Here is a 137,357-nt window from a genome sequence, read left to right on the forward strand (position 1 = left end):
GGGGGCCGTTAGACCTAATTAGGGAACATTGGGAGGGAGAGGATAGCCCAGAGGGAACCCCTATCGTATCTTACGTATTGGAGTTCCGGGACCGTCTGGAGGCGCTGACTCAGACTGTGCGCACCAACCTCCAGGCGGCCCAACAACGCCAGCGCCGCTGGTACGATAGGGGGGCCAGAGACCGCAGCTTTCAAGTGGGGCAGAAGGTTTTGATTTTAAAACCCGTTCGCACAGACAAGCTGCAGGCCATCTGGCAAGGCCCATACCAGGTGGTGGAACAGAGATGTGACACCACCTATGTGATTGGCCCCTGCTCAGGGGTAGGGAAGAGACGCATGCTCCATGTAAACATGCTCAAACCCTACCATGAGAAGATAGAGGACGTGGCGGCGATATGCGCCTCGGCCTCTGAGGATCAGGAGAACCTTCCCCTCCCTGATTGATTAGAACCCGAAGAACCGATAGAGCCGCCCCGGGGAGTTCAGCTGGGGGAGCGGCTAAGTCCTCAAGAGCGTGCTCAGGTACAAGAGCTGATCGTAGCTAAAGGGGCTACCTTCTCCAATTTGCCTGGGTACACTCCACTAGCCACCCACCGAGTCGAAACCCCGGGGCAGCTACCTATGCGACAGGCTCCATATCGTGTCCCTGAATCCGTCAGGACACATATGAAGACTGAGCTGGACAAAATGTTGCAGCTAGGGGTTATCGAACCTTCCGATAGCCCCTGGGCATCGCCGGTAGTGCTGGTACCTAAGAAGGACGGCACGACGCGCTTCTGCGTCGACTACCGGAGGCTCAATGACAAAACGGTGTCTGATGCCTACCCGATGCCCCGGATAGACGAGCTGCTAGATAAGATGGCCCGTGGCCAGTATCTCACTACCATAGATTTGTGTAAGGGATACTGGCAAATCCCACTAGCCGATGATGCCATCCCCAAGTCGGCCTTTGTCACCCCGTTTGGCCTGTACCAATTTCGGGTCATGCCATTCGGGATGAAAAACGCTCCGGCAACCTTTCAGCGGATGGTAGATCGGCTACTGGACGGTTTCCAAGATTATGCATGTGCGTACTTAGACGACATTGCCATATTTAGCCAGACCTGGGAGGAACACTTACAACATATAGGGGCCATCCTAGATCGTATTGGAGAGGCAGGGCTAACCCTGAAACCCAGCAAGTGTCATATAGGGATGGCAGAGGTGCAGTACTTGGGCCACCGGGTGGGGTGTGGGCAACAGAAACCCGAGCGAGCTAAAATTGAAGCCGTAGCCAAGTGGCCCACCCCCAGGACCAAAACACAAGTGTTGGCATTCCTAGGTACCGCAGGGTACTATAGAAAATTCATGCCCAATTACAGTGCCCTGGCCAAACCCCTGACTGACTTGACCCGCAAGAACCTTCCTCGACAGGTTGTCTGGGCCCCAGAGTGTGAGCAGGCATTCCAACAACTCAAAACTGCTCTAACTAATGCTCCTGTACTTGCCGCTCCTGATCCAACTAAAAGATTTCTTGTCCACACAGACGCTTCAATGTTTGGATTGGGAGCAGTGCTGAGCCAAGTGGGAGCAGATGGCGGAGAACATCCCGTAGCTTACTTGAGCCGAAAGTTGCTACCCCGGGAAGTAAGCTACGCCGCCATTGAAAAAGAATGCCTGGCCGTGGTGTGGGCTCTCAAAAAGTTACAGCCTTATCTGTATGGACAACCTTTTTCCCTACTCACAGATCACAACCCGTTGGTGTGGCTGAACCGTGTGGCTGGGGACAATGCCAGGCTGTTGCGCTGGAGTTTGGCGCTGCAGCCCTTTGACTTTACTATCCATTATCGCCCAGGGAAGCAAAACGGTAACGCCGACGGGTTATCTAGACAGACTGAACTTGAAAAGTGATCTGTGAGTACTCTCCCGGACATCCCCAAGCTGATCCGTTGGGATCAGACTGTGTATGCCGGCTTGGTTCTGGGGGAGCATTGTGGCAAACATAGCCACTTCTGGACTGTAATATAGAAAGGTTGTCTATACTATGTGCTGTGTGTATTCTGCTATGCATCCTGTGTGGTAGATGTAAATGTACTGTGTATCTATGCTATGGTAATTCGCATGCTGGCAGCCGTAAGCTACCAGCATGCGAGTACTTCGTTCAACGAACAGCGGCTATCCGGGCTGTTCGTGGTACGAATGCGGGCTCCCCTGATAGACCACACACTTAGGAGCGTGTGGCACTCGTTAACCGATTGCAACAATGTTGCAATTGGTAATTAGAAGCTCTCCTAGGTGGCCGCCGTTCGGCTACCGACCATGCGGCGGTCGGCCATCTTGGATTCGCTATTCTTCAGCGGTGTTTGGTCGTCGAGCGCCTGGAACTGAAAACGGCTACTCGACGACACAAACACCGCTGGACTTCCAGACCGTTCGGGAGCCCGGTATTCGGTAGAATCGTTCCCCCAAGTATAATCGACAGTTTGAGGGGAACTTCGATGTAAACTGTATTTGTTGCGGCGTTCGGTCATTTCAGCTGGGATCTGAGCGGTATTCCCACAAAAGATGCGCTCAGACCCCAGCTATCTACCGAACGTTCGGTTAGTTAAATGTACCGCATAAAGCTTATAAAAGGGATTTTAATGTGAATTGTCAGTTTTGCTACACGAGGGGATAATCCACTTAATCGTCCATTTTAGTGGGAGTATCCCTCTCGTGTAGCAATGCACCCTGGGAGAGTTACACTGTATTATAGGAGAAATCCCCTGAAACTTCTGTCAGGAAACCCCTTGCATGGGGAACTGTATAAATATACAAGCCTGTGAATAAAGCCAGTTAGTTGACTCCCAAACTGTGTTTCGTCCAGTTATTGGGAGGATTGGGATATTGCCTTACTTTTCAGCGCTGACTGTGGATTTACCTGTGATACCAGCGGAGATCGTGGATTCTACTATTACACTCTGCTACAGGGTGTATTATGTGTTTATTTACAATTAATCTCTTGTGTTTATAAGGGATCCAGAGTGTGTATTTTAGGAATGTAGTGTGTGTAGATGGTGCAGTGTGTTTGGGACCCAGAATGTGTAGGAGATCTAGTGAGTGTGTGTATAAAGGGATATCATCCCACACTGATCCACAGCAGAGAATGACAATAGAGCGATAACATTTTTTACATATACTGCTCATATCTTGTAAACAGATCCATCGATTGGTCCGAGGAAGACACACAAATGACACTGACCGCACTGTACCTCCCACCTCCAGGTGAGACTTTTGATGGAATCTAGAACATTTATACAGGGTCTAGTGGAGGGAAACCAACCCCAATGTTCTTAAGACTGGCATTCATTTATTAATGAAAAGGGGCAGTAGGAGCTATAGCTTGACTCATTGGGATATAGTGAAAGAAAAATCTCTTGTCATATTCATTAGTGTGAATAATCCTTTTATCCATTCTAGGCAGGGCCGGCCTTAGGCATTTAGACGCCCTGTGCGAAAAATCTTCACAGCGCCCCGATCCTGAGATCTCCCCTGCCGGTCTCAATACATAGGCGTGCTGCGGGGATTAGGGTGTGCCCAGGCACACCCGGCACACCCCGTGCACACCCGGCACACCCCGTGCGCACGCCTATGCAGGCAGACAGTCATACACACAGACACATAGAGGCAGACAGTCATACACACACACACAGACAGTAATACACACATAGAGGCAGACAGTCATACACACCGACACACACAGAGGCAGACAGTCATACACACAGACACACACAGGCAGACAGTCATACACACAGACACACACAGGCAGACAGTCATACACACAGACACACACAGGCAGACAGTCATACACACAGACACACACAGGCAGACAGTCATACACAGACACACACAGGCAGACAGTCATACACAGACACACAGAGGCAGACGGTCATACACAGACACACAGAGGCAGACAGTCATACACACAGACACACACAGGCAGACAGTCATACACACACACAGAGGCAGACAGTCATACACACACACACAGGCAGACAGTCATACACAGACACACAGAGGCAGACAGTCATACACACACACACAGACAGTAATACACACAGGCAGAGAGTCACACTCACCTGACAATCACAGTTACCTGTGGAGGCAGTGCAGCTCCTGGTGACTGTTTGGTGGGGAAGCAGGGACTCCTTCCTGCTTCCCCTGCATCAGTTTTCTGGCGCTTTTCGCTCCGCCCCCGCCACACGTTAAGCTCCCCCCCCCCCCCGCTGCAAATTGAAAAAAAAAAAATATATATATTTTTTTTTTTTTTTTTAAATCCCGGCCGGCTGTGCGGCCGCACGGCGCCCCCTACTCCATGGCGCCCTGTGCGGCCGCACAGCTCGCACACCCCTAAGGCCGGCCCTGATTCTAGGACTTTCTCTAGCTATTATAAAATGTTGTTACTATTTACTCTGGCATAATTTATTAGCAAACCTGTCTGTTTCCTGTGTTATATTATCCTCTCACCAATTATACTGATTATTTCTTCCCTTCCTTCCTGCTATTAAGTTTATATAACCCTGCTTCTTTTCTCATTGCAGCACAGAGAAAAAGAAATTCGACATAGGCTCTGCGGAACACGTTTGGAACACGCTCTGTGACTGTTTCATAGTTTTCTGTTATATATTAAATAAAAAATTGGGGAAAAAAACAACTTTTTTCATGAGATGCTCCATTTCATTTTAAATTTATATTAAATAGTTGGCTAAATACATCATATTCCAGTTCAGATTAGACAAAGGAGGGAGAACATTGCAATGAATGGTGGTAAAATAGTGAGCAATGGTTCAGATAACTAACAATATGACCGAAGGTGCATAAAATGTCTGTCAGAAAGAGTGGGACAGTGATTTGTCAAAAAATGTAAATAAATACGAATTAAAAAAAAATGAATGAATTGGTAGATTATAACATAAAAATAATGGTAAACTCCCAAGCTGGCTGAAAGAGAGAGTACGAACACTACATGAGACATAAGGCAAAACAGAAGACAACTGACTGATGGACAGACTTATGGCTATTGTCCACAATTCTAAGAGTAGATTTAATAAGCTGTGGTCACCCAGGGAAATTTACAGGACCTGAGTCTGTTGGAGGGAGCTAGGGGGTGTTCCATCCTGCAGCAGACAACTTAATTTAGCTATATGGGCCATGATTTTGGGAGTTTAACCCCTTAAGGACACATGACGTGTGTGACATGTCATGATTCCCTTTTATTCCAGAAGTTTGGTCCTTAAGGGGTTAAAAACTATTATTTAGGTTTTATTTTGTTTTGAATCAATTCTGGTTTTCCTCTTACGGCAACATTTCACATACCCTTCTGATCTTGAAGCGTGAAGGCGATATATGTTACTCGATCTGTCTTTTAGTATTGTTCAACTATTAATAAAAGGTACAGTCAGGAAAAGAGTGCAAGAAATACTATGGTGCTGCTATCACCTAGTGTGGATCACTCTAGCACACAAAAGTAATTAAAGTGCAAAATAAAAGTGGTGGTGAGAGCACTCAAACAATTATAGAAATGTATTTTTACCAATACTGTCTTGGACATTCATCTAAAATAACAAGACATAAAGGAAACATAGGGTAATACTGTTATGAGCAATTAGTAAAACCCTTGTGTGACTCAAGAAAATGTGAGTTTGACCAGTCACACAAGGGTTTTAATAATTGCTCATAACAGTATTACCCTATGTTTCCTTTATGTCTTGTTATTGTTACAGTTGTTCATAGTTTCAGTCAGCTTTTATAAGTGACTCAAGAAAATGTTAGTTTGACCAGTCACACAAGGGTTTTAATAAATGCTCATAACAGTATTAACCTATGTTTCCTTTATGTCTTGTTATTTTAGATGAATGTCCATGACAGTATTGGTAAAAATATATTTCTCTAATTGTTTGAGTGCTCTCACCACCACTTTTATTTTGCACTTTAATTGTTCAACTATTGTTGTATTAAAATTAGAATTTTCATTTTTACTGTAACACAATGTAACCGAGTAAACTTGCAGAAGCCAGACACAGAGAGATGGAAGCAGGTTTTCATGAAGTAAGAGGTCTTTATTAACATACCGATCGGGTCTCAGATGAAATAACGTTCTAAAACAGGTCTGAGGGGCAAATACAAGGAGTACATGCTTTTTATAGAACTATAACTCCTCCCATTATTAGCTCCACCCGCACATACCCTAAACCAATCAATGAACAGAGTCTGGACTTGCTCATCCGGTCAGACCACATGGCTCATCCTAAACAAAGGAGAAAGGAGTGTGATTTCAGTTCCTACATTCCTGCACATGCTCAGTACATTGATGACAGTATCTTAGCTACATGTAACTAACTAACAGATACATATGCCACGTGGAAATCTTGGCCTACAAAACTGCTATTTTACTGGAATTCCGTCACATTCCCCCTTTTGATGCTTTTGATATAAAATAATTCCAGATGCATCATCAATCATAGTTTGCCAACACCTCTCAAGTAGCCATTGGACCAGAACTGACCTCGTAAGCATCTTTAGCATATTCTTTCAGCATTCCCCATCCTGAATATGCTCTCTTTGGGCTAAAGGTTCATATCTACAGACAGCCATTACATGAGCAGCTGTCTTTCTTTCTATAGTACTCTCTATGATACTACGTATAGATCTGACCACTAATGGAATTAGGCAGGGCAGAAAGAGACATAAGAATATAATAAATGAGACTAGACGTGTCTCACTAGAGCTCCCGGCGAAACGCGCCCTAACAGCATACAAAAGCGACCTTTCTGCTTTTAATTTACCCTGACTTACCCTGTTATGGACAGGAGGCCCTCTAAGAAACAGCCGAAGAAGGGCACTGACTCGGGAGGCACGGTTCTCGACCTCATGTCGGCGCAAAAACGGGGCCGCGTGGGGACCCAAGATGGCGCTGGTGCGACCCCGCAGGCTTCACCCCGTGCTAACAGGGAGGCTTCCCCAGATGACCGGGACTCGGTCCTGGCTAAATTGGCGGAGGTGAGGGACTTCCTTGCGGGTGAAATAGCAAAGTCTACCGCAGTCCTACAGGTCGAGATTGGGGCCCTAAGTGAACGCACCGCGAAACTTGAGGACCGCTCGGAGGCCTCAACACAGGCCCACAATGCTGTCGTGGAGAGGGTGAACAGCATCTCAGCGCGAATAGTGGGCATGGACCTGGCCTTTGAGGACATGGCAAACCGGTCCAGGAGGAATAATGTTCGCCTGAGGGGCCTGCCAGAGGGCGCGGATGAGGACTTACAACAGCTTATGCTTACCATCCTGAAGCCTCTCCTCCCGCACATCCCGGAAGAACAATGGCACATGGAGCGGGCTCACAGAGCCCTGAGAGGCCTAAGGACCGACCCTAATACTCCACGGGATGTCATCATCCGGTTCTTGTACTACCGTACTAAGGAAGCACTCATGAAAAAGAGCCGCGAGGTGCCCATACGGTATGCCGGCAGGGTGGTATCACTCTATCACGACCTGGCCCCCTCCACGCTACAACGAAGACGGGACTGGCGACCTATCACTGAAGCTCTGCGGAATGCTGGCATTAAATATGCAAGGGGATTCCCCTTCAAGCTGATGGTGTTCCGTGGAGACCGGGCTCACATCGTTGCGCCGGGAGGGGATCCCCATCGTCTGCTGAGCGGCCTTGGCATTCAACCGCCTACTGATCTCCCCAGCGTGGCCCTGTATCCAGAGGACCTTCCTCAGATGACCTCGGAGTGGCAGGGATCGGGATCGAGAGGACGCAGATAACTACGGCTGGTATCGTATAATGTGCCCGGTGGTGGCCCGTCACCTTATCTTCCCCAGTGGTGTGAGGCCTGAGGGGGCTGATCTCCGGGTATCTCCCCTTTTTTTTTGCTTAGGGTGGGGGACGGGGTGAAGTCCCATGACACTGGGATGGGTATCTGTTTCTGCTGTGGGTCTACTGGGGCGTCCCCCCTATTCTGCTCACCATTACGCCCTCAGTATGAGTCTTTGGGGCGGTTTACCTCCCGTTATACCGCCTGCCGGTGCCGCACCGCTGGAGTGGGGGGGTTCACCGGGATGTGAGGCCTTTATCTTTGGCCGCTTTTTGCATGTCTTGGGAGGGGGATGGGGTGCAGTACTTGCCAGTTCTCCTGCAGCGGTACACCTCAGCCCGACTTCCTGGGGGACTCCCCTGGTTCCGAACTTTTGGCAACAGAGGGGCCTGGACCTTCACTCCGGGACTGTTCAAGGTTCATTGTTGAAATGCTGAGTGTTTTGTGTGGTGTCCCTGTTCTCCCCTAGGGGGCGCCCCTCTCCCTGGTTGTGGCTGCGGGAGGTTCCTGTTGGCCCTTGCCTCTCATGCTGTGGTTACGTTCCCATAGTATTGACCCCTCCGTTTGGGGGCTTGGGATACCGGCACCCCCGGGAGACTAGGGTCTTACAATTCTGTTTTGACAAACAATGCTTTTATTATTGAAAAATATGTCTGAAAATGTTTTAAAAAAAGAAAAAAAAAAAAAACAAAAAACAAAAAATATGAAAAACAAAAAACAACTTTAAAACTAAAAATTAAAACGGGGGGGGGGGATGGAAAAATGGAAAATACACAAAAATTAACTTAACTTGGGGACACAGAAATGGTAATAAAAATTATTCTTGCAGTATCTATAAAGTAAATGGGGGGGGGAACTAGACTAAGATAATCCTTAAAAACAACGGGTCAACTAGAACGTTATGCAAACTTCAAAATACTAAAGGGTTGAAAACTGATATACACGATAGGACCTGAGAGAGCAGGAAATTTGTAAACATAATAAGTATTGATAGATAATTCCGAGCACACAACCTAATGTTACTTATTACACACATGGCTATGTATTCTCGTTTACTTTTTCTACAGTTTTTGGGGTGGGGTGGGGGAGGGTGCAGTTCAATGCACCTTATGTCTAAAATCATTAACAGTACAGAGGGAGGACGACAGAAAAGATGGGGGGTAGTCGAAGTTCGGTGGTCCACATATGGAGGATGACGTTTTCTTCTCCCATGGGGGTCCAGGAAGGGAACCACTACATGCCTATCACGACACCCGAATCACTGAGCCATTATCACGAGGAGGGTGGGTTAGTGTAGTCACATAAGTTATGCACCACTGCGATAAGGTCCACAGGGCGAGAACCGACACTGAAAAGATACAATGGGTTGTGCTCTCCCGACTCCGTTCTAGCAGTATCCCAACAACCAGGTTGCATGGAAGAGTAAATGTGAGAAAATACAATAAATATCTCACAAAAAAGAAATAAATAAATATAAAAAAAAAAAAGAACAGAAAGCAAAAAAGAAAAAAATAATCATAAAAAATGATAATGATAACAATGCAGATAACATGTAAGGCACAAAAAGGAAAAAAAAATGTACAGATAACAATGTGGTTAATGTTCTGTTTACTTTGGTTAGGCCATCCGTGACCCTAGAATATACTGGGATGGACGGGTTGCTGGTGTGTTACTTCAATTGATGTATTAACTATTACTGTGCTTTCAGCCCTGTATATTGTTAGACGCATCCTTTATTGTGCTCCTTTACAATTGCACCTAAGGGTATAATTCTTACAAGGCTTCTATAACACAGGCGGTCGCTGGTGTACGCCTTAAGGCCTCTCCGCTCTTTGAGGCATAGCTAGGGGGGGAGATAAGTGTCTATAGACGGGACCCCAGAGAGACGGATTAGAGCAGGTCCCTCCTCCACTGACTCCAGGGGGGATGGGGTAAGGCTGGGGACAGGGTGTTTTACATTACATCTATGATTAGAGAGCGCAGGGGGGTGGGTTTCCAGTTATGGGTGCCCAAGACACTGTGAGAAGGTTCCCACAGTGTCTTGGAGAGAATTTGGGACGGTCATGGGTACGACTAGCAGGGTTATGCAGAGGTCTCTGTAGAATGAGTGGGGCGCGTGAGAGTCAGGGCTTTAGGGATTCTCGGTTCCCTCCGCGCATTGTTCGTAGGGGGGTAGTGGGCGCACGCTACCCATAGTATCCTGGCAGTTAATAAGACCAGGATCTTTTTGTTTTTTACACCAGACGTTGTCCGGATGTTTTTTTTTTGTTATTTCTTCCTTTCTTTTTTCTATGTCTCTTTTTCCCTTCCCCCTTTGTCCCTTTCCTTCCTTTGACCCCGGGGGGGGGGCAAGCGGGGGGCTGGTTCCTTGGTCTGGCCTTAATATCCGACTAATGCTTACTAATCTCTATGAGAGAGAGATGCTGATGTCAGCAGGATCCACAAGGCCTCTTGATGGCGATTAAACTTACCACTTTAAATGTTAAGGGCCTAAATGCCCCTAACAAGAGACGTCTAATGTTTAGGGCGTTGAAACGGATGAACTCCGACATTGCTTACTCAAGGCCGGATTAAGAGCACACTGGGCCTGGTGCTGACAATTATGATGGGCCTAATTACGGAATCTTATCGACCAAAAACATTAAAACAATCATACCTCCCAAGCGTCATGTATCTGATGGAGATGGTGCTGGAGGGAAACTCATAGGATGCAGCTATAAGAAAACACATACCGTATTTATTCGAGTATAACGCGCAATTTTTTTTTACCGATTTTTAATTTAAAATTAGGGGTGCGCGTTATACTCGAATAAATATACCTCCCAGGACCGCCGGGCTCATTACAAGCCCGGCGGTCCTGGGGGGGCGGGCAGCAAGCGTTTACTCACCTCCGTGCAGCTCCTCCAGCTTCCCAGTGTAAATCTCGCGAGACCCGCGGCCAGCTCTGACGCTCTGACGTCGTCAGAGCTGGCCGCGGGTCTCGCAAGATTTACACTGGGAAGCTGGAGGAGCTGCACGGAGGTGAGTAAACGCTTGCTGCCCGCCCCCCCAGGACCGCTGGGCTTGTAATGAGCCCGGCGGTCGGTATTATCGAGCACCCACTCGAATATTTATTCGAGTATAACAAGCACCCTAATTTTAGATTAAAAATCGGTATAAAATTTTATACCGATTTTGAATCGAAAATTAGGGGTGCGCGTTATACACGTGTGCGCGTTATACTCGAATAAATACGGTACTCTATGCTAATCTCTCTCTAATTTATATCTTTCATCTTTCAATTAAATCCATAACCCTTAACAGCAGTGTCCAGTGAAGCAGGCAGTCAATGGGCGGGGTAAAAGGTTGGCCACTGGTGCGAATCACGTGACCAGACCTGCCAAAAGGGGAGAACATGCCCAAAAAGGGGGCATGTCTGTCCAAAGAATTTGAAGGACAGCCTGGCATGAATGCATGTCAGGCTGCCCGCCAATCATGCAGGCTGTCCAACTAAGGGCATACTATGCAAGCAGCACCCTGAGCTTGACATAAATGCTTGTAATGATGCGCTCACTCAATGCTTTCTATGGACTGTCCTCTAGCACTCGCTGGTCCACTTGTCTCCTTACCTTCTTCCTAGCAGGCAGAAGTTCCTGGTATATAGTCTGAGACAGATAAAAGGTGTATGTAGTGAGTGTAGATGAATGGGGACATGCCACAGTGTTAGAGAGACCAACGTCTGCATTACCTAAACTAATTTTATTGTCAGCCAGTCCACACAAGTTTTGTTCCCATACATCCCTCTTAAGCTTCCAAACTTAAAGGGACACTATAGTCACCAGAATAACTACAGCGTATTGTATTTGTTCTGGTTAGTAGAATCATTCCATTCAGGCCTTTTGCAGTAAACACTGTCTTTTCAGAGAAAATAACTCTACTGGCCACTCCTTAGATGGCTGCTAGAGGTGCTTCCTGGGGCAGTACTGCCTAGTGTGCAGCACTGCCATTCAGTGTCTCCACCCTGGGCATGCAGACACTGAACTTTCCTCATAGATATGCATTGATTCAATGTATCTTTATGTGGAGATGCTGATTGGCCAGGGCTATGACTTGTGCTGGCTCTGCCCCTGATCTGCCTAGCTGACAGTCTCAGACAACCCTATGGGGAAGTATTGTAATTTGCTCAGACCACCACTTCTGATGATGTCAGCAGACAGTCAGTTCAGAGGCAGAGCCAGCAGCTGCAGACTTGAATACAAGTTATATTTTATTATACTTAGGGAGGCAAGAAGGGGGCAGGGTGGTGGTTTTAACATAATAGGGTCAGAAATACATGATTGTGTTCCTGACCCTGTAGTGCTACTTTAAGCAAGAGTATGTGAAGAGTAGTTAGGGTTGCCACCTTTCTTGGAAAAAATACCAGCCTTAATCATTTGTATAATCACAAGGAGTGACATCAGAGACAATTCTGTAAAATAACCAACAAACTACTCACAGTTTGATTCTGCTGTATAGATGGATTGCTCCCAGTGTCTCAGTCTCGCAAGTCACCCAGTGTCTCAGTGTCCCTATGTATCACAGTGTCAGTGTCCCCATGTCACCCAGTCCCCTAGTCTCCCAGTGTCTCCATTTCCCCCAGTGTCTCAGTGTGTCCCCATGTCACTAGGACACTGAGAGACATGGGGACACTGAGACCTGGGGACACTGAGAGGCCCGGGGACACTGGGAGACATGGGGACACAGACATTTAGGGAAACTGGGAGAAATGGGGACACAGACACTAGGGACACAGACACTGGGAGACATGGGGACATTGAACCATTTGGGGACACTAAGACACTAGGGACACAGAGACATGGGAACACAGACACTGGGAGACTAGGGGACACTGCCTGGGAGACAGACACTTGGGGACACTGGGAGACATGGGGACAGTTATGGACATAGACATGGTGACACTAGGCACACAGAGAAATGGGACACAGACACTGGGAGACTTGGGGACACTGAGACACTAGCGACACTGGATGGGGGACACTGGGAGAAACAGCGTCCCCATGTGTCTCAGCATCCCCATGTGCATCCCCATGTGTCTCAGTGTCCCCAAGTGTCTCAGTGTTCCTAGGTCTCCCAGTGTCTGTGTCCCCATGTGTCCTAGTGTCTGTGTCCCCATGTGTCTCAGTGTCCCCATATGTTCCCTAGTGTCTCAGTGTCCCCTAGTGTCTCAGTGTCACCATGTGTCCCCTAGTGTCTCAGTGTCCCCATGTGTCCCTGCTGCCTTTCCCCCCCATCCCTCACTTATCTGAGCTGTAGAGCTGCTGTCTGGACTCTGTGCTGTGTTGCTGGTCCCCACGGATCAGTGAGTAGTACAGAGAGGCAGGGATATGCATAGACATATAATACCTAGACGCCGCATTGACCGCTACTTCCTATTGGCGCTGATGTGCCGCGGGCCGCCATCTTGGATCGGTCACAGTGTGATCTGCAGCATAGACATATATAAAATATATATGTCTATGATCTGCAGAGCAAGGTCCTCAAAGTAAACATGGTTAGTCTTAAAATCCACCTGGAGGGTGTATAGATCCAGTAGCAGGATGTTTAATCCTGGGATATTAAATAAAATTAACTGACATTTGCTGCTTTAAGACCTCCTGTGGTTATTTACGTTATCGACTAAGTTTACTCAATACATTGAAATTATTTGAATTTCCAGATTGAAACTATGCGTTGCATTTGGATTTAGGTTTGCTAAAATTATAAGTATGTGAACTAACCCCACAATCTATCATCTTAATATACATGTTTTAAAGTGGGACTGGATCTTTGCCTGATTTGTAATGTATTTACTTTTCACCTATTTCTAACTAATATGGATTTTGGAACTGTGCAAAATAAAATGTAGATATTTACAACTCTTTATTATTGTGAGCTCTGTCTTTTGCACTTTGAAGTCCGCATGGAGATAGCAGAAAGAGAATAGGAGAACAAACAATCACATCACTATTTAGTAAAGTGAGATTTGTCACTAAGGCAAAGTAAATAAAAAAAAATTAGGGACAGAAGTCCTAATATATAGACATATAATACTACACCGGGTGACCGGCCCAAAATGGCGCCCGCATTTCATGGCCCCCTGAGGTGAATGCGGCGTCTAGGTATTATATGTCTATGGGGATATGCTGTAACTTCCTATCCCTGCCTCTCTCCACACACAGTGACCCCTACTGGCCGGTGCTGGTATTGCAGAGTAATCTCCACTTATTCTGAGAAAAATACCTGCATTTGTATTGCCAGTATTACTGCAATACCGGCACGGCCAGGCAGTCTCAAATACTGGCTGTGCCAGTAAAATACCAGTCAGGTGGCAAACCTAAGAGTAGTGTGTGTGTAAAAAAAAAAAAAAAAAAAATTAAATTTTTTTTTTTTTTTTTTTTTTTTCAATGGGCCTATTCCATGGGCCTGGGCCTGGAGCTGCAGCTCCATCAGCCCCTATGTTAATCCGGCCCTGTGCTTACTTACAGGAGACCCACCTTCCCAAACAGGCTACTTTCCGATTAAGAGACCATGTCTATACGGGCTCCTTTGAAGCTAGAGCACATCGTAAGCGGAATGGGGTGGCCATAGTAATTAAACGCTCTTGCCCCTTCCAGATGACGGCCCAAGATGTAGACCCGGAGGGACATTACATAATCGTATCCGGAACCTTACACTCCCACACCATTCATTTGGTAAATATATACGCCCCGAATCAACCGGACGCTGGATTTTGGGCTGGGATGCGAGGCAAGGTTGCAGCGCTGCCGCATGGCATGATCCTCATGGGAGGAGATTTTAATGCGGCCCCGTCCCCGGCGATAGATAGAAGCTCCAGAGATGGGGGCCCGAGGTCGCAAGGCAGGGGGGGACAGGACCGCCTGCTTAAGGCTTTTATCGCGGATACGGGCTTGGTTGACGTATGGAGGGCGCAACACCCGCTGGATCGCCCCTCATGGAACCTACTCTAGGATCGATTTTTTTCTGGTCAACGCAACGGGTTTATCCAGGCTCATGGGATCTGAGGTCGGTAATATCTCATGGTCTGATCATGCTGACGTTTCTATAGTCATTGGTAATCTATGCACCGCGACCCCTTGGTCATGGCGACTGAAGGGACCAGCTGATCACGGAGAACACTCGCACGGCTATACAGGATTATTTTGCGACAAATACCACCCCGGACGTGAGCATTAGCACAATATGGGCGGCACATAAGGCTGTAATAAGGGGACACCTGATCAAACTGGCCACGAGAAAGAAGAAACTAAAGCATCATCATCTGGAAGCCTTGCTCAAGCAATTGCGGAACCTTGAACAGAAACACCAAGCTATCCGGATAGGGAGCTACTCACGCGACTGGAAGCTGTTAGGAGGAACATCCGTACCCTTCTACTAGATGACACGGCTCGGACCATGACATGGTCCAAACGTACATATTTTGATAAGGCTAATAAGATGGATACACTACTGGCTAGAACGTTGCGGCCCAGACAAAACAGACCTCATATTACGCCCATCAGACACCCGGATGGCACGATCAAAACGAGACCGACGGATATTGCACGAGTGTTATGGACAGAAGAATTAAACCAAAATGGCTATTTATTAATGTCTATTTATTCTGTGTTCACTGTGTAAAAAAACTGGTTTCTAGAGTAAAAGCTTCCCTTCCCCCCTCTGTGCACTCAGTAACTGTTTGCTCTGCAAATTCCTCTTTAGCCGGGGCAGCAGCTGTCTCCTAAGCTGCTACCTCCCCCCCCCCTTCCCATCTGAGCAAACCTCGTGTAACAGCTTCTTTTATTAACTCCTCCCCCACTTCCTTTGTGCAACTAAAAGCTCTATAGAAACATGCCACATGTAGTAAAATGGAGCTGGGATACAAAGAAATGTCATGTGATGATGCTGGGGTCACGCCCAGTAGGGTGGGTTTAGACAAAGACCCCTTAGACTGTTAACCAATGGATAAATGATACTGTATGCTAATTGTGATTCTGTACATGACATTTTTCTGCTTTAAAAGGGAATTGCACCCCCTGCAATAAAGGCCACTCTGGAGTTCTTTCAAACCTGCAATGTGTCCGGTGTGATTTTACTTCCAGAAGACATGTGCATGCATTAATCAATTTGGAAGGTGTAGATAGACAAATAATCAAAGTTTTCTTTGATCCAAAACATTTGGCGCCCGAACAGGGACTGAAAGGGTTATTGTTCTCCATTTGAAGCCGTATAAATTCCAAAGACAGGAGAACAAAGGATTCCCAGAGATTGGAAACTGAGTCTGATCAGCTCTGCATATGGTAAATTACTTACCTATATTTTCCTTTCTTTGGACTCCGTTTGTTCTCCATGCCTTCACTTCTGCTTCCTGTGGATAACATCTTCAGACAGGTATTTAATATGCCCAATAATGTCCCCTTTTATATAGAACAATCTGTCATAATTGTCTATCTACAGCCTAAATCCTGAGTGTGAGTTTTATATGTGAAAGTGTCTGTTTGAGAATCTGTTTTTACTTCTTTTGATTATTTGAGGTCGGGTTCATAAGACAACCCTGGCATTTGTGGCCGGATTATATTAATTGTAAATCCTGGCGTTGTTTTTATTTTGAGATCAGGGGGTTCATAAGACAACCCTGGCGTTTGTGGCCGGATTATATTAATTGTAAATCCTGGCGTTGTTTTTATTTTGAGATCAGGGGGTTCATAAGACAACCCTGGCGTTTTTGCCCGGAGTATATTAATATTTTAATATTAAATCCTGGCGTTTCTTCTATTGTTTTTATTTTAAGTTCGGTTTTGGGAAATACCAAACTGGCGTAATTGGTTTTAGTTTGTTGAAATAATAAAAACAACAAACAATGAGTTAAGTTGTTGTATGTGTGCTTGAGTGTGAGTTTCTATGTGTGTATGAACTGAGTTTATTTTAAGGAGTTTATTTTCAGCTGGCATTTATTTTAAAGAATTTGTGTGCTTTGGCATATATATTGTGCTTTTGCATGTATACTGGTTTTTTTTGGGGGGGTATGTGTTACTTGTAATATATTCTATCTGTGTCCTGTAGTTCTCCTACTCTATCTTTTGTCTTCAGGAGAGCTGTGCTTAGGCACTCACATAGTTAAAAACTTTGGGCTTGCAAATTGTCCCCCCCCTCCTTCCTCTGACCCCTCCTTCCTCCTTTGATTGTGATATGATTGCAAGTGTGTGTGTAGCTTGATGTATCCTTGATTTATGTTTGTGTCCTTGCTTATTTATGTAATGTAACTCCTTGGGTTTTTGTTTGTAATGAATGTAGAGTTATTTCCTGTTCTTTTGTATTCTTTATGTTTCTGTACAGCACTCACATGGTTAGTTAACTTCTCTAACTGAAATTGCTGACATACATTGCTTTGTCCTCTCTCACTCTCTCACTCTCTTTCTCTCAGCCCCCACCCTTGTGTTTTCGTTAATAAGGGGGGTTGAATGGGTGATATGCTTGTGAGCCTCAGTGAGGAATGTGTGTGCTGGACAAATATTCTAGTTAAGAACTTTATGTAATCACAGGGACTGATTCTAATTTCCCTGAAGCTCAGTTAAGTAATGAATTGTAATTGCTAGAGAAAAAAAAAAAGTACTTTGATGGAAGTTGGTTTTATTCTTAGATATCCAGAAATGAAGGGGTTACACTAACTTGTGAAGAGGCAGAGAGAGGAGTGCAGATTCGACCCCCTCCTTTTTTTTCCTTTAGGACTATAACTACTTAACTATTACAGTTATTTGTGTTTGGTGCAATAACCAACATTATTTAAGATCTTGCAGATATTTGATTCCAGAGTTAAAAACCAGCACAAGAATAGTGATCTATGTGTGTTTGTTTGTTTGACTACGTTGTTAGTCTGTACTGTTTTTTTTGTTGTTTTTTTTTCCATTGTTTTTATGTATGTTATTTTGGTGTATGCAATTATACAGTGAACTCCATTCCTTTTTACGGAAGGAAAACCTTGTTACTTCTGGGGTTGAATTAAAATCTTTGATTTAATTCATGAGAATGAGATTTTAATATCATGACCAAAATGGATTACTGTATATTGTATACTGGACATACACGTGTTTTGGATATAGAGAAGACAAAGGAATAGTATATGAGAATGGATGAGGCAGATTTACTACTATCCACAGCCACGCCTACTCCTAACTTAACATTACTTCCACTCTTACTATGCCCTTTTACTGTAGAATTGCCTGAATCCTAATGACCCATTCCACTTCATGGAGTGACTTGTTTAAGCCTAAGATAAATTGGCTGATTAGGCTACCTGTATTACCAATGTCCTCCACGACGAGTTAACATCTGTGGAAAGTATCACTTCAGGTTGTCCCAAATTTTCCTCTGACTTAGATTTCAGTACATAATAAGGCCCGTACCCATCGGCTATATGTGGCCTTGTATAGCAGGCCACATGGAATCTATTTGTAGCATGCAAGGCCTGCCTGACTCCTCATTCCTGTCTAATATTGTTCTCTCCTGCATACATGTAGCTGGCTCTCCTTGGAGTAGCCTGTTAACCAAGTCTTGCTTTGTAGTTACCTCTACCTGTCCAATCAATCTGCTAGGTGCAGATGTCCTTCCCCCATTTGCAGGCCTCTAACACCTTTCTGCCTGATGGCCAAATTCATATGTCTGAACCAATCTCTGCTGCTGACAAAACAGCCCTCTGCTTATTATTTCTTCTGCTCCACATAGTGAAACCTGACCAGGAGGCAAGGGTCCTAGCTAGTTTCCCCAATACCCTTACCTGAATTATACAGGCCCTGAAGATTTTGCACACCTCAATGTTTTCCCCACTCCAAGTTCCTGTGAAGTTGCTCCCAGGGGCCAGCCTGTTTCTTAAGCCATACTACCCCCTCTCTATCCTCCGCCCCGAAGCCTGTCCAAGCTCTTGCTATTCCCTAACAGGTTAAGGCTCTGGTGTCAAACGGTGCCTTGGTTCCCTGAGACTCTCCCTGCAATATCCCACTTCTCCCTGTAATAGACTAATCCTGTGCTGGACACTGTCACCATGCAGAGATGACACTCTATTACCTGGCAACTCTTCTACCACTTCCCAGGGGGGGGAAATGAGATGACACTGACTCTATTATTTTCAGCCTTCTTCCTCATTACATCTTGTGGTTCAGAAGACCTGTTCCTGTTGGTGGAGATGAAACTCACCATAACAGATCTGTTCCAGATTTGCTGTCACTACAGTGGACCAAGTATCTCACCTCAACAATGTCTGCACAAGAAGCTGAGCTATAGGCTCTCACCACAGCATGCAAGACCTCTGAAGGAAGACACGCCAATATCTACTCTGCAACAAGGTATGCACTAGGTGTGGCACATGACTCCGGAATGAATCTGGAACTAAGAAGATTTCTTACAGCAACTGGCACACCAGTTAAGTACAGCACGGCTAAAAAGAGCTGATGGATGCCCTACACCTTCCTGAAGAAGTGGCCGTACTGAAGATAAAGGCTCACGGAAGATTGAACTCAGAGGAAGCATGTGGCAACTATTTGGCTGGCCAAGCTGTCCAATAAGTTCTAAGTGCACTAAGGGAAGTGGACAGAAGAGTGTCTGCTGAATAAACTCCCATATTCACCATGTAAGATCCTACCCATAGACCTCAAGCTCCTGAAGGAAAAACAAGCAGCTACTGACCCTGAAGAAACACAAGCTGGAAACAGAAAAGGGCAACCCTTGCAGACGGGCTGTACCCCAACAATTTAAAGTTCTGCTTACCCAAGAACATATACTCAGCAGTGGTCCAGTGGGCCTACGGAGCATCATATCTGTCCAGAACCTTCATGAACTCTTTTGATCAGCAAATACTCTGAAATACTAGGAATTGCCTCTCTGACCAACGCTTACTGTAGATCTTGTGCCATTTGTACCAACAGTTACTGTAGATCTTGTGCCATTTGTGCCAAGGGCAACTCAGGAAGAATGGAGGAAAGCCCCAAGCATCTAGCCAAACTTCAGTATCTCTTCCAGAGGAGTCAAGTTGACTACACCCAGAATGCCAAAGAGTGGCTGGTTCAAATATGCATTAGTTATAGTAGACATGTTTTCAGGATGGCCAGAGGCCTACCCAGCCACCAAAGTGATAACCAAGACCACATGCTGAGTAGTGCACCTTGAAAGTTACAGGGATCACCCCGTGGATTCATCATTCCAGAATAAAGCCTGCCTCTGCTTCATGGGAAGTAGAATTTGTTGATCTTGACAATTTTTGAAACTCCATTCTTAAAGAGCAAAGATACTTGCTGAAGAAAATATCAACAAGTGGGTGTTTTGATGGCCATAATAATGCCTGACCACCTGTCATCGATGGAAAGCCGAATACCCTAAAAGGGGACCTCGTGAAACTAAAGAGAAACAGACGTACTCCTTACTCTGCAGCCCTCACGCCTGAGGTGCCTATGCACAGTCGAAGCTTCTTCAGAATGATCTGCTTATCTTGAGTTTGTGGTGATATTAATATTGAATTTTTAAATGATCTGAGTCTGCTAGTATTAGGGTAGCATGAGACAAGATTTATAAGATTAAGAATAAGTAAATGTGCCCTAGCCAATATTATGTCCATACACATAATACATGACAATCACCAAGGTACTCTTGACACACCACATTCATGCTCCAGGACAAAAAGGAACACTCCTATAAAGGGCGGTGTTACCCACACATATATATTAATGCCATAGGGGTGTCAAGGGGGGTACCAAATGATTTTAAGGTAATAAACTAAGTTTGAATCTATTCTCCCAAGCATTACAGCTAATAAAATCTGAATTGGAAGGGAGGAGGTTCATATAATAAACAGGAGACCTTTTACTTATGGGACATGTAGGACTCACCTGAATGGGTAAGTGCCACGTACATGACTGTTAATCCCCTCAAGCCATACATTAGGACTTTAAAAGACATGGTAGTCATCCCATATTTGAGGATACTATGACTGTAGAGACAGATTTCTCTGACACTAACTTGTGACTTGAATGGATGAAATACAATGCTACTACACATAACAAGTCTACTGCTATGTCTGCGGAGGAGCGAGGCCTCACCCAGGTACTGTATCCCTGAACCTTCCTCCGGATATGAGGTATGCTTTTTAAGTCTCTACACTATATGTAAACCTAAGCGGTCAGCATGCGAGTCATGGAAAATGAATACCCAATCATTACTAAAAATATTAACCCAGACGAAGGCATCCAGGGAACTATACTGGTTATGGGATATATGGTGGGATAGGGCGGTTACAAGCTACCTCTCAGATGATCTTCCAGAATAGAATGGCCTTATAGATGATTTTGGCAGGAAAAAGGAGAGTATGTAAAAATACTCCCAGAAACCGTGACATGCTGTACCTATATCCCAGATAATACAGGCCCTAATGGTAAGGTAACGTTGCCAATAGAAAAATTTTAAAAAAAAGTTTATCCAACGAACTGAAAAGGAATTCTGGGGCCACAGTTCCATGGGAAAGATGGTTTGAATGGATGTCTGGATGGCAAGGTGCTCTGGCCCAAATAGGTGTTGCCATTTTAATAACGATAATCATCCTCGCTCTTCTTGTTTGTTGTGTATTACCTTGTCTTAAGAAATGCCTACAAAAGACAGTTGATCAGACAGTCGACCAGACCACCCCGACCTTCCTTCACCAAGAGATTGATGACATAGACCGTGATACACCACATACACCCTTACAGTCGCACCGCACTAAATCAACAGCTACTTCCTCTTAAGGACATTCAGGGATAGCGTCTGTCTCTACGGGCAGAAGTCTGTCGCGGAAGAAGTAGTGGACAAGCTGCTATGGGTAACCCGCACAGTGAAGCGTTCGAGGCCTGTTCAGACAGATGTGCAAGATAGCCTTTTGTTATTTTTCTATAGGGACAGTATTAGAGTTAGAGATAGTAGTTATTAATAAAATAGCCATTTTAAGGGGGGACTGTTATGGACAGAAGAATTAAACCAAAATGGCTATTTATTAATGTCTATTTATTCTGTGTTCACTGTGTAAAAAAACTGGTTTCTAGAGTAAAAGCTTCCCTTCCCCCCTCTGTGCACTCAGTAACTGTTTGCTCTGCAAATTCCTCTTTAGCCGGGGCAGCAGCTGTCTCCTAAGCTGCTACCTCCCCCCCCCTTCCCATCTGAGCAAACCTCGTGTAACAGCTTCTTTTATTAACTCCTCCCCCACTTCCTTTGTGCAACTAAAAGCTCTATAGAAACATGCCACATGTAGTAAAATGGAGCTGGGATACAAAGAAATGTCATGTGATGATGCTGGGGTCACGCCCAGTAGGGTGGGTTTAGAGTAGACAAAGACCCCTTAGACTGTTAACCAATGGATAAATGATACTGTATGCTAATTGTGATTCTGTACATGACGTTTTTCTGCTTTAAAAGGGAATTGCACCCCCTGCAATAAAGGCCACTCTGGAGTTCTTTCAAACCTGCAATGTGTCCGGTGTGATTTTACTTCCAGAAGACATGTGCATGCATTAATCAATTTGGAAGGTGTAGATAGACAAATAATCAAAGTTTTCTTTGATCCAAAACACGAGTTTTCGAAGATTTCTATAAACACCTGTATAACCATACACCGGACGGACACACCCAGGAGGGAAGAGAGGAAAACGACATCTTGCAATACCTGGAAGGCTTAGGTATGACCAAAAAAGCGCGGGAGGCAGCAGAAACCTTAGCTGCTGAGTTCAGTGTAGAGGAGGTTGACAAAGCTATATCGAGCCTAAAAGGAAACAAAGCCCCGGGTCCGGACGGATTTGATGGGACATATTACAAAGTCTTCAGGGAGGAGCTCGCGCCTCAACTGGTGACACTCTTCAATTACTTGAGGCAAGGGGGACGCCTGGGCCCGGAAATGGCGTTGGCCACGATTGTCCTTATACCCAAACCGGGGAAGGACTCACTTCTGCCTGAACATTACAGGCCAATTTCATTGATTAACCATGACTTAAAACTCTTAGCTAAGGTACAGGCGGATAGGCCTTCGATAGGGTTAGGTGGAAGTTCTTGTTTACGGTCCTGAAACACCTTGGATTTCCGGAGGAATTCGTGCAAGTAACCAGAGCTATGTATTACGATGTGAGGGCACAGATACAGATAGCGGGGGCACCGCTGAATCCTTTTAGCTTACACAACGGGACCAGACAGGGGTGCCCCCTTTCCCCCCTCTTATTCGTACTGGCGTTAGAACCTCTTCTCCAGGCAATACGCAGGCACCCAAACATTAGTGGGGTTACGGTAGGGGGGGAGGAATACACTGTCTCGGCTTACGCGGACGACGTCCTCCTCACTGTCACAAACCCAATCGAGTCGATCTCGGCGTTGCAGAGTGTCATTCACGAATATGGGGCCTTGTCGGGATACAAGGCGAATATGCAGAAATCCAGCGCGATATCTCTAGGCTTAACACTAGCGGATGAAACTCTGATAAAGGAAACGCACCACCTGAGGATGGAACCGACTACGTTAAAATATCTAGGGGTACACTTGACGGCGGATCCGGCCCGTCTATATGCTAGCAACTATGATCCTATGTTAAGGACTCTGATGAGTGATTTAGAAAAATGGACGGACAAACCAATCTCTTGGCTAGGGCGCATACACTCAGTCAAGATGAATATTCTCCCGCGCATATTGTTTCTCTTCCAGGCCCTCCCCGTCCGCGTCTCAAAATCTCAACTGATACCCTTGCAGAGGGCGATATGTGACTTTGTGTGGCACAATAAGAGACACAGAATATCCAGACAAATCCTGTATAGACGAAAGGATAGAGGAGGATTGGGCCTTCCGAACCTGTATTACTATTATTTAGCGGCACAGCTGTCTCAGGTGGCCCTGTGGCACTCCCCTGTCGGGGAACGGAGGTGGGTAGACCTTGAATCTTTGATGGTAGGACTAGATATACCCCAATTTACGTTGTGGGTCTCTAAAGAACACAGGCCCATGGTTCGAGCGACATGCCTGGCCATCCTGAACTCTTTACGACTATGGGATGTGAATAGCGTTAAATTCAGTCTCACCTCACACCCCTCCCCTATGACACCAATACTCAGAAATAGGGAGTTTCCACCGGGTATGGCCCCCAGGAACTTTCGGAATATTGAAAAGACGGGACTGCAACGCCTTTACCAACTATATAAAGGAGGGGATATTATACCCTTTGCAGACCTCCAGCAAGATACCCGCCTTACTCCAGCAGATTTCTTTAGATATATCCAGGTCAGGGACTTCGCTAGGAAACCCCATATAAAAGCAGCAGCCCAGAGACAGTCCACTTTTTATGAGAGACTGTGTAGAGAGGGAAATTTTCCTAAGGGAATGATCACACTCCTGTATGCTCACCTCAGCACGGAAACTAAAGAATGGGGGAGCTTGAAGTATACTGACAGATGGGACTCGGACCTAGGGGAGAGACTGGAGGGAGTTGAATGGCAGGAGATCTGGAAAGCCACTAAGAACGCTTCTATATGTGTCACGCAACAGGAGCAGGCATGGAAAACCATGCTTAGGTGCTATACCACTCCGATCACTCTCCACACAATGCGCAAGATAGATACAGACGAGTGCTGGAGGGGATGCGGATTCAGAGGGACGTATCTCCACATGTGGTGGGAGTGCCCAAGAATCCACGCTTTCTGGAAGTCTCTTGAGGACCTGATGCGACAGACCTTTGGCAGACCATTGGCCTTGGACCCATGGATCTACTTGTTAAATAGGACTATAGAGGGATGGACGAGAGGAGAGCAGAAACTAGTACGGGCGATAACTTTAAGCGCACGCAGAGCGGTAGCGACGGCGTGGCTATCACTGGAGGGCCCGGAGTTTGGGGGGGTGATCTCTAGGATAAAGGAAAGCAGGATTATGGACGATCTGACTGCTAGAATGAGGGGTACAACCGTAGCCTTCCAGAGGACATGGGCACCCTGGGACAATAGCGTAATGGGCTCCAGTAACGATTGAGGTAAGAGATCTCCGTTTTTTCATTCGGGATCTGACCCTACGTGGTCATTGCAGGACCGAGTTGCTTTAACCTCGTACGCCTCCCCCCCCCTTCCCCCCCGACCTCTTTTCTCCTCACTCCCCCCCCCCTTTCTACTTTACATTTCCTTCTTCATCTTCTTTTCTCTCCTTTTTCGCTTTTCCTTCTCCGTTATTACTAAACCCTTGACTCACAAGGGTGCTGAATCTTTCTTTCTGTTTTTCGGCTATGTTGTCCATATTTAATTTTCTCACTCAGGCGTGAGTATACCGACAGAGAGTCGAGGGTGACTGAAGTATAGCCACACATGGATGGAGTTGGGGCTCCTCTTAAAAGATACACAGCCTCCTTATTTTTCACAAATCATAGAGGGGAGACAGGTGGAATGACCTATATGCGGTGGCTTGACTTTTGGGCTGACAGCGCCCATTGGGTACTCAACTCTGATCTTATGCATCTCGGCTTCGGCGCAAGCCAATCAGCCATATTTCTATTACCATGCCTATATTATGCAAGCATGCAGAATTTCGATAACATAGCTATACAAAAACACAAAATCCTCGATAGGGGGCAAATTGTTCAGATTTTATAACGCAGTTTGTCATATGGGCTGATGCCAATTCTTGTGTTTATAAGGCTGCTATTTTGTAGTGTGGCTTCTGCGCAAGCCTTCAAGTTGTATTATGTTTGCCTTACCTATCGTGTGCAAAAATAAAGAATTAAAAAAAAAAAAAGAATATAATAAATACTACTCCTACTACTAATGCCTTAATCCCTCCAAGCTGCTCATACCAACTTCCAAACCAACTACTAGGATTATACCCATTCCAGACCTGAGTCGGTACATGCGTTAGTTTAACCATGTGACTGGTAAGTTCAGCCACTGCGTGTAATCTTATAATACGGTTGAGCATATATATTGGGGTTCTATATCCATAAGTACCATCTTCAGCCCAGGTAGCAGGTCCATAGTAATTTATGATACGTTGGGGAGGCCACTCATCATCTTCCCAGTTACCTATATTCAAGAGTGCTCGCTTCTTTTTATGATTTACATCATAAACCTTAACTCCCAAGGTCTCTCCTTTCTCAATTGGCAACAAGAAGAAGGATGGTTTGAGCATACCTAATACACATGCCCCTTCCCAGTCTTGTGGTAACTCTGAATATGCTTTCTTACCACAGATCCAGTATAGATTTGCTGGGGCTTTCCAATTGGTTGTAGCAGATAAGTCAAACCATAGCTCTTTTAAATGGGTGTAATTGGCAAACCGATTAGTAGGCTCTGAGACCTTTGAAGCTGACCACCAAGTAGTATCTTTAGTATCGGCATTATAGGCTTTCTGTCCTAGACATATTAACTCGCCAACAGGTGTGGTATACAATGGCCCTTTCCTGGCTAAACATACATGACCTATAATGGAGGTTTTTAACCGCCACTCTGATTTACCTCTAGTACTTTCTTGATCAGACTGAGAAAGTATTTGTTGTTCATCTGTCTCAGAACCTGTCTCCCATACTTCCTTTGCATCCCATGGCCCCTGGTCTCCCATATTAGTACCTCCACGTACAAAACAGTTAGTTATATTAAGACTACCTGCAATACTCTCAGCCATATCAATAAATAGGTTCTTAACATTATGGGGAATTGTATCCTCAACACTCATCTCCTCATAGAAGGAATGAAAAACTTGATGAGTTTGAGAAGCTGTCGTCTCAATCTCAAGACCTACATATATTATGGTCCCTGGATCTACTCCTGTACCATGTATTTTAAAACCCAAAGAGATTCCCAAACTTGTCAATGAAGTGCTGTGGATTGGAAATGGTCATATGCACAGGGTTACACTCCATAGTTTTACAATACGGTGCAGTGGGCAACCTTTCGATAATCATGTTTTGATCTACTATCTTTCCCCAGGTCGCCCACCCTACACCAATATGGGCAGCAGTTAAAGTCTCTATTTGGGCAGTCAGGATCAGTAGATCTTTTACTGGGACATACATATTTATCATTAAACCCATAAGTTCGTTCTCATTTAAGATTACCACATACATTCCAAGGTTTTCCACTACCCGAGATCGCCTTACATGCATCAAATAGTAGAATGCCCATAGAATGTATGGTGCTTATCACAGTCTTATTTATTAAGGTCCCCTGGGAGTTGCTGTTCCGAATTACCAACCAGATTGTACGGGGTTGGAATTGGGGATCAAAACATTTAGGCTCTCCTACTGCTGGGTGACACACACTGTAATCAATATCTAAATATCTACATTTAGATACAGATCCCTTACATTCATACTGTGAGTGCCAAATAAGAGTTTGGGATATTTGATTACCTGTTTTTGTAGTCTTAATGCAACTATCACAATTCTGTATGTCTATACTCTTACCTTCCTGAAAAATCACAAAAATGCCTAAACACATAACATATTATTTCAGAAGTCCTCATTTCTACTCTTCGACCGTGCTACAGCACCTCAGCTTCCCGATTGTGAGGGCTGCAAGGATTGTCGTTCTTCTGATCCTCACTTTTCTTCACAGAGGTCCCTTCAAGACACTCTGGCTATGACACGTAGGTAGGTGGTCAGGCTTTATTATGGCCGTCAAAACACCTACTTGCTGATATCTGTTGTTACTTTCAACTAAGATGTCCCAATATCTCCTCGTATTATTTCTCACTCCGACTGAGTTACCCGCTTTAACCAGATCTTGCAAGGATTTTCAGGATCTGGAATAGCTTGCCAAGAATCTGCCACTGGTTTAACCCTAGAATGATGAATCCATGGAGTCACTTCTGCCACCTTTACAGCTGTTGGGGTAGATAAAAGAACAACATAGGGAAGCTAACAGGATATACCCCAAGCTTTAACTCAACATATATCGGTGGGATATTACGGGCAAGTCCTGGAGGATTATTTTCTGCCTATACTCCTGGAATGTCAAATACAGATCCATCACTCTTAGGGTATTCCTACTGTTCCCTCCAAAACTTCCTCTTCCTCTATAACTACCACTATAACCTCCCAGTACTCTTCTCTCTCCTCGTCTATTATTTTCATAATGCTCTCTCTGTGGACACTCATTCTTCCAATGTCCTTCCTCTCTACAAAACGCACATTGATTCCTACTTAAAGGTCCCTTACTATTCTCGACACCTTTATTCACTTCCCTGTCTTTCTACACTTGTGATAGCTACTGCTAGCATATCTGCCTTCTTCCTCATTTTACGTTCTTTTTCCCTCTTTGTCTCAGTTTCCCTATTCATATACACCTTATTTGCAACCTCCATTAGCTGTGACATGGATATCCCTGCAAATCCCTCTAATTTTTGTAGCTTTCTCTTAATATCGCTCTGGGCCTGGCTGGCAAATGCTGAGTCTATCATTTGGAAGTTTTCTCAGGGGCCTCTGGATTAAGAGGAGTATACATCTATTTGACTCAAGCAGTCTCTCATAAAAAGCACTGGGTGATTCATTAGTTTTTTTGTAACACTTCAGCCGTCCTGGACATGTTAATTGCCTTTTTCCCTCCTGCCTTCATGCCAGCAATAATGGCTTGTTGATAGGCCTTTAGATGGATCATGTCAGCGCCATTTACATTCCAAAGGTCAGTAATAATTGCTGACAATCAGCCCAGGTGGGATTGTGTGTTTGTATAATGGAGGTGACCAAATCTGTCATGACTTGAGGCTTATCGGTATATGAAGAGTTATGGGTCTTCCAATTAAATAGATTAGTTGTGGTGAAGGGGACATAGACAAACACTGGATCTGCCCGTTGTATTTGCCCATTTTCATCAACTTGTGTTGGGCCCGGTGTAAGTCGGAGGGGCATTTGGCAATGTCGGGATGGAAGGGTGCCAGTCAATTGTCGGGTTAGTATGGGACTTCGGCAAGGCTGCTCAGTAATAGGTTCCGGTCTTGGGAGTAGTAAGATAGGTGGAAGGGGATGAGCTAATTTTACTAGTCAGCATTTGGCGGATGGAAAAAATAAAAAAAGTGTTAAACCAAAAACCTACCAGTAGGTGTCACCAAAGGGTAAGTAATTGTATCAAAGTAATCTTTATGGGTCTAATAATAAAACTTAACTTTTAATATATTTATACATAAAATAAAACCTTATACCAATAAATATATTAAAATAGGGTAAGCAATCCTACTTATGTCTGTTGTATGCCAGTATAGAGTTAAAGATGATTAAACAATGTAATATCAATGTAACTCCCGAAGATGGCCATTAGGTGGCCCTAGGGTGCCTCCCTAAAGTTTAATGAAGCAGATAGACTTTAATTATGTGCTTATTTTATTATTGCTTATTTTAATCACTGTTAACCCTGATATCTAGGCTTGAGTAAAGCTTTAGTTCTATGGTAAATTAACCATCTCAGTTTGTATTTTAGTAAAGGGGATTTTGGACAAAGCTGGGAGGGGCCCATCCAGTAACTAAAAAAGTATAAAAGTGTACTCTAGCATCTTATACCATTGATCATTTCTTCCAGTTGTATTTTAGACTGTCACTGAATGCACACAGTGTTCAGTAGTTTTAGTGCTATTTCAATGATTATGGCACAATGTCATTGCTGAGAATTATCTGATCCAATAGACTCAGTTACTGTTATTAAGAATTCTCCTCACAATTTGACTGTTAATAAAATTCAATGCTAAAATACACTCCTACCAAAAAGGAAGTCAGTTCAAATTACAAAGAACCAGTGGGGGTTGGTACAGAAATACAAGAGTTTGAAACAAAAGAACAGATAGGTATGTGGGTAGACGGGGACAATAGAGCAGGGGGAGTGCAAATACCAGCTATACCAGTTTTAGCTTGGGAGGAAGAGTAGGGGGTTGGGAATCAGATGCAAGGGGGGTGTCCAAACTAGGTGGAATTAAGGCCTTAGTGGAGAAACAGGTTCTGGCTACCATGGACTCCAATGTTCCTCTTAGCACAGCTTGATCCATTTAGCAGTGTTTCAACAATCTGTATACAGAAACAACTGTATAGCCCCAGCATATTATTTATAACAATATAAACCTGCTGTATTAAATCTGGATCAAGGATCCACAGGAACACTGGTTACCAGAACAGGCCGTCCTCTGCTACACAGAGTATTTTAATCTTTTGGGGGACAATGTTACACCATAATCACTAACAGCATATTCCTTAGAAAAGTTTTTTTTTTTTTAAACATACAAGACAAAGGACCGTTTGTGAATCAGAAGCACCCATAAATTCAACAAAGCGTCTGATTCAAAGCAGTACAAATATACAAACAGTTTCAACTGTCACACCAATTACCTTACCAACAGCACCACGCGGCACGGTTACTAGGCCCAAACATACACGTATACACACGCACATGATCCTCACACGCTCAACAATATCACAACGTCGCACACACGAAATTAAATCAAAAACCCACCAAAGACTATACACTTATCAATGTAACTATTATTAAAACCATACAATTATCCACACTATTAATCCACATAAACTAACCGATCACATTTCAACAATTTCGTCTCTACAGTCAGTGGTTATGGTACGGTTAGTAATTATTGTACAGTTTAGACAATTATGGTTTTAATGTTACAATATCAGTACACATGCAAGGTTAAACAGTAATTAGTATTTTTCACGTAATATCAGTAGTTATGGTACAAGTCAGTGGTTATGGTAAATGTCAGTGGTTATGGTACATGCCAGTGGTTATGGTACCGTGCGTTATTTTACACTATACACTTAATTTACACGTCCGCTAAACGGCAGAGCTCAAGCTTTCTAGCAGAACATACAATTCACCAATTCACCAACTACAGTATATTTAACAACATTTACAATAATCCCAACTATTCTAATTGGCCAGCACCTTGAGAACTATCGGACTATTTACACCAGGATTCGGTTAGTCTACGCTTCCCAAGCACCACATATAGCGAACTAGTGGGCGGAATTTACAACAGTACCCAATTAGTCTATCTACTCTATCAATAGTCTAGTGGCTGAATTTAAAAAAGAGCACACTTAGTCAAGATAGATTGAGAGCTAGCAGACGGAATGTACACCAGAATCTGCTTAGTCTCGCCGGCCTCCCTGACCTAGCGACCGAAATTTACACCTAGACACGCTAGTCAAGATAGGACACCGGTGTCCGGCATAAACTATTTACACCAAGATTGAGCCTGACCCAAACCACCTATATTAGACAGGCTGACTACAGAGCGTCTAATTTCCAGATAAGTGGTGCGCCTTTGCTTCTTCCCTCCAGAGGGAGGGGACAATCCAATAACCGGTTCCAAATATAAAACCCCTTGTGGGCCTACCGCTCTAATGGTATCAATCTTACCTCTTCGCTCCTGAACCTGGGCTCACACTCATCGACGGGGCACCCTGGTACTCACTGCGCAGAAGCAGATGATCTCCTGGACAAAAGGCCAGTGGCGCCGAGATGAAAGGATGTCCACGCAGAAGTTCAGGGGTGCTGCCGTGGAGAACGTTTGGTAAAAAGTTTACCGTCTCAAATCTCTGCGCCAGCTTCCGTGCGATGAGGTTCCCGGACCCAAAAAATGTAACCGAGTAAAGTTGCAGAATCCAGACACAGAGAAATGGATGCAGGTTTTCAGGAAGTAAGGTCTTTATTAATATACCGATCGGGCCTCAGATGAAATAACGTTCCAAAACAGGTCTGAGGGGCAAATACATGGAGTACATGCGTTTTATAGAACTATAACTCCTCCCATTAATAGCTCCACCCGCACATACCCTTAACCAATCAATGAACAGAGTCTGGACTTGCTAATCCGGTCAGACCACATGGCTCATCCGAAACAAAGGAGAAAGAAGTGTGATTTCAGTTCCTACATTCCTGCACATGCTCAGTACAATGATGAAAGTATCTTAGCTACATGTTACTAACTAACAGATACAACATACACATATGTCACGTGGAAATCTTGGCCTACTAAACTGCTATTTTACTGGAATTCCATCACAACAAAGATTAGTCCTCACATGGAGACCTGACTATCATGCTGGGGACCGACCCTGTTTCCCCGACAATTAGACATCCCGCAAAAATAAGCCCAAGCTTATTTTAAGAGACGCTCATAATATAAGCCCTACCCTACTTGCTAGTTCACTAATCTATGTTCGGGGAATTTTTCCTGAATGTAGATTTGTGGGATTCCATAAGCGAGTAAGCTAATCTATGTTCAGGGAAGTTTCCCTGAACATAGATTCACAGGATTCCATTTGCGAGTAAGTTAATCTATGTTCGGGAAGGTTTCCCCAACACGGATTCCATGCCCTAGTGAACTGGTCTATGTTCGAGGGAATTCCCTGAACGTAGTCCTGCTTTCTAGCACGTGTGCTATCGTTTTTTCACGAAATAAGACCTCACCTGAAAATAAGCCTTGGGACGTTTTTCAGGAGAAAAAATTAATATAAGAGAAAATACTTTTTTTTTTATTTTTTTTTTTAAATTCTTTATTTTATTGAGGCGTATAGTAGCAAGGGTACAGAATGAAGAGAGGGAGATGATATGGATACGTACAAGTAGGGATTAATACAGCTCAGTATGTATCACCTCAGATAGTCGTCTGCCTCTTTTTATATTGAGTAAATGGTTCGATTGCATACGCATTACTGTTTAGCAATAACATGAAACAATAAGTAAAATAAGTAAAACAATACAATAAAGCTGGTACCGCGCTTGTTAATAATCTTTAGTGTGGCTGTGGTGTGCTAGTTGTTAAAACTCGTGAGAACATTTAAACTGTTGTGTGCTTTAGCGCTATCGAATCCAAGTTATACTAAAACATAGGGAACATCATAGTGTGTCTTGTAGTTAGTGTTATGCAGGATCTATACACCAATATTATGTGAACAAGATTACGCCAGTAAGCTCCTGCTAGGCTGATTGGCTAAACGGTGATATGTCTCACTTGTCTGCCCAAGCGGTGCTTAAATAATTGCATGTCATGTTATCTATAAAGTATGAGTAGCTTAAACATACAGAGCAGATCATATCAGTAATATCAACATTGAGAACAAGCTTTGCTTGCCTAGAATGTCCACCCCATGTCAGCCCAATATCGGCCGGGCGAACGTCCGTGGTGGCTTGTCGGGCGGCCCGTCTGTATGCCCTGCAGCCTGCCATGATGGGACAGAAGGTTTGATGTCTCTGTTAGTAGTTATACTTCGGTTCAGTGTCCGTTTAGTGAGGCAATGTTTCCTTCTTGAGGGAGTGCTGTCCTTCCTGGTGCCTGTCTCAGACGAGGGGAGAGTCCCTGCATGGTGGCTTTAGGTTGTTAGGCTCTTAATTTCTACCCTCCCATAGGAGGCTGAACAGCATGGTAGGGTATTCCAGGGCTAGGTAGCACTGTCCCGTTTTGGGCTTATTACCCTCTGGCTTTGCGGGTATTGGTGCTGCTCTTCCCTTGTTTGCGGGCTTTGGCACTTAATCACCGGAGACTTCTCATGCAGAGTGCGGTATCAGGAGATTCTCATGCAGAGTGCGGTATCAGGTCCGGTTGCTCACGCGCCATGGTTGATCGCCATGCGGTCTCCGCCATTTTGAGAGCGGGTACTCGTTGGTTTCGTGGCGCTCCGATGGGTCACAGGGTGGGGGCCGGGATCACCCCCGCCGGCCCAGAGGGGGGGGGGAACAGGGCCGGACCCCCTAGCTTCCCGGTTCTGCCATACCGCTGGTGGGCAGGATAGCTGGGCGGCGGCCGTCCACCCCGCTCACCGCCCGAGCGGTCCCCATCTTGCTTGACGTGGATCGCCCCGCCGAGGGACTAGAACCTCGCGGCAAGCCTCTCCTCGGGACCAGGGCTGCTTCTTGCACCGGTGTTCAGCTACCAGTTGTTGGGTGAGAATTTTGCCGGCTTTTAGGAACTTAAATTAAGTCAAGTTGGAGGAGCTCTTCCCCTGTGCATCCGCTCAGCACGGCGGCCCGGCCCCGCCCCCGAGAAAATACTTTTTAAAGGGACACTATAGTCACCTGAACAACTTCAGCTTAATGAGGTTGTTCAGGTGAGAACTATAGCCCCCTGCAGCCTTTCTCATGTAAACACTATATTTTCTGAGAAAATACAGCGTTTACATTGAAAGCTTGGAACACCTCTAGTTGCAGTCACTCAGACTGCCACCAGAGGAACTTCCGAGTTGATGGAGTGTAATTCGCATCCATCCACTCAGATTTGCTGTCAGCAGACAGAGGGCAGCACTGTGCACAAGCATCCTGTCTGCAGGCTGTTAGCACAGCGTGGGATTGTGGGAGATAAGATCAGCACACAGAGTCGGCTGGAGCTGACAGGCTGAAGACTGGAAACTGAGCAGGAGGGGAGGATTCAAACTGTAAGTGTGATTGAGTGTGGGTGGGTGAATGAGTGTGAGTGGGTGACTGAGTGAGTGTGGATGGTGGGTGAGGGACTGAGTGTGGGTGACTGAGTGAGTGTGAGTGGGTGACTGAGGGTGAGTGGGTGACTGAGGGTGAATGGATGACTGAGTGTGGGTGGGTGAGTGACTTAGTGAGGGTGGGTGACAGAGTGAGGGGGGGTGACAGAGAGTGGGAGTGAGAGAGTGAAATAGATAGAGATACATAGAAAGAGATATAGAGATAGATCGTTAGAAAGAAAGTGTGTGTGTGTATGTTAAACAATATTTATTTAAAATGTGTGTTTTTATACAAACACTACATATAGAGATTTCTCTGTATATAGTGTTTGTATACTTTCTGGTATGAAGGGGGCGGGCAAAGACAGCAAGCTGAGCTGTCAGTCAGCTCGCGAACGCGCATACCATGCACATGCGTGGTATAGCGCTGCGTGTCTTCATAGGGCGGCATTCAATGCCGCTCTATAAAGAACGCGATTGGTGCAGCGAGAAGCCGTTGTGCATGTCTGATCTGCAACTACAGGAAACGTTTGGTTGAAGTTATTGCTGCCAAAGGAGGTTCAACCAGTTATTAAATCCAAGGGTTCACATACTTTTCCCACCTGCAATGTGAATGTTTACATGGTGTGTTCAATAAAAACATGGCAACATTTCAATCTTTGTGTGTTATTAGTTTAAGCAGACTGTGATTGTCTATTGTTGTGACTTAGATGATGATCAGATCACATTTTATGACCAATTTGTGCAGAAATCCATATCATTCCAAAGGGTTCACATACTTTTTCTTGCAACTGTATATCTATATGTAGAAAGGCCATTAGGCCTGCATTTGTGGGAGGAGTAAGTCCCCTACTTAAACTCCCAGCCCCTACTCACCTCTGCCGTTCAAGTTGATTGCTAGCTGTCTATCTCCATAACTTCCGGTCCGAGCTTCCCGCCAAACAGCTCCAGTCTCCAGCAGTAGAGGTGTCCAGCTGAATCCTCCATCCGTTCTGCAGCCCTGCCAGCCGGCTTCTCCCCAGTCGCGGTATCTGGCTTCCGGTCACGAGACCGGCACGCTCACGTAAGCCTGTGAGGGAAATAGCTTTTGGCTATTTCCCTCCGTTCGGGCCTAAAAACGTAGGGGTAGGCTCCCTTTTACTTATACATTACCTGTTCGTGCATACTTGCCCGTTTGTGCATACTTACCTGTTTGTGCGACTAAATTAGTCGAACGCTGACTATACTTATGTTTCGTGGGTCCTTCGTGTGGTCTAAACTGCCGACCCTTGTTCGTGTAAACTCTGGTGTAAATTTTGTTAAATTCTTGTCTACCGTTCGTTCATACGAACGAACTATGTACATGTATACTTACCCGTTCGTTCATTTAGCGGTTCATGCAATTTTCTGTTCGTCCTCGCATGCTTACCCGTTCGTACACTATTTCTGTTTGTGCGGAATTAGTCGAATACAGACGATACTTAAGCTTCAGTGGGTCCCCCGTGCGGTCTAAACTGCCAACCCCTGTTCGTGCAATTATCAGCTTTCGTTTGTACGAACTAAACAAATATATATATATATATATATATATATATATATACTTACCCGTTCTGTTACTTAGCTGTTTGTATTAAATCTGTCGAAATTAGTTAAAAATCTGTTTATTACTACAACCATTTACTACTACGTCTGTGGTTCTTAGTTTAATTATGTTTAAAATACAAGATCCTCAGTTGTATGACACTTTATCTCAAAACTCGTTATTTATACCGAGGCCTTTTTTGAGTTAACCCTCTGTGTTTTAAGTTGTGTTAAATACTTAAATAAATTCTTCTGACACCCAACTACTTTGGCAGAGTTTTTCAACTCCACGCCAACCCCGTACGCCATCACAGAACATGTATATTAATATGTAGCAAGGTCCTCTGGGGGAATTTCCAAACCCTACATTTCATATTATTCTCTATTTCTCTATAGCTTACGCAGGCATTAATCTTAGCCTCTGTTATATTTCTTTGGTCTCCACAGATTGCCCGTTTGTCTTGTATTACTGCATAAAGTTGTCAAATCCAAGTTCTTGTATTTACAATTCAGGTATAGTATTTACTCACTTCAGTTTCAATCATGTCAAGGCCTCAGGCAGCCTTCACTCTAAACTTGTCACAAACATACGGCCCCTCTTCTCTCGTTTCATTTATGTCCAGTTAACACGGTCCTCTGGGGGAATTTGTTAATTAATATATACAGTTATAACCACTTCTAACTTTAATAATTGTACGTTGGTTTTAATCCATAGCTCCAACATTATTCTAGGCCTCCTCCGGTTTTCTCCGTACAAACTACTTACACTCATCCAAGTACCTGTACAACAAATCAAGGTATAGTACTCTACTCAGTACGGGGCTTTCACACTAGACCTAACGCGGTGTAATGATATTGATGTTACAAAGTTTTGGAGGCCAGTAGCCAGATCAGCAATGTTTTCTGCCAGAGGTAGCCACTCGTTACCCAGGTGGTTGAGCCCCTGAGCCTTGAGTGGCCTTCTGGTCTTAAGCAGAGATGGGAGACTGGAACAGAGAGATGATAATCGTAGTGAGGCAAGCCGAGGTCAGTGGGAAGGAGAAGCAGCAAAGTCAAAATGGTCCTAAATCAGCAACAGGTAGGAGAAACAGGAACAAGCTTGATTAGAGAGTACAGGAACCACAATAATCTGGCAAAGGTACAGAGACAGGAAGTGGCTTTTATAGGCCAAGAACCAGACACATGACCAGACACAGCTGAAGAGACTTGTCACTGATACCAATGCTTATAGAGTCAAGGTTACCAGATCTCAGGTACATTTGCAAAAGGCAGGGTGGTGTAGTGGTAAGGAAGAGGTTTAGCAGCATGTAAACCAGGGTTCGAAACCCAGCAGAGTCAGTTCCTCACATTACTCCCACCTCTACAGGCGCAGCCTCTGGATGCCCTATTTCCTGGTTTAGCAGGGTACTGTGCATGGAAAGACTGAAGAAGATCAGGAGCATGAATATTGTCCACTGGTTCCCATGATCTATCCTCTTCACCATAGCCTTTCCAAAGAACCAAATATTGAAGCTTGTTGCGGAATATCCTGGAGTCAAGAATTTTTTCCACCTCGTATTCATCTTCATCATCCACGAGGACTGGTGGTGGGGCAGGCAGGGCTCGACCAGGGAAAGTATTTTCATGAAAAGGTTTAAGCAGTGCAACGTGAAACACTGGATGTATTTTCATGGAATCTGGAAGTTGCAGACGGAAGGTGACAGCATTGATCTGAGCGATGATCTCAAAAGGTCCCATGAACTTTTGACCCAATTTATGAGAAGGAATCCTAAGTTTAAGATTCTTTGTTGACAGCCAAACATTGTCACCAACATGATAAACTGGGGCCTCCTTTCTATGCCTATCAGCAGCTCTTTTGTAACATTCCTGAGCCTCCGAAAGAGTCTTCTTCAACAGTTCTTGGGAATCTCGTAAGGCGGTTAGCCGGTCAGTGACTGCAGGAATGGAAGTAGTAATTGGGAGACTCACTAGAAAGGTTGGATGGTAACCATAATTAGCAAAAAATGGGCTCAGAGAAGTGGAGCAGTGTTGGGCATTGTTATAGGCAAATTCCGCCGTGGGTAGAAAATCCAGCCAGTCATCCTGCAGGTAACTAATATAGCACCGCAAATATTGTTCTAACGTCTGGTTGGTTCGCTCAGTCTGTCCATTACTTTGTGGATGAAAAGCTGACGACAGATTTACATTAATACCTAGAATAGAACAAAAATATTTCCAAAAATGAGATGTAAATTGCACTCCCCTGTCAGAAATTACTTCATCAGGCACTCCATGCAAGCGAAATATTTCCCGAATAACTAGGTCAGCAGTCTGTTTAGCTGAAGGGAGACCACGAGCTGGTATGAAATGACTCATCTTAGTTAACCGGTCCACAACAACAAGAATGGTAGTGTGTTCCTTAGAGGGAGGTAGTTCCACAATAAAGTCCATGGAAATAGATCCCCAGGGACGATGAGGAATAGGAAGAGGCTGAAGCATGCCAACAGGGGATGAGCGAGGAGTCTTATGTCTGGCACATACATCACAAGAGTACATACTTCTTAACATCCTCATAATATTTAGGCCACCAAAAGGATCGGGTAAGTAGTTCTTGTGTCTTTCGGATTCCTGGATGACCTGCTGGTTTTGAGTCATGGTAGAGACGTAAAACGTCCAGTCGCACTGATTCTGGAACAAACAGACGTTGTTGAAAAATCCAAAACCCATTAAGCATGGTCATATGAAGATCACGAGGAGGATTACGAAAAACTGGATCATCAGCGTAGCCCTTTTTAATGCGAGACATTAGATCAGAAGGAAAGGTAACTCCTAAAAATCTACTCTCAGGCAAGATGGTGGCTTTGGTTACTGTAGTATGGAGGGGGTCAGCTATCCTAGACAAGGCATCTGCCTTGCCATTTCTGGAACCAGGGCGGTATGAAATCAAAAAATTAAACCTTGAGAAAAATAGGGACCAGCGTGCTTGTCTGGCTGACAGTCTCTTAGCTGATTGAATACATTCCAGATTTTTGTGATCTGTGAGGACAGTAATTGGATGGGTGGCTCCCTCCAAGAGATGTCTCCATTCGGCAAAGGCAGCTGCACCTTGAGGTCTCCTTTAGTTAATTTTATCGGTAGTGCTTGGAACAGGAAGAGTATGCGTGAAAACAGGTTCATCTTGACACTGTGCAACCTGCCAATCCAAGAGATTGTTTTTTCTTGCCATTTGTCTAGGTCTTTTATGAGGCGTCGATAATTTTCAGCGTATAAATCGTCAGGATTGGCGGTCAGCTTAACTCCCAGATATTTAATGGGCCTCTGGCTTATGGTTATGCTCGTTGTTTGTTTTAGTCGGACAATGCCCGCTTCTCTCATTTCTATAGGCATTCATACCGATTCGTCTAGGTTAATTTTGTAGCCTGCGACCTGGTGGTACGTCTCCAGTAGTGTGAGGAGATTCGGAATGGAGTGTGTGGGGTTGGTAAGGGTGAGTAGTATGTCATCTGCATAAGCAGAGACTTTGAACTCCTCTTTTGCTATCTGTATTCCTGTGATGTGCGGGTGAGCTCTTATTGATTGTAGCAGTGGTTCTAGGGCCAGTATGAAAAGTAAGGGAGATAGTGGACAGCCCTGGTGTGTACCATTTGTAAGGTTGAAGGGGTGGGGCGTTGCACCTTGTACCACCGTCTGCACTCTAGGGCTGTTATAGAGGGTCTTAACTGCTGCGATGTAGGAGTCTGGTATTTGCAGCTTACGTAGGAGGGCAAACATATTTGATCCTATCGAACGCCTTCTCCGCGTCCAAGGAGAGGACCACGGAGGGCGTTCGGGTTTGTTTGACCCACCACATGAGGTCCACCGCTCTTCTTGTATTTTCATACAATTGTCTATTGGGCACAAAGCCTACTTGGTCTGCATGTATATATTTTGTTAGGAGGGGGTTTAGCCTATTTGCAAGGACTTTGGCATATACCTTTATGTTGAAGTTTATTAGCGAGATGGGCCGCTAATTAGTGACTCGTGTGGGGTCTCTGTCAGGTTTTGGGATAAGGATGATGTTTGCTGTTGTGAGGTCCGGGGTGGGGGCCTCCCCTGTTGTCCAATGTGCATACATCTTCGTCAAGTGGGGTGTCAATTCTTCTTTGTAGGTTTTATAGTATGCCCCTTCGAAGCCGTCAGGGCCTGGGGCCTTGTTCCCTTTCAGTCCTGCTATCACCCTTTCCACTTCCTCCGTGTCAATGGGGGCACCCAGTGGCGTGAGGAGGTCTGCCATGAGTTGTGGGAGTCGGACTTTGTCCAAGAACGCCGCTAACGTCGCTGTCTATGTCCCATTAGTGCCCGTAAGGGTGGGGGAGTGATTGTACACTGCCATGAAGAATCTTGTGAATTCTTCGTTTATGTCTGTTGGGTTTGTGAGAGTCTGTCCCTGATCATTTCTAATGGCGGATACCATGGGGGCATTGGTTTTGGGTCTGAGGGCTTTTGCGAGCAGTGTGTCCATTTTATTAGACTTTTCGTAGAAAAGTATTTTCGTTCTAAGAAGATCTTTACTAACGTCGTCTATCATTATCTCTTTAATTTGCCTTCTGGTTTCCATGAGGTCCCTAGTTGTGTTCTGGGTAACCCCCTGTTTATGTTTTATTTACATTTTTCGTAATTGTTTTTGCAAGTCTGCAAGTCTTTCGCACCTTTTTTGTTTACGTCGGGTCGCAGCTTGATGAGGATTCCGCGGATTACTGTTTTGTGTGCCGCCCAGAGGGTTGTTGGGGATATGTCAGGTGTATCGTTAGTCTGAAAGTAGTGTGCAAGTTCTTTTTGAGTGTCCTCTTTTATTTGTTGGTCTCTCAGGAGGGAGACGTTTAGTCTCCATCTCCAGGGCGCGTGGTTACCTGGGGTTCTTAAAGTGAGCGCTATGTCAGCGTGGTCTGACCAAGTGATCGGGTTAATCGCTGAGGTTCTGATCCAGTGCATGCCCGTGTTATTTGTGAGGAAGAGGTCTATGCGGGAGTAAGTCTTATGTGCCGCTGAAAAGAACGTATAGTCCCTTTCTCCCGGGTGCTGGAGCCTCCATTGGTCCAGGAGTCCAGTGTTTTGTATGAATTTGTGGAGAAGTTTATCTTGTCCCCCTCCGTTGTGTGAGCGGGGTAAGTGTTGTCCCCCACTACGGTTGGCTACTGGGCAGGGGGTTTGGTTTAAGTCTCCCCCTGTTATGTGTGGTCAATGGCTGTGGTTTGTGCAAGATACACGGCTATAAATTGTGTGTGGTCTATTCTGTGGATTGTGTGTGGTCTATTCTGTGGATTGTGTGTGGTCCATTCTGTGGATTGTGTGTGGTCGATGCTGTAGATTGTGTGTGGTCGATGCTGTAGATTGTGTGTGGTCATTGCTGTGGATTGTGTGTGATCACTGCTGTGGATTGTGTGTGATCACTGCTGTGGATTGTGTGTGGTCCATGCTGTGGATTTTGTGTGGTCATTACTGTGGATTTTGTGTGGTCCATGCTGTGGATTGTGTGTGGCCCATGCTGTGGATTGTGTGTGGTCCATGCTGTAGATTATGTGTGGTCATTGCTGTGATTTGTGTGTGGTCCATGCTGTGGATTGTGTGTGGTCCATGCTGTGGATTGTGTGTGGTCCATGCTGTGGATTGTGTGTGGGCTATGCAGTGGATTGTGTGTGGGCTATGCAGTGGATTGTGTGTGGTCCATGCTGTGGATTGTGTGTGGTCCATGCTGTAGATTATGTGTGGTCATTGCTGTGATTTGTGTGTGGTCCATGCTGTGGATTGTGTGTGGTCCATGCTGTGGATTGTGTGTGGTCCATGCTGTGGATTGTGTGTGGGCTATGCAGTGGATTGTGTGTGGGCTATGCAGTGGATTGTGTGTGGTCCATGCTGTGGATTGTGTGTGGTCATTGTAGTGGATTGTGTGTGGTCCATGCTGTGGATTGTGTGTAATTCATGCTGTGGATTGTGTGTGGTCGTTGCTGTGGATTGTGTGTGGTCCATGGCTATTAATGTGTGGCTGCTGGCTGCTAATTGTGTGACATGTAGTTGCTGAGCTGATTGATGTAGGTGAGAGATTTGTGGGTGAGTACACAGGGATTAAAGTAAAGATTTTCTCCATACATCATAAAGTAAATAGGGTTTGCTAGAATCTGCCACCACCTCTATAATTGGCCTAGGGCAGTGGTAGGCAATCTTCAGCACTCCAGATTTTGTGGACTACATCTCCCATAATGCAGCAACTTAAAATTATGCCTCTTCAAAATTATCTAAGCATTAACAATTAGCTTCCCTAGGATTCTCAGCATCAGCAAGATAAAATATATTCTAGAGAAATACACTGCACAAAAATAACACATCCTAGATCTGAATACATTAAATATTCTTCTGAAATACTTTGTTCTTTACATAGTTAAATGTGCTGACAACAAAATCACACACAAATTAAAAAATGGAAATCAAAATTTTCAACCCATGGAGGTCTGGATTTGGAGTCACACTCAAAATTAAAGTGGAAAAACACACTACAGGCTGATCCAACTTTGATGTAATGTCCTTAAAACAAGTCAAAATGAGGCTCAGTAATGTGTGTGGCCTCCACGTGCCTGTATGACCTCCCTACAACGCCTGTGCATGCTCCTGATGAGGTGGTGGATGGTCTCCTGAGGGATCTCCTTCCAGACCTGGACTAAAGCATCTGCCAACTCCTGGACAGTCTGTGGTGCACACTATTACTGACCCACTGCCAAACCGGTCATGCTGTAGGATGTTGCAGGCAGCAGAACGTTCTACACGGCATCTCCAGACTCTGTCACGTCTGTCACATGTGCTCAGTGTGAACCTGCTTTCATCTGTGAAGAGCACAGGGCGCCAGTGGCGAATTTGCCAATCTTGGTGTTCTCTGGCAAATGCCAAACGTCCTGCATAGTGATGGGCTGTAAGCGCAAATCCCACCTGTGGACGTCGGGCCCTCATACCACCCTCATGGAGTCTGTTTCTGACCGTTTGGGCAGACACATGCACATTTGTGGCCTGCTGGAGGTCATTTTGCAGGGCTCTGGCAGTGCTCCTCCTGTTCCTCCTTGCACAAAGGCGGAGGTAGCGGTCCTACTGCTGAGTTGTTGCCCTCCTACAGCCTCCTCCACGTCTCCTGATGTACTGGCGTGTCTCCTGGTAGCACCTCCATGCTCTGGACACTACGCTGACAGACACAGCAAACCTTCTTGCCACAGCTCACATTGATGTGCCATCCTGGATGAGCTGCACTACCTGAACCACTTGTGTGGGTTGAAGACTCCGTCTCATGCTACCACTAGAGTGAAAGTACCGCCAGCATTCAAAAGTGACCAAAACATCAGCCAGGAAGCAAAGGAACTGAGAAGTGGTCTGTGGTCACCACCTGCAGAACCACTCCTTTATTGGGGGTGTCTTGCTAATTGCCTATAATTTCCACCTGTTGTCTATCCCATTTGCACAACAGCATGTGAAATTGATTGCAGGGGAGGGCTGGCAGCCTCAGGTCTGGGGGGCAAATCCAGTCAAGTGGCCCATTGCACCCCTGAATCAGCTCACCATCCATGGCCACCTTTTCAGCATCTCTGAGCCTGTGCTCTGACTCACTAACTGAGCACCGGAACCACAAGGGATATGATCTGACTGCACCTACTGCTGGTGCGCACCAATGGACCACCAGGGAATCGTTTAAATTAAATATGCTGGTGTCCAAAACTTGTGAGCTGTGTTGGCCGCCGGGCGCCTCTGTTGTTATTGCGCCCTACATGACCCCACAGCTTGCATACCTCAAAGGCTGTCCCTGCTGACAGACAAACTGGCACTCACTCTCAATTACATACACACACAAACCCTGACAAACACTCACTGACAGGCAGACACATACACACACACACACATTCACTGACAGACACTTACTTGACAGACACACTTGCTGACACACACACACACTGACAGACACCAGTGCCATCTTAACAACATTATGGGCCCCCGGGCAAAGCAGTGCACTGGGGCCCTGCCTACACAACTTACAGGAATAAAAATTTAAATTATAGATACAACGAAGATTATATTTAGTAGTACCTCCAACAAATGCAATGCATACATTCAATACATACACACAGATTGCTGAATGCAGTCACACACCGACTGCTGAATGCATACACACGATGACTGATGAATACACGCATACAGACTGACGAATAGACACACACACACACACAGACTGCTGAGTACACATAGAGAGTGCTGAATACATACACAGTCCGCTGAATACAAACATACACAAACATACACACAGACGGCTGAATACATACACAGACGGCTGAATGCATACACAGACTGCAGTGAGGGGTGCAGTGTATGTGTTTGTGTGTACGGGTGCGGTGTGTGTGGGGTTCTGTGTGTGTGTGTGTGTGTGGAATGCTATGTGAGTGTGGGGTTCTGTGTGTGTGGAGTGCTATGTGAGTGGGGTGCTGCGTGTGTGTGTGTAGTGCTATGTGAGTGGGGTGCTGCGTGTGTGTGTGTGGAGTGCTATGTGAGTGGGGTGCTGCGTGTGTGTGGAGTGCTATATGTGTGTTGGGTGCTGTGTGTGTGTTTGAGGGGTGCAGGTAGCAAATGTTTTTTGTTTTTTTTAATACTACTATACGTTAAATAAAATCTATATGTCCCCCCCACCCTTCTTCTTACCTTTGGTGAAAGAGGCTGGGACACAGCCAGCCCTGGTGGTCCAGTTGTGAATTCTGTACAGCCTGCAGCTTGTCTGGCTGCAGGCTGTCTCCTGCGTGCAGAATGCTGTGTGGAGCATTGCAATGGTAATGAGCTGCAACGCTCCACACAGCCTGCTTGCGGGAGGAACGATCTGCCTTACAGGTCGGCCTCTCCTGCAGCCCTGGGTCCTAGGCAGCTACCTCTCTCTCTGAGTGAATTGAGATCTCCCTCACCGGCACAAGGCCAGAAAACAAGGCCACCTCTCAGTTGGCCGGCAGGGGAGATCAAAGGATCTCCCCTGTCGGCCGGGCATGCTGGGCAGCGCGGTAGGGCCCCATGCGGAAAGACGGCCCTGACAGAGACACACACAAACACTTCCAGACACACACACACTTCCAGACACACACACACACACTTCCAGACACACACACACACACACACACACTTCCACACACACACACACTTACTTACTTTCAGACACACACTCACAAATGTATTTTATTTCTTGTTGCTCCTACCTTTAGGAGTGCTCTGGGTCCTTTCCCCGGGGTCCAGTGACTTCCATGATATTCCTGCTCCTCTCTGCTCCGTCGCGCAGTTTAGTGATGACGTCATATTCCGTCTCCTGGCATCACCAGAGAGGGCGCGCGAGGGAGCAGGAAGATCATCAGCAGAGCTCCCTCGCCGCCGCATGCCTGAACACCGGCCGGTATATTGCTGCAGAGTAGGCACCTGCCATCTGGGACAAGCAGGTGCCTACTCTGCCTTGCTACTGGGGCACCGTAAGTGGCCAGCTGGCCACCTGCTGGGCTCCCTGTGACAGGCTATCAGCCTGCTCCGCGCGGCACCCCCTCCTCCTGGCGCCCAGGACCGGCCCTGCAGTGGCCATTTTTCTAATTATTTAGGGCGGCCTGGGGGGCAATTGCCTCCCTGCCCCCAGGCCCAGCCCGCCCCTGATTGATTGTCACTCAGTGTTGCTTCCTAAGTGAACAGTTTGATTTCAGAGAAGTGTGATTGACTTGGAGTTACATTGTGTTGTTTAAGTGTTCCCTTTATTTTTTTGAGCAGTGTATATCTCCTGGATCCTGGGTTGATATCCCATAATGTTTTATCTCCTGAATACTTTCAAAGCAGCTACATGTCTGCAATCATGTAAGAATATGATTTTGCCAACAGATATATTTCTCTATACTCAGCCATCTTTTCCATAGTAAATAACCAATTTTGTTTTATTTTTTAAACCACTTTGCTTTTGTCTATTGAGAGCTATATTCCGGTTGAGGCACTAATCTACCTTTTTAAAAATTTGCAAACTATTCTTAGAATTCCACCTGCCTCACATTGCAGTTCTGCTTCCATGACCAATACTGCTGACTTGGGAAATGTTGTTGTTGTGGTTTGTGGATGTGATACCTGAGACACTGTCCAAAGTTTCAAATGATCTGCTCAGTGTCAAAGATTACTGATGTTACTTCTAAGTTCCATCTGAATAATGCTATCTTTGGTTTATATGGTGACGCCTTTTGATGTACCTATTGCACATTGTTTCATTGTATTAATTTACAAAACTACCTACATTTTGAAATTCACTTTGAGTTTCTGGAAATTGTCACTTTAGTAAATAATCCTGAAAAACTCATGAGTTCTACATTTTTTTATATTACGGTATAAGGTGCATTGAGTCCTGCATTACTATACCATGTGCAGGAGAGATTTTCCTTTTACTCATTTACTGTAACCACACATATTATATACAGTTTTTCTCGCCATTAAATGGTCTTTCTAAAGATACCATTATTTTCATATCGTATAATTTACTATAAAAAAAATTATAAAATATGCTGAATCAATTTTTAAAAAAACAATCTGTTATGCATCTACAACCGCCAAAAAATACCCATGCTAAATAATTTTGTCCTGAGTTTAGAAATACCCAATGTTAACATGTTCTTAGCTTTTTTTGTTGTTGTTGCAAGTTATAGGGCAATAAGTAGCACTTTGCTATTTCCAAACCATTTTTTTTTCAAAATTAACGATAGTTACATTGTAACACTGATATCTGTCAGGAATCCCTGAATAACCCTTTGCATGTATATACAGTATTTTTTAAAAAGAAGACAACCTAAGGCAGCGGTTCCCAAAGTGTGGGTCGCGACCCACTGGTGGGTCGCAGGGCGATTCCCAGTGGGTCGCGCTGACCCACACATCCAGGGCCGCCGAGCAGTCAGGCAAGCAGACTGACACCAGGAGGGAGCCCGGCGGTTTGCCCTGTATGCCGCCGGGCTCCCTCCAGTCAGTCTGCCCAGCAGCTCCGGTCTGAGCTCCGCCGGGTGCAGAGCTGCAGACCGTGTGATAGAAGTCTCGCGAGCTCCCAGAGCGTTACCATGGCAACACTCTGGGAGCTCGCAAGACTTTTATTACACTGTCTGCAGCTGTGCACCCGGCGGAGCTCAGACCGGAGAGTTACCCCACTGGACCACCAGGGAGACACTGGACCACCAGGGAATTAAATGAAGGTAGGACACAGCCCCCAGATCCTGCCCCCTAATGTAAATAATTTTCTCCCTACCCCCCCCCCCAAACTGTAACCCATTCACTCCCTGCCCCCCCCAAACTGTAACCCCTTCACTCCCTGCCCCCCTCCCCACCCTGTAACCCCTTCACTCCCTGCCACCCTCCCCACCCTGTAACCCCTTCACTCCCTGCCCCCCTCCCCACGCTGTAACCCCTTCACTCCCTGCCCCCCTCCCCACCCTGTAACCCCTTCACTCCCTGCCCCCCTCCCCACCCTGTAACCCATTCACTCCCTGCCCCCCACCCTGTAACCCCTTCCCTCCCTGCCCCCCTCCCCACCCTGTAACCCCTTCACTCCCTGCCCCCCTCCCCCCTCCCCACCCTGTAACCCCTTCACTCACTGCCCCCTCCCCACCCTGTAACCCCTTCACTCCCTGCCCCCTCCCCACACTGTAACCCCTTCACTCACTGCCCCCTCCCCACCCTGTAACCCCTTCACTCCCTGCCCCCTCCCCACACTGTAACCCCTTCACTCCCTGCCCCCCTCCCCACACTGTAACCCCTTCACTCCCTGCCCCCCTCCCCACACTGTAACCCCTTCACTCCCTGCCCCCTCCCCACACTGTAACCCCTTCACTCCCTGCCCCCCTCCCCACACTGTAACCCCTTCACTCCCAACCCCCCTCCCCACACTGTAACCCCTTCACTCCCTGCCCCCTCCCCACACTGTAACCCCTTCACTCCCTGCCCCCCTCCCCACACTGTAACCCCTTCACTCCCTGCCCCCCTCTCCCCACTGTAACCCCTGCTCTCCCTGCCCCCCCACACTGTAACGCCTGCTCTCCCTGCTCCCCCTCTGTAACCCATTTTCTTCCTGCCCCCCCACTGTAGCCTTCTCTCCCCCTGCCCCCCCACTGTAGCCCTCTCTCCCCCTGCCCCCCACTGTAGCCCTCTCTCCCCCTGCCCCCCCACTGTAGCCCTCTCTCCCCCTGCCCCCCCCCCCACTGTAGCCCTCTCTCCCTCTGCCCCCCCACTGTAGCCCTCTCTCCCTCTGCCCCCCCACTGTAGCCCTCTCTCCCCCTGCCCCCTACACTGTAGCCCTTTCTCCCCCTGCCCCCTACACTGTAGCCCTTTCTCCCCCTGCCCCCTACACTGTAGCCCTTTCTCTCCCCTGCCCACCCACTGTAACACTTTCTCCCCCTGCCCGCCGCCCACTGTAACCCTTTTTCACCCTGCCCCCCTACACTGTTACCTGCACACACACTCCCTACCACACGGTCACCCTCACCTGTCTCTGCGTGTATGTGTATCTGAGTCTCCTTTTGTGTCAGTGTGTGTGTATTTGTGTGTCAGTGTGTATCTGTTTACATGAGTGTATGTGTATCTTTGTGTAGGAAAATAAGTGTCATTGTGTGTGTATCGCTGTGTCAGTATGTGTATGTGTGTGTCTCTGTATGTGTGTATTTGTGTCTCTGTATGTGTATACACTGCACACATACTCCATGCAAAAAACATGCTTACATCCAAACACACATTGTGTATATGTATATTTTATATTCACAATATACACACACTGCATCCATTACACACGCACTGCAATCAAACACAAACATTACATACAAAACACCCATGTATTAAAACACTAAAATGATATACAAACACCCCTTCATTCAAACACCGACACTACACACAAAAAGCACACCTGCATTTAAAGTCCAGCACTGCATTCAAACACCCCTGCGTTCAGACGCAAACATTACAAACAAGTACACCACTACATTCCAATGGCAACAGTACATACAAACACTCCCATACTTGCACACACATACTTAAAGGACCACTTCAGCTTAATGAAGTGGTCTGGGTGCCAGGTCCATCTAGGATTAACCCTGCCTGCTGTAAACATAGCAGTTTCAGATAAATTGCTATGTTTACAAATGGGTTAATCCAGCCTCTAGTGGCTGACTCATTGACAGCTGCTAGAGGCGCTTCAGCGCTTCTTACTGTGATTTTCAGTGAGAAGACGCCAGCGTCCATAGGAAAGCATTGAGAATGCTTTCCTATGGACTGGCTATATGCGCGCACGGCACTTGCCGCGCATGCGCATTCAGCCGATGACGGCTAAAGGAGGAGAGAGCCCGGCGCTGGAGAAAGGTGAGTTTTTAACCCCCTTTCTCTCCCTTCAGCCTGGCGGGAATGGGACCCTGAGGGTGGGGGCACCCTCAGGGCACTTTAGTGCCAGGAAAACGAGTTTGTTTTCCTGGCACTATAGTGGTCCTTTAATACACAAACATGCTTACATTTAAACGCTCAAACAATGCTCACAAATATAACCCTGCAACGATGGGCAAATGGTAGATTCCCAGCAGGCATAGCATTGTTGAAGTTCTCCGACAGATGGAGATCTACCTTTTGGCCACACTTGCACTAGAGGGGGCCCCAGAAAGCATACTTGCACCAGGGCTCTCTCTACATTAGTTCCACCACTGGGATAATCAATGTGAGGGGCCTGGATGAGCAGGACACAACGTCTGATTCTGACTGAGTCTGTGAGTAAGCAGTTGTATGCCTCTAAAACTGATTGCCATGATATGCAAAGTTTCTGCCTCTAAAACTCCATGATATATCAACATTATGCATCTAAAACTGCCATGATATGCCAAATTATGCCTCTAAAACTGCCATGATATGCCAATTTTATGCATCTAAAGCTGATTGCCATGGTGTGCCAATTGTATGCTTTTAAAGCTGATTGCCATGGAGTGCCAATTTAATGCATCTGACTGTTTGCCAATTGTATGCCTCTGAAGCTGATTGCCATGATGTGCCAAGTTTATGCATCTAAAAGTGATTGCCATGATATGCCAAGTTTATGCATCTAAAGCTGATTGCCATGGTGTGCCAAGTTTATGCATCTAATGCTGATTGCCATGGTGTGCCAAGTTTATGTATTTAAAGCTGCCCTGATGTTCCAATTGTATGCCTCTAAACCTGGATGCCATAGTGTGCCATTTGTAAGCCTCTAAAACTGATTGCACTGGTGTGCCAATTTTATGCACCTAAAGTTGCCATGATGTGCCAAGTTTATACATGTAAAACTGATTGCCATAATGTAGCAATTTTATGCATCTAAAGCTGCCATAATGTTCCAATTGTATGCCTGTAAAGCTGATTGCCATGGTGTGCCAATTGTTAGCCTCTAAAGCTGATTGCCATGGTATGCCCAACTGTATGCCTCTAAAACTGATTGCCACGGTATGCCTATTTTATGCATCTAAAGCTGCCATAATGTTCCAATTGTATGCCTGTAAAAATGATTGCCATGGTGTGCCAATTGTAAGCCTATAAAGCTGATTGCCATGGTATGCCAACTGTATGCCTCTAAAGCGGATTGCTATAGTGTGCCAATTGTATGCCTCTTAAGCTGTTTGCTATGGTGTGCCAGATTTATGCCTCTAAAAGCAATTGCCATGGTGTACATCTAAAGCGGATTGCTATGGTGTGCCAATTGTATGCCTCTAAAGCGGATTGTCATGGTGTTCACTTTTTAAAATATGCATTAAAAAAAGCAAGTGGGTCTCGAAAAATTACCATTTTGAAAAGTGGGTCTCGGGCCATAAAAGTTTGGGAAGCCCTGACCTAAGGTATTAAACTTGAGGTATTTTGACTATTTTCATGCAACCATCTTACCACCAATCTATGCCAAATTAAAAATAAATTAAAAAATAATAATTGGCGATTTTTTTTGACACAGCTATTTAAGAATACATGTACTGAGAACTTTAAGGGTTACTGCCAAAGAACACCCCAATATGTGTTCAGCAACATCTCCTGAGTACAGTGATACCACCCATGTATAGGTGTGTTAGGTTCTCGGGGGGCTAACAGACCTTATTTGGATGGTGCACATTCCAGTTTTCCAACTTGGAATTTTCACAGCTGGTCATCATGCACCCATGTCCCATTGGGACATTGTACTTTAGACATGGATTCTTAGTTCTTGTTATATGTTACTGACAAAGAACACCCCAATATGTGCTCAGCAACATCTCCTGAGTACAACAGTACCCCCAATGTACAGGTTTTATGGGTTTTTGCAAACTTACAGGGGTCAAATGTAAGTTTTTCCCCTTTTCCATGTTTGCATATGGACATTTGCCAGATTGGTTTGCTGGGTCTATGTTGCCTTTGAGACCGTATGGCAGCCCAGGAATGAAAATTAACCCCATCATGGTACACCATTTGTAAAAATGGACATCCCAGGGTATTCAAAATGGGGTATGTCCAGTCTTTTTTAGTAGCCACTTAGGCACAAACGCTTGCCAAAATTAGCATTCATATTTGTTTTTTGCATGTTTTTACACAAAAACTGCACTTTCACTGGTGAGTTCATCGTTGTGATATGTTTTACTGTTTAAAACACTCATATTTGTGTTCAGCAAAGTTTCCAGAGTATAACAATACCCCCTATGTTCAGGTTTTATGGTGTTTTGGAAAGTTACAGGGTTAATATAGGGCTTGCTCAATTCAGTTTGCCAGATTGGTTTGCTGGGTCTATGTTGCCTTTTGAGACCATATGGTAGCCCAGGAATGTGAAATAACCTCATCATGGCATAGCATTTGCAAATGTAGACAACCCAGGGTATTAAAAATGGGGTATTTCCAGTCTTTTGTAGTAGCCACTTAGTCGCAAACGTTAGCATGTTTATTTGTTTTTTGCATATTTTTTTTAAAACAAAAACTGCACTTTTACTAGTGATATCATCGTCGTGATAGGTTTTACTTTTTAAAACACTCAGATTTGTGTTCAGCGAAGTATCCCGAGTATAACAATACCCCCCATGTATGGGTTTTATGTGGTTTTAGAAAGTTACAGGGTTAAATATAGGGCTTTCAAATTAAATTCTCTGGACTGTCTGCCTGGGTTGTCACACAGGTCCCTCAAATTATAATTAATATAATCAAATAATTATGTAGTTAATAGTTAAATATATATATGTAGAATGTGTATATATATATATATATATATATATATATATAAAAATGTCCTTGCACTCACGCTTTCTTGAATAATGCCGGGTGCATAAGTCAGCAGGCTGTTTTCATACAAAGTATCCAGAATGATGGCTGCACTCCTCGGGCTTCATTAAAATCCAAAATTTATTGGGTATACATTAAAATACAATCAACGTTTCAGCCCCTCTAGAGGGCTTTCTTCAGGATCAAAAAAATTAATGTTTCAGCCCCTCTAGAGGTCTTTCTTCAGGATCAAAATTAATTGTATGGATTACAGCCCAACACCATGCAGGATGTTTGGCATTTGCCAGAGAATACCAAGAATGGCAAATTCGCCACTGGCGCCCTGTGCTCTTCACAGATGAAAGCAGGTTCACACTGAGCCTGGAGAACAGAGTCTGGAGACGCCGTGGAGAACATTCTGCTGCCTGCAACATCCTCCAGCATGACCGGTTTGGCAGTGGGTCAGTAATGGTGTGGGGTGGCACTTCTTTGGGGGGCCGCACAGCCCTCCATGTGCTCGCCAGAGGTAGCCTGACTGCCATTAGGTACCGAGATGAGATCCTCACACCCCTTGTGAGACCATATGCTGGTGCAGTTGGCCCTGGGTTCCTCCTAATGCAAGACAATGCTAGACCTCATGTGGCTTGAGTGTGTCAGCAGTTCCTGCAAGACGAAGTCATTGATGCTATGGATTGGCCCGCCCGTTCCCCAGACCTGAATACAATTGAGCACATCTGGGACATCATGTCTCGCTCCATCCACCAATGTCACGTTGCACCACAGACTGTCCAGGAGTTAGCAGATGCTTTAGTCCAGGTCTGGGAGGAGATCCGTCAGGAGACCATCCGCCACCTCATCAGGAGCATGCACAGGCGTTGTAGGGAGGTCATATAGGCACGTGGAGGCCACACACTACTGAGCCTCATTTTGACTTGTTTTAAGGACACTACATCAAAGTTGGATCAGCCTGTAGTGTGTTTTTCCACTTTAATTTTGAGTGTGACTCCAAATCCAGACCTCCATGGGTTGAAAAATTTGATTTCCATTTTTTTTTATTTTTGTGTGATTTTGTTGTCAGCACATTCAACTATGTAAAGAACAAAGTATTTCAGAAGAATATTTAATTCATTCAGATCTAGGATATGTTATTTTTGTATTCCCTTTATTTTTTTGAGCAGTGTATATTATACATATATAATATATGTATAATAAATTGTATATTTTTTTAAAAACTTTTTAGCAGTCTGGGGGACTGTCTGACAGCTCAGACAGTCCTCCTGCTGGCAGCTCCATAGACTCCTACTGCGGCCATGTGATCATGGTGATCACACGGCCCTGGATGGCCGGAGCTGCTGCAGGGGGACTGCTGGGGTATCGGGCAGTCCCCCCTGACCGGGAATGCAGATCCAGGTAGTCCAGGGCTCCAATTTGACCGTTTTTTGTCGGACGTACCTAGTATTATTTTATAAATATATATATATATTAAAATACACTTAGAATAATGGATTGTGCATATAAAAGTACTTAGATCACATATATATATTTATATATATGTGATCTAAGTACTTTTATTAACTTTATTAAATGGTTTACGAAGTTTAATTGCCTTTCTAAATTTAGTAAACCTTATTAAACTTTTGTGCAGCCATGAGGGGGACAGCCTGAGAGCTCAGGCACTCCCCCTGCAGGCACTGCACGAGCCGGCTATTCCGGGCATGTGATCGCGAGGACTCCACAATCACATGGCCTGGAGCGGGGAAGGGGGACCCGGATCAGCTGCAGGGGGACTGCCTGGGATGCCAGGCAAGTCCCCACATCGCAATCGCCGGTAAGTGGATATGGCCCGCGGACATACGTCTGCGGTCGGGAAGGGGTTAAAGGGACACTATAGACACCCATACCAACTCTTCTCATCAATATGGCAGTGCCCCTGTCATTTTAGCTCTGCAGTTGCAAACATTGAGAAACTGCAGGGTTAAGTCTGCCTCTGTTATGGGCAAATGCAAATTCTTTAAGCAAACCTCAGTGCACATTATGTTTGCGCCATTTTGTCCCAGACGAATTACAATAACAATAATGCACAAGCAAGCTTCAAGACTATGCTACGACTCTTTCAGTACACAATATACTGTGGTAACCCCAAAAAGATAACACATTTTAGACTTTATGATGCCATCTTGACCTAAGTCAGGAAAATTTCCATGACGTATGCACCCTTTAGTTATGGCCTTGTATTTTTGCCAAGTTAAGGGAGATCCTAAAATGAATAAAGTAAAAGAAGTGTTACTTTTTCATATATGAACTACAGTGACCCTAAAATGAAGACACCTAAGGTATAAATAGGTGAACTTTAAAATGTTAAGAAACAGAGGAGAGACTTGGAGACAGATGCTGCTCCATCTTAAAATGACAGAGAGGCTGACATGATGACATGTTCAGAAGGGTATGTTAACCTATTAATTGCTTCCAAGACCATCCTTGTTTTATATTGTATTCTCAATTATTTATATATGTTAAATAGAGGATCTCTTACACTAACTATATAAAATTATAGCTAAGATATCTGTATGGTTAGCCCTTCTAAGTTCTATGCTTTAAGACGTTATAGTGGTAAATAAGGGAACCAGCCGCGGTTACACCTCTAGTGGCTGTCATGCAGTTTGATTCCATGAGGATATCCAGCGTCTTCTAAATGCCCATAGGAAAACTCTGATGCAATGCTTTCCTACGTGGAAGGCTAAATGTGCATGCCTCACTTGTGTCTTATGTGCATTATGTCCCCCCCCCCCCCCATAGTTGACGGAATCAGGTGTATAAAAGGGTTTTATATGCCAACGGAGGGGCAGAGGGACACTATAGTGTTAGGAATACAATTTTGTATTTCTAGCACTATAGTGTTCTTTTAAATAAATAACACGACTGATGGGATGCAACAAAAAAGCCCTTTATAAGCAGAATTATGTTTTTAAATGTACAGACATAACACTTTACATACTTCATTTGCCCTTTAATATAAAAATCAAATTAGTTTGTAAGACTGCCAGAGCTTTAAAACATAACAAAAGTGGAATTAACATAGGACAGTAAGAACTCAGTCCTTCAATGAAAAGGAAGGCCAAAAAAATAAAAATTATCAACAGATCCAAAAATTAAAATATAGGCAACACATCATAAAAACTCAATATGTTTAAAGTTTAGACATTGCAAACAGCCTGCCTCATAAATAAATCTAAATTTCAACACTTAACATTATTCTGTATGGTTTCTTTTTTTAATGTTCATGGAAACCACTATATATTGTAAAGCAATCTTTAAAGAATATATTTTCAGAGTAGTTTTTACACATTTACACAAGAATTAGAAAAGAACTCAAAAATATTTAAAAATAATAATACAACACTAACAATTAATGGCACATCCCGGATTGCAATTTCAATGTAATATCAGGTTTTGGTACCCTTGAGTATTTGAGGAACATACAATGCCTTGCATATCCATTTGGCACAGAAAGGACCAAAAAACAAAGACGATGGGACAGTAGTTTGCGTGTGTAGTGATCAGATAACTGGTGCAAATTTATAAGAGTGCAATAATGACCATTGCGGTGTGTCTACTGCTAATTTTACAGGTTCCCATGGCATTTACCCAATTTTCTAATCACTGTCACCAATCTCCCCCATTGTGTATAACATGTATAGCTATTATGCTCCTATCACTGCTGTCACAGCTCAATACGATCCATGCCAGGCATTGTGTGACTGTGCTCAGGATTGGTAGAACGTGGATTCGTACATAGACTACAGCACCAAATAAGATCAGGAAAAATATAAATTTTAATCTCTACATTTGGTGACTTAGAGAACAGTACATATTGGTAGCATTTTAATATTACCTGATGGATATTGTAATGCACATTTTTTTTGTGTATTACAATCACCAGACTATTCACAAAATATAGGGATTTTGCAGAGGTTTTCATTCTCCATCTTTCTATAAACCCCTTTCTGAACTTACTTGTATTCATATAATAAAATAGGCAGTGTTACGTTATGCTCTGTAACGCTAAAAGTTAATTAAAATCATTATTAAAAAAACAAAAACATTATTTAGAAAATAAAGCAGAGAGTAAAGCACTGGGATTAAAGTGTCTAAACTTGTTCTCTTTCAAATTAAATACATGATAAAATCAAGTTTGGATGTGAACGGAGTATTGAAAATACTGTAAAAGTGTGTTTTAATAGTTAAACCATTCCTCATTAGTAAATACAGCCAGTACAGACAGGTTTGGAGGAATGGTAGATTCCCCAGATGTTTAAACTGCCTTAAGAACGTCAAAGCATAACGGAAGTTCTAGAACACCTGGGGATTGACCATTTCCCCATCTCTGATTTAAGACAATCATGATACTTATTGGTACCAATCTTAGGGGGATTTTGCAGACTCTCCCATCCCATCCTATGTTAATGTATCAGATATTAAAAAAAATGTAAAGTGTCTAAAAACAAAAATAAAGAAATACTATCCTACAAAGTTTCTAATTTGCGGCCTCTGTTCCTTCTTGCTGCTCACTCAGCAGCTGAGATTTGTCTGCAAACCTGTACCTCTCTATGCAAAACCATTAAGGTAGCAATGCACATGCTTACGTGACACTAGAATAATCTGATTTCTTATTTCCTCTGTGATAATTGCATGGTAAATGCTACATATATCACTTTGAGACAATGGATTTATTTTAAATCATATCTACCTGCTTATTCTTTCTTATTCTATTCATACCCAGTCTACCCAAACAGTGTCCTATGCCTAGGAATGCTGGAAAAATGCATCGGGCATGCTTGACTGATGCCCTGTCATTAGTGCACTTTTCTGAAATAGAGATCCCCTACATGAGAGGTGTGTCTAACAATGCAATCCGACCACAGTTATCAATGTTTATTATATACTTTTCTAAGTTTACTTGCTTTATTTTGGTTTGTATATTTGTTTAACCCCTTAAGGACACATGACATGTGTGACATGTCATGATTCCCTTTTATTCCAGAAGTTTGGTCCTTAAGGGGTTAAAAGTGCTTTCTGGTTTAAATTTTTTTTTTTTTAAATCGTCAAGTGCTGCATGTCCCTTTAGGGTACCTACTTCAGGATGGAATTCCTTATTTAATTACCAAATTGTCACACTTAATAGAACTGCCCTGACTAATCATGTAAAACGACACATGCTGGCGTAAAGATCTAATGGGGTTCAATACATAACTTTGTGGCTCAGGTGGCGTTTGGATCTTATGTTTTTACTCCAGATCCTACAATAACAAATTTTGTCAAACCATAACTTGTGTGGACTTATAGCAAGTTGAGTAAAGTTATAAAAATGTATGTAAATTAAAAAAAAAAAAAAAAAGGCATGGGACCTGCCTGTTATGCCCTTACTGTCAAAGTAACTCTAGAGTTTAGAAAAAAAAATGATAAAGTGAGGGAGTGACCGGGAGAACCAGGAGGATAGAAATGCTCACATATAAACTTGGAGTCAAAACTGCCATCTGCTTGACATTTTCAGTTAAACTGCAAATAAACTGCAAATGGAGGGACTAGGAAAGGAGCAGGTAAGAATGAAACATGGTATAAAACATAGTCCTACTTCCCTTTAAAATACACTCTTTTTCTAGACAAAAAAAGGGACACTCCATTGCCTAAACACAAACATAGCTAAAAAAAAAAGACATACCTCCAATGAAATCATGCATGAACTTAATTATGCTTTTTTCATTGGGGTATATAAAAAAATGGCTTTCAAAAGCTGATCTCTTGTCTGCAGCTTTTCCAAGCCCTCCCCTTCTAACCACGCCCAGACTTTCTGTGGCTGTCCAATCACAAATTTCCCAATGCAGTTCAATGAGGGTTTTTTGAAAGTCTCTTGAGTTTAGTTCCACAACCAAGAGGTAGCAGAACCAGTTCTCTGATTGACAGCCATGGGGTGGTAACAAGATTAATTTACAGAAGAGCCAATTTCAATTGAAATCTTCACTTTTTGCATGGATCTGGGGTGTCCCTTTAAAATATTGAGAATATATGCATACATCTCTAAATGAGCTCTAAATGTAATTATTCATTATATATATTTGGTTTGTGCATTTATTTCTTGTTTTTTCTTTGCTAGTTTGAGCAATCTTGGGTAGAAATAGGTCACTATCTGATCTTGATTCAAAGGATGAACAACAAAGACTGCCACAACTAGCACAGCAAAAGAAAAATGTCTGCTTGTTCACAGACTGCTAACATCAACTATGATCACCCTATAGGTGCAGCCCAGCAGTGCAACAGCTTTCTCCCCTCAGCTGGTAGTGAGTACCATGGGCTCAGCATGCTGGAGAGATGACGGATGCTCTTCTCTGTGATTGAGCAGAGGCCGGGCAGGCAGGAGTCTGATACAGGCTGATTCTGACCCAAGATCGCTCAAAATGCCAGGGGGAGATGATAGAGGGAAATATAAACATAATTAAAATTTAAGAAATTAGATAAATAATTGCATAAACCAATTAAATAACGAAGAATTACAATTTAATGATACTTTCTTTTTACTATGAATCTTTTTAAACCACAAAAAAGTGACTAGGACAGGAGTAAGCGTATTATCTCAAGAGACAAGCTGTAGAATATGTATACAGAATTATATACAGGTCATATATGTTACACATTTGTTTAAAAAATATCTGAATAATATGAAGTCTGCCCACATTCCACTGAATATTAGCATTCTGCCATGCTTCAATTTACAAGTTAACATTAGTGAAAAAATAAAGTTAGTTATTCAACACCTGGAAATCTGTATATATAAAAAAAACTGAGGTAACAGGTGAGTGTATAAAGTCATATTCTTCCAAAAATATGTTTTTGCTTGGAAATTTTTTGTCACTAGTCCCTCGACTTGTCAGAGAGGTTTGAGGAGGCAGTTTTTAGCAGCGAGAACCGAGAATGTTTATACAACGATCATTCTGCCGTCAAATGGGATTATGAGATCCCCCAAATACTATTCATTCCCACTGGCTTGTTTCTCTGTTTGTTCCAACACCTGTGTTAAAATGTCATCGATGACATCGACGTCATAGTTTATCTGTTGAATATCCAGATCTGGCATCAGTGTAGTTAGGAGCTGGGCAACGTTGACCCGGAGTGTTCGTAACTTCAAGCTAAAAGAGCAAAATATATACCATGTTGGTAAAAGGTTTACAAAGCAAGAAAACATAATTCCTCATGTGAATAATATATATATTTTTTTAAATCAGTATCTCATTGTCAATATAATTCTTATTTATTATCTTAGATTGTAAGCTCTGATGCCTTCACTACATCTTGCTTCTATGTCAAACGTATGATATTGAATTTACTTGTTTGTAAACCTATTGAATAGGTCACAGAATATGTTGGTGCTTTACCAATAATAAATCATATCAACAAAATCCTTTTAATTCTACCCCCCGCCAATTGAGTATTTCATAAAGATAGAATGTTTATGACATACTCCGATTTATTGTATTGGAATTTAACTGGAAAAGGTTTACTACGACAAAGTAGATACTACTTTGCTTCAGTATTTGTCCTGTGTCTGACACTGCCCTTATAAGTAGGTTAACACAGAATTAGTGGAACTGCTCTGTAAACTCATGTTAGCCATAGTACAGCAGCTATTAATTTCCACGCATCCATTTAGTGAACCTTGATATAGGCTATTAGGAACCATTTTGTTTTACTTGCTCCCATTTTGTAGAATAGCATTTATTTGGATCATCTTGTAACAGTTGAATCTTGGCAAGGTTCAGTTCATTGTTAATGAGCAGGGAGTCATACCTGCATGCTCAGCATCGGAGGTGTAATCTAGGAAAACCAAGTGTAACTTATGACACAGAAGTCATACCTGGATGCTTGATGTCCACAGTGTAATCGCGGTAATCTTTTGACACATATGTAATAAAGTTTAAAGGGAGAAACAGAAAACGATGCTGCAGTTCTTACACGCTCCAATTTATAAGCGTGGGTGCAGGGTACCATCTGCACCATGCAGTCACGTAAAGCTGTTATACTGCCAAGAATGAACCTTTCATTTTTTTTTTTTAAATAGTTTTATTTTAGACTTTGAGTTGTATTTCACACCTGGCAGACAATCTAATTATAAGAAGAAAAATCAGTTTGCCCAAGAGTGTTAAATTTTTGTAACTCCATAACATCATAACTGTAGTATCTCGGGTTATAAGAGACTGGCCATAGACAATGTATACATTTCTCAAACCCCCTAAAAGAGACTTTTTTCTGGACTTACCTTTCCTCTGACTCCCCTGCTGTGCTGGTTGTGGCAGTCTCTTTGCTGTTCATCTCTTGAATCAAGACTTTCATTTGTTCAACCTCAGTCTCCAGCTGGCTGTTTTGAGAATGTAATCTTGTGTTTTCTTGCTTTAATTTTTCTACCTGCAGCATACACAAACACAATGAAAAGCTGAAAATTCACTTATAAAAAGGCAACAATTATCAAGCAGGGGCTGCACACTTGTCCAATAATATAGTTGAAATGGATGAGCACCTTTCACCTTATATCCTGTGTCACACTACACAGTTGATTAAGTAATGTCAGGATGCTCTATTACAGTGATGGCGAACCTTTTTGAGCCCGAGTGCCCAAACTGCAATACATGCCAACTTTTTTTCCCTCAAAGTGCCAACACGACAATTAAACCTGAATACTGAGGTTTACGTTTAGAAAAAACTACTCGTACAGTTAACAACTTTTGTTTTAAAAGAAGAACACAACATAGAGTTAAATTATACAAATTTTAAATAATGATATAAATTAAGCTTATATTAGTATCTCCAACAAATGCAATACATACACACAGACTGCTGAACACATTCACACACCGAGACATAGACAGACTGCTAAATACACACACAGTCCGCTAAATACACGCACACTGCTGAGTACGCAGTCTGCTGAATACACGCACGCAGTCTGCTGAATACACACACACACACACACACACTGCTGAATACATAAAGACTGCTGAACACACACATACACTGCACCCCTCAATGCAGTATATGTGTCTGTGTGTAATGTTGTGTGTGGGGGGGGGTGGGGTGCTGTGTGTGGGGGGGGGGTGGGGTGCTGTGTGTGTGGGGGGGGGGGGGTGGGGGTGCTGTGTGTGGGGGGGGGGTGCTGTGTGTGTGTGGGGGGAGGGGTGCTGTGTGTGGGGGGAGGAAAGGGTGCTGTGTGTGGGGGGAGGAAAGGGTGCTGTGTGTGGGGGGAGGAAAGGGTGCTGTGTGTGGGGGGAGGAAAGGGTGCTGTGTGTGGGGGGAGGAAAGGGTGCTGTGTGTGGGGGGAGGAAAGGGTGCTGTGTGTGGGGGGAGGAAAGGGTGCTGTGTGTGGGGGGAGGAAAGGGTGCTGTGTGTGGGGGGAGGAAAGGGTGCTGTGTGTGGGGGGAGGAAAGGGTGCTGTGTGTGGGGGGAGGAAAGGGTGCTGTGTGTGGGGGGAGGAAAGGGTGCTGTGTGTGGGGGGAGGAAAGGGTGCTGTGTTTGTGGGGCTGCTGTGGGTAGGGGTGCTGTGTGTAGGGGGTGGGGGTGCTGTGTGTAGGGGTGGGGGGGTAGGGGTGCTGTGTGTAGGGGTGGGGGGGTAGGGGGGGTAGGGGTGCTGTGGGTAAGTGGGGTAGGGGTGCTGGGGGTAAGTGGGGTAGGGGTGCTGGGGGTAGTGGTGCTGTGGGTAAGGGGGTAGGGGTGCTGGGGGTAAGGGGGTAGGGGTGCTGGGGGTAAGGGGGGTAGGGGTGCTGTGTGTAGGGGGAGTAGGGGTGCTGGGGGTAAGGGAGGTAGGGGTGCTGTGGGTAGTGGGAGTAGGGGTGCTGTGGGTAGTGGGAGTAGGGGTGCTGGGGGTAGGGATGCTGTGGGTAAGGGGGGTATGGGTGCTGTGGGTAGTGGGAGTAGGGGTGCTGGGGGTAGTGGGAGTAGGGGTGCTGGGGGTAGTGGGAGTAGGGGTGCTGGGGTAGGGGTGCTGAGAGTAGGGGTGCTGAGAGTAGGGGAAGTAGGGGTGCTGGGGGTAGGGATGCTGTGGGTAAGGGGGGTATGGGTGCTGTGGGTAGTGGAAGTAGGGGTGCTGGGGGTAAGGGGGTAGGGGTGCTGTGGGTAAGGGGGTAGGGGTGCTGTGGGTAGGGGTGCTGTGGGTAAGGGGGTAGGGGTGCTGTGTGTAGGGGGAGTAGGGGTGCTGTGGGTAGTGGGAGTAGGGGTGCTGGGGGTAGGAATGCTGTGGGTAAGGGGGGTATGGGTGCTGTGGGTAGTGGGAGTAGGGGTGCTGGGAGTAGGGGTGCTGAGAGTAGGGGTGCTGTGGGTAGTGGAAGTAGGGGTGCTGGGGGTAGGGATGCTGTGGGTAAGGGGGGTATGGGTGCTGTGGGTAGTGGAAGTAGGGGTGCTGGGGGTAAGGGGGTAGGGGTGCTGGGGGTAGTGGGAGTAGGGGTGCTGGGGGTAGGGATGCTCTGGGTAAGGGGGGTATGGGTGCTGTGGGTAGTGGGAGTAGGGGTGCTGGGGTAGGGGTGCTGTGGGTAGTGGGAGTAGGGGTGCTGGGAGTAGGGGTGCTGGGAGTAGGGGTGCTGGGAGTAGGGGTGCTGGGAGTAGGGGTGCTGGGAGTAGGGGTGCTGGGAGTAGGGATGCTGTGGGTAAGGGGGGTATGGGTGCTGTGGGTAGTGGAAGTAGGGGTGCTGGGGGTAGTGGGAGTAGGGGTGCTGGGGGTAGGGGTGCTATGGTAGGGGTCTGTTGGTAAGGGGAGTAGGGGGTGCTGTAGGTAAGGGGGGTAGGTAATTAAATCAGTATCCCCCCTTCCCTTCTTGTTACCTTTGGTGAAGGGGAGGGGGGGAACACAGCCATCCCTGGTGGTCCGGTGGTGTTATGCAGGACAGGACAGGTCCTGCAGCTCTCCTGTCCTCCCGCGCGATGCTGTGTGGAGCGTTGCCATGGTAACGTGCGGCAACGCTCCACACAGCTCGAGGGAGGACAGGAGAGCTGCTTCCTCGATCCCTCCCCCCCTGCTTCCGGTCCTGCCGACACGGAAGCAGAGTAGGCGCCTGCAGTTTCGGGCAGGCAGGCGCCTACTCTGCAGTGATGGCAACCCTATGGCCGCGTGCCCACAGAGAGGGCCCGGCGTGCCACCTGTGGCACGCGTGCCATAGGTTCGCCATCACTGCTCTATTATAATAGCTGGCCTTTGATCCTGCTTTGTATCTTCTTCTTGTTTCCCCCCCTGCACTGCATATCCTGTTAACACCTTGTCTTTATGACTATTGGGAAGTGTTTGTTTAATCAATTAACACCTTTTGGCCAGCTAATGCGCTTAATGTGCTTTAAGTTCTTTTAACCCCTTAAGGACCAAACTTCTGGAATAAAAGGGAATCATGACATATCACACGTCATGTGTCCTTAAGGGGTTAATATGCAATTGACAGGACATGACTGTATTGTGTAAAGACAACCCCTTTTGGATGTGTACAGAATTTTGTTATAAGATCTGTGTTTTCCCCCATTAAATTTAGGAACAGTATTTTGTCATACTTATGATGTGTACTGTCCTCCAAGCTTGTATTTCTGCTGTGTCCATTCCTTGTCTTCATACCTGAGAGAAAACATTGCTGTCTGCTGAATTTAAACCACAACAATAGTGATCGTCATACATTAGAACTCCAGACTCAGGGGATGGCGAGTCTCCAGAACACTTTAATAAGGTAAAAAGAGCCCAGGTACGCAGATTTAGTCCACACTTTAACGGGAACTAGCGGTGACGCATTACTCCGAGAGGTCACATGACACCCATGTAATCATCAAGCATGCTGGACGTAAAAAGACGACCTACGGAATCTAGGTAACAATCTGGGGGCAGAGCCAAGCAGGCAAGCAGCCCAGACGTGCCTCGCCAGAGCTCCTGCGTCTGGAGGGGAAAACGGGTACAGCGCCCGAAAACGACACCCCACAGACTACTGCACACCGTGCCTCATATCAGGAGGGGCTACCGACTAAAACGGTGCCTCTCACGACCCCCTGCACAGCCATCCTGACGCGACGAGGCTTGCGGCCTACCTGAGAACGGACCACAGAGAGACAGCCGCTCCCCGGGGCATTAGCCAGAACAGGCGCTGCGGCGAGGAACTCACTCCTCTCCCCCCCCCCCCCCCGACTGGCGGGGGTCATCCCGGTCACCAAGCAGCCCGACTCACTGGAACATTCCCCACGGGACAGCTAACGCTGCACGCATTGCCAAACTAGGGATACTAAGATGGCGGCAGCTGCCCTCGAACTGGAGACAGATGAGCGGCACAAAACGCTGGAACAGCGACTGGACGACCTGATCCAGAGATTCTGGCGCAAGCTCACACACAAAGCCGACCACCATAAACAGGTACAGCAGAGACACACACCCTCAACATGGGGAGCCCCTCGGGTCAAAACGAAAGTCAAGCACTAAACACGTGGCAGGGCCCGCCATTGTTACCAGGTGCGCCACGCCAAAGATCCCACGAGGCCCCATGAGGGCGGACAAACCAGGCCAGCCGCGGAGACCCCACCACCCCCCAAGGGAGCGAACAGCCTTCCACAGCCAAGAACAGCACAACCGGCACATACATGCCCTGAGAAGGGAAAAACCAAGGCGCTCACTGGGTGTAAAGCACCAAGACCACCCACGACTCCACCTCACCCAGCAACCAAACACTGGGACAGCAACACCGACCATCCACACAAGCAAGCAATCACCCACAACTGCTTCCCGCAGGCCGCAGCCCCGGGACGCATGGAAGCAACTCCCAGCGGCACCACCGGCGGACCCGCTTGAACCGACCTCACGCAAGGGCATCGGCTAAACAAAACTACCTGGACTATCCATACAGCCCCAGGCACACCATACACGGACATAAGCACGCCTAAATAACTGTGTATGTGGCTGAATTTGAACTCTCAGATCTTAGGGTTTATCATGGAAGGACTATGCTCAACCTCTGCAGGGAACTGGCTGACTGACGTGAGAGGTTCAGGACTCCATCTCTGGTATCCAAGTTCACCACCTTCTCGCATGATAATAACTATTGAGCACCTGTTTTGTGTTATACTCATAATTGAAAGTTTTCAGCTACAGAGCCTTGTTTAGCAGAGTGTTTTTGTTTCTTTTATTACGCAAGGGCTTTAGCTTAAATGACTGACATCTTTAGGCTATATATATGGGCCTTAACGCCCCCCAGGGGCAGTTTCTGTATCGCACTGTCATACATACTTTGAGGAGAGCTTAAACTAACCAAATGTACCCTAATCTCAATTTACAGTTAAACCCAGCCTGTATTACTCAGTTAGACTGTTACCTAAGAATGAACAACTGTTTAATCAACCTACTAACATAACTTTCTTAATGATATTAAACATGCTTTTGTTACACGACAAATTAACACTATTAAACAAAAAATGAGGCATCATTACTTAGGAAATGTAATTGACCAAAGCTATCGATGTACGGACCCCTTATTGTATTTTTTTATTTTTTTAATTCTTTATTTTTGGTGCAATAAAGTTTACAGACTGGCCCGTGGTGCCATGACAGCAGTCACAGGCTGAATGATGTAGACAATGTCAAGATGATATACAATTGCACATTTTATTTTTTAAAGACAGGTTGTATACATAAGTGAATTCGTTAAGAGTGAGTTGATTATGTCGGCAATTGAGAGATACATACATATTAATGATTAGGACACAGTGTGTATGCTTTGCCGTTAAACGTAGATTTGCATGCGCGTAAGTTGCACGTGTAAAGATAGAATATTGATAATGCTCGAATATAGAAATGCTGTTCTACATGTTTCTCCAGCGCTAGGTGTCTATGTTGCCTGCATATGCTGGGCTATAGCACCCTTCCGTGTAGGTGTAGGGTTGCTATCTAGCTAGGCGGTTGCTCAGGTAAATGCGGTTATATGGGAACATAAGTATAATGTATGCTTCTAAGATATTAATGCCAGAAAGGAAAAGTGCCACAGGATTTGCCAGGCGGTGAGGTTAGACAGCATAAGATAAGTAGGTGATAGGCTATTTGGGAGCATGACTGGCATGAATTGTAAGACAGTATACAATTTTACAAAAGTATTCTGAGGATGCTAAGTCGTCAGACAGTTAAAGACCATTAAACAAATAAAGACGGACAGGCATTAAAGATTACTGTAAAGTTCTCTTGTTGTTATAAGATCAGGGAACACTTTGTTCTGTCGCCGTAGATGGAATAGATAAAGTCCTCTGTTTTCTGCGCTTAGACATATCCGCAGTGTAGGTGAGGTCAATAAGTGTCCCAGAGGAATACGGGGTAGGTGATGGGCTCTTGTTGCCTGTGTAAGGTATTCAGCTAGCCGGTTTCGGATCTTCAGCGTCTGTAGTCCGGTCGCAGGGATCTACTGTGCCACCTGTGGTTGCTTGGTTCGACCTGGGTGGTTGCTGACTGTTTGGTGCGTTATTAGCTCTCCGGTCTTTGCTTTACTGCATGGTTCCCTCTTGTGCGTTTATCTGTGAGCGCGAGATAGTTTCCTCTGCAGCGCCTTCTCAGTGCTCTCTGTGGTCAGGGTGCGACGTGGCAACATTCTGGTATATTAAATGCCCCCATTTGCAGTGTCCATAAGCTTTACTGTTCTGTAGTAGGCTGGTGGGATAATAGTAGGTGCTTTTATCATTAGCTGCGTTGGGTTCCTCACTTTTGAGCAGGCTTAAGCATGGTCCTTCTGGCAGCTCATGCACATGGCGGCGGCCATCTTGTGGACTGGCGTACGGGGAATGTTCCCGGCTAGAGCGGCTGGTTGAGCCCAGGTTGGTGCGCTGGTTAGTGCCTCTGCAGACCGGGATAACCCCCGGAGCGGGGGGGGGGGGGGGGGCCTGTCACCTGTCAGGAGACCCGGTAGAGCGGCCGTCCCATCCCGGCTCAAGCCCCAACGAGCTCCGAGCCCAGCCGGGTTATTGTCAAAGCCGGACAGGTTCCCATGCTCTCCCCAGTAACTGGGGGTCTGTGGAGACGTTGGTGGGGTTGCTGGTCGCGGTTATCGTCCAATTTGCTCCGGTTTTTGGGCCTCGGAGCGGGAGCGTGTCTGATCCCGTCGGCGGTCAGGCCCCGCCCCCCGGACCCCTTATTGCATTTCCCTCTCTTTGTTTCTGTACCCCATCTAATATGCTTCAATAAAAGAAAGATTGACAAAAAAAAAAAAAAGACGACCTACACAGAGATCAGAGATTCCCCCTGTATTTAAAGCAATAGTAAAATGCAGTTTTGAGCAGCCAGAACTTTGTCATGATGTGCTGGTTCCCATTAAAGTCTGTACGGTGAAGAAAACAGAACTGGATTCTTCATAAAAGGCAGCTGTCTTGGGAATCGCCATGGCGATATTTCATGCCATCCTGTCTAAGAAGCAGGGTATAGCGTGTAAATGGGATTATAGGCAAGTGCCATTAAATGATGTACACCTAATCCACTACAGTGTGAACATATGTAACCTGCTACTGACATGCTGTCAGCCATTTTGCTGTTTGTCCGCCATCTTCGAGTATAATCAAAGAAGAAGAAGAAGAATACTTGAAGAATTATATGCTGCTTTTTACCAACTGTTTTTCTTTACAAATTCATTTCTACAAAGACGATTTCTTGAACTGTAACAGGAAAGACATTTTGTAAGTGTCCTGTTAGCCGTTGCCAGGAGGGGGGAGATGTGTGATCAGCTCTAGAAGAGGAAGTTAAAGGACCAATCTGGTGCCAGGAAAACACTTGTTTTCCCACCCTCAGGGTCCCCCTCCCGCCCGGCTCTGGAAAGGGGAAAAGAGGTAAAACTTACCTTTTTCCAGCGCTGGGCGGGGAGCTCTCCTCCTCCTCTCCGCCTCGTCGGCTAGCTGCGCGCGCATTCAGCCGGTCGCATATGAAAGCATTTACAATGCTTTCCTATGGACGCTTGCGTGCTCTCACTGTGATTTTCACAGTGAGAATCACGCAAGCGCCTCTAGCGGCTGTCAATGAGACAGCCACTAGAGGATTAGCGGGAAGGCTTAACCAATTTATAAACATAGCAGTTTCCGTTTATAAAAAATTGGGTTAACCCTAGCTGGACCTGGCACCCAGACCACTTCATTAAGCTGAAGTGGTCTGGGTGCCTAGAGTGGTCCTTTAAGGTTTTATGGATTGAAACGTGAATGGACAGTTGACAATGTGTTAGAATAGATTAGGTAAGGGGGAGATTATTCTAACGAAATATCTATAGTAAGACACATGTCAACACTGAACAGGTTAAATTCTAGACGTATTAAGTTCCCTGTGTCATTACTGTGGTCAAGCCATCGTTTAGAAAGATCTGTTGAAACATGTTACTTGAACCCTGAACTTACTGTAACCTCAAACTGTCGTTTATACTAGAATTTAGCCAATAGGAAATGTGACCATATTTGGAATTCTGATTGAGCTAAACGGAGAGCTAGTTCCTGGTCTAAAGTAGCAAGGCATTGTAATGTGATGTCAGATTACTTCTTGATAATCTCCCTAGAGATATCTCTGTGTATCTTATCATTAAAACGCTTTTATTGAACCTGGCGATTTTTGTTGCTACTTCCACATCACTGAAGGGCGGTAAGGCCTCAATCGGTTTTTAAAAATGAAAGCGAGGAGCACAGATCTCTGTATTGCATAATGAGCATCTGATACCACACTAAGGCTGGCAAGATAGCTCAGTGGGCTAATGCATAATCAGTAGATTCTGTTCAATCCTTCGGTGTTGACTCAGCCGTGATCCTTCCGAGGTAGATCAAATGAGTACCTTTAAATTGGGTAGTAGTAACATCCCCTGAATGTTGAGCAAAAGGAACATCCCCAGAATGTACTTGGATACCAGAGTAATCGGAATGTACCTTTCCTGGTTAACCCCTTAAGGACCAAACTTCTGGAATAAAAGGAAATCATGACATGTCACACGTCATGTGTCCTTAAGGGGTTAAATACTTTTTTATTATTGTTAATAAAAACCTGGAATAAAGGGATCCTAAAAAACTGAGAAAGAGGCTCTAGGGATAGAGAAAATAAACTTTGTGAAATTAGTTGTAACCAGTTAGCTCCAGTTTGTCATAGCTGCACATCTATACCTGTTAGGAATGATTTTATAATCAACAGCAGCCATTTTATAATCACTGGCCATTTAAAAGTCAGCCGCCATTTCATAAGCATTAGCCATTTTAAATCTGATTCTATTTTTCTAGTGTATTGCTAAAAAGCGGTTATAATCTTTTATAAAGACAGAATAAAATAATTTATTTGTTAATTAAAGTATTCTGTTGCATCTACAAACAGCTGTTCTCTAAAAGGGGAAGTATATGTCAATCAAGATACTTTGAGGAAGTAACAGAAATATTTATTCTGCAAGCTTATCAAATATGTTATGAAACAATGTCTACAATTAAATGAAAGATATACAATTATATTTTTAGAAAGTAGTTATCTGTTAAATTATCAAGTGATGTCTACCTTTGGCCGTGACCGGTCTACTTTGTGACCATGAGCTAATTTTTCTGTCAACTATCCAAACTATTTGCAGAATTGCTGACTGTGTAATATGACATAGTGCTAAGTAATCATCTTCTGCTTTTTATAGAAACCCTGGCTGGAGCCAATACATTTCGAGATATGATTTGAGACCGTGTTGTGTGTCAGTCATTACTCCCGAGCTGCTCGTATGCGTGTTTGTGCTTGTTGGAGTTCCAAGGACGGTCTGCAGCCGTGAATTATCCCTGGAGAAGTATTTCTGCCCTAACTATATCTATCCTTCCACTCCATAAAGGAACACTCCAAGCACCAAAACAACTACATCACACAATGATGGTTATGAGTGACCTGGTCTACCCCCCCTCACTCCCCCCTCCCCCCATTGTAACTATCAAATTGTTTTAGAATGGTGTAACGTTTCACTGCCTTCACTACTAAAGCCAAAGAGCTGGAAGCTCCTACGCCAGACTTTTCATTAATACTCCTGGGCCAAGCTTCCAGAACGCTGCCTGGAGTAGTAGAGGCAGGAAGCTGCATCATTTTACTAATCACACTGTGGGATGGGAGGAATTTGTGAATACAATCCATCCTCAAAGACAGCTGGGTATAGTAATAAGCAGAAACAGTTCATTATCAATGCCAATGGCTCTAAATCAGCTTATTTGCAGAATTGCTTTCATACAAATGCAAGAAAAAGTATGTGAACCCTTTGGAATGATATGGATTTCTGCACAAATTGGTCATAAAATGTCATCTGATCATCATCTAAGTCACAGCAATAGACAATCACAGTCTGCTTAAACTAATAACACACAAAGAATGAAATGTTGCCATGTTTTAGTGAACACACCATGTAAACATTCACAGTGCAGGTGGAAAAACACCCATCTTCTGTTGAGCATCAGCTGGTAGACAGATGGCCTTAAGTTCTCCTGCAAAATGTCTTGATAAACTTGGGAATTCATTTTTCCTTCGACGATAGCAATCCGTCCAGGCCCTGACGCAGCAAAGCAGCCCCAAACCATGATGCCCCCACCACCACACTTCACAGTTGGGATGAGGTTTTGATGTTGGTGTGCTGTGCCTCTTTCTCGCCACACATAGTGTTGTGTGTTTCTTCCAAACAATTCAACTTTGGTTTCATCTGTCCACAGAATATTTTGCAAGTACTGCGGTGGAACATCCAGGTGCTCTTGTGCAAACTGTAAACGTGCAGCAATGTTTTGTTTGGACAGCAGTGGCTTCCTCTGTGGTATCCTCCCATAAAATCCATTCTTGTTTAGTGTTTTACGTATTGTAGATTCGCTAACAGGGATGTTAGCATTTGCCAGTGACTTTTGTAAGTCTTTAGCTGACACTCTAGGATTCTTCTTCACCTCATTGAGCAGTCTGCGCTGTGCTCTTGCAGTCATCTTTACAGGATGGCCACTCCTAGGGAGAGTAGCAGCAGTGCTGAACTTTCTCCATTGATAGACAATTTGTCTTACCGTGGACTGATGAACAGCAAGGCTTTTGGAGATACTTTTATAACCCTTTCCAGCTTTATGCAAGTCAACAATTCTTAAGCGTAGGTCTTCTGAGAGCTCTTTTGTGCGAGGAATCATTCACATCAGGCAATGCTTCTTGTGAAAAGCAAACCAAGAACTGGTGTGTGTTTTTTATTGGGCAGGGCAGCTGTAACCAACACCTCCAATCTCATCTCATTGATTGGACTCCGGTTGGCTGACATCTCACTCCAATTAGCTCTTGGAGATGTCATTAATCTAGGGGTTCACATACTTTTTCCACCTGCACTGTGAATGTTTACATGGTGTGTTCAATAAAAACATGGCAACATTTCATTCTTTGTGTGTTATTAGTTTAAGCAGACTATGATTGTCTATTGGTGTGACTTAGATGATGATCAGATCACATTTTATGACCAATTTGTGCAGAAATCCATATCATTCCAAAGGGTTCACACAGCTTTTCTTGCAACTGTATATTAGAAACATAGTTCTGCTGCCTGGTTTGAAATGTGTGTGGCTAAAACTATTTTGTCTGATATAATAATTTGGCCAATGTTTTACCTACCTAACACGGTAATGGGCAGCTAAAATTTGGCACATTCTGTCATTCTCAACCAGGTGCCGATGACTATTTCTTATGTGATACATCATAGTATCCCACAGGTATTATTTCATAAAATGACTACTAGCAACAAGATGGCCGACATCAAGACAATAGCAGGTTACACATGTTATCAACAACATCACATGTATCTGTCATAGCAACACCCTGTCAATACCTGGTAAAAAGAATATATTTGTCACGGTCCCCAGCTCGCTGCAAGATGCAGTCGCACCCGACTGGTGCGACCGCGCTGAAGGACTGAGCTTACCTGCTCAGCGGCGAGTAGGGTGCCGATCCGGTGGGTTCTCCTGGCCGCCTGCACGGATTAAAGACGGCGCCGACATGCAGTCGCAGCCATAAATAGCTCCGCCCCCGAGGGTCACCCGAACGTGCGTTTGACGTCACGCCGTCGACGCACACGCATGTTCTGGGGTCAGGGGTCACCCTCTGACCAATCACATTCAAAAGGAGGGATATTTAAATCCCTGAAGTTCCCTGGTTCTTTGCCCTGTCGTGGTTTTCATTCCTGGTTCCTGAGAGCGTGTTTTCTCGTCCTGTTTTTGATATTCCCGGTATTTTGACCTTGGGTATTTCCAACTATTCTGATTTCTGGTTTCCCTGACTTGGCTTGTTAAATTGTATTGTATATTTTATGGCTTCCTTGACCATTCTCTGTCTTTAACGTATTAGTCCGGTCATTCTAAGGACCTGTTTACGTTCTATCATTTTCTGTTCTGTCTATGTAGATGTTACATAGTTCTGCGTGCTGGACCTCACTAGCAGTCATGACAATATTCCTGAAGCTGTCATGCTATTCAGTAAGACAGACCAAACAAACTTACATACACAAACCATACAAAGTGGGGATAAATACCATATCCAACCACCTTAATGTTACTACAGGTCCTATAACATTTGTGATTGAATATTAAGTGGGAATAAATTAAAGGGACTCTCCAGGCAGCCGAATTTACTCACCTGGTTCCAGCGCCGGGAGCCTCGTGAAGCCGCGCCCCCTATTTCGTCAAAATGACAAAATAGGCGGACGCGAGCAGGGAGCAATCAGACGCTTCCATTTGGTATGTGCCGCACATGCGCACATACTTCATGCCGTCCTCTGAAGTCCTGAGCGTACTACCGCGCATGCCCCCTCCTCTGCTGACAGGCTGGAGAGAGAAGACGCACACATAGTGCCTTCTTTCTCCTGCACACGTCAGACGTATTTTAATACGTCTGACGTGTACAGGGCCTTTTTAGGGCCCTGCATGATAGGAAGTCCCTCTGGTGGCCGTCTGAGTGACAGCCACTGGAGGTATTCCTATCAATCAATGTAAACACTGTATTTTCTCTGTGTTTACATTAGATTGCCTGCAGGGAGCTATAGATCATACCTGAACAACTACATTAAGCTGTAGTTGTTCAGGTGACTATAGTGTCCCTTTAAGGAAAGGGAAATGAATAATAGTAACAAAACAGGAGAGTTGTTCTCACCCTTTTTAAATACATTTTGGAATAAATTCCAACATATTATGTAGTCATCGTTACTAAAACTTGTATTTCTTTGTTGCTGTTCTGCTAATTTTGAAAACTTTAAAATGATTCCAGCATATCACCGCTTTCGGTCTTTGTGGCGGGGTTGGGTGGGGGGTTAACCTTACACAGATGAGACTTACCTGACTTTTGTAGCCATCACGCTCAGTGCAACACTCATCGAGCTGTCTGAAGACACCATCAAGTTGTTCTGCCATGTCATCTACTTCACTGGTGTCTTTTACTTTGTTTTCAATGTTGGCATCAGGCTCTGCTTTCAGTTGCTGTAGCGTGTTACACTGAATTTTTAACCTGCTGATTTCTTTCAAGGCCTGCTCATACTGTGCAACGAGCTGTTTTGAAGAATTTTCTGGAGTGTATGTAGAGCAAGCATCGGTTTGCGTGAACTGATGGGAAACCTCTGTTTTCAAATACTTATTCTTAGTATCAACCAGCTGACTCTGTAAGTCTTTCACTGCCCATTCCAGAGATTTACATTGTCTTTTGTAATGTTCTGTCTCATGGTTTAACGTGTTCACACTTTTGTTCACACTTTGCTCTTTATCTGGTTGCTGTTCTGGGTCGTCATGCGATTCCGTCCCATTGCAGTAGTTGAGCCCTTCGTTTTCTTGGCAGTCTGGATTATTACTGTTCTCTTCTTCCTTTTTAATCGTCAAACTTACTCTTTCAGTCTGGGTGGCTACTGCAATGGTATCGCTTGAATTTGCTCTGTCTGGCGAGTTAGCATCCAAAATATCCATGGTGATAGGGCTGAGATTTGATTCGCTTTTACTTTTTCCATTTTCATTTTTGGGCTTTGGGGTGCTGTTCTCTTCTAGGATGATGACATCCCCATCATCAATCTCATCCAAATCTGTCAACTCTATAGTGTCTGTTTCAGAAGTCCTTGGCTTTTTAACAGTGATTGGGGATCGTTCACTAGACAGCGAACGCTTATTTCTGAAAACAAAACAGGAGGTTAGTACTGCGATGTTTCTGTGATATGCAGAGAGCATGTTTTTTTTCTACTCTATTTTGTGCTGAGATTCCAGTTGGCTCTAAAATACCTCTTAGTAGTTCAGACCATCCAGTTTTTTTTTTTAACATAAGGGGTTCATTTTTGTGCAACGAAGCCTGAAGCAAAGTTGTATCGACCACAATCTGTCAAAACGGCAGCCAACTAAGTTAGGTTATAAAGCTTGGAGGGAGCTTCACACAGCAAGTGACTTCAGAATCTACCTCGACTAAAGCATTTGTACAAAGAAATCCATTTAGTTGCTCCAATGGCCATTGGAGGGATGCCCGCCTGCCAACGTCAAGGCAGACCCCCCCTAAGCGGGTCCTAACACTGACCCTTCAGCCTGCTTCCTTGAGCTTCTGGCAAAGATATCTCTAATGAGACAGAAAGGGGTATTTTTTTATATACACCCCTTTACTTATTAACCCTTAATAGGGAACACATGGGATGGGTAGCAGCATTGTAACCAGGACCCGCTTAGGGGGGGTCTGCCTTGACGTTGGCAGGCGGGCATCCCTCCAATGGCCATTGGAGCAACTAAATGACCTCCATTTGTCTAAATATACATAGGGATTAAGGAAAAAGCGCAAGTAACATTTTCTTTTCTTTGGTTTTTACTATATATTGGGGCTGATGTGTGTTGTAGTCCTTGCTGCTTAAGCGCAGGACTTCTCTTTTTGTATTTGTATTTACTTTGTATCACACAGCCTGGTTACAATGCTGCTACCCATCCCATGTGTTCCCTATTAAGGGTTAATAAGTAAAGGGGTGTATATAAAAAAATACCCCTTTCTGTCTCATTAGAGATATCTTTGCCAGAAGCTCAAGGAAGCAGGCTGAAGGGTCAGTGTTAGGACCCGCTTAGGGGGGGTCTGCCTTGACGTTGGCAGGCGGGCATCCCTCCAATGGCCATTGGAGCAACTAAATGACCTCCATTTGTCTAAATATACATAGGGATTAAGGAAAAAGCGCAAGTAACATTTTCTTTTCTTTGGTTTTTACTATATATTGGGGCTGATGTGTGTTGTAGTCCTTGCTGCTTAAGCGCAGGACTTCTCTTTTTGTATTTTTAAAGAAATCCATTTACCCATCTATTTGGTTTTCGATATTTCCCCAGTTTCCTAGTGCTGTAATACATACCTGTCATTGGCAGAAAATTTTTCCAAACTTATCCCTGGAGATCTATTTTCTGGACTCATCCCAAGAGTTCTCACCGGCAGAGTGGCATTATTATACATTCTTTGCATTGAGCTCACCGCCGGCTGAATGTCTTTATTCGGCGGAGTAAAAAGAATTGTTGTTTTTTCATAGGCCTGTTCCAACAGAGCAATTAAAAAAACATTAGGTTTTGCCATCCTGTCAGTCAAATGTACCTAAAAATTTTGACTTCCAAAAGTTAACCCAGCTAAACTTATCTAAAAGCATACTAGTCACTAAAAGTAAACTTTTCAATAAAAGGGACAATAAGCACCAAAACAGCCTAATGAAGCAGTTTTAGTATATAGATCATGCAGTCTCACTGTCCAGCCATTTAGGAGGTAAATCACTCCTTAAACTGGAATCACAGAGATGAGACCCCTGCAGGGTTTAGAAGGCTATTAGCAGAGCAGGAGATAAATTCTAAATTAAACACACTTTGCAATAATGGAAGTTTAAACATTAGATCTCTCTTTATGCAGGGAGGTGTGGCTAATGCTGCATAAACAAAGTCAATTAACTCCTAAATGGCAGAGAATTAAGCAGTGAGACTGCAGGGGCATGATCTATACACCAAAACTACTTCATTATGATAAACCTTGTATTGGAGCTTAGAGAATAGTATGTGGGTTAAACCAAATCACTGCAGCTTTTACAGGGGCCTGAAGAGCACACTTATAAACACAAGTCCTTTTTTTGTAATCACTGCATGCTCCTACCATAACACAATCTGGACCCAACACTGAAAAAGTACAAGTTGGGAAATATGTTGCTGAAGCTGCCAAAATAGTGAAAGACAAGTGGATGCAATATATACTGTGCTTATAAACTACAAACTGGATGGCGTGTTTTATGCATAGCGCAAGCCCACACAAATAAATTTGTTATCGCCCAAAGATAATTGATGAGAAATTAATATCTAGAAATTAGAAGTTGTGATAAATAACATTTTCTTTTAGGAGATCTAGTCTTCATACACGCAATTCCAATGAAGTATGAAGAACAAATATATAAAAACACCCACCTGCTGATTTTGTTCAGATTTTCTGTTAAAAAAGAAAAGAAAAAGAAAACACACTTGTAATACCAAAAAACACATTTCACATTTTAATTCGATTTTAAAATAATTTACATTAGAAACCAGATCAAATTAGAAGAAAAAAAAAAATTTACGTTGACTAAATGTAATCCTCTGAAAATGGAGCAAGTTATTAAAACAATATATTAGGTATTGGTCCGTACATGGGTCCAGACAAACTGAGTGAGTATTGACTCCACTATATCATCACTTTGCCTTTAATCCCGCAACACAAAACCTCTGACGGAAGAGACCCCACCACTTCCAGCTTCCATCATTATTTTGTTTATGCACACATACAAGCCGTTCTGCAGCTGCAAAGACATGAGAGGCAAGGAAGAAAGAAGAGTCTGTGAGAAACCAATTGTATGCCTCTAAAACAGATTGCCATGATTTGCCAAGCATATACCTCAAACTGCCATGGTGTGCTAATTTTATTCTTCTAAAGCTTATTGCCATTATGTGCTCATTTTATTCCTCTAAAGCCGATTGCCATGATGTGCCAAGTGTATGCCTCTAAAGCCAACTGCCATGGTGTTCCAAGTGTATGCCTCTAAAGCTGATTGCCATGGTGTGCCAGGTGTATGCCTTTAAAGCTGATTGCCACGGTGTGCCAAGTGTATGCCTCTAAAGCTGATTGCCACAGTGTGCCAAGTGTGTCTTTAAAGCGGATTGCCACAGTGTGCCAAGTGTATGCCTCTAAAACTGATTGCCACGGTGTTCCAAGTGTATGCCTCTAAAGCTGATTGCCACGGTGTGCCAGGTGTATGCCTCTAAAGCTGATTGCCACGGTGTGCCAGGTGTATGCCTCTAAAGCTGATTGCCACGGTGTGCCAGGTGTATGCCTCTAAAGCTGATTGCCACGGTGTGCCAGGTGTATGCTTCTAAAGCTGATTGCCACAGTGTGCCAAGTCTATGCCTTTAAAGCTGATTGCCACAGTGTGCTAAGTGAAAGCCTTTAAAGCTGATTGCTACGGTGTGCCAGGTTTATGCATCTAAAAAGTCCTGCATAAAAATTATTAAAACTACTTTTAATCAATAGATATATTAAAAAGAAAAGGATCAATGATCTAAAATTTGGACACAGAAAAACAAACTGAATCAGGATATGGTGGCCATACATAAAGTATGGCATACTTATGTATGGCTACCATGTCCTGATTCATTTTATTTTGTGTGTCCAGATTTGAATCATTGACCCTTTTCATTTTAATATAAACCTTGTTTAAAAGTTTAGTTACCCATTCTGACGTAGGATTTAGTTTTTCCTTATAATTAGCGTGTTATGTAAACAAGTGTTTCTCTCAGTATTTTTTTATATTTGACGTAGTAATCGATGAGTAGTTGATAAGAAATCTGGCGAAAACGCTAAAAGATAAACCAAAAAAAGAAGGATCTTCTGCAGACGAAACTGACAACTGAAGAAATATTGATGAAAATCCTTCAACAAGTTTTCAATTATCGTAACGACAAAAAGTAGTAAGAAAATAGGATTCTATTTAAAATTCGGGTTTACGTGGAAAGGTGACAAAGGAGCTCCACGTCGGAAGTGTCTTATTTGCTGTGAAATTCTCACAAATGAGAGTATGCTACAAAACAAATGACTTCAAAATATTGAGACAAAGCATGCACATTTTAAATAACAAGCGTTTTTTTTTTTTTATATTAAAGCAAGCTAAAAAAATTTTACTGAAGCCATGCATGCCTTACACCTCAGTGGTTTGTGAACTGCAAAATCTGGCAAACCTCACACCATTGGCGAGTCATTAGTACTCCCAGCAACAAAAGATGCTGTTGGAATTATGTTTGGTGACTGTGACGGACCGCTGTCACTAAGTACTATGCCCACTGCATATTCGTGTGTTTTCCCCTTGTATCGTGTGGTTCCTCTGTGTTTCCCCATGTATTTATATGCCTTTCGTGTATTGTGCCTGTATATGCAGCAGCTCTGTAAAGTATAGAAGTGAAATGTATTGCTATCTGTGTCTCTCCCCCTTACCTTTCATGTCACAGCTAGACGTTGTCACAGAGACACTGCCAGCCCAGTTTAACCTAGATGCATTGTTCTTCCTCACTCCCCCTTCAGCTTCCTGGGATTGAAACTCCTGTTGTTTTTGTGTTGGAGACCCCATGTAGGGGTCTGTTTCTGTAAAAACCATGTGTACAAAATAAACAAAGTAATTCAGTGTTGTAACCTCCAGAACTGTATTTCGTCCAGTTACTGGGGGGAACATGGATGCCGGCTTATAAGGGTTCCTAAACGGCTGAAGGAAGGGAAATAGCGGAGGTAACTGGTCGGGTTACCCGTGGTCCTCTACAGTGACAGCAGCTTGAAAGTAGTTAAATTATTTCCAGTTTCCAATAACATGGTTGCACACAGAATCGATTAAATGTGTGCAGAAGAGTAATTTTTTTTTCTCTGCAATTGGATGAATCAACAGATATACAAGTCCCAACTAAATGGTTTTATCTGTTTTATATTGAAAAATGAGCCGCATGAAGATATAATATTTTGTGAACCAATTATTGGAGGTACGAGTGAGTGCATTCTTGGAAGCGGCACTTATGTAAAATCAAATAAAATGCACTGGAAAGATTGTGTTGGTATATTTACCGACGGTGCACGGGCAATGTGTGGTAACAAATTGGTGTAGTGAATGCATCATGGATGCACTGTAGTCTTCAGAAGATTTGAAAAAAAAACTTTTAAATACTGCTGTGAAAATTGTAAACTTCTTCAAGAGCAAGCCATTACAGTCACGCTTATTTAAAAAACTTTGCTAAGAGATGTGAAGTTTTGCACACTGAAGCGCGTCGGCTGTCGAGGGGCAAGTGTTGACAATACTTGTTTTGAACTCCGAAAAGAAGTCGCAATGTTTCTGGATGGACTAAAAGATTACCCAAAATCTTTGCATGATGAGAAGTTCGCTCTAAAGCTCACTAATTTGGCAGATGCATTTTCAAAATTAAATTAACTAAATTTATACTTACAAGGAAGAGATGGAGTTGATATATTTGCAGTACATGATAACATGTTTTTTGTATTTTTTGTATTTTTATGGAAAAAAAGTATGATTGCTTTGAAACATTCACAACTTTTACCATTGAAAATGAACTGACATCAGCTGACGACAATCTCTGTAATAGTTGCACATCTAGACTTGTTGAAAGAAAGTTTTGATAATTATTTCAGTAAATAAATTTGAACACCTGGATTGTGCACGTATTTCGGAGTATTGAAGTAGCTGCTGATATATCTACAAAGGCAGATGAAGAACCAATTGGTTTGTCCGAAGACACTTCGCTGAAAATTAATTTTGATCGTAAAAAATTTATACAGTTTTCAAAATACCTATCTAACCCTTTCTACCGCAGCTTTAATAGTTCTGCTTCCTTTTACTACTTTGTAGATGAGTGAAGTTGGATTTTCAATGATAGGAATTAAAAACAAATTTTAAAATGAACTTCAATTATCAAGCACCTTGCACCTAAAAATAAATTGTAAATGTGGACGTCAAAGACGTCATCAGCCACAATAGAAAACAAGCCCATTCTTCACATACACCTCATTATGTATCTGCTTAATAAATGTATTAATCAAGTGTGTTCAATAAAAAAAATTAAAAGTAGTAAAGTGATATTTTGTTATCACCCCCCTGTTTCCCTACAGTGAGTGGGTTTTCGAAAGTGGGTCTTGGCCCATAGAAGTTTTGGAAACACTGAGCTAACGGAAGCTAAACTGAAGGTTACAGATTAAAAAACGAGTAAAACTAATCCTGCAATTTAATTCAATTCTAACGCATGATAGAGGCTTTTAGCCATCCTTTGGTTATAAGATATAAAGGAAACCGACAAACATGGTAAAATGTAATTGTCGCATATCTTTATTTATATCTCTGGGTACATTGGAAAAGTTTTACTTTATGTATTGCACGTGATAGGAGAGTCTATGGACATCTATAATGTGAAACACATCAAATGTGCTGGATTCTCAATGCTGGCTCCTCAATGTCTTTTTATTTCAAAGAGATCACTAGTTTTGTGTTTTGAGTGTCATATTACACACTGTATAGTTTAATAATTAACATTTGCCATAACTGTCCCTTAAATACCGTTAGAATTTCTAGAATACCTTACTAGTCAATTTCTCACCCCAAATACTTCTCCGAGCACTCACCTTCTTTTATATGTTTTCTCATATGTGGAGTGTGTGATTTCATCATCATCTTCAGGTTCCTCTGGTACATTGCAATCTCTGTTTTGGAAAAAACAAAACTATTACCCAAGGCATCTCAACAGTATAAAAAGTGTATATATCGATTACACATTACACCTACCTGAACTGTGGGTCAGGGTTCATATAGCAATACCACTTCATAGGAAGTCTTCCCATTGCGTCCGGGAGTTTTCTCCACTTAAGACAAGAATCACACTGAACCCAATTCTGATCAGGTTTTTTCCTAAAAAGAAAAATATAAATAAATAAATAAAAAATCCAAACAAATGTGATATAGAAAAAGTTCTGTGGGTGCTTAAATGGGTGCTTAAATTTAGATGCAAGTGTGTCCACTCTCCTATATCAGAGTATATACTATTTAATTGAATTAACAATTCAAAATACAACAATTATGTACTATACAATTGAGCTTAACCCCTTAAGGACACATGACGTGTGGGACATGTCATGATTCCCTTTTATTCCAGAAGTTTGGTCCTTAAGGGGTTAAAGTGCTAATTTGTATGTAAATGAGTAAGATCAAACTGACATACACAGTGATGTGGTGAGATGCGTATAGTTACAGAATAGTAAATTGTATTATGGTAAAATATGTAGTTGCAGAATATACAGTCTTATTTCTTGAGTTTCCCTGTGTACAGAATGAGTCATTGCAGCCAATTAATATTGAGCATTTCCAAAAGCTCTGGCACCTCTTCCTAATTACCTTTCTACATAACGAAAATCACAGCCCTAATTTGATTAGCTTTTACTCTGACTTGCCATCTTAATTAGATCTACAGTTTGGGACTTAACTTCCTCTTCATCTCTCTCTACCTGATGATCTAATTGCCTCCTTAACTAACTTTTCACGTATTATCTAATTTAGATTACCAAACCAATTATCTTCTCCATACAATCCAGTTTCTTCAAAGTTACCTTGAACAGTCTATCACATATTCGTTTTATGTTGGCTTTAAAATGTTCATGTGTTTAATCCCATGTGAAAGTTACAGCTTCCTCAAAGTTGTGGATTTAGTAGGTTACAAGACGGAATATCAGTTCAGCATCAGTGGATTGAAAAGCAAGTCTCTACTCTGTATTGCAGAAGAAGACACCATTTACCCAGCTGTACTCAAAGACCTTGCTATACGGTTGGCAGCTAATGCAGAAGATGCTAATCGTTGGAGATGCCCAATGGCTAGCCAATAAATCATGCTAGGTGTTGGATCACTAGATCTTCCCCCCACACATACAAATGTCAGGAATGAAAGTGACACATGTTGCATCCATGATTACCTATGTACCAAAGCAACTTCCATTTCTTCACTTACTGTGTATCTTCTACAGGAACACTTTGTGGGTTAATATTTTTCTTCACTTTCATTTCATTCCAGTAGTCATTAAGCTTTTCTCCTAGTGCAGTTAGAGTAAGTCTGAAAAGAAAAGAAGATATCTGACTTTAGCTTAACTCACCTTCACAGCTTCACAGAGTTCTCACTAATATATACTCTTATATACAATTCACTAGACTTGTGCATTCGGATTCAGACAAACAGCAATTTGGATGAAAACTGCCCAATTTGGTTGTTCAACTGAATAACGAATGACTGGATTAAACAAGTTACGAATCGCATAATGGATGCAGTTCTTACATGCGATTAAAAAATTCATTGATTCAGGACACTCAATGATAAAAAAATTGATCTCCCCAATTTGGTACCCTTCTATGGGATTGCTGTATACTTCGACACCTAAAGCACTTTAGCTTGCTGAAGTGCTTTATGCATGCAGAATGCGTCCTTTTAAAAAACAAAAAATTTTTTAACATGAAGTGCAGATTTCAGTAGCAATTGGTGGTTTTAAAATTAACTTTGTCACACACCCCTGGCTGTTATTCAAATAACTGTCCTGTTACTGGTTGTTTAGCAGAGTGGAACTAAACTCAGGATGCAGGCAATTGGCCACATCATCTGCCTTGCAAAGACTTCTCATTGAGTAGAATTGGGAAGTCTCTGATTGGACAGCCAGAGAAAGTCTGGGTTTGGAAAAGGGGGGGGGGGGGGGGTTGTAAAGACTGCAGACAAGAGATCTAAAGCTTTTGCAAGCTGTCAGGGTATTTATATCGGCAGACATTTTGTGCTATGATAGAAATTAAAAGTGTATATTCTGAGTCACTCTGAACAGAACAGACTCCATTTTGTTATTTTCAAGCTAACAAAGAGACACAAAATTTCTATCCTTTCTGTAACTTACCACTTTGCCAGAGCTAAGGAATGCTAGTATATACAAAGCGAGTGATAAGAAATGAGAACGGGGGATGGACAGACTGTTAGCTAAATGCTAATGGAATATAATCAATTCTAAACCCAGACATTTGTGACAGAGAAGATTAAATAATTTATTTTACTTTCGATATTGATATTGATATTAAGTTTACGAACTGTCATATTAGAAATTACAGCAGGAATTGGAGACACAGTCTGAAGAAAGCCCAAAGAAACTCTTTTGAACTGACAGAAAACTTAAGTTATAGACAACCATAAAGATAAGGTAAATTACGTCAAAATAGCCACCAGGAAAAGTTAACTCTTTCCTGGATAGGTATGTTTAGTGGGACGAGACTGCCCTCTATAGACCAAATACTTAAATTGTTATCTGGAAGGTAACCACACCCCCAGTGTTTCTATTGGTCTATCACCTAGTGAATTTTTCCTTTAAAAGTTAAGACAAAGGGAAGAGAGAGGTATGCAGAGAAAGCAAGGCAGTCGGAAGCAGGCTAAGAAAGAAAAGCAGAGTGAGAGCGAGAAAGAAACATTCCTTGACACTTAGCTACCTGAGAATATCTGATGAGAAAATCTACTTAACTGGTAATTATACTGGTTTCATTTAATTAATCTAATTTAATTAAAAAATTTCTAATAGCATGATATATGACTGGATAAATCACAATCAGATTTCGATATTTAGAAATCTTAGTTAACTAAGAAGTATATGATTAAACATTCTATTCTGCAGATAGAAAAGATTAATTATGTATTTAATGTGACATATCACATGTTAGCATATCGTGATATTTATCCAGGTGTATTGATTTGCTCTAAAATAAGATAAAATATCTGTTTAGGCAAGTTAAAATTCTGCTTATAGAACATGGTAGATTAATCTTATTGGATGGTTCCAGGAAATGACTAATGAACTGGTTTGTTATTTTATTTAAAATTACATGAGAATAGATCTTAATTACCTAGGAGGTCTAGCCAGCATTGAAAGGGTTATTCTAACCCTTCGTTTCTCTGTGAAGCCCATCATAAATCTTGTTTTGACAATTGCTGCATAATCATGTTATACTAAATATTCATTGATTATCACGCATGCTACATATTATTATTATTTAATTTGTCACAATAAATTGTATCTATTTTTATAACAAATTGTGATTTTATTTATATGGAATACATTTCACTTACACGATAACGATCTTTGGGATCTGAGAATTGAAATAGTGGGCAATTCTCAACTGTATACTATTATTATCCCATAAATATCCCCAAAAAGCTGTTTTAAGATATAACCTCAAATAAAGAACAGGCATATTTTTTTAGAGAAAAGGCAGTGTTTACATTGCCCCTATGGACACCTCCAAGTGGTCACTCCTCAGATGGCCACTGGAGGGGCTGATTCCTGGCTCAGGGCTGCACAGTAAGCAACCCTGCCGTTCAGCATCCCCACGCTCTGCATGGAAACGCTGAATTTTCCTCATAGAGATGCTTTGATTCAATGCCTCTCTATGAGGAGGTCCTGATTGTCCAAAACGGAATTTGGCCCCGCCCTCATGACGATTTTAGCCAATCCAATGCTTCCCTATGGGAAAGCATTGGATTGGCTAGAAAGGGGCAATTTTGATGATGTCACAAACGGGGTGGAGCCAGCACTGGCGGACCCGCGCGGCGCTGGAAATAAAGTGAGTTTTAAACTTTTATAGGAGGGCTAAGGGTGGGAAGGGGGTGGGGCAAGCTATGTGGTGGGTTTAGCACTATAGGGTCAGGAATACATGTTTGTGTTCCTGACACCATAGTGATCCTTTAAAATATATGTGTATTACAAAACACAAAAGAATAAAAGACAACGTTAATGAAAGAGAAGGGAGGATGTTCAGTGATGTTCAAGTTAAAACCCAAATAAATGAAAGCATAAATAAAAAAAATTATGCAAATCACATAGACACAGAAAAATACAACTGAGGACATGTGCGTTTCAATCTAATATCCTTCACAGGGCTTTTGGGAACTAATGATTCACATATTTCTGCACATTTAGTCAGTGTTTAAATAACATGAAAAAAGGGATATAATGGAAAAGCTAAGGCAGGGACAGCTGTTTGGTTAAAATATATGATTATGATGAGCCGCTTACTGCATATATAGGGTGTTCAATAAACTTAAACACAAACAACGTTGCTCTTTGTGACCACAGTGCGTGTTTCTCAAAGGTGTAAGTGTATATTTGGTCTCTTATGGTTTGGTTTTCCATTCTCTAGATTTTTTTGCTTTTTTTGTTTGGTTTAATAGTTCTGAGAGGAGTCTGTGTGACAGCTGCTCACATAGAACTTTTCAATGTGAATCAAAATTCAACGGTCGTTCTATAGGTACCAAGCATGTTTGAAATAACTTACATTTCTGGCACTTTTTTCCTAAACAAGTCAAAATATTTAGGCCAAGCAGATCCTGCTATTGGAACCTACATTTTACAATGATTTTTCAACTCAGTGTTCATCCATTTAAATGAAACAACCTTTTTAAAGATTTTCTTTGCTCAGTTTAAAATCAGATTAGTTAAAGAACATACCTGTAATCATTTGTATAGTCAAAATCTTGCTTATTGTGAGTTGGCTTTAAAAAATTGCATTCAATGACTCCAACAACACCGACTCCCATATTGTTTGCCTAAGAATAAACATGAGGATACAATTATGGAAATGCCCAATTAACAATACAGAAAAATAAACAATTAAAAAAAAAAATTTATAAAAACTCACCTTTAACTGGCAGCCCACCTTGACATAGGCTTTGATGAGTCTGTTCTTATGGTACATCATTATTCCATAATGCTCCTTATTGCGACAGTTATATCCAAATGTAATTTTCACTGTTTTGGGCTAATCACATTAAGGAAAATTAATTCAAATATATTAAAACAAAAAGTGGCTGAGTGAATTTTACACTCAAGTCGTATATGTTTGATACAAAATGGAGACACTAAAACTTTGTAGATGTGGATGTAGAATGTGCACAGAACAATGATTGTTAACCTTCATTGTAAGGATTTGTAAACTATGATTCCCATCATGCTCAGGTCGCCCTTAGGTGGTACAGTAAAATTGTCAGACACTATTAGACCAGTAAAAGTGGACCCTAATTGGTGGAGTCTCTTTTTGATCTGAACATTCTATGGTGTTTGCCTCTGGATTAGAAGCAGCAGGAACATAGTATGTTATTTTAATATTATCTACATACTCAATAAAATAGACTGTCTGGGGTGTCCATTTAAGTATCAAAAAGGAGTGTTAATTCTATTATAAGCAGAGCACACCGAGACAAAAAGTAGCTCTATTAGAAACTATTTTGTTTAAAAGGTACCTGCTGAAATTGCCAGAACAGATACCAAAGAAACAAGTTTAAAGGGTCACTATAGGCACACAAAAAAAACCTTAGCTTAATTAAGCAGTTTTGTGTAGAGACATGGGATTCTGCAGGGGGTGGCAAGGGGGAATCTGAGGGCCTGGCTGAAGAAAGGGCACTGCTGCCCACCGACTGAGTGGCACACTGGAATTTCTGCCGGCCGTCCAAGTTCAACATTAGACTCCACTGTAGTCTCTATTGGAGCCTGGAGTGGACTCTTTCTAACAGAGACTGTCTAATGAACACTAAGAGGGCTTCTGTTAGAGAGACCCCTCTCTGGGGCCCATTAGACTCCATTGCTGTGGGTAGTGTTGTGGATGCAATCTGGTGCTGTGGGTCTACGGCACATGGCATTTGGCACTGTGGGCATATTCTGGTGCCGTGAGGGTCTCCTAGTGCTGTGGCAACTGCTGTGTATGCTACGTAGTGCTGTGGCAACTGCTGTGCATGCTAAGTAGTGCTGTGGGTGCAATCTGGCGCTATAGCTGGATATATAATGTTATTTTAATATATACATTTCAAAATGAACACTTTTGCCATAGATTTTAATTGTCTTTTCTTTGTGCAAGTTAACACCAAACGCAGATTCTCCATTTCTTTTTTTATAATTCAGTTATTGTGCCTTGATTATGGTTGTATGACTAATGTGATGGATTGAATAGTGTACAAATCAGACAATTGTACTCTGTATGCCCATGTGTATAGATCAAACCCCTGCAGTCTCATTGCTCAATTCTCTGCCATTTAGGAGGTAAATCATGTTGTTAATGCAGCCCTAGATACACCTCCCCTGGCCGTGACTCTCAGTCTCCCTAAACACTTGCTGTAATTAGATATTCTGTCTAATTTACAATTTTGTATCTCCTATTCTAAATAGCCTTCTAGACCCTGACGGAGCCTCCTGTGTGCGCCATTCAATTTACAGAGCAAGAGATAAAAACTTCTAAAATAAATTAACAGCTGATTGAAAATTAAACCATTTTGTTTTCATGCTGGCTGTTTGAGTCACAGCCAGGGGAGGTGTTACTAGGATTGCATAAACAGAAACTAAAGGAATTTAATTTGTAAATGGCAGAGAATTAAGCAGTGAGACTGCATGGATATGATCTATAAACCAAAACTGCTTAATTAATCTAAAATAGTTTTGCCTCTAGTGTCCCTTTAATCTTCTCATAGAGGTAGATTGATTTCAATCCTGTACAAAAGAAACTGTGGAGTGAAAAAGAAAAATGGGGAAAGTAAAATGAAACAGGCAAAAGGGAAGAAAGTAGTAGAGCGAACTGGACGCACAGAAGGATGTAGCTTAGAGATCTACAATTAATGCTTTTACTTATTAATAAACAATATTTTGATATGCAATCATACATAATCAGATGCCCAGAGTGATATTAGGAGGCTAGTGGTGAAACTCAAGATGTGATGATTTACGTTAAACAGATGATTAAATCTTCCCATTCCTAATGTTTTCTTCTACCTTCACCACTCATGTCGAAGGGTAGTAATGCGTGTTTGGTTTTTCACAATAAATCAGAATTATCAGTTAAGCCGCAATCACCCTAACCACCATGGATGTCTTATATGATTTACAGAGATTCACAGAAAATTAATCTTTTTTTTAATTTCAATCCAATAGTTTTAAACTGGCATGTTGTTCATATATAGAACATAGTAACATCAAAAAATGAAATATAGAATTGAATGAACCAATACATTATGCCAACACACTTCTTGAAAACCATAAATGCATAAGGATACAGCAAGAAATTTGGGCCTGTAGACGTCTTTCTCTATGTGTGCAAGACTTTTAGAGACCAACTGTGTTTGAACCTTCTGTTGACGTAAAATAATCTGCATCCGTGGCTTTAAATACAAAATGCTACAGTATGCCTGTAAAAGACAAAATGAAATGACACATGTAATGACTGGACACAGAACAGTTTACTTACAGCTCAAACCAACTAAAGTGCGAATTAACAGGGTAATTACTGGAACAGGCTTGAGTGCACTAGAGTGGAACATGTGACTACAAAAACATCAGTCAATAACTGGTATTCATACATCCTTTAGAACACTACACCATATATATCACATAATGGAGGTATCAGGGGCATGAGCCATGTTATATTTATATCATACTATCAGGGTAATCTATTAAAGTGAGCATTCAAAATAAATACAATAGGTGTTAATCCTTTATTCCTCATTTGCAACAAACTGTTTTTTTGATAACACAGTTTGTAGTGTGTAAATAGTATATATGTTATATCAGTGGTCTCTCAGTTTATATATCACAGTACAAACACTGACAAAAGTTAACAAGAAAAAAAAAAATGGATGTCGTTTATCCAGCCAGTAGTTCAAGAGGGAAATCCCAACTTAATAAAATAAAAAAATAAAAAAACAACAACTGTATTTTGTTTAAATTAAAGCTGGGTGGCTTAATATTTTCTAGTAATGTGGCTAGCACAATGTATAAAATAACTCATTGCTCAAATGTATTTCAACTTCAATTCATTTTTATCTTCTGTTGTTTTCTAGAGTTTTTGCTTTATAATCAGACAGTTGTGAGAAGTCCATAAGGGCAGGGCCAAATTAACATTGGGACTAAAGGAGCTGTAGTTCCAGGCATATGCTTAGAATGTCCAATATATTTAAAAAATATATATAACTACTACTAGATTTTCTGGGACACTCACCTACCTGGGGAGCTTGTTGTTGGTGTAATGTTTAGTGTAATGTGCTCACCTCACTTATTTATTTTTAGTATCAAGTATCAACTTAACATTTGCAATATAATAGAAGAACCCCACATAAAAGGCAGCTGTCAAAAAAAGTTAAACGTGTGTGTGGGGGAAGGTAGAAAGGGGGGGAGGGTGTCCAATTGTGTCATACAGCAGTTTAACTGGCCTGGCATTTGACTCCAAGCACAGGTGATTTTTTGTTTCCCATCTCATTAGATATAATTATTTTAGCCACTAGTCTAGCTCACATGTAGCAGTGCAATGTTTAATAAAGTCTGGGAATCACCAACTCGCCATTGTCAGCAGAAAGGTGGGTTTCCCGAAAAGTGCAGGAGTTTTAGTAGCAGATTTCTATTTACGCATTGTCCTGTATGCTGTCAGGTGTAGTTGTAGTAAAATCTGCACCATGGGCCAACTGTTTCAAAGAGTGCATGGAGGAGTCTTGAGTCCACATTTTACGACATCTTAGGACAGTATGCAAAACAATGCTTTATTTTTTGTTGTGTAAAAGAATTGCCTGTGACAGCAATGGCACCAAAATAGTGTTAAATTGGGGAATGGCCACCGACGTGGATCTATTATGTAGAAAAGAGACTAGATATGCTATAAAAAGGCAATGGGATGATGGAAAGGGGATCTGTAATGGGAAATTGCACAGTTAATGCTGGGAAGGGGATCTGTCACAGATAAAAATCTACAGGAAAGGGGACATGTTATAAGTGATAGATCATTACGAGAGTGGAGTTTAGACCCCCAGCATCTTAAAACCTTACAAGACACCACTGGAATAGTTTATGGATGCAGTGAGAGCACTAATGCAGTGAATATCAGAAACATAGCTGGCAAGAGTTGTGATCCAGACACAAAACTAATTTTGTAGCTTTACGAAATGCTCAGAGGTATAAATTTAACCCCTTAAGGACCAAGCTTCTGGAATAAAAGGGAATCATGACGTGTCACACACGTCATGTGTCCTTAAGGGGTTAAACAATTATTATTGGGCCAATGTGAGAACTCTTCCTAATACACACCAGGACCCTAAGATCAACTTCGACTCTACATGTTAAAAAGATGTAAAAGCTGAAAATGTGAGACAAGAGCAAGCAGGAGGCTACACATTACTTATAACAGCTAATAATTTCATAATATAATATTAAAAAACAAATAAAAAAAGATGTGCTTTTCCCCACTTGTTACCAAAAGCTCCTCCTAATCAATAATAGTTATAACAATTAACTCCAGAATGTATGCGGATGTTGCTCTTAAGTTGAGTCATTGCGCTATAATTAGCTTTACACTATAGTGCTGGGTGGGGCTGATCGTGGGGAGATGTGTCACAGACTGATCTATCTGGGTGACACATGGAATCGAAACAAGTCTTGATCATTAATCTTACTCTTTATTTTGACTGTTGCCAAGCAACAGCCTAATAACTAAAGATATACATGGAAGAGAGAGAAAAGCCAATTTACATATATAATATGGAATTATATATACATATATAACTTCCTCTTTCATTTGAATAATTTCCAGGGCTTCATGTTTATTCTATTTTCATCACAAACATTTCCAATTCCACCACCTGTATATCACCTACTAATGGTCATTTCCGGGCGCTCCACAGAAACTTCTTCACCAACCAATACTGTGGCATGCATTGACTATTGCAAAGAAGCAACTTTTCGAAATGTTCCCAAACATCATAATCTCTCCGTATGGTCATAAAACACAAACTAGGGTTTGCAGGTAAGCAAAGAAGACGTCTACATTTGGGTAGTTACAAGTTTATCATATCTGCATAGTTAGCTATCCCTTCATATACGGTCACCATATCAAAAAAAAAAAATAATGGGCTTATTGTAGCTATAACGGACATTTAAACAAAACTTCTGCGTGTGGCAAACCTTACTTACTCTCAGAGAATAATCACTGTCAGGAGCAATCTGGTCAACTCTTTCCTGCTTTTTGTAACCTCTTTTCAGCGTGCCGTCAATCTCCTCAGGAATCCTGATATCATACTTATCAGACTCAAAATCAAACTCTGGAGATCCACGTTTCTCCCTAAGAATAAAAAAAACAAAACACAAACACTTCGGTCAATCAGAAAGTTAAAATGATGTTTTTTTAATAAACAGCTTTTATCTCCAACAGGAAGTTCTATACGATCATAAACCATTTTGTTAATGTGTTTTCTCCAAATTTGACTGAATGAATCTTATCAGATACAGAAAAAAAAAAAGAGAGAAAAATACAACTTTGGCACGCTTTAAGTGCAATCTATGCTCCTATGCTGGTGCAGGACAATCTCCTGCCCTGGTCATCTTGCACAAATTAACTTAGAACTGCAGTGATTTGCAACATTAAGAAACAAATCAAATTAATTATTCACGCACATCACAAATATAATATATATTACCGTGCAGTAACGGCAACTAATTCTTTAATTTTATGTTTTACGTTTTCATATACTGCACCTTTAACATATCAAATTATTATGAAAATGATTACAGATTGCTCTCTTAATAGTTTGATAGTTTAAAGAAAAGAACGATTCTCTCTTGTTTACTGCCATTTATTGGACTTCCATTCAGGACAATTACTTAACTAGTATTTGCGGGCATGCTTGTAGTTACCAAACTAAAGCTTTTTGACAGCTTTATTTTTTTTCTATAAAAAAGACACATATTGATTGCTTTTCTAATAACAAGGGCATTTTTAATTGGTTTGGATTATTTTGTTCCCAAAGCCTGTCCTTTACTAAACATTATAAGCTGGGAATAAATTATTGCATTTACTGGGTTGTATTCTTTAGAAGTGTATTTTGAATGATAATTTTTTTTTTGCATTACCCTTTATACAACACTTGGTTTGCACAGGGTTTCTACATAGATGAAAAAAAAAAACTACAAAAAAAAAAAAATAATAATAATTTTTAAATCAATGCTCACCTGCGCAATCTCCATATAATTATTCTTGTCCCCTTCTTACCAATAATGGCGTCTAGTTCTGCCAACAATTCCCTTTCACTTGAAAGCAGTGAATGTTTTAAGATTGCTTCCAGGTTAGCGTCAGAATCTGCCGTATTTGCAAGCTGCCGTCAGAAAAAATGTTAAGAAAATTCCAAAATACATTGGGGGAGACATATAAATAAATGAACTCTAAACCAAAGGAGAATATATCCCCCCTGTCATATTTTTACAGATTGTAATGACAAAATATATATATATATATATAAAATAACAAAATAAAAATAAATAAAAAAGAGCACGATTGACCATATTTTGTACACCGAATAAAAAGGCTAACAAACTATATAGGAGTGATGGACCATTATTGAGTTCTGGATCCTGGATGGTTCACTGCAAGGTGGAGTCATGGACCAGGTACTAAGGTGCCCATCCAACAATGACTTGGTTCACACATTTTTAAGTGCATCACATTTATATTTTCTTACCATGTCATATATTGTATTTACTCGAATTTAATGCGCAATTACATTTTGGAGTAAATACGGTAACTATAGTTCATTCTAGTATGTAGTGTATAATAGTGATCACATTATCTCCATACAGAAAAGGATATTGTGTTTATTGAACGATATTATTGGGACCATGACATGTTCTGCACCGATCTTCTCCAAGAAGGTCTGGGATAACATGCCCACATGCATGCCAGAATCATTTTTAGTAAATACGATGGCATCTTTCCCCAGTCGCATGGATCCAGATTTGAAGCCGTTCCCATAAAGTCCGACTGGAACATGGCCGTGAACCGCTACTTTATCACTGAAGCCAAAGCTAAAAAGAAAGAGAGTGTTTGGGCTTTTGTCATAAGACACAAACATTTTTGAGGGTCACATCTACAATAACGTCTTTGGAAAGTATTTGGAAGTTTACAAATAGAATAAAAATATACAAGACTGATGCTAAGATCTATGGCAAAGGTTATATATATATATATATATATATATATATATACACATACATACATACCATGTTGAAATGATACTGCCCTTTAAGGAACACTATAGTACAAGAAATGCAAACATATATTCCAATGTCATAGTTTTACTTTACCCTGTGGTGGTTTAAAAGGAATTACGTGGGGGTGGGGGCCTAACCAGCATGGTCGACAGACGTGTGTGAGGTGAGCTCCTCACACAAAATAAGCAAAACTGGGCACAAACTGAGATGCTACCCCTAAAACAGCAGCCAACGAGATTGCATACCGTAACTAGCCGATGAGTACCCCTCTCAGACGACTCCGGAGTCTCGCCCGCTGACCTAGAGCCAGAAGCCGCTTTTGTGGCCCACTCACTTTGAGGATCCCATGGAAGGAGGAAATGGCCGATCCTCCGGTGGGGGTCATCCCAGGAAAAGGCTGCCGAGAGCATCCCATCCATCTATGCCGCCGCTTCCCGCTCCTGGGCCACAACCAATATGGCCGACACAACAGCTGCACGCTGCAACGGCTTGGGAAACCAAATTTAACGCCGACTTCGACAGGATCTGTACAGCGTTCTGGAGCCGGATTGCAGCTTGTGCAGAGCAGACGCAGCTGCCTATCACTCTTGTCCCACAGCCCCAAACAGAAGCTCTCTCAGCGACCGGCCTCACCGAACCAACAAGCCCAGCCACACGCATGGCCGATGCTACAGTCTCCGCCGCTTGCCCTTCTTCTGGGCTGGGTACTCACCTGTAGGTACCTCTCCTACACCAGTCATACACCCAGGGAGACAACCGGGAACCGGAGGAACCCTGGGCCCACAACCCTCAAAACAGGATCCATGGCACAAAGGCGCGAGTTCCCGTTAAGGCCTCAGGCCGAAGACACGTGGCACGCAGACTCCGCAAGTCCATGATCAGCTGGAAGCGACCAACAACCAGGTAAGCTAAAAGACCCCCGGCCAAGGAAGGACAATCTAGAGGAGCATTGTGGATCCTTACTCATATGAGGGATGGGCAGGGCCCCCCCCACGACCTGATAGCCGGGCCCCCCAAGACCACTGTGCTATCCCGCCCTGCGGAGTGGGCTGAGAACACTCACCAACGCTCGTGCCTAGACCCGCATAGAAGAACGCCCAGCAGCCTGCTCGTCTCTGTTGGTCTTGATTGTAATGTGTTTGCTTAGCCTGTATTTAACTGTAATGCTTAGCCCGAATTACACCCAGCATGTTTATTTTATATTATCTTGTCTAGCTTGCATACTAGTCAAGTAAATTAATTTGTTTGGTGGGCATAACTAGTTCCAGATTGAATAGTACGCACTCTGACATATTTTTAGCTAGTCATGTAACTTATCACACACGGATTTCAGGCACCATACGTGTTTATTTTATCGTCTGCCATACTGATCTGCTGCACATCTCATCATGACTTGCGCACACAGCACATCATACTTGTACTGTTTACAAGGCTAAGCCCTATTTGTCTTCTCATACTGTCTCTCACTAGATATTAACCATTATGTATAATGCACCTATCACATGAACCCGCTGAGTTAGAGCCGAAGTCCTAAACTACATTACCTAGCTAGTCTTTACATTTTTAAAATGTGCCAATATTGAATGCCACAATACTGTTTACTCTGTACACTGTTCTCTGCCTGCATCTGCTGTTGCGGCAGCGCAAGACTGTTTGTTAAACCATGCACTGCAAAAATAAAAAATTATAAAAAAATAAATTAAAAAAAGGGAATTACGTACCTTTACTTCCTCGCTGCGCTGGTGTCAGTGAGGCTGCTCTGCCTCCCTGGTGGAGATCATTAAGATTGGTGAGATTAGCCAATACAATGCATCCATATAGGGAAGCATTGGAAGGCTATTGCACAATTGCATAAGTGCAGTAAATTGTCTAAGAGCAGCATTTGATAGAGAACAGAGTTTTACTAGCCTCCTTCAAAACTTGTATTGTAGAAATCTAGCAGTTTAATTAATAAATCTAGTAATCTGCCAGGTTTCTTTTTCTGTAAAACCTCCATTGCATGTTCTAACTGTAGATTAAAAGATTCAGAGCTTGATCCATGTACAGTTTAGTAATGTGAGCACTGAGCAAGAAGGAAATAAATTTAATTTTCCTTGAACATTGATCATTTCAACTTGTTTTGAACAGACTGTCAATGTGAAATAAAAGTGGTTTTAGGAAAATGGACACCTACCTGAGCATTTTATGGAGTTTATCAAGATTCATGCCATTACCATTGTCCGTAAACGTCAAACACATGTGGCCTTTCATGGTGGTTTTATCAATCCACAATTGTTTTGCATTGACATCAGGATCATAGGCATTATCTAAGCATGGAGGAGAAAACCAGAATAGGTTAGAAGTTGAATATATGTACATAGACGTACTTCACATCGTTACCTTGCTGAACTAATTGCCGATACACACACACAGATTATATATACATAGTACACACATAGCTCAAAGTTCCCACTCACTATTGGCAAATTTTGTTATTTTCCAAGTTTTGCATGGCATTTTAACTGTGCATGTCATAAAACGGTTAGCTTTTACTGCAATGAAATGCACATATTTCTGTTCAGTGATGTCCCACGAGTATGTACAGGCCCCGGAATTAAAGTTACCCCCATCATGGCACACCATTTGCAAAAATAGACAACTAGTGGTATTCAAAATGGGATATGTCCAATCTTTCTTAGTACCCACTTAGTCACAAACTCTGGCAACACTGTTCATATTTTTTTTGCATTTTTCACATACAAACTACACGTTCACTGATGATATAATTGCCATGATTTGTTTTACTATTCTGAAACACTAATATTTGTGTTCAGCGAAGTCTCCTGAGTATAACAGTACCCCACATGTAGAGGTTTTATAGTGTTTGTGAAAGTTACAGGGTCAAATATAAGGCTTGATTTTACTTTTTTTTTTTCTTCATAGAAATTTGTCAGGTTGGTTATGTTGCTTTTGAGAGCGTATGGTAGCCGAGGAATGAGAATTACCCCCATGATGGTATACTATTTGCAAAAGAAGACAACCCAAGGTATTGCAAATGGGGTATGTTCAGCCTTTTTTAGTAGCCACAGGCCAAAGTTAGCATTTTTTGCATTTTTAACACACAAACAAATATAAATGCTAACTTTGGCCAGTGTTTGTGACTAAGTGGCTACTAAAAAAGACAGGACATACCCCATATGGAATACCCTGGTTGTCTACTTTAAAAAAATATGTACATGTGAGGTGTGATTCGGGGATTTATGACAGATAACAGTGTTACAATGTCACTATTGATACATTTAAATATATATATATATATTGAAACAGCAATTTCCTACTTGTACTTATAGCCCTATAATGTGCACACACAAAAAAAAAGCAAAAAAAAAGCATGTAAACACTGGGTGTTTTTAAACTCAGGACAAAATTTTGAATCTATTTAGCAGGTTTTTATTAGCTTTTTTAGATAAGTAAAATATTTTTCAAGTAAAAGTCCAAAAACAATTTTTTTTTTTCATTTTTTCACCATATCTTATTTTTTATTTTATTTTTTTAAAGTAAAATATATGACATGATACAAATAATGGTATGTAAATTAAGCCCTTCTTGTCCTGAAAAAATATATATAATTTGTATGGGAACCGCAAATGAGAGAGCGGAAAATTACAACTAAACACAAACACCACAAAAGTGTTAAAAGTGCGCTGGTCAAAACAGGCCGGTCCTTAAGGGGTTAACACCTTTTCAGAGCAATCTAAAGGGAGGGGGAAACAGGGATCTAAACAGCCACACCAGCTCTATAGTGTCAGTAATACATGTAAGTGTTTCTTTAAGGCAATTCTTCACTTGTAAACGGTTTATTTCCCATCTCCTTTATTACATTTGGCCAGAGAGGGGGGACATTGAAAACCCTGGTGTTCCAGTTGTACTTCGTAATTATAGCGTGAGCACACTTCTTTCATGGCATTCTGGAGTGTCGGAGCTTTGCTGTGGTAACTCACGCCATGCTCCAAACTACCAAACTCTCGATGCAGAATGTTCTCCATCCAGCAAACAGATTAGAGTCTTCTGGGTCCTCCCTCTCCTGCAGTAAGGTGCCTTGAGCAATTTGATCTCCCACCAGCCCTTTAGATTGACAAAGGCCTCTGTGTAGGCCAAACATTGCACTTTTTTGTTCCAATAAACCTTCCTTTGAGCAGCACTCTTGAGTGCCTGGACCCAATTTATTTTATCCACCAGCCCGTTAAGGCACACAGCTGATGCTACTAGGAAAGATCCTTTGATGGATTCAGCCCATGGCCATCACAGCTCACCAGCAATTTCCCCATTGGCCAGTGTGGGCGGGTTAAAGAGTGGATCCAGATGCAGTGCACCTGCTAAGAGCTGACCCAGGGTTCCAGTGAGTAAGGGATACTGAGCAAGCTGCCAAAACTGGCATTTTGATGAAGGTGTCAGGCTAGGAATTTTTGTGGCCATAAAGCGGCTAAACTCCCATTTTGCATCCAGAAAGGTGTTCTTATTTAGCCTTTATACATTCATAACTGGTTTAATATGTGGTATGCTGTTCCCTCCTTGATTTTATATGTATAATATTATATACACGCATAGATTATATGACCTGAAAGTTTGCTTTGGCAAAATAAAAAATAAAAAAAACTTTGCTAATGGTGCCTAGACAAACACGCGTTGGAAATAAAGGGAATTCTGTCTGCCATTATTTTTTATTCCTAGTTGGGTTTTGGAACTGGATTTTGATCCGAATGCCTTGTGCTGTGATGTGGCACGTTTGAGGTCCCCCCATCACAGATATTTGTAGGAAGGATGAAGTTTCCTCTATTCACTGTTAGGCATTTGTGATAATGTAAGATGTCTGGAAACCCCTGTTATTTTCACAGTGCATCGATCAGGTTCAACAAACTCTTCAGGAAAGATTCCCAAACATGGAAAAATAATATAAATACTCTATGTATAGCCAAAAGTAATGTAACAATAATTATACTCAAAATCGCCATCCAACTTGGCAGATGTCCAAGCCTGTTACTACAGCAATTGCCTATTTGTGGCAGAATGTAGCAAAGCTGAGATCTAAAATACATCAAGATGCAATCTGGTGAGGTCCCCGGAACGTTACCATGGCAACTACAGTCAGAGTTTGGCCTGAGCAAAGAAACCGCATAAAATCAGGGACTCTCAAAGCCACAGGAAATTGGAAATGACTCCAGGGATGGGGAGAAGGCAGACTTTATAGTTATTTATAGGCAAATATCTGAAAGCTATGGCAATAGTAGGCTCCCAATACGTTTTATTTAAAATCTAAACAGGAACATTATTACTTTGATGGAGCAAACATCACAGTACTAGGATATTATTACAAGCAACAAAACATATCAAAAAACAAAAAGGAGAAAACAAATAAGATGTAGAAAAAAGCTTCACGGAATTCTATCTTGTCCATTATATAGAATTGCTGTGTGTGTATAATTAATATATATATATATGAAGTGTGCGTGTATAATATATATGAAGAGAGAGAGAGAGAGAGAGAGAAAGAGGAGAGGAGAGAGAATATAGAGGAGAGAGAGAGAGAACGAGAGAGCGAGGAGAGAGAAGAGAGAGAATAGTGTTAATGGAGCTTACTAACTCACAAACATATGTTGCATATATACACTAATGCAAATTCGATTTGTTTTTTCTTTTAGTACATTGACAGACACAGAAATGTTCTATGTAATTTATGTAAAATCAGCTCAGTTGACTGGTAATGGCTCCAGCGAAAGCAGAACAAAGATTTTAGGAACTACTGGAACAATGGAATATCAGGACTTTCTCAATAAGGATGTGTCTAAACCTGGTCCTGAAGCAGTTACATTTAGGCAAACATTTTATATCACTAACAGAGGAAGTGCGATTTGCCAAGGGCAACAGCCTCAGAGTAATCATCTCCCCTAAATGAAAACATAAAAAACTAGTCCTAAATCCTACTAGATTAGTGTATCTCTCCATAATACCAACCGGACCGGGACATGTATGATCCTTGCATTATTAACCCGTTTATTAAGAGAAATAATTGCACAGATGAAATCACCATTCTTTCAGTAAGGGATTATAAAACATGACCTGCCCATAGATATAACGGGCAGATTATGACATTATAGACAGTTGGCAGAAGGGCCGCGCTCACCAGAACATGCATACTTTAGAAGGGTGCTGCTGGGACCAATTAATACAACATACAGGATTCATCGCTCAATGTCAAATCACACCAAGTAATTTAAAACAACTGCAGTGTGAAAATATTCATATTAATACTTTAGCTTGCTGAAGTGCTTTACGTGTGAAGAATGTGTTTTTGAATTCCATTTTACAAAAATAAACCTTGTTACCCCCATGGCTGTCAGTTCTGCTACTTCCTGGTTTGCTTAGACTCAGTGGAGCTAAACTCAAGAGGCAGCAATTGCCAGAGCACCTGCCTTGCAGAGACTTCTCATTGAGCTGCATTAGGAAGTCTGTGATTGGCCATAGAAAGTGTGGGCTGGAGAAGAAGGGAAGGACTTGCAAGGATGGGTCTAAAGACTGAATATCACTTGCATGTTATCACGTCTCAAGGGTGAGAACTGCGATGTAACAGTCCTCAAGCCTTCCTTATATTTATAAACTGACCAAAATAGTGTGTGCCAGTCACCAACGTAAAGGCAGCATTTCAAATTACTCAAATGGATAAAAATAATTTTCTTACAGGAAAATAATAAATACAAGCACCTATTGAGTAGCTATGGAATTTTGATTATCGGACTGGAAAGCATGTAATGTACTCATTAAGCATCATTGTGTGAAAGAAAAAAAAACAACAAATAGGAGAAATAAAAGAATGTGATAAAGAAAATGATGATACCTGTAAATTTGTTGAATAAACTGCCAACATCTACTGGGCATCAATGCACTGGTGATGCAAAGATTTGCAGATGGGAATAATTGAATGAATAAATAAATAAATGAATGAATCGGCACTTACCTATTAGTTCAGCAACAGCACTGAAAGGCCAGGTGTGACTGGTCGAGTTGGTGTGTAAAAATTTCGGGCACAGCTGAAAAACAATATAATGTCAAAATGTTTACATTTTAATTTCATTGCTAGAATGTATAATCTGCACCTTTTGTGTAAATATGCCTAAAGAGTCCAATCTCAGCAATCATTATCTCTTCAAATTATTGTATTGGGGTTACAGTACAGCTATGGTACAAAGACGTCAGGTGTCAATTTTTTTTGTGTGGTTTCACAAAATCCAGGGTTTTTTTGTCTCTCAAAAGGGACACTCCGGGCACCAGGAAAGATTTTGGTCTCATTAATATGCAACCTTTTTTTTTTTTGCATGCTCAAATAAAAAAAAACATTTCAAAAGCATTCTGCGCCATACACCAATCTCCTTAGCCACACCACGTATGCCAGAAAGACTTCCTTTTCAATTTTCTATGTACACAGTCTCATAGTCATAGAAACTACAAACCAGTATTGATATCATAATCTGCACGCCTCCTTGAGGGTCCCCTCCTTCTAATGCACGTTGTTTTGTTTTCATTCAGTACGGTCAGTGGCTAAACAGAGTTGTGAGGGAATATATCTTGATTCCAATGTTCAGCGTAATTAAGGCCTACATCTTTATACGTAATGAACTTTTTCTCTGTAAAGTGCTGTATACGTGTCAGCATAAGTTGCGTTCTCTGTGTACTCTAGCCCCCAACGGAGCACTTATTGGAATCTATACATTGTGTGACTGTTTGCTAGCTAATTTTATCTTGCGACTTTCTTTTTTTTAATGAAATATGTAACCACATACTGTTTTGTAAACTAATTTTATATCTTATGAAATATGTAACCACGTTGACTTCTTTTAACCACCTTATTTCTTAACCTTCAAGCTTAGCTGCCAACAATATTGTGCATAAATGCACCCTACTTTGAATAAACAAGCAGAAGTAATTCTGGACTCACAACCATCTGTGTTGTGTGTTTATTGCTTCTCAAAGCGCTTGTTGACGATTTGTAGTCCACTGAATATAAGAGGTGACCAGCCTTTGATGGTCCATGACAGTGTACAACGCTTTGATAAGCTTTGAGTGTTTTTCTGGAGTAAAGGGGCATGGCTAAAAAAGGCAGACAATATGATTTTATGCCAATCATCCTGGTTACTAAATATTTCTGTTAGATTTAAGAAATCATCTCTTCTACAATTTGCATATAAAATAAATATATATAGGTATATATAGGTAAGTAGTATAACAATGTCTTGGTCCAAGGAGATATCTGACTGCCATTCTGGGGTTGAGAAAGATTTCCCCCTATTTTATTGCAAAATTGGCAGGTGTTTCAAACCGGGTTTTTTTGCTTTGTTTTAGATCAACACCAAAAACAGATGTGAGAAAGGCTGAACTTGATGGACGCATGTCTCCTTTCAGCCTATGCAACATTATAGATTTTCTTTTTAATAGCTGTGTTGTACCTGGTTTGTGAAGTCAGACCCCATTTTTGGATGATAAAAAGATTGGCCCTAGCCAAAATTTAATTTATGTTACTGTTAAAGAACACGTTAATTGCCTATATCTAGCCCTGTGTTTAATATCAAATTGATATTTAAAGCCATATCAAACAGACATTTTCTGCTTGGTTCAGATATCCTGTTTCGCTTGCAAAAATGTTACTCTTAATACTAAATCAGCAACCCAAGTACTGTGAGGACAAGATAAGGAAACTCAGAGTTGCTGGACGTGACGAGACTCTGGATTGGTCAATCCACATCACTAGGACATTTTTAAAAAGTATAAAGACACTGTTTTATCTGATCGTGGGCGAGCCAGCTGCCTATCCTATGCCTATCCCACGCATGCTTAAACTCCCTCACTGTGTTAACCTCTACCACTTCAGCTGGAAGGCTATTCCATGTTTATAGCCACTTTATTTACCCACACAAACCAACTAAAAACACAAATTTACAATCATACACAAGGCAAATGCCAGTTGGCAATCTAGCTAGAATGGCTCAAATTTTGGGCGGGTTGGGGGGAAATTGTCCCTGCCCAGCCCACTCGCTTTGTCAGTATATCTACACTGGCAGACATTTTGTGTTAAGATAGAAATTAAAAATGTATACTGTAAGTCACAATTAAAACAGAGGTGACTCAATTTTGTAACATAATAAAAAAAAAAAAAGAGACATTTTTTCTCTCTCTCTGTAACTCTATTCTGCACTGAGCAGAGGAATGCATCGAACGTAAACACTGGTACTTTTACTTTTCAAATATTAAGGATCTGATACAAAGTTCCATTGTATATAAGGGTGAAACTAAAGCTATACGTGTCAGAAACTAATTTAATGGCACAAAACCAAACAGTAAGTCTGGTAAAAACAAACCAAAACTTTTGAAGTCTGACAGATTTTTGACGAATAGATATCATAGAGATAACCAAAATCAACATCAAACGCATCACGAATTTCAATTAACCCCTTAAACAAAGTTATAACTGGACTTCCTGACAAGAATTTCTTATGATGTTATTGCGCCATTTACTGACCAAAATCTAGACGCCCACCTTACTCGATTGGTCACTGAAACTAATGAGTTAAAGGAAGATTCTCCTTTAAAAATTAAGGACAAATGAGAGAGTTTTTGGGTCTTAAATCTGACATCTGGAGCAAGACCAAAGACCCAACTAACGTTCTGTATCTTTTCCAATTAATTTTGGGACTCTGAAAAATCTAAAACTTGTCTTTTTTCCAACTGAAACTTTAAAATATTAATCAAAATTCGAAAACTTTCCTATTTCCCACAATTCTCATTCATACTTGCATTCACCACTTTGATGGAATACATCTCCAAAACTAAAAGAAATTCTACCAAGAGCTGGTAATTATGCTGGTTTAAACTTAATTTAATATTTTTTTTTTACAAAAAGCCAAATATATCTGGATAAAAGGCTGGTCAGATTTCAACTAGTATAAAATCATAGTTAGCTAATGAAATATATTGTTCCAAATTCTTAACTGCAGAAAGAATAAGCTAATGTATTTACTGGTAATTTGCCAAAAATAGCATATCGGCTATTAACCAGAGATATTGACTTATCTGGATTAGGGATAGTCATCTTTAATTAGGAAAGTTAAAATTCCGTAAAATCTGGTTAGAATTATTCTTCTTGGTCATTGGATGAGAAGGAATGGTAAACTGATCTGGTATGAGTATTATTGTATTTATCATTGCAATATAAAAGGTATTTTGCCTGTGAGAATTATAGCAAGCAGTAAATGAGTTAATTAACTCAGTGTGATTTGACTGTCAGCCAGAGTTTATTGCTTTATACAGTGCTGCTGTGATGATGAGAAGAGTCCTGTGTTAAAGAATGTTTAGCAAGCTGATTTCAAAGCGAAGAGTCCTATAATAAACCTGTTGAAATTTGCATCTATGTTGATAGTAAATGTTGCTATTTAGCTGTCTGTAAACGGTGTTAAACCACTGCCATATTGTATACATTTGTTATACCTTAATAATCACTTTTTAATGTCACGCATATTACATATTATTACAATAAATGTTACAATTAGTTTATGATTAATGTGTGAAATACAAATCCTCTAATGAAACATACTCCAGGGTCTATAAGGATTAAAAATAGTGGGTAGCTCTTCGCTTTAAATTAATCAAGTGCCAATATATCAATTTTTTATATAATTTTTTAAATTAATTTTGATAGTTATTAAAATATTATTTTTAATATTTTTCGCCCCATAAATATCCTCACAGCTTTAACCTCATCACTGAAAAGGGTATTTGCGAACATGTGAATTGTCAGGAATTCAAGAGAGAATGTCACATTTTAGCAGAGACTCCCTCAACGCTGCTCACCTCTCCCACATCATCATCATCATCATCATCATCGATAAGACATGGCTTATTCTTCGCTGGTCCAATACAGTGCTCCTCAAAGATGAGCACTGGGGACCTGATGTGCATGCATTACAAGGAGACCTACTAAAAGATTCTGTCATTTTCTTTTAGTAGATCCTATTACAAGTGTCGCTTTTCATAAGAAAGCTTTGATCTCATAGGAAAGCTTTGATTTCAGGACTTGCCTATGAGGTTCCATGTCACATAGGTCAGGTCAGCAGCGTGTTTACATTAGGATTTAGGGATGGGGTCCCTTATCTCTCTGCTCAGAGCTGTAAAGCACGTAATGCTGTTCAGGTCAGCAGATTGTTTACTTAAAGACTTGCTGGGGATGGGGGTCCTGTTTGATTAAAGTTAGAAATTCAAAAAGAAAACCTGCAGAAAAGCCTGTAGACCTGTAACTCTTCATAGAACAGCATTATGAGTATTATTCCCCTCTTACAGTTTGTAGAGATGCTAGGAGTATATTCACTAAACTCTTATTTGTTCATAGGTTGTTATATTATGTATGCCTCTGTGTTAGATTCATGTGACGGTCACGGTCAGTGTTAGGAGCGGTTCAGCTTAGAGACAGAAAAAAAAAAAGAAAAAAACTGCACCTAAGAAAAAGGTAGAAGTTTAGGAAGTTAACAAGCAAAACTGAGGAATGCATATTGATATGCATGTTCTAATCTAGACCTGCTTTTAACACTACATTTTCAAAAATGCCTGGATGAAAACTTGTGCAAAGCTGCACATTAGCTTTAATGAATTAGTAATATGCTAAGCTATACATTATCAAGGTTAAAAATGGATTTCAAACAATGTAGTTTCAAGGGTGGCTCAGTTCCTTTGGCATTTGCTACCCCGCGTCATCAGACTCTGCCCTAGCATTTAGTCCTTTAAGTAGTCACTAAAAATACACGTTTTTAGGAAAGTTACCACTTCCTGGATTACATTTCTCTCATTTCACTGCCCTCCCTTCCATAGTCCAGCTCCTTCTTTCTTTCTCCTGCCACTGTTCGGTTCTTAGACACACCACTTTTACTTGCTTACTTTGACAGACACATCTTATCCGACAATCCCTACCACCTCTGACATGCAATTTACCTTGAGTGTCTTTACCCCTTCCACAGATTGTAAACTCGCTTGAACAGGGCCTTCTTTACCTTGTCTGTTATATACTGAATATAAAATTGGCAAATATACCCATTTTAGAATTGTAAAGCGCTATGGAATATGTTGGTGCGATTGCTCTAAAATGCTGTTACTGTGAAGTGGTATGTTTTTTGTAACTCTGGTTTAGTTAGGGTTTTATGTAAGAAGAAGAAAAAAATAAATGAAAACAGTTTCACTGTAAAAAGGTTTCACTTAAAAGAAATGCTTTACATCATTTTTTTTTCAAATTACGGTTTAGAAGATACCCCCAATTAGAACAGGCATATATTCATTGGGGGTGTATATGTGAAAGGCTCTTGCAAAACCTGTAGTTTTATTACTGTAGACTTTGCAAGCACTTCCCTTTTTCCCCAGAAGAGATTTTTATGGGGAAATATGCAGAGGCTTCTCACTAAGAGACCTCTGAATCAGTACATGCTGCACACCTGCATTGCAACCATCGACAGGAAAGATGCTGATCTGAGACTAGGTCTGTGGAGGAGAAACGGGGATGAAGGCAGACATGCCCAAGTAAAGTGCACGTGTCACTTCAGTAAGCTCGGGTAAGCTAACAGAAAGAGGAAGAAAGCTCACTGGCTGTTTGACAATCAACAATGTGTTTCAGAATAAGGTAAAATCAGCAATTTTATTATGTACATAAAAATGGGATACTTTACAAAAGCTGAAGTGTTTTAAGATGTCTTTTAAAGAAATGTGACTGGTGTGCAGATTTTTGTTTAACATTGTATTAACTATCCACAGACTTCAGGTGGAAGGGGTTTTCAATCACAATTTTTCCCCACCATAACCTTTTTGTTTTTTGCTTCCCAAGCACTACCAAGCTTCAATAAGCAAACCAGTAACCAACCTCATGCTGATGAGTTGCATTAACAACGAAACAGCTATCCATGAGTGGTTCACTGGCTTTGCATCTTTTCCTATATGCAGCAAACACAGACTCCAAGGAATCAATTTTTAAAGCGGAATGAGGCAAAAATTTGATTCTTTGTTAAACTAATTTGCATATGCCCACCCAGAATCCTTTGGAGTAGTAATGTTGTAGATTTTTGAGTAGCCGGCATTGTTCGTTTTCAAGGTTTTTTAGTAAATACACATTTTATTATTTAGCTGACACATACTTTATTGAGACCAACATGTTGCTCAGTGGCCACAATGTTTCATTCGACAGGAACTTATTGTTCCGCTGACGTACATTTCCTCCTGACAAAGCATTCTCTTAAGCTGATTTCATGAATTCTATAATTCTACAACAGTAACATCATAGAAACATAGAATGTGAAGGCAGATAAGAACCATTCGCCCCATCTAGTCTGCCCAATTTTCTAAATACTTTATAAGATAAGGCCAGGGACTAATGAGTTAGGATAGCCTTATGCCTATCCCACGCATGCTTAAACTCCTTTACTGTGTTAACCTCTACCACTTCAGCTGGAAGGCTATTCCATGCATCCACTACCCTCTCAGTAAAGTAATACTTCCTGATATTATTTTTAATCCTTTGCCCCTCTAATTTAAGACACTGTGGAACATGTTGGCGCTTTATAAACACAGAAGTAATAAATAGATTCAATACACCCATGCATTCAAGTATAATAATAAAAATAAACATTTCAAATAATGCATGTTGGTGGGAAGGTGGTAGGTACACTCCATATTTTTTAGTTCCTGTCCCAAACTAGACAATTTTTGAAAGCATGTTTATTGACTGGCCATTTCTATAGTCGACCATAATGTACACCCATCCCAAAAAACATGTATATTTGAGAAACTCCATGATTACTTGTCAAAAAAAAATTTAAAAGACTTATGTTGGGCCACCTACTAATATTTGCCACCTCTGTAATCCCCTGTCACTGGAAATCAACTACCATACCAACGCTCTTAAATTAGTCTTTGAGAGTAAGCTCCCACTCAGCATACCCTCTGATAATGTATCTCTTCTAAAACATGAATGGGCTATGTGGGAAGAGAACATTAGACATCAATACAATGTTTCTCCTTGACTTCCACCTGGCCAGACCTTTGTTTTCAAATTTCTTTTAACTTTTATATTCATATTTTAAATACCTTAATAAACCACTTCAATAAATATATTCTAGAAAGATGATTGTCTTTATTATTGACATTAATTTTTACTTGCAAGATTATATGACATAATGGATGTAAACACATATATATTCCCCTGTTTGATTGCACTGCTACAATTTTTTGTTATTACTACTATTATGGTGAGTGAAAAATTGATCAATAGAAGTATATTTGAAAAGAAAACCTTTTGTGTGTGTGTGTGTGGATTTGTATTTAAATTTGCATTGTGACTAATGCCATGGAGTGACCCTGTGCCTGGGACTTTGAAAAGCAAGTCGATAGAACGTGAATAACATTATCAGTTTCAGTCAAGACAAGTGAGAGTGGAAATCAAACCAACAAGGAAACGAAAGTGAAACAAACTGGACTGAACGGATAAACCCTCATCTGCTAGCGACATCAATCTACAGCTCCATGCATTGACAGCAGTGTGAGCCAGGCAGACCCCTCCCAGAAATCATTAATTAGAGGGCTTCCTGTATTTGATCACGTCGCGCTGTGTCTGTGTTGCACTCCACGTGGGTGTTTACAATTGAATAAAACAGATATTCAGAGAGGTGACAATCAGAAGATTGCTCTGGATCAAGTTCAATGAACTGCCATCAACACAAACCAGGTTCACAAGCCACCCACCATAAACACACGGTGTATACATTGTATCATTGCACACACGCTTTAATAACGTGCTATTCTTCCAATCACAATAAACACACGGTGTATACATTGTATCATTGCACACACACACTTTAATAACGTGCTATGCTTCCAATCACACACGGTGTATACATTGCACACACACTTTAATAACGTGCTATTCTTCCAATCACACACCATAAACACACGGTGTATACATTGCACACACACACGGTGTATACATTTGTATCATTGCACACACTTTACTAACGTGCTATTCTTCCAATCACAAGCACACACACAGGGCACAAAGACAAACACACACCAGTCTGATACAAATTAACAATCTCAGGAAAGCAAACCCCTCACCCTGTACACAGATAACATGATAAATAAATGGCATTACCCCCCAAGGAAATTCACTAGCAGTGTATGAACAAGCCAATACCCGGGTGCCTCCTGCCATTGCTGGACTACAACACCCATCACACACAGACTGCCAGAGCCAGCTAGACATGCCCATGCTGCAGGATGATAGGAGTTGCAGTCCGGTGGCTGGGTAGTGCAGTATCCTGTGAAGGGGTGAGGAAGCCCCCACACAGGACTCACTCACACACTCCCAGCACCCCCAGCCAGCGAGGGCTTGAAATATCGCCGAGCCCCGCGCTTTATTCCCCACCCCGCGGCCTCCCCGATCTCCCAGACCGCGTCTCCCGCTTCACCGGAGCCCGCCCGTGCCCTCCCTCTCACCGCACTCAGCCGGATCCCGTTCGTTGTCTGTGCCGCCATCTTCTTTAAACGATTCGGAATCCAAAGGCACAACAGCTGAGCAACTCCCTCCTTCCGGGGCGGGGCTTCCCGCAGATCGCAGCCAATCACGGTGCGGCGGGCGTGGCCTCGGGGGTGGTTATTTACCCACGTGACCCGCACTTGGCTCCTGTCACTGTCTTGTGATCTCTGCTCAGTTGGAAGCGTGACAGACACTGACAGGGTCTCCCTCCCAAAACATAAACAAACAAACAAACACAAATACACACAAATAATTGGAATTGTCAGTGATTTATTGTGAATTTATAAATAACAAAAATAAAATAAATCTGCCCCACTGAAAGCACAGCTGTCTGGGATAATTTTTCCAATACAGATATACAGATATTTCAGCAGGAAATTATTATTATTATTATTATTATGTTTTAGAATGGGTGGACAAACAGACATGTAGTTGTAACCAGAAATTCACTTTGAAATCTCACATATTTCTCTACAGGTTTTTGTTTTTTTTTCAGCATACTCCAAATTATAACTATCAGGGTAACTTTTACTGCTTTGGCTTCATGTATCAAGTTATATAATAATGATTAGAGACTTTTTAGCCGTATAAGTGAAATGTTTTAAAATTCTTAGTAGGGTCTGCTTGAAAAATAAAAGTATTTACACCCCACCCCAAGTTATGTTGAGCAAGTTTGCTTTTCCCAGATTTGAGAAAGAGATAAGCCAGAAAAGCAGAAATTTGGTGACAAGTCCATGGCCGTGTGAGAGACCTGAGAAATATCCAGTGTTACAATCCAGGATTCAGAGGAGCAGCGCGGTTAAGCGGTGAGTAGATACAGTAACTGACTCATTTCTGCCTTTTCTGTACCTGTTCACGGGGTGCGGTGGCTCCGGATTTTGAACCTGTGTTAGACTGTATATTGTTATTGAGATTAGATTAGATTCCGTACAGACTCGATAGTTCTTGAGATCCGAGGGTCGGTTTTAATAACGGGAGGGGCCGTTTGTCTCGACAGGTAGTTAGGGAGACTCTTTGTGAGTCTAATTATTGATTTATTATCTTTTTAGTTAGATGTATTGTTACATTGTAGTACTGATACTAATTGCAATTCTTTGACATTTAAATAATCTATTTTAAGATGGGTCAAAGAAATTCTAAGAATATTTACAAGATTAACCATAGGTTATTGTTGGTAAATTACTGAACTGTGTTGCTTGCACAATCCCTTAAATATAATGTATAATACAAATGTTTGTGTCAATTCCTCCCTATACTGGGGCAGAGGGAAGTAAAAAAAGACCCTGATGAAATAGGATTTAGAGATGATAAGGGAAATGTATTTAAGGGCAAAAAATTAAGAAGTGGCACTATACTAACTCTCTGTTTGCTTTTGGTGCCTATGGGCAGTAAATACCATGTATGTTGGTAGTAGATAGGGTGATCCTTAAGGTTCCCAATTCACAAGATTTTTATCATTGGCCAAAGAAAAATACCCTTCTGGGTTGAAAGGGGTTACTACTATGTCATTAAGTATCTCTAATTATATGTGTTCTTTTAAAGTAAGAAAGGGGTATGGCGGGAATGAAAACAAAATTGTTATAGGGGATGCTGAGAAATGTATTCCTTGTGACCACAGCTGTAGACTCAATGCACATTGGGGCTGTGGTGGTGGTCTCAGGGGATTCTGGGATCAGAGAATCATGGACAGCGGCAGAATCTGCATTCACGTGGCTATTGAGCACTCAAATTGACTGGTCATAGCCAAGCATTAAAATGGCAATAAAATTATAAAGGTTGAGTGTTTAAGAGGTGGGAAAATGTGGATGAAACCAGTTCTGTATTATCTGATTCAAGCATTTAATCAATGTGCATATGGTATTGGGTTTGGTTAACTGGAACATCATTTGTGATTAATTTTGTTTGGAGCACAGGCAGTAAGAGCAGTAAGTCTCTGACTTCACCATGTGTCTAAGGGTAATATACTAATGAAGTTATTTGAAATTTCAATCTATGGCCAAAAAAATTGACCTTTTAACATCTTAAGTCTGACTAGTTTAAAGAGAAAATGTATTGACAGGGTATAGACCCTGTGTGGCGAAAGCAGTCTGCATATATGCAAATGGTAAAATAAGAGTACAAAACTAAAATCTGGGGGAAAAGCCCGCTTTATAAAGGGACCCTTTCTTTCTAAAATAAAATAAAAAAGATGTATAAAATGTAATAAGATGATTGAGGGAATACAAGTAAACATAAATAGAATATAAGGTAGAAAATAAAATGGTATACCTTACAAAAATATGTAATAAATACTATAGTTGGTAAAAAAAAAAATGTATTCTGTATGGATGCAGTGACTACGTGTTAATGTGTGGCTTTGATATCCATTGTGTACATATGCCAGCAGGGGTCCTCTGATCGAGCCGCACGTTACTCGAGCACTCCTGCCTCCAGGCGAGCCACGTGTGGCTCGGAATCTCCTTGTTCCTGGCGGGCCGCGCACGCTGAACAGTCTGATCGGGCGCGCAGCCCGTACAGTATTGGGAACGCTGCTCGCATCGTGAGCACGTTCTTAAAGGGGAAATGGGAGCCTAACCTTTTGATCAGCTCCCATTGGCCCACGACATTCCGGTGCCCCCTTTCACTCACATTTTGGGGCGCAGGCATGACGTGGACCAATCAAATAAAAATAAAGGTATTTCAACTTACCTGGCCCTAGATTCTGTGCCCTATTGTGGTTTTGTGTTCCCAGTACCCTTTATAGCATTCCTTGTAATTAGTATTGTATTCTGGTTTTGACCTTGGCTTTGTTTTCTGACTCTGAGTTTCTCTGAGTTTCTCTTTTACCCTTGCCTGTCTTGTTTTCCCTTCTGACTATTACCGTGTACCTGACTCTGGCTAGTTCTCGTTTTTGCTGTCTCTCCGTTACCCTGACCTCGGCTCGTATTTCGACTATGCTTTTCTCTGTCTAACGTTAAGTCCGGCCACTCAAAGGCCCGGTAAGATGTTTATATTTATTTTGTCTGTTCCTTGCTATGACAAACACTCCTTTTCAAGTGAGTTTGCCACGAGTTCCTGGAGGAGCCTGCTTGCCAGCCTCCTGCCCACAGACTATGGACCTTGTAAAATGTGATGTAAAAGTCTCCATTCGTGTATTTGGACTATATGGTTCGGGAACCGAACAGCTTGTTAAGCTGGGCCGGACTAAAATCAGCCCTGGAAAAAAATTCTATACCAGCCCAATAATGCGTCTCGCCAGCATAGTGTGCTGATATAGAGGGTGAAAAAATAACTTGAAATTGAAAACTCTTACTCCAACGAAGGAACGCATATAGGGCTTCAAAATAAACAAAAGAGCGCCTTTATTTTAAGTAGACATATATTTGCATGTAATCAATGTTTCAGTACAACTACTTTGGCCTATTAAGGACATTTTAGTAATGGTACTGAAATGCTGAATGTCTGCAGTTGCACAACTAAAAAAATGAAGTGATCTGGTTCATTTTGAAGTTCTATGGGTGCGCTCTTCACTTTGAATATGTTATTGTGCATGAGTATGCAACTAGCAACAAGACAGGGCCAATACGTGCTCATTACACACACACATATATATATATATATTAATGACATTTATGTGTGTATTATGCATATATAAATGCATATTACTATATGTGTAAATATTATAGGCATAATTATATGTTACTAATACACACATCAATATACATGCATATATATATATATATATATATATATATATATATATAAAAAAATGATAATTTAGGCACTCACCCCTGCGTATTATTCAAGTGTATCCTGCCTTTGGTGCATCCGTCGTCCAAATATATATCAAGCGATAAAGTGGAGCACTCAAAAGGACTTTTCAGTAGTGGATTTATTGGTACGAAAAAACGCTTACATTAAATCATCTGTTTCGACGTTTCGACCCCTCAGGGTCTTTATCAAGAACAATTTACAAGTGAACTAAACAAAGTTTATATAAGAGTGAAGACAATTGACTCACCAATCTCGTCTGTGCAGCCGCCCGTTCAAACCCGGAAGTGTCACGGAGACCCACGTGGTTTCCCTGACGTGCGTCAGTGCGTACGGCATGGTTGCTATGCGATGGTCTATACACAATGCGATCATGTGACCCTCGCAACCAGCCTAAACAAAATATCAATCTGGATTGTGATTTAGATATGTGATCTATGGGAAGGAGATCTTAAAGGTGATATAGTGCTAGAGTATGCACAAGTATACGACAGTATGCAAAAGTAGGAAGACCTCAAGGTTATAAAGTGAATCAGTATGAGACATACGACCAAAGTGTGTATGTGTGCAAAAAGTGCTGTGTGCCTGGATTACACCCCAAACATGTCGTGAAAAATGACAACAAACCAAGTGATTGTGAACATAACATAACATAAATCTCATAATTTACATTTAAAAACAAAGTAGAAAGAACTAATTCTTAGATATGAAAATGAATATCTATGTATTCATGGATATATTATCATAAGTTAATAACTATTCTATATCATTCAAAATACTGAGTAGCGGGAGCATTTCTTTGGAGATCATAACGAACTCTGGTATGAGTAACCTAGTTTAGATCACATACAGATTCTGAATTCTAAATTCAGCAGAACATGGAGAATGTAATGTACTCATTCAGTCCTTTGGGGGTAACTGCGTCCAGCCGGTGTATCCAATAAGTTTCACGTTGGAGTAGTGTTTTGGATCTATCCCCTCCTCTGGGACTAGGTGGAACATGATCTATAGCTATAAATCGTAGAGTAGGAAGTCTATGGTTAGCTTGAAGGAAATGTTTAGCGACGGGTTTGTCTGATTTCTGGTCCCTGAAGGCCGTATTTATAGTAGATCTGTGGCCTCTAATCCGATCTCGGAGGGTTAAATCCGTCTTCCCCACATATGAGAGACCGCAGGGACAGGTGATTAGATATATCACATGATCTGTAGTGCATGTGATGTATTGGGTGATAGGGATCCGAATTCCACTGTGTGGATGGGAAAATTAGGTACTGGTGTTCATGTGGCTGCACGTCACGCAGCCACTGCATCTGTAGCTGAATGCCCAGTAAAATTGACATTATCATTTAACTCTCAAGAGATCCAATTTTTAGATGTGTCCATCTTTAAAGAAAACGGCAAACTAGGGTATACCCTATACCGTAAAGATACGGCAAGGAATACGCTACTCCAGGCCACCAGCTATCACCCTCAGAAACTGAAAGAATCTCTCCCGGTATCCCAATACATGAGGGTACTGAGATACAACAGTGACCCAGTGAAAAGAGAGCAACAACTTCAAGAAATGACTGAGAGATTTTTGCACAGAGGATATAATCCCGATGTATTATCACAAGCGAAAGACAAAGCCATGAGACACACAAGGGACCCCATGGGGACCATAAAGAAGACCTCACAAGCAACCAGAATGTACTTACCCTTAACTTTACACACAGGCACTTCACAAATCCAAAAAGCCATGAATAAATACTGGGGCATATTCCGGTCCGACAAGAATTTGCCACCCATTTTTCAGCAGCAACCGATTATTAGCTTAAGAAGAAATAAGAACTTAAGAGACCTACTAGTGAAAAGTGATCCTAGTTTATGCTATCAGAAAATCAAAGGACCTACCAAGAAAGGTTGCTACAGATGCAGTGGCTGCGTGACGTGCAGCCACATGAACACCAGTACCTAATTTTCCCATCCACACAGTGGAATTCGGATCCCTATCACCCAATACATCACATGCACTACAGATCATGTGATATATCTAATCACCTGTCCCTGCGGTCTCTCATATGTGGGGAAGACGGATTTAACCCTCCGAGATCGGATTAGAGGCCACAGATCTACTATAAATACGGCCTTCAGGGACCAGAAATCAGACAAACCCGTCGCTAAACATTTCCTTCAAGCTAACCATAGACTTCCTACTCTACGATTTATAGCTATAGATCATGTTCCACCTAGTCCCAGAGGAGGGGATAGATCCAAAACACTACTCCAACGTGAAACTTACTGGATACACCGTCTGGACACAGTTACCCCCAAAGGACTGAATGAGTACATTACATTCTCCATGTTCTGCTGAATTTAGAATTCAGAATCTGTATGTGATCTAAACTAGGTTACTCATACCAGAGTTCGTTATGATCTCCAAAGAAATGCTCCAGCTACTCAGTATTTTGAATGATATAGAATAGTTATTAACTTATGATAATATATCCATGAATACATAGATATTCATTTTCATATCTAAGAATTAGTTCTTTCTACTTTGTTTTTAAATGTAAATTATGAGATTTATGTTATGTTATGTTCACAATCACTTGGTTTGTTGTCATTTTTCACGACATGTTTGGGGTGTAATCCAGGCACACAGCACTTTTTGCACACATACACACTTTGGTCGCATCCCCTGTCTCTCTATTACCCAATCTGTCTATGTGTCCCCCCTTGCCCTATGTCTCTCTATTACCCCTCTGTCCCTTCCCCCCCCCCAACCTGGTGTTTTTCTATTACCCATCAGTCTCTGTGTCCCCCTTTCCCCTGTGTTTCTATTACCCCTCTATTTGTCTCCCTCCCTTCCCCTCTATTTGTCCCCCCTTTCCCTCTATTTGCCCCCCCTTCCCCTCTATTTGTCTCCCCCCTTCCCCTATATTTGTCTCCCCTTTCCCCTCTATTTGTCTCCCCTTCCCCCTCTATTTGTCTCCCCCTTCCCCTCTATTTGTCTCCCCCCCTTCCCCTCTATTTGTCACCCCCTTCCCCTCTATTTGTCTCCCCCCTTCCCTTCTATTTGTCTCCCCCCTTCCCCTCTATTTGTCTCCCCCTTCCCCTCTATTTGTCTCGCCTCCTTTTTGCAAGTGAATCCATGTAAATAAATATGGTAAAATATAGTTAAATGTATTAGTTTGAGATTATTGCTGTAATTGATCACCGTGCATGGTTACTAATGCCAAAAAAAGGCGCAATCTGAGCTGGATACTTTAGATATTTTTGGGGTTGTCAGCTTGGTAACTATCTAACCTTTGTATAAAAAAATAAATAAAAAAATATTTGCTTTAAGCCCAGAACTCTTGAAAATTGCTTTATTGTGGTGATTTATTTTCCTCTGAGGTACACAGAGTGTGAAGTTTATTTAATTTTTATTGTGGAGAGTAAGCTTCTCTTTGGTGGTTCGTAGTGTAGTTTTAAATTATTCTAATTTTGGATAAAGTCTGAGTTTTTTTTTTTTACAGTGCATATGGAGTAACAGACTTGCATGGGGTACCTCAAAGGCAATCCTCATGCTATCTATACATTAGTTACAATGGGGTATACATTCTTATTTGCACAATTTTTTTAAGTTAAGTAGTGAAGTCACGTTCTAAAAAGATGAGTTACAAAGTGTATAGTTATGTAATAAGCTAAGCCGTTATCTTCATTGCTTGCTAAAACGTTGAGTATATCGACATTAGTGATTTGCAATTAGTGAGTACAAGAATAAAGAGCATAAACTTTGCCGTTAAACTAATGGCATGCTTAAAAGGATAGGCTAAACGTAAGAGATGAACCAAGAAATTACATAGATGGACTATGGTAAAGGCTTTGAATTTAATGGAGCCTAAATTGCATATAAACTGGATGAGGGCGCTTAATAAGATTTGCATATTTTGTAATTAGTTATCTACTCATGGGTTATGCTAGGCTGTTGCTATGGCTATTGCGAGGAACTTTGCTTAATATATACAGTTAGAGTCCAGGGAGCAAGTTTCGTGCTTGTGGAATGTGCGGTGTATGTTTCGCCGCCAGGATGGGGCTTCTTGGAGGGTGCAAGGTGATTGTGAGGAAGGAGGGACCTCTTCCCAGCCCTGGGCCTCTTGTTGGGTCAGCTTCTGTGTGCCACAGGCTCAGGTATGCAATTGAGCCAGGCCTTTCCCTGAATGGGTGCTGCGGATGGCCCCGGTGTTTCACCTCCACCAGCGGCAGGTGGGCTTCCAGCAAGGTGGCTGAAGCTTTGGAGGGTATCTCCTTGTGACCCTTGGCTCGGGTGGGTTGACAACGGTTGCAGCGCGTGTATGGGTGTGTGCTTCCCCCTGGGATTGGTCCGCTCCGTCTCCTCTTTACCGACCCCCCTGTCTTCACTCCGTGAGTGGGGGAGGCCCTGGCGAGGAGTTTCTCCAGCCGGTCCCAGAATCTCTGGAAAATCCGGTCCAGGCTGGTAAGTTGGGGTTGTGTGGGTGGAGGCCTCGATGCTGCGGCCGCCATGTTGCTGGGCTCAGCACTTTCAGGGCCCCAGCCTGGCTGGGTGGGGGGGGAACGGTAGCTCACGGTTTGTCTCGTACTGCTTCAGGACGGCGGGAGAGCGGCCATCTCCCCTGCGTCCGCCACATGTGTAGGCCTCAACTGCTGGAGCCTCGGGATGGGTATCATCATGTCGGTCCCGGTGTCCCGAGTCCCCGGGGAGCCAAGAAAAATCGGGTCACAGGTTCTGCTTAGCGGGAATTGGATCTTTGTGTTGTATAGTGCAGGAGCAACAGATGCGTGCGACTGTCCCGCTCTGCAGTCATGCCCCGCCCCCAAAGTCTGAGTTTTAATTATCTAACTGCAGTTATTAAATTATTTAGGATTTCAAGATTAGGGGCTGTCACGGCAAGGGTGCATAATTCATTGTTGCACTATGGAATATTGTCATTTATTGCAATTTGTGTAGTGCATAGATGAACTAGCTGCTTGGTAGAGGTGGTATTGTCAATTCCAAAAGGGGTTAATTTGATTGTATGGGAGGGCAGAATGTTTACAGCGTAAATTCCTCTTTGAAGCTGTGACCCCAACAGAGCTACTATGTAAGGTGTGAGAAGTCACACATACTTGGCACGGAAGTCTGGTTTAAATATAAACTAACTCTCTAATTTGCCATATGTCTAGATTCCCTTTGATATGTTAATGGCCAGTAGTCTTGTGTTACAGTATAATATCTAAAAGAAACATTAATACTTACCCACAGATTAATAATTAAGCCTTATTTTTATTATATTTAGAATGGGACACGCACAATCTTCTTATCAAGGATTGTGATGGCTGCTATATTGGGTCACATGTACGGAGTGTGACATATCTATGGAATGGGAAAATGGTAACAAATTCATAGATGCACTTATTAGAATTAAAACAGCAGAAAGGACACAGTGGCGCTAATCTCAGTAAAATCTGGTGCAGCTAAAAGTACCCAAGTGTAATGTCACCGTTTACACTTCAAAATGTGATATAGTCAGGAAACAAGGTGATTTGCGCACACAGAAAATGTCAGGAAACAAGGTGATTTGCGCACACAGAAAATGTCAGGAAACAAGGTTTTGTTACATTTACTGTGTGCGCACTTATTAGAATGTTTACAATGTTATACATTTCAAATGTTTCCATTTGGATTGATGCTGGTCTGGAACACAAGGGGGTGGTCACTTATAGTTACTATAGGTACACCTTATCTCCACCCCTGGGTGAGGCTTTGTACCATCTTCATTGCCAGAGACTCCCTGTGCAGAAGTTTTACTTTGAAAACCTGAGTAAGTGATTAGTACTTCTGTTATTTTATCCCTTTTGTTTTTATCTGTTGTTGGTGTAAATAATTTATTTATCACCTATTTTATCTATGCCCGGTGACTATTTTTTGCTCATAATAAATATTCCTTTATTAAGTTCTGCCTTTGTCTGGTAAAGAATCACGTTACCTGAAGAGACTAATTAATGAGTGTTTTGCAATTGCAAAGGTATTGTGCTAAGTTGTATTTGGTGGGTGTAACGGACCGTTTCACTTACAAGAGGATAAAACCCAGTTTAGGCGATAATCCCCTTTCCAGATGCACAAGCAGCTACTGCAAACACCATTCTCCCGACTGGAGACACACGAACACTGAATCCGAGAGACCTTTTAAATTCTCCCAAGCATATGAATGCTGTAGACCATTGAATAGGAACCATACGAATAGGCTTGTACTCCTAGCAGTCAACTGGAACAGCATGCAATAAATCCTTCCCCCCAATAATGAGACGACACATCACTTTGAGGGTAAAACAGGAACTCTCGACTGGCTCATCCAGCCTGGCTTTTATTTCCAACTCACACATACAGGCCACACCCAGGGGGAGGCATAAAAGAACCAATGACATAGATGTTACCTCCCACACATCCCCTCCCCTTAGTGTGACACATAATCCCATTATGCATACAGTTTAAACTATACTTTTACACAACTTTCATAACTTTAAAACCATACATCACATTTACATAAAAATACATATCCACAATCAATCCATTCAGGGGAACAACATATTAAAAAATGGCATGAATCCGACCAGGGGTTCAAAAGTTACTAAAAGTATCTTTTGTTCCTTTCTGGCTGGCAGAAAAACATCCCCACAATGCACCCTGGTTTCCTCCCTTCTGCCCTGGAGTTAATTGGAGAAGTAATCCAATTATCCAGGACTAAAGGCAGACTCCATTAACCACATGGTTGCAAAACGACATAAAACACTTTAAAATACATAAAGTCACATTTACAAATAACACACAGACATTTCACCTATCCCCAGATAGCTGGGATCTGCACGCACAAAACTACCGAATAGCGCGCAGATCCTACTCACACAGTACAATTGCCATGGAGCTAAAGTCTTTCCCATAGTCTTTCATTATATGAATAGGCTCCATGGTATGGCTATCTGGGGTACCACATTCCCATAAAGTCTGGTCCATAGTCCAAAGGCAAGAGGCGGGCAATCAGCCCCCTCCAAGGACACGTGGCGAGGTCGGTTTCGCCACACTTCTCCCCTTTAGCCCCCAGACTAACAGGGTACTTGACCTCCTGCCGGTCAGTGCCCTTGTTAGTCCAGCAGCCCACCCACAAGACACCATTACTACACCTGGGTAAGGGAGAATCTTGTCCATGTCCAGGTGCCTTACCACGGCTGTGTGGGGGACTGGTAAGCTGCCTTGGTGGGTTGCTGAGGGTGCAGAGACCAGCGGTACTCTGTCCTGGTGCCAGCACTACCCCGGGAGTAGCCTGGTTGGAGCCTGGTTGCTGGAGACTGACTGTCTCCCCTTTAGGTGCACATCTCGGCTGTCGGAGGGAGAGACCGACTGTCTCCCCTTTGGATACATCACTCTGAGGCTGGGGAACAGGACCGACCGTCCCTACCCCTGGTGCTGTAAGTGCAGAGACTATGGTCCCATCTGCACAGTTGTGGGGCTTAACATCTCCCCTTGGTGGGTTAGGCTGCCGTGGGAGAGAGGGTGTAACAAGCTCCTCTCTCTGGACGGTGAACTGCCGCTGGGGAGGAAGGATTGCACCTTCAGCTCCCTGGGATACACACTGCCGCTGGGGAGGAAGGACTGCACCTTCTGCTCCCTGGGACACACACTGCCGCTGGGGAGGGAGGACGCTGCTCTCCTCTCCCTTCACTTCACACTGCCTTCCTGGCACATCACTTTGCTGCTGGGGGGCTGGAACAACAACCTCTGCCCCCTGTAACTCAGCCTGCCGCTGGGGAGGATGGACGACACCATCAGCTCCCTGGGGTACACACTGTCGCTGGGGAGGAAGGACTGCACCTTCTGCTCCCTGGGACACACACTGCTGCTGGGGAGGAAGGACGGCACCTTCTGCTCCCTGGGGTACACACTGCCGCTGGGGAGGAAGGACTGCACCTTCTGCTCCCTGGGACACACACTGCCGCTGGGGAGGGAGGACGCTGCTCTCCTCTCCCTTCACTTCACACTGCCTTCCTGGCATATCACTTTGCTGCTGGGGGGCAGGAACAACAACCTCTGCCCCCTGTAACTCAGCCTGCCGCTGGGGAGGGAGGACGACACCATCCGCTCCCTGGGTTACACACTGCCGCTGGGGAGGATGGACGACACCATCAGCTCCCTGGGGTACACACTGCCGCTGGGGAGGAAGGACTGCACCTTCTGCTCCCTGGGACACACACTGCCGCTGGGGAGGATGGACGACACCATCAGCTCCCTGGGGTACACACTGCCGCTGGGGAGGAAGGATGGCACCTTCTGCTCCCTGGGACACACACTGCCGCTGGGGAGGATGGACGACACCATCAGCTCCCTGGGGTACACACTGCCGCTGGGGAGGAAGGACTGCACCTTCTGCTCCCTGGGGCACACACTGCCGCTGGGGAGGATGGACGACACCATCAGCTCCCTGGGGTACACACTGCCGCTGGGGAGGAAGGACTGCACCTTCTGCTCCCTGGGACACACACTGCCGCTGGGGATCTGGGCTGACTGCCCAGCATCCCTGTAGGGCCGGTAGAGAGATCTCGGTCCCATCTCCCCCGGCCATCTGTGGGTCTCTCCAGGGCCAGTCCATGAGGTCCCCCACTTCTGCAGCTGGTAGTGAAGCAGGAGGTACCTCGGCCCTGTTTTCCCAGCTGTAGGCTAGCAGGTCTGGGTCTGCCACCCAGTTTTCCCGGTCTGTGTCCCTGCTCTGCGGCTGGCCGGAATTTAATAGTTCTACATAGTCTATCTCCAGCCCTTGATCCATGCCAGCGAAACGGCGGAGGTCTTGTCCCAGTCCAATAGATCTCGGGCCCTGTAACATCTCACTCCGGTAATGCACGATAGCCCAGTACCGTGACTCTGCTGGACTGCCGAAGTCGACGTCTTCTGTTAGGGCCTTCCACAACAGGCCAGGGCTAGTGTAGTGATCCCCCTCCGGCTGGATGCCCTCTGCCCTCCACGTCTCTGGCTGGACAGTGCACCACCACAGTGCCCGGTATGAGACGTCCAGGCTCAGTTCCCTTTCCACGAGGTACTCAAGTTGTCTTACCCGCTCCCCTCCGGGTTGGTCCCCCAGAAGCGGCATCCGCCAGGCCATTTGTTCCTCCAACTGGTATGCGGCACCAGGAAAGCGCTGCTGCCGTTGATACTGGACTTCTTCCAGGGCATCATACCATAATTCTATCCGGGCATTATCTCTCCATTCTAATTCACTCTCTTCCTCAGGTGTGTGTGTTGCCCAGGTGTGCGTGTTGCCCATTTTCCCAAAATCCTTCGTAGATAGGGTCGCTGTACGGGTACTGGCGTTGCCCTCACTTTGTAATCCAGGAATGGTGTTGTCTGTAGCTGTCCCTCTGGTTGTAGGAACGATCCCGCCGCTTGCCACCAATTGTAACGGACCGTTTCACTTACAAGAGGATAAAACCCAGTTTAGGCGATAATCCCCTTTCCAGATGCACAAGCAGCTACTGCAAACACCATTCTCCCGACTGGAGACACACGAACACTGAATCCGAGAAACCTTTTAAATTCTCCCAAGCATATGAATGCTGTAGACCATTGAATAGGAACCATACGAATAGGCTTGTACTCCTAGCAGTCAACTGGAACAGCATGCAATAAATCCTTCCCCCCAATAATGAGACGACACATCACTTTGAGGGTAAAACAGGAACTCTCGACTGGCTCATCCAGTCTGGCTTTTATTTCCAACTCACACATACAGGCCACACCCAGGGGGAGGCATAAAAGAACCAATGACATAGATGTTACCTCCCACACATCCCCTCCCCTTAGTGTGACACATAATCCCATTATGCATACAGTTTAAACTATACTTTTACACAACTTTCATAACTTTAAAACCATACATCACATTTACATAAAAATACATATTCACAATCAATCCATTCAGGGGAACAACATATTAAAAAATGGCATGAATCCGACCAGGGGTTCAAAAGTTACTAAAAGTATCTTTTGTTCCTTTCTGGCTGGCAGAAAAACATCCCCACAATGCACCCTGGTTTCCTCCCTTCTGCCCTGGAGTTAATTGGAGAAGTAATCCAATTATCCAGGACTAAAGGCAGACTCCATTAACCACATGGTTGCAAAACGACATAAAACACTTTAAAATACATAAAGTCACATTTACAAATAACACACAGACATTTCACCTATCCACAGATAGCTGGGATCTGCACGCACAAAACTACCGAATAGCGCGCAGATCCTACTCACACAGTACAATTGCCATGGAGCTAAAGTCTTTCCCATAGTCTTTCATTATATGAATAGGCTCCATGGTATGGCTATCTGGGGTACCACATTCCCATAAAGTCTGGTCCATAGTCCAAAGGCAAGAGGCGGGCAATCAGCCCCCTCCAAGGACACGTGGCGAGGTCGGTTTCGCCACAGTGGGTTTTTAATATTAAAGGGACACTGTAGGCACCCAGTCTACTTCAGCTAATTGAAGTAGTCTGGGTGCTGTGACCCTTTTGCACTTAGTGCTGCAATGTTAAACATTGTAGTTCCAGAGAACTGCAATGTTTACATTGCAGCTCTAACTCTGCCCTCAGTGGCCGTTTACCAGACAGCCAGTGGGGGTGCTTTCGGAATCTAAACAGACATTTGGTCCGTTATCTGACGCTGGATGTCCTCACAGACCTCCTGCATCAGATTTTCACCACAGGAAAGCATTGAAACATGCTTTCCTGTAAGGAGGTCTAATGCGCGCGCGGCCATTGCCGCGCATGCGCATTAGGTCTCCCGCCAGCTAAACGTCGGCGGGGGAGGAATGTGGTCAGAGCCTGACCCAGTGTCTGAAGTGTCTGAAATCCCTTTAAGTAACCTGGGGGACCAAGGCACCCCATTTATAAATTGTCTTGGTGGTGGCAGCGTTAAAATAGTAATATTTATATTATTATGCTTAAGTGTGGGTAGTGTTAAGGGGAAATTTATCATTATTTCCGGTCTAGTGCAGACAAATAGTGAACGTTAACCCTTTCACCACCACAACTACGTCATGCACACTCTTGAAGTAGGGTGCATTAGTGACAGGGACAGCATGGGTTTACTTCAAGTAGATCATGCCAAATTAATCTTATTAAGTGTTTTGATTAAGTAACTAAAATAATAGATCAGGGTGGTGCAGTAGACATTGCTTACCTAGATTTCAATAGGCAGTGGCTTAAATGACAGGCGACAGAGGGTTGTAGTCAATGGAGTATATTCAAATCATGGGCTTGTCACCAGTGGGGTACCTCAGGGATCTGTACTTGGACCCATTCTCTTTAATATTTGTATCAGTGATATTGCAGAAGGTCTTGGTGGTAAGATATGTGTTTTGTTGATGATATAAAGGTTTGCATCAGGGTTGATGTTCCAGGAGGGATAAGCCAAATAGCAAATGATTTAGGTAGACTAGAAGAATGATTGGAGCAGTGGCAACTGATATTTAATGTGGATGATAATGCATCTTAGGTATAAAAACCCATGGGTAGTGAATGTATAGAATAGCCTTCCAGCTGATAGGGCCAGTGACTAATGAAAGTATAAAAAAAAAAAAAAAAATTTAAAAAACTGAGCTGACTTGATGGGTCGAATGGTTCTTATCTGCCGTCACATTCTATGTTTCTATTGCTGTGTTGTCAGTATATTTCCACTGGCAGACATGTTGTGTTAAGATAAAAATTAAAAATGTATACTGTAAGTCACCATTAAAACGGAGGTGACTCCATTTTGTAACAGAATACAAAAAGACAGACACATATTTTTTTTACTTCTCTGTAACTTTATTCACTAGCAAAGGAATGCGTCTAACGTAAACACTGGCCAGAGATAAGACTCTCTGCAGCAAGGGGGGTTGAAAAGCAAAAGCAACCGCCAGGGTCGGCCCGGAGACATTGTGCTGCCTGGGGCAAAGGATGAAATGCTGCCCCCTTCAACCTTGCGTACATCCAGGAGATGCAGTGTGTGTAATGTATGCAGTGTGTATAATGAATGCTTTGTGTATAGTGGATACAGAGTTTGTGTGTGTGTAGTGGATGCTGTGTGTGTTGATGCAGTTTAGTGGGTGCAGTGTCTTTGTAGTGGATGTTGTGTAGTGGGTGCAGTGTCTGTGTTTGTTTATTGTGTGAAGTGTAGTGAATGCAGAGAGTGTGTGTAGTGGATGCAGTGTCTGTGTTTAGGGCATGTAGTGTATGCAGTGTATGTGTGTAGTGCATGTAGTGTGTGCAGTGTGTGTAATGGATGCAGTGTATCTGTGTAGTGCATGTAGTGTGTGCAGTATATGTGTATAGTGCATGTAGTGTGTGCAGTGTATGTGTGTCTGTGTGTAGTGTATGCAGTGTATGTGTAGTGTATGTAGTGTATGCAGTGTCTGTGTGTAGTGCATGTAGTGTGTGCAGTGTATGTGTGTCTGTGTTTAGTGTATGCAGTGTATCTGTGTCTGTATGCAGTGTCTGTGTGTAGTGCATGTAGTGTGTCTGTGTGTAGTGCATGTAGTGTATGCAGTGTATGTGTGTCTGTGTGTAGTGCATGTAGTGTATGTAGTGTGTGCAGTGTATGTGTGTCTGTGTGTGTACTGCATTAAGTGTGTGTAGTGGGGCTGTGAGGGGATCAGTTTTTTTTTTTTTTTAAATAAGTATGAGTTAGTGTATTTTCCCCTCCCTGACTTTTACCTGTGGTCAGGGAGGGGGCACTAGTTTCCATGGTGGTCCAGTGGCACGTTTTGCTGTGTCCTGTGGAGAGGGGGCCCAGTGATCTGTTCTTCCTCCTGCAGCTTCATGTCTCCTGGGCACCCTCTCCACAGGACAAGGTAGTATATATATATATATATAGCGGTATATGCAGCCCAGAAACACATGTATATATTAGACACTCTCTCTCTCTCTCTCTCTCTCTATATATATATATATATATATATCCACATATACACTAACTATAATTACCAGATTTTACTATTAACATGATGTAAAGTCATGATTTTATTAATGACACGGAGGCGAGTATTATGCATTCTCTTTCTTTATTATACTCCCAGCAGCAAGAAAAGGGAAGTATGAGAAAATCATAGAAAAAAGAAAACCATAACAATAGCCTGGTAACAGTAGCACCAATCAGCATACAGTATAATCCATATAGGTGTAGTGTTCCTTGACTCCTCCTCTTTCTGCGTAGATCCTGAAGACCATTAGTGCAAAATTCAAGTATTCCAACCATAAATACGAATCCACGAACCAAAAACCATAACTGGAACTTCAATCTAGAACCGTTTCAACCGTGAACTCTCCAGTTGTATTCAAGCTAAAAGAGAGGAGAAATATGGTAATATCGAAATCTCGTGACTGTTATTCCGCAATCAACAACCCTGGAGTCTTCGTCCAGTGTGACGCAGGTTTCGTATGAGTGACCAGAGCGTAGATATGAGGCTTTGAGTCTGTATGGACGATGCCAAGAGCCCTATGATCCTCGCAAGTTGTCGGAGGGAAATAGTCGTACGATGCATAAGCCGTCTGATCTCCTTCTTGATCGAAATCATTTTGTCTTTGGGTAGACACAACCTCTGTTGAACAGAGTCGACTTGGAAACCCAGAAATTCCATCTGCCTGGAGGGTTGTAGAATTGATTTTTCCCAATTCACCAAGAATCCTAAGTTTTGGATAAAGTGGATCGTCCAGGATAGGTGAATGCGAAGTTGGGATTGAGATTGGGACAGAAGAAGGATGTCGTCTAGATAAATTATTAATCTGACCCCTCGTGTGCGCAGGAAGGCAATCACTGGTTTTAGCACTTTTGTGAAGCACCATGGAGCGGAGGATAGGCCAAACGGCAGACATACAAACCTCCATTTCGTTCCCTGCCACTGAAACTGTAGTAGGTTTCGGTGCGCTTCTGCGATCGGGATTGTCAGATAAGCGTTCCGTAAATCTATTTTGACCATCCAATCTGATGGTATGAGGAGGTCCCGAAGGCAATGAATACCCTCCATTTTGAAATGGTGGTATTGAACAAACGCATTTAGAGGCCGGAGATTTATTACTGGGCGTACCCCGCCTCCTTTCTTGGGGACCAGAAACAAGTTGCTCACGAAACCTTCTGTGTCCCATGGGATTTGTTGAATAGCGTTCTTGGACGCTAATTCTGCGATCTCTGTAGAGATAATCATCTGGTGTTGGCTGGCCATATTTAGTTCTCGAGGGAACTGTGTCTGAACCGGGTGGGAGGTTAACTCCAACAGGTACCCTTGTATCGTATTTAAAACACAAACATCTGCGGTTGAAATCTTCCAAGCATGCTGAAACAATGCCAGTCTGCCCCCCACTTTTACATGGGAAAAACTGAGATATTCGGTACTCACCATAAGGTCGTCTGCTTGAAACAGACCCCCGTGGTCCACGGGAACTCCAGGGCCGTCCCCGAGATGGGAAGAAAGGGGTATAGTGTCTCTCTGGTACTGGTCTCTGGTTATTAAAGGAGCCTCTGCCGGCTCTGGTTGAGCCTCGAAATCCACGGCCGGGTAGACGGCTCCTTCCTCTGCCGGCCCCTCCAAAAACCTGTGGTGCAAATACTCTCTTAAGAGATGTCTGAGCCTTATCAATCGCCGTAAACGTCTTAACGTACAGCCCCAGATCCTTAATAAAGGATTCGCCAAATAATAAGCTCTTTTGGGTAGCAACGCCTGTTTGGATGTCAGACCCGGAATCTGAAAATTCTGCGCTGTAGTGATCCATATAGGAGTCCTCATACTCCTCCTCCACACTCCGGTCCGAATCGGACGAATCCCCATGGGCACGTGCCCGTTTCCAAGTTCTGGCCGATTTTGCCCAGCCAGGGGCTCTAGTGCGCGGTGGTATCGCGCCATCTTTGACAGCCTGAGGCGTGTCATTCAATGCAGGCTGAGCCTGCAGTTCTGGAGGGGAGGTCACATGTCTGCTCTTTGCCAACGCCTTACGTCCCGGTTGTGCCACATTAGTGGGTATCGGGTTGCGTGTGTTCTGCATTCCACTAGTCTGTGTCTGTATCAGTGCCTCTGTTATAGACTGAGTGATAGAGGACGACATGACCCCCATCGCAGAGGTTAAAGCTCTGTTAATGGATTGTGCCATGGTAGCGTCCAGGAGGGATTGAAACTCCTCAGATGCCATGAGGCTGGCGTCACTTAAACCTCCCTTGTTAGAGGGGGAAACGCCTGATGTGGGGCACATAGACCCTGAGGGTCTGTCACTCTGATCCTGCATAGCAGATAAATCTTTACAGGGAATATATATACCCTAGCTCAAATAGTATATACCCTAGCTCAAACGCCTTACGTCCCGGTTGTGCCACGTTAGTGGGTATCGGGTTGCGTGTGTTCTGCATTCCACTAGTCTGTGTCTGTATCAGTGCCTCTGTTATAGACTGAGTGATAGAGGACGACATGACCCCCATCGCAGAGGTTAAAGCTCTGTTAATGGATTGTGCCATGGTAGCGTCCAGGAGGGATTGAAACTCCTCAGATGCCATGAGGCTGGCGTCACTTAAACCTCCCTTGTTAGAGGGGGAAACGCCTGATGTGGGGCACATAGACCCTGAGGGTCTGTCACTCTGATCCTGCATAGCAGATAAATCTTTACAGGGAAAATATATACCCTAGCTCAAATAGTGGAAAATATTGGGCCCAGTAAAATCCCCTATACACTTGGTACCTAGCCAATATAAATAGCAGAGTGTAGTAGCCTGTAAAGGAAACTAGCTTGAGGAAAGTCAGCACAAAAGAAGGGTGTCAGGATAGATTAATCCTCCACACCACACTTACAGTTTGGTAGAGATAGGACAGAAAATAACCTGTAATAAAATCCCAGTCTGGGTCTTAGGAGAGTGCTTGGCAGGTAGGAGCTTAAACTCAGCAGATTCCCGCCGAAATCGCGTTAAAATGGCCGCCGCGAGTGTAAGTTACACTCCCAGCGACATAAAACCAAAAAGATGGCACGCTACCAACTGCGCATGCGCGACCGGACTGAAAGGGTGAAATTAATTTCAGGGACCGCTCATGCGCGGCTGCCCGCAAAACCGCGGAAAGACCGCGGGAATAAACCGGAGGTGCAAGCCAAGCACCAGAAGGAAGATTAATAGCCCCAGTCACCTAACAGGGAAACAATAGGTGAGGGCAGGGAGGAAACACTCCCTGAAGCAGGCAAGAAGCACTCTCCTGACACCAGAAGGGGATACACCACAGAAGCAAACAATAATGATATCATGTGGTGGAATCTCGGTAAAAATAAATTTAGTAGGCCGAGATTACCACGTGGCATGTGTACGTGCATATGCTGACGTATTGATCAGTTGGTTGCACGAGGCAAGATACGATCAGTAGTGTACGGAGCATGTGCAAGAATACAGGATGTAGTATTCCCCTCCTCCATTGTGCTGGACAGGCCATGCGGTCAAGCAGGAAGTTAATTCTTATTTGTATTGATTGGTCAAGAGAATGTGCGGGTGGAGCTTAATATGGGAGGAGCTATGTGCCTATATAAGGAGCCTGCACTATTGTCCGGGGCTCAGAACTTGCTGTATTTTGGTGACGTTAGTCCCTCTGAGTCCCGATCGGTGATCCAATAAAGAATCTCTTCCTTCCTGAAGAAACCTGTGTCCATCTCTCTGTGCTTTGCTTCCGTCAGTTTCGCCGGTATCATTTGGTGCATTGGCCGGGAAGCTCATCGTTCAACGGTAGCTGAGAGGCAGAGGCGTGAGACGGTCTATCTTTGCCCACGTTCTCTACGGCTGCACCCCTGAACTTCTGCGTGGACCTCCCTTCGTCTCGGCGCCACTGGTCTGTTGTCCAGGAGATCATCGGCCTCTACGTAAGAAGTGCTGGGGTGTCCCCGTCGATGAGTGTGAACTCAGGTTCAGGAACGAGGAGGTAAGACAACTGCTGTTTTAGACGGCAGACCCACTAGGGGTATACCGATTGTGCGGTAGGCCCATAAGGCGTTATTTGTGTATGGAATCTGCCCCCTCTGTCGGAGGGAAGGAGCGAAGGCACACCGCTCAATCGAACGCTCTTTAGTCAGACCGTTTGATTTGGTTAGTCAGGCGGGGTCCTGTGTAAATAGCCCTAGCCGGACACCGGTGTCTTGTCTAGACTAGCGTTCTAGGGTGTATATTACGTTCGCTAGGTCGGAGGGACCGGGAGACTAAGCGGCGCCTGTGTAAATTCGGTTCGCTAGCTCTCAACCTATCTTGGCTAAGTGGGAAGGCGTGTAAATTTGGAACCCACTAGATTTTTGATAGTAATCGACTAAGAGGCGCCTGTGTAAATTCGGTCCTCTAGCTCGCTATATGTGGTGCTTGGGCAGTGTGGCTAACCAAAACGGGTGTACATAGTTTTAGGAAGTCCATTCAAGGTACTGGCCAATAGTTTAGTTGGGAATTGTAAATGTGTTAAAGATTGTTTAGTAAAGTGTATATCTTGTTAGATAGCGCGAGCTCAGCCGTCTAGCGAGAGTGTTAATAGTGTGTTGCTGTATCATAGTGCACGGTACCATAACCCTGTATATTTACTGACACTGTATATAAGTACTAATCATTGTCCTCTATTGCATGTTTAACACCATAACCACTAATAATTGTATTGTGACCTTAAATTGTGCTTTGACCTATGCTAACCGTACTGTAACCGCTATTTGTAAAAGACGATGTTACTGGGGTGTGTTATAGACGGGTAATTCGTATATAGAGAATTATAGCGTGGGTGACTGTATAGTTTCGCCAAAGGGCATAATATTGATTATCTAGTGACTGGTGTAACAGCTGTGTGTGTACGGGAATTCCCTGAGTGTTTATTGTGTTATTGTGTACGTTTCACTTGGTAACCGTACCACGTGGTGCTGTTGCCAGAGGAAACGGGTGTGATTGTTGAATAGTACGCGTGCATAGTATTCGTTGTCAACGACGTTCCATTGATAAGTATGGGCGCGTCGCAGTCAACGATTCCGGATCCCTTAGGTTGTATGGTGAAGAATTTTAAAAAGGGATTCAAAACATGTGATTTTGGGGTTAAAATGTCTCCTGTACGTTTGGTCACTTTGTGTACTAGGGAGTGGCCTACTTTGGTTGTGGCATGGCCGCCACGTGGCAGTTTGGATCCAACTCTGGTACAGCGCTTACACGTGGCTGTATCGGGTAGGCCTGAACTTTACGGGCAGTTTCCTTATATTGATTGTTGGAGACAGGCCGTAAATGACTCGCCAAAATGGATTCAGACATGCCACGAGGAGCAATGTCGCCTCATGGTGGCTAGGACTTGTTTGTCCACTAGGACTGGTGTTAGGCGCATTTTGGACACGCCCCCTGAGTCCGAGATCCCTTTGCCGCCCCCTTACTTTCCTTTAAGAGGAAGTGACGCAAATGCAGGAAGTCCTGCACCCCTTCCCTCATTGCCCTCATCCACTTCCGCTTCCTCCTCCAGTACAGAATCCACCCCCTCTCGAACTAAATCTCCCCTTCCGGAACCAGAACCAACCCCCATTAGATCTGAATATCCTGATTTGGCGCCACTTCAGACTTCCGGTCAAGCTTCTTCTAGCTCAGCTCGAAGTGTTTTATTTACTACTTTTTCCCAAAACCAAGCTCCCACATCCTCATGCTTTATTACCCCCCGACCAGAACCTCTAACTGACGCCCCTCCACGTAGCCCCATACTAACCCGACAACTGACCGGTACCCAACAATTAAAACATTATCAGATGACTCTTCGTCTGAATCCCGGGTCAGCCTATATCGATGCCGCAGGTCAAATGGCACATGCTGACCCAGTCTTCGTATATGTCCCGTTCACGACTACCGATCTCTTGAATTGGAAGACCCACAATTCCTCGTATACTGAGAAACCACAAGCTATGACCGATCTGTTCACCTCGATAGTTCAGACACATAACCCGACATGGGCTGATTGCCAGCAGTTATTAATGACTTTGTTTAACAATGAGGAAAGGACAAGGATTAACCAAGCGGCCATTAAAGCGCTAGAGGATAAAGCCCGTGCTTTGAATCAAGCCAATCCATCAGCATGGGCCGCAACACATTATCCTAACACCGATCCCGACTGGAATGTTAATGGCGCAGATATGGTCCAACTTAAAGCCTAATTGCTGGCATGAAAGCTGGAAGAAAGAAAGCCATTAATATGTCGAAGACAGTTGAGGTGATTCAGAAAAGTGATGAAGCGCCCAGTGTCTTTTATGACCGATTATTGGAGGCATACCGCTTGTATACCCCCTTTAATCCGGAAGACGCAGATAATTCCCGAATGGTGAACTCCGCCTTTGTCAGCCAAGCTTACGGAGATATTAAGCGCAAGCTACAGAAGTTAGAAGGGTTTGCAGGTATGTCTATCACCCAACTAATGGAGGTAGCGAATAAAGTATACATGAACAGGGAAACAGAAAGTAAGAAAGAGGAAGAGCGCAAGATGCGTAGAAAGGCAGATATGCTAGCGGTAGCAATCGCAGGCGTAGATAGACGGGGCCCAGATAGAGGCGATAGTAGATGGAATAGGGAGCCTTTGAGTAGGAATCAGTGCGCGTATTGCAAGGAAGAAGGGCATTGGAGGAACGAGTGTCCACAAAGAGAGCAGTACGAGAGAGACCAACCCAGGGCAGGTTATGGAAACTTTAGAGGCAGAGCGAGAGGTAGAGGAGGCCCCGGAGGGAGCAATGGGAACAGAGGAAGTGTTAGGGAAGATAGGTATTTCCCAGCAGCGCAAAGGTCCCGTGATAGAGAAGGCAGGGACTTTGTAGGATTGGCTGACACGGTCATGGAGGACTATTGATACCGACCGGGCTCCATCCCCCTTGGTCGAGCGGAGCCTATGGTCGATGTATCAATAGGGGGAAAAAGGAGTGCGTTCATGATCGACACTGGTGCTGAACATTCAGTGGTGACTAATCTAGTTGCTCCTCCATCTGGAAGGACTATTACTGTAATAGGAGCAACTGGAAGAAGTGCTGAAAAACCGGTTCTTAAAAGTCGACTCTGTGCATTGGGAGGCCACGTAGTAAAACATCAATTCCTTAATATGCCTGAATGTCCAGTCCAATTGCTGGGACGTGATATGCTATCTAAATTACAAGCGCAGATTACGTTCCTACCAAATGGAACAACATCCTTAAAGTTTAATGGACCTTCAGGTATTATGACATTATCCGTACCAAAGGAAGAAGAGTGGCGACTTTATACAGCGTTGACTAGCCAAAACCCTAGGAGTGATGAGTCCTTATTCAACATACCAGGAGTTTGGGCAGAGAACAACCCACCAGGACTGGCCCGCAATATTCCACCTATTAAAATCGAACTAAAACTTGGGGTTTATCCAGTGAGCCTAAGACAATATCACATCCCGCAGAAGGCTAAGAAGAACATCCAATCTTATCTGGATAAGTTCATACGGTATGGTATCCTCAAATTCTGTACTTCCCCCTGGAACACCCCATTGCTGCCTGTTCAAAAGCCCGGTACAGATGAGTATCGAGCTGTGCAGGACTTGAGAGCAGTCAATGATGCGGTTGTTAGTATACATCCAGTTGTACCCAATCCATATAACCTGCTTGCTTTAATTCCGGGCGGGGCTACTTACTTTACAGTCTTAGACCTCAAAGATGCCTTCTTTTGCCTCCGAATTGCCGCAGAAAGTCAATGTATTTTCGTTTTCCAATGGGAGAACGCTGTAACGGGCTCAAAACGCCAAATGACCTGGACAAGACTGCCCCAAGGGTTTAAAAATTCACCTACCCTATTTGGTTCAGCTCTGAGTCAAGATCTACTGGATTTCGAGTCCATCCCAGGAGAGTGTGTATTGTTACAGTATGTAGATGACTTGTTGATAGCAGCAGTTACAAAAGAAATATGTCAGCAAGCAACGCACAATCTATTACACATTCTCTGGAAGGCAGGATACAAGGTGTCTAGAAAGAAGGCTCAGTTGTGCTTGCCAACTGTCAAATATCTGGGATTCCATATCTCTGAAGGTCAAAGAATTATGGGGCCAGAGAGAAAAGAAGCTGTGTGCCAAATACCGATACCCAAGAATAGAAGACAAGTGCGAGAATTCTTGGGGGCAGCAGGCTTCTGTAGGATATGGATTCCCAGCTACGCGATACTGGCAAAACCTCTGTATGCAGCTATCAAAGGTACAGAGCACGACCCCTTCTTATGGACTCAAGAACAGCAAACGGCATTTGAAGATGTGAAGAAGGCTTTGATGAGTGCCCCAGCATTAGGTCTACCTGATCACACACGACCATTCTACCTGTATGTACATGAGCAAAGAAGAATGGCTGTGGGAGTATTGACACAGTACTTGGGATCATGGCAAAGACCTGTTGCCTACATGTCTAAGCAACTGGATGCAGTGGCCAGCGGACTTCCACCTTGTCTAAGAGCCGTAGCTGCAGCCGCCCTGCTAGTAGCTGAAGCCGATAAACTCACTCTGGGTCAAGAACTTTATGTACGAGTCCCACATGCAGTACAGACGTTGTTGGATTACAAAGGAAATCATTGGTTTAGTAACAGCCGTATGACCAAGTATCAAGCAATGTTGTGTGAAAACCCAAGAGTGCATTTAGAGACTGTAAACACCTTAAATCCAGCTACCCTTTTGCCACAACCTACTGAAAGTCAACATGATTGTTTGGAAGTAATGGATGAAGTATTTTCAAGAAGACCAGATCTTCGTGATTTTCCCATCCAGAACCCCGATGTTCAATATTACACCGACGGCAGTAGTTATGTGAAAGAAGGGATCCGCTATGCAGGATATGCAGTAACAACAATAGACAAGGTGATAGAAGCTCGGCCACTGGCGAAAGGAACATCAGCACAAAAGGCAGAATTGATAGCACTGACACGAGCGTTACAATTGGCTGAAGGTTTAAGAGTGAACATCTACACGGACTCCAAATATGCGTTTTTAACCACTCATGCCCACGGAGCTTTGTATAAAGAAAGAGGACTATTGAATTCAGAAGGCAAAGAAATCAAGTACGCAGCTGAAATCCTACAACTATTGGAAGCAGTGTGGGAGCCGAAAGAAGTCGGTATCATACATTGTCGAGCGCATCTGAGAGGAGATGGTGATGTAACCAAAAGAAATCGGATGGCAGATAGGGCAGCTAAGCGTGCCGCTGAATCGGGAAGACAGGAATATGTGGGGCATATAGCTGCCCTTATACCAACTCCACTGTCTCAATGGACTCCAGTTTATACAGCTCAAGAAGAGGAGTGGTTAAAGACTGAACCTGGAAAGTATTTGGAGAACAAATGGAATCAGTTAGAAGATGGAAGAATAGTCATTCCAGCATCACTAGCGGTAGAAATTGTCCAAAACTATCACAACGGGACACATTCTGGGAGAGACAGCACAGAAGAATCTCTCAGAAAACATTTCTACATACCAAGATTGTCCAACTTGACTCAGGCCATTGTACGAAGATGTGTAACGTGTGCTAAAAATAATGCAAGGCAAGGACCAGTAAAGCCACCAGGAGTCCAGTTTATGGGGGGACTCCCCATGTCCGATTTACAAATTGACTATACAGTGATGCCTAAATCGGGTGGACATCGTTACCTGTTGGTAATTGTGTGCACCTATTCAGGCTGGGTAGAAGCATGTCCTACTCGTACAGAGAAAGCAGGAGAAGTTGTGAGATTCCTGCTACGAGAAATAATACCCCGATATGGACTACCCTGCTCTATAGGATCGGACAATGGTCCAGCTTTTGTTCATCAGTGCCTACAACAACTGACTCATATGCTTGGTATAAAGTGGAGGCTTCATACGGCATATAGACCCCAGAGTTCTGGTAAGGTAGAGAGAATGAATAGAACTATTAAGAATCAGTTGGCTAAAATGTGTCAGGAAACCCAACTTAAATGGAACGTTCTCTTACCCATAGCTCTATTGCGAATCCGCAGTACCCCTACCAGAAGGATGGGCCTCTCTCCTTTTGAAATCATGTATGGGCGACCACCTCCCGTACTTGGTAACTTAAGGGGGGACTTGAGTCAGTTGGGAGAAGGAATTACCCGGCAGCAGGTTGTAGAGTTGGGTAAGACTATGGAGGAGGTACAGAAATGGGTACAAGATAGATTACCTGTGAATATTTATCCCCCAGTTCATAGTTACCATCCAGGAGACCAAGTGTGGATTAAAGAGTGGAATAATGTACCGTTAGGGCCCAAGTGGAGAGGTCCTTATGTTGTTCTTTTGTCTACCCCTACAGCGATAAAAGTAGCCGAAGTGACTCCGTGGATACATCACTCCAGGGTTAAACCAGCAGCAGTCGATTCTTGGCAAGTTACAGCAGATCCAGAGAATCCCTGCAAGATCCGGTTAAAACGCACGACTCAGTCGGAGTGACGAGGAACTTTGTGGATTACAAAATTTTATTGTTTCAGAGATTTGGTGCGTGAGTGAGAGGGCCATAATAAAGCCTGTCCGCCCACCGACGTATAGTATATAAGCCAGGGAAAGTCTCGAAGGGACTCCTGTGAAGAAGAGCAGAACTCCATTCCCTGCAGCCCTTACATCCTGGAAGCTGAGGTGCCTTCGCACGGACGAAGACTGAGGATGACGACGAAAGATGTGTTCTTGATAATGTTTATTTATGTGTATTTTTATATTCAGGAAGGTAGAGGTACCGACACTCCTAGCTGTGAGGTATGCATTAAGACTACAAGAACAGGTAACCATATTTCCCAAACCCTAATTTGGCATTCACAATACGAGTGTAAAGGAGATGTATCAAGATGTAGATACCTAAATATAGAATATAGTGTGTGCCATTTAGGAGTAGGAGAACCTAAGTGCTTCAGTCCGGAGTATCAACCTCATACAATTTGGTTGACTCTCAGGAATGGAGATCCTCAGGGGACCCTAATTAACAAGACAGTATTAGAATCCGTACATTCTTCGGGTGTTCTGCTATTTGATGCGTGTAAGGCGATATCAAGTGGTAGAAAGCCGTGGAATGTATGTGGGGATCTTAGATGGGAGAGGACGTATGGGTCTAATGATAAATATATTTGTCCCAGTAGTAAAAATAAATATGTGAGTCCTAGATGCCCAAATAGAGATTATAACTTTTGCCCATATTGGTCTTGTGTGGGGTGGGCAACTTGGGGACAGACAGTAGACAAGGACATGATAGTGACTAAGTTGCCTACCAGCCCATATTGTAAGTCTATGGAATGCAATCCAGTCCATATACTTATAAATAACCCCGACAAGTTCTTAGACAAGTATGGTAATTTATTTGGGTTTCAAATATATGGGACGGGTTTAGATCCTGGGACAGTATTGTTTATAGGGATAGAGACTGATACGGTATCCTCCCAAACTCATCAAGTATACCATTCCTTTTATGAAGAGATGAGTATAGATAATAAGATCCCCCATAATGCTAAAAACCTGTTCATTGATTTAGCCGAAAGTATTGCCGGTAGTCTTAATGTTACCAACTGCTATGTGTGTGGAGGTACTAACATGGGAGACCAATGGCCTTGGGAAGCAAAGGAGGTAATGTCCGGTTCTGAGGCAGTTGACCAATTAATATCTACACAAGCCGATTATCATATGAGTGTTAGAGGTAAATCTGAGTGGAGATTAAAGACCTCCATCATAGGTTATGTTTGCATAGCAAGGAAAGGAATGATGTATAATACTTCTGTAGGAGAATTAACTTGTCTAGGGCAAAAAGCTTATGATGATGATACAAAGAATACAACTTGGTGGTCGGCTTCAAATGTCTCAGAACCATCTAACCCGTT

At 43.1% G+C, this 137,357-nt stretch overlaps 1 protein-coding gene across 1 annotated transcript; it reads right to left on the reverse strand.

Annotated features, from left to right (window-relative positions):
- Positions 1-58,402: 58,402 nt before the first annotated feature.
- Positions 58,403-108,786, reverse strand: MORC3 (MORC family CW-type zinc finger 3). Its single transcript, XM_063447447.1, has 17 exons — positions 108,727-108,786; positions 100,172-100,244; positions 95,354-95,486; positions 92,780-92,994; positions 92,146-92,293; positions 91,111-91,258; positions 88,212-88,343; positions 85,814-85,933; positions 85,624-85,721; positions 82,110-82,211; positions 80,897-81,019; positions 80,737-80,814; positions 76,506-76,527; positions 75,425-75,597; positions 73,410-74,226; positions 60,385-60,530; positions 58,403-59,257 (listed from the first exon to the last, which is right to left on the reverse strand). The coding sequence occupies exons 1-17, from the start codon at positions 108,763-108,765 to the stop codon at positions 59,098-59,100; spliced, it is 2,727 nt and encodes a 908-aa protein (XP_063303517.1). The 5' UTR covers positions 108,766-108,786; the 3' UTR covers positions 58,403-59,097.
- Between the last annotated feature and the right edge of the window lie 28,571 nt (positions 108,787-137,357).

Source organism: Pelobates fuscus, chromosome 1 (genome assembly GCF_036172605.1).
Source record: "Pelobates fuscus isolate aPelFus1 chromosome 1, aPelFus1.pri, whole genome shotgun sequence".
NCBI classification, from domain to species: Eukaryota; Metazoa; Chordata; class Amphibia; order Anura; family Pelobatidae; genus Pelobates; species Pelobates fuscus.

Coding starts and splice junctions, on each gene's coding strand:
- MORC3 (XM_063447447.1), bottom strand. CDS start 108,765: ATGGCGGCACAGACAACGAACGGGATCCGGCTGAGTGCG. Junction 92,995..95,353: donor AAACTCCATAAAATGCTCAG/GTAGGTGTCCAT, acceptor CTTTCTTTTTAG/CTTTGGCTTCAGTGATAAAG. Junction 60,531..73,409: donor GTGATGGCTACAAAAGTCAG/GTAAGTCTCATC, acceptor TGTATGCTGCAG/GTAGAAAAATTAAAGCAAGA.